At 45.0% G+C, this 119,639-nt stretch overlaps 7 protein-coding genes across 16 annotated transcripts; 4 read left to right on the top strand and 3 right to left on the bottom strand.

Annotated features, from left to right (window-relative positions):
- The first annotated feature begins 8,135 nt into the window (after positions 1 to 8,135).
- EFS (embryonal Fyn-associated substrate) lies at positions 8,136 to 16,639 on the top strand. 4 transcript variants are annotated; one of them, XM_069463579.1, is made up of 6 exons: positions 8,136 to 8,312; positions 12,506 to 12,646; positions 12,741 to 12,854; positions 13,083 to 13,460; positions 13,821 to 13,910; positions 15,383 to 16,639. In XM_069463579.1, exons 1-6 carry the CDS (start codon positions 8,295 to 8,297, stop codon positions 15,815 to 15,817), a joined length of 1,176 nt encoding a protein of 391 aa, XP_069319680.1. In that variant the 5' UTR covers positions 8,136 to 8,294; the 3' UTR covers positions 15,818 to 16,639. The 4 variants fall into 4 exon arrangements, with proteins under 4 accessions (XP_069319680.1, XP_069319655.1, XP_069319662.1 ...); XM_069463554.1 differs by adding an exon at positions 11,956 to 12,234 and having other exon boundaries at positions 12,741 to 13,460; XM_069463561.1 differs by having other exon boundaries at positions 12,741 to 13,460.
- Positions 16,640 to 20,186: 3,547 nt separating this feature from the next.
- Positions 20,187 to 26,406, top strand: SLC22A17 (solute carrier family 22 member 17). 3 transcript variants are annotated; one of them, XM_069463534.1, is made up of 10 exons: positions 20,187 to 20,428; positions 20,617 to 21,123; positions 21,216 to 21,319; positions 23,317 to 23,471; positions 24,061 to 24,226; positions 24,423 to 24,568; positions 24,736 to 24,841; positions 25,002 to 25,219; positions 25,517 to 25,628; positions 25,773 to 26,406. In XM_069463534.1, the coding sequence occupies exons 4-10, from the start codon at positions 23,408 to 23,410 to the stop codon at positions 26,059 to 26,061; spliced, it is 1,101 nt and encodes a 366-aa protein (XP_069319635.1). In that variant the 5' UTR covers positions 20,187 to 20,428; positions 20,617 to 21,123; positions 21,216 to 21,319; positions 23,317 to 23,407; the 3' UTR covers positions 26,062 to 26,406. The 3 variants fall into 3 exon arrangements, with proteins under 3 accessions (XP_069319635.1, XP_069319629.1, XP_069319644.1); XM_069463528.1 differs by having other exon boundaries at positions 25,002 to 25,273; XM_069463543.1 differs by lacking the exon at positions 20,187 to 20,428 and having other exon boundaries at positions 24,186 to 24,226.
- A 9,628-nt stretch (positions 26,407 to 36,034) lies between these two features.
- Positions 36,035 to 42,675, bottom strand: PABPN1 (poly(A) binding protein nuclear 1). 3 transcript variants are annotated; one of them, XM_069485479.1, is made up of 8 exons: positions 40,535 to 41,799; positions 40,351 to 40,441; positions 39,879 to 39,993; positions 39,105 to 39,172; positions 38,698 to 38,804; positions 38,126 to 38,213; positions 37,885 to 38,036; positions 36,075 to 36,952 (listed from the first exon to the last, which is right to left on the bottom strand). In XM_069485479.1, exons 1-8 carry the CDS (start codon positions 40,699 to 40,701, stop codon positions 36,913 to 36,915), a joined length of 828 nt encoding a protein of 275 aa, XP_069341580.1. In that variant the 5' UTR covers positions 40,702 to 41,799; the 3' UTR covers positions 36,075 to 36,912. The 3 variants fall into 3 exon arrangements, with proteins under 3 accessions (XP_069341573.1, XP_069341580.1, XP_069341590.1); XM_069485472.1 differs by having other exon boundaries at positions 36,035 to 36,952; positions 40,351 to 41,799; XM_069485489.1 differs by lacking the exons at positions 40,351 to 40,441; positions 40,535 to 41,799 and adding an exon at positions 42,440 to 42,675.
- A 7,007-nt stretch (positions 42,676 to 49,682) lies between these two features.
- Positions 49,683 to 54,425, bottom strand: BCL2L2 (BCL2 like 2). 2 transcript variants are annotated; one of them, XM_069485504.1, is made up of 4 exons: positions 54,361 to 54,425; positions 53,975 to 54,062; positions 53,063 to 53,502; positions 49,683 to 52,421 (listed from the first exon to the last, which is right to left on the bottom strand). In XM_069485504.1, exons 3-4 carry the CDS (start codon positions 53,492 to 53,494, stop codon positions 52,272 to 52,274), a joined length of 582 nt encoding a protein of 193 aa, XP_069341605.1. In that variant the 5' UTR covers positions 53,495 to 53,502; positions 53,975 to 54,062; positions 54,361 to 54,425; the 3' UTR covers positions 49,683 to 52,271. The 2 variants fall into 2 exon arrangements, with proteins under 2 accessions (XP_069341605.1, XP_069341613.1); XM_069485512.1 differs by lacking the exon at positions 54,361 to 54,425 and adding an exon at positions 54,307 to 54,330.
- Positions 54,426 to 58,667: 4,242 nt separating this feature from the next.
- On the top strand, positions 58,668 to 60,734 carry PPP1R3E (protein phosphatase 1 regulatory subunit 3E). Its single transcript, XM_069463518.1, has 2 exons — positions 58,668 to 59,084; positions 59,380 to 60,734. Exons 1-2 carry the CDS (start codon positions 58,668 to 58,670, stop codon positions 59,800 to 59,802), a joined length of 840 nt encoding a protein of 279 aa, XP_069319619.1. The 3' UTR covers positions 59,803 to 60,734.
- An 8,887-nt stretch (positions 60,735 to 69,621) lies between these two features.
- HOMEZ (homeobox and leucine zipper encoding) lies at positions 69,622 to 78,972 on the top strand. The gene is made up of 2 exons (XM_069463507.1): positions 69,622 to 69,780; positions 76,264 to 78,972. Exons 1-2 carry the CDS (start codon positions 69,741 to 69,743, stop codon positions 77,868 to 77,870), a joined length of 1,647 nt encoding a protein of 548 aa, XP_069319608.1. The 5' UTR covers positions 69,622 to 69,740; the 3' UTR covers positions 77,871 to 78,972.
- A 691-nt stretch (positions 78,973 to 79,663) lies between these two features.
- RNF212B (ring finger protein 212B) lies at positions 79,664 to 107,519 on the bottom strand. Of its 2 annotated transcripts, none has more exons than XM_069463680.1 (15): positions 107,362 to 107,519; positions 105,258 to 105,358; positions 103,434 to 103,486; positions 102,988 to 103,062; positions 90,519 to 90,634; positions 89,798 to 89,858; positions 88,695 to 88,723; positions 87,712 to 87,758; positions 87,454 to 87,496; positions 87,229 to 87,289; positions 86,788 to 86,836; positions 83,815 to 83,854; positions 83,434 to 83,531; positions 82,174 to 82,235; positions 79,664 to 80,282 (listed from the first exon to the last, which is right to left on the bottom strand). In XM_069463680.1, the coding sequence occupies exons 2-15, from the start codon at positions 105,355 to 105,357 to the stop codon at positions 80,214 to 80,216; spliced, it is 903 nt and encodes a 300-aa protein (XP_069319781.1). In that variant the 5' UTR covers position 105,358; positions 107,362 to 107,519; the 3' UTR covers positions 79,664 to 80,213. The 2 variants fall into 2 exon arrangements, with proteins under 2 accessions (XP_069319781.1, XP_069319789.1); XM_069463688.1 differs by having other exon boundaries at positions 107,424 to 107,519.
- Between the last annotated feature and the right edge of the window lie 12,120 nt (positions 107,520 to 119,639).

Here is a 119,639-nt window from a genome sequence, read left to right as displayed (position 1 = left end):
GAGGCCTCATTTCCATGACCTCTGCTGCTCCCACCCAGGGTCTGGTCTCCACGATTTCCCTTCTTCTCAGATGTCCTCCTGATCACCCACCTTGGTGAGCACTTCCCTCTCCCTTGGTCTCCTTGGACCCCCATCCCCTTTTGTTCTCTGACCTCTTCCCCAACTTCGATGACCCCAACTCCCATGATGCCCATCATGCGTAACTTCCCCCCCATTGTCCCTACCCCACTCTCCCACTTCTCCCTGCCCTCTCTAGTCGCTGCCCCCAGCCCCATCGCCACACTCTCCCTGACCTCCTCCTTGGGATAGGGAGGCAGGCCTCACCCCACAGGACTGCCAGGAAGGCCCTGGTTCCATGAGTTTGTTGGCTAAATGGGCAAGGTCTGATGGAAGAAGCTGTGGGTGACTGTTCCCATTGCACAAATGAGAAGGTGAAGCAAGGAAGAGGAGGGACACTGCAACAGCCTCACCTAAGACCCAGGGGAGGTCTCAGTTCCATGGACAAACCTACCCCCACCCCCGCTCACAGGGCCTTGGGAACATGGTCGATGGCAGACATAGCTGTTGCTCTCATGCCATGGGTGAGTCCACTCAGCCCCAGCACCCCCAGCAACATGGGCCACTGTCAGCCAGGAGGGAGTACAGGTGCCCCAGAGAGGCCTGGAGCTAGGCCTGACCTGGAAGACACAGGTCAGCCGGGGTCCAACGTGCTTGTGGGCACGGTGCTGAGAGCAGGCCAGAGCTCACACCTCTCCAGGCCTTTCTCTTCCTGCCTGCCTAGCACCCCCTCATTCCCTACCCCTCGTCTCTAGAATGATGCTTCCTGATTTGCATGTGCTTTCCCTTAGAAAATACTCCTGTAGTAACCAAGGACTCAGGAAATAAACAAAGGGAGCCAGAAATAAACTGTAGAGCAAGAGGTACTCCTTCAAATTTGAAATGCTTTAAGGCAAAGCAGCCCCAAAGGAAAAGAGTGATGACGTCAGAGGCCATTCTGGAGAATTGGGAGAAGCTGCTCTGATGAGTCTTAGGAGGCTTGCGGGGGTGATGGCTGGGAGAGCAGGGCGCTTAGGAAGAGCAATATGACCAGTATCATCACCCCACTGCCACTGGCCCCCTCTGCCCCGTGTTCCCAGACTTCCTCCCCCTTCCAGATACCACCGGTCTCATCTCCTGTGCATTCACTTGTGCCAGGCATGGTGGTAGGCCCCAGACATTCTTCATCTCATTTTATCCTTACAATAAAACCATGACATGGAAGCTATTATTCCCATATTACCAATGAAGAAACTAAAACCCAGTGAAACTTAGTAACCTCCCCAAGGTCACACAGTTAAAAAGAGGCTAAGCTGGCTTTCCGTTCCAGCCCTGACCAACTCCAAATCTAAGCTCCTGGTACAGGGCCACACTATGCCCATCCCCAGTTGGCTATGAATGGACGGGGAGCTCCCACAGGGGATGCTTTCCTACTCACCTGGGCTTGGGCTAGAACAGGTCTCACCTGCACCTGCCCAAGGCCACAGGGCATTCAGCCCTGCTGGCTGGGATTCACTCTCCAGCTTTCTGTTCCCCAGCCTTTGGTCTGGCACATGGCCTCTGGGTGGCTTCTGGTGTTCCTGAGCAACCCCTAGCCCCAAGACAGGCTCTTAGGGGGCAGTTCTGCTTTAGAAGAACTGGATGCCTATGGGTCTCCCCACACCAAGGAGAACTGCAGGGCTAAGGAAGCAGTAAACCTTAGCCCAGAGGTCCTATCCTGGCCACTGTCCAGGCGGGGGTGCTCAGAGGAGCTAGAAATGATTCCAGCTACTTGTCTCACTTGCTGACACTGCAGAGAGGACACAGCTAGGCTACCAGGGACATTGCCCTTCAGGAGAGGCCTTTGGGGTATCACCCTGAGGCAGAGGGAATGGCCCCCAAACACACAGTCTCCCCCAGGGTTGGCTCAACCCACCCTATGATGCCTGGGCCTGACCCGGGAACCTGTGCTCTGAGCCACGTGCCCCCACCCCACACCCATTTGCTCAGCCACTGCCCTTATCTCGGTAGCAGCTCTGTGGGACTCCTTAGGGTGACTCCCTGTCATGATAAACATTTTCCAGAGGGTTTCCCTCTTGGGGTGACTTGTTTTGGAATCCCTGAGTCATCTCAGCTTCCAGGGAATCCCAGGAGGTGTGGGGATATGGGGGTGGCAATGGGGAAAATGCAGGAGGCAGGAGCAAAGGAAAGTTCACACACCCCTCACATCAAGGGTCCCCTCCCAGCACGTCCCCATCTGCCTGGGCCTGACTTGGCAGCCAAAGAGGGCTTGTGGGATTCCTATCCCCGTGCCCCTGAGAAAAGAGGTCAGCACCTACCAGGAAGGTCAGGGAAGATGTGTTGGAATATACCTGCCACCTCGGCTTGGAAAGGCTGTTGGGGCTTGCAGGAAGTTAGAATATGGCTGTCCTGCCCTTTCTCAGAAGGATATTCAAGTCCTCGTCTGCTACCTTGAAGTCTTGGCCCCGCCAGTGACCAGCTCTTGCTTGACCTTGGTCCTCCCTCCTGTCCTTGGGCGGGTGGGGGTCGGGGGGAACATTGGCCTGAATGGCCACAAAGGCACCAACCAGATTAGCTGCTCTGGACCTTAGCTCCTGAAATAGTGCTGGATCCACAGGCCTCAGCAGGGTCTATTGAAGCTCACCTGTGCTCACCTTAAGCAAGGCTGGGGCACTGATGTTAAAATGTTGAAGTACTTCTGCATCTGCTCATAAGTAGATGCTGCTCTCAGCTTTGGGACACCCTCCTACCACACTTCCCTATGATCCAGCACCTAAAGGATGAACACCTGGCACAGATAGAGGCCTCCAGAACATTGCTCCCCTTTTCTGATTGGTAGGTGATAATGGTTTAGCTACAAAAATGCTTAGGAGTATAGCCTCAGGAGCATGCCTTCAGGGAGAACCCAGTCTGGCCTGGGAGACACGTGAAGAATCAGAGTTAGCAGGACAAAGAGCCCAGCAACCCCCTACACCCAGCCCAGGGCTGGTGTCTCCCCATGGAGCCTTCAGTTTACTCAGCTTTGTCCTATAGTCATGGCTGTCCTTGTTCATTCATCTGCTCACCACATGTTTTTTGAGCACCTACTATATGCCAGGCACTATTATAAATGCAAGGAATGCAGAGGAGGACAAACCAGATAAGGTAAGCCTCATGAAGTTTACATTTTCGGAGGAGACAGATGATAAACAAGGAAACAAGATAATTTCTGGTAATAATAAGTGCTATGAAGAAAATGAAACAGCATTATGAGATAGGGGCGGCAGGGAGTTCCAGGGCTGGGGGGAGGGTTTAATGTGGTGAATGAGGGAAGGCCTTTCTGAGGACGCAGTATTTGACATAATGATGACAAGGGTCTGGGCGAAGAGTGGCCTAGGCAGAGGGGGCAAGACATGCAGAGCCCTAGAGGTGGGAAAGAGCATGGCATATTTGAGAAACAGAAAGTATGACGGTGTGGTTGGAAAACAGGGGATAATGGGGAGAGTGGGATGAGATGAGGTGGAAAAGGTAGGCAGGGACCAGATCACACAGGGTCTTACAGGCTATGGTGGAACATTTGGATTTTATTCCAAGGTCAGTGGGAAGGTACTGACTGGATTCAAGCATGAGTTACATGATCTGAGTTTCTCAAAGGCAGGCTCTAGGCTCTAGGTCCTTGACATTCTGGTACCCTCTCAGGGCTGGCACCAAATAACAATAATAGTTGCTTTTGTCCAACATGTATACATCACGGGCCAGACACTGTTCTCAGGATGCTCTTAGTCCTCATAACAAGCTGACGCTATAGGTTCCTTTATTACCCCCACTTTACAAACAAGGAACCAGAAGCTCCAAGAGGTCACGTAGCTTGCCAAGGTCACTACCTAGTGTTGGAACCAGGATTAGAACCCAGGCATTCTGGATGCTTTGGGTCCAAAGAGAGGACTGAAGAATTAGTGAGCATGCAAGAAGTTTTGGGTAGCAGGAGGAACAAGAAGAGGTCCAGGAAGTCTCAAGGTAGGGTGAGGAAGAGACCAGCTGGCTGGATCCTGCAGGGAAGGGGAAAGAATTAGAGAAAAGACTGGGACTTGGGAAGCCAGAAAGAAGGGTTCCTTCTTTTCCATTCCCTGAATATGGCGAGGGCAAACCTTGAGAGCCTGGCTGCCTGAGGCTGCCGCCCACCCAGGATCTCAGCTACCCACCCAGCCTGGATTTTCTCCAACCCTACCTGTAGCCTAGAGCTTTCCCTGGACAAGTCAGAATTACCTTAAACTTTTGTTTGTGAAGGAGAGGGCAGAGATGAGGGTATAAGGACAGGGGAAAAGCTTCTCTTGCCCTCAACAAGAAACACTTTCAGCTTTCAGGAAAGCGTAAGTTTGGCTGGGCAGTGACTCACGCCTGTAATCCTAGAGCTCTGGGAGGTCAAGGTGGGAGGATCACTTGAGGTCAGGAGTTCGAGACAGCCTGAGCAAGAGCAAGACCCCTTCTCTACAACAAAAAGAACTGGAGCCTATTGTACTAAGTGAAGTATCACAAGAATGGAAAAACAAGCACTACATGTACTTACCATCAAATTGGTATTAACTATCAACACTTATGTGCACATATAGTAGTAACATTTATCGGGTGTCGGGCAGATGGGAGAAGGGTGGAGGGGATGGGTACATACACACCTAATGGGAGTGATGCGCACTGTCTGGGAGATGGACACGCTTGAAGCTCTGATTCAGGTGAGGCAAAGACAATGTATGTAACCTAAACATACCCCGATAATATGCTGAATTAAAAAAAAATTAAATAAATAAATATAAAAGAAAAATTAGCCAGGCGTAGTGGTGCATGCCTGTCATCCCAGCTACTCACAAGGCTGAGGAAGGAGAATCGTTTGAACCCAGGAGTTTGAGGTTGCTGTGAGCTATAATGATGCCACTGCACTCTACCCTGGGGTGACAGAGCGAGACTCTGTCTCAAAAAAATAAAAATAAAGGAAAGCATAAGTTAGAGGGAGCCAAGGTAAAGAGGAAAAACCATGGAAGAAGAGTATTGTGCTAGGCATTCTATACACATTTACTCCTCACCAAAGTCACTGTTAGAGATGAGGAACTGAGACTCAGAGATGTTATATAACTGGGCTAAGATCATGCAGCTAATAAACCAGTGCTCACTCCTGAGTCTGGCTGGCTCCATTCCATGCCTGGGCATTCCAGAAGCGCAGTCTTATTTCCCAGCTGGTTTGTACTCTGCTGTCCCTCATCTAAAATTTATTTCCCCAGGCAGGAAGCCCCACTGCCCATCTCCCAAGCCACCATCTTGCTTGGTCTTAGCAGCTTCTTTCCTGCTTAGCCTTTTCTGACCTCCATCTATTTTCCCTTGTGCCAGTCACAGCATTAATCTTTGGGGACAGGGTTCCCTGCTCACCTTCAACTTTGGGCCCCAATTTTTCTTGGCAGTCCCCTGGGGCAGAGATCATACAAAGTCACTCCCCTACTTGAATGTCTGTGTACCAGGCAGCCAGGGCTCCCAGGTCTGGGTTCTGGAGGAGGCTGGAAAGTCTTCCTAGTGGCCACCTCTGACCAAACTGGAGCTGGGAAGGGGGAGCTCTCCTTTCAGATGTACCTGGAAATTTAAAAGTTCCTCTACCAGCCTAGGGCAGTCTGAGTCTGTTCAGGATTCCCAGCCCCTTGCCCAGATCTGCACTCCACTGACCGCCAAGCCCAGAGCCAACACCATTCATCCCCATGTTCACCCTAGAACCTCTCCCCATTCTACCCCATAGGCTCCACCCCTCCCCTCTGCAGAGCATTCTTCATGGGTGCCCAGGCAACAGGGTGTGGGAGGAGCTGGGGCAGATGTCCCTGCCCCATTCACTGTTCTAAGAGATGCCTGGAGGTGCGGGCCTGCGGAATGGGGGGAGAGGGGGCGGGAATCTGTCCAAGGCCTCAGGTTCACAAAGAGGCTTAAATTAGACTTCTGATCTTATCTGCAAATGAGGTTATGCATAGACTCATTCTCCATTTTATGTGTTTGAAGTGTTAATTTGTTAAATGTAAACACTGAAAATATACTACAGCTTTTCAATCCTGTTTGGCATCTTGCTTTTTAAATATCAGGAAGCTTAAAAATGGAAGGCGGCAGGCTTCCCTCAAGCCTGAGAGGCCCTGATGTGTGCCCCAAAAGGAAGGTCCAGGGAAGTGGGGTGGCTGGAGGGAGGCAGCACACACTAAGGAGTAACACGGGACAGAGGAGGTGTGGGGCCTAAAAGCCCAGTCCTTTCAGCTGAAACTCCTGAGTAGCCAGATCCCAGCTCCTGAAAGAGTTCTAGACCCTTTTGTGCCTGCGGTCCCCACTTCTGCTCCTCACGGCCGCAAAAGTGAGCCAGGCTGCGGATGCCAACAGGCCTAGACTAGCAGGGGAGTGTAAGAGGCCGCACAACCGCCCGCCTGCAGCTCTGGGGCCAGACGCTCAGGCTTCAGGTTCTCCCGCCAGGGCCAAAATCCACGTCCAGCGCCAAGCTCCCGGTCTGTCCCCGACAAGAACCGCCCGCCTAACCCTGCCACCCCTGCACAGGCAGCCCCAAGGGGCGGAGAGGCTTCGCTAAGGACCCCGGCAAGGCGGAGGCAGCGCGCTCCCTCCCATGGGAAAGACAGATGTGGGGCTAATGAAAGGGAGGCAGAAAGAGGCGCGGGCCGGCGGGGGAGAGCGGGGGCGTGGCGGGGAGAGGAAAGCTCCCGGGAGGGAGCGGACCAGACCACCGCGAGGGCTGCAGCGAAGTCCGCAGGAAGAAGGCGCCGGGGAGAGGGGCCGGGAGGGGACGCGCGGTTGGGCCCGGAGGGTCGCGAGCTGAAACTCTACACCCGCCTTTGGAAGGATCGTCCCCCTTTCTCCTCCGCCCCTTCTCTTCCCCTCCCTTTTTCCCTCCCTCCTTTCTCTTAATCCCCAGGACTGAGACCCGCGCAAGAGAGGAGAGGGCCCGAGGGGAGAAGGAAGGAGCTGCACTGAGAGGGAGCCGGGAGCCCCGGAAAGGGAGAGAAGGGCAGCCGCGAGCGAGGGGGCGACGCTGGGGGCCAGGCGCGACCCCCGGGGCCTTCCCAGCCCTCTCAGTGCCCCCACCCCCAACCCCGGCGAGTCCTCAGGACCCTGGCCCCTGATCCTCCTTCGCCTTCTCTTTGCTCCTTTTGCTTTGTGGCTTTCTCTTCGTTCCCAGAGACACCTGGGAACTGCCCCAAGCTCTGGGGCACAGAGGGCCCGGCCAAGGCTGCGTGTGAGCGGGGGCGGCGGGGCCGGCGCCAGCTGCCAGGGGGCCGAGGGTGGGAGCGGGAGCTCGTGGCCCTGCGCCCTGGAGCCGAGGGCTGGAAGGGGGCTGGGCCCCTCTGCTGCCTCGGTGCGGGCAGCGCGGTGGGAAGCCTGTCCCGCCTCTTCGAGCCGTGCCTGCGTGCGGGTTGCAGCAGGCCCGGCAGCCCCCGGCGAGGCGCCGTCGCGGCGTCCTCAGATCCCCGGGGCGTGCTGAGAGTGCGTGAGAAGCCGCCTCGCCGCCGCGGGTGCGAGTGTCCCAGCAGAAGCACTCACCCGGGCAACCCGGCCCAACGGCCACGCTCTCGGAGGCCTTTGGTGCCAGCCTGGCCTCCTTTCGCTAACTTGGGCAAGTTTGACGAGAGACAAACGTCTCAGTTCTCGCTCTTCCTCGCTCCCAGCGAGTCCCGCTGCAGCGCCCCGGGCCGCCGCGACCACAGCCCTGAGAGCACCGCTCTCCGGCGCGGTCGGCAGGTGGGGAGGGTTGGCCCCTAAACTCGCTAGTCCTGCCCAACCGCCCCGGCGGCTTCTCCCAGCCCTCGGGGTTCTCCGGAGCGGCCTGGAGAGACGTCGAGCGCAGCCCCAACTCCCGCCTGCTCGCCCGCCTCGGCCCGGGGAGGGAGCTTTGGGCCAGTGCGGGTCCGGGGGGGCCTCCGCGGCCTGGGGCAAAGCGGGTCCGGGGGTCTGGCCAACCCGGCGGCCCCCGGGAGGCCGCGGGGACGTACAGAGCGCGCGCCCTTGGATGAGGTCCCGCAGCGACGCCCCGGCCCGCCCCGCTCCTCCTCCTGCCTGGCCAAGCTGCCTCCCATTTGGGAAGTTTTGTGGGTTTTCTTTCTCCTCCTCCAACCTTGGCGGAGGCCACGACTCAAGCGCCACAGCCGGGGGCGGCCTCCTAGCTTGGAGGCCGCGGACCATGGTTCAGGGCAGCCACCGCTGAAGTCAGCAAAAGCGAGCCTAGCCTGAAGCAGGCTGCACGGGAGGCCAAGGCCATGGCCATTGCCACGTCGGTGAGTCCACTAAGGAGAGGAGACTGCCGGGCAGAAACCTCCACAGCCCGCCTTGCACTCCTGTGACTTTTATTTCTGCCCTCTCTTTGTCTCTAGTTGGTCCCTTTCTTCTCACTTTTGTTTCCCTTCTCCCTCTCACTCCTCGGCCCCTGCGGCTTCTGGTTCTGGGTTTGCCCCTCCTCCTTTCCTTCTCCCCCTCCCCAGTCTCCCTTTTCTTTCTAGAGTCTGCTTCTGGGTGGAGGGGAGGAGGCAAGTGTAGCCCGAGTGCTGTCTGCTCTTCTCTGGGCGGGAACAGATGGCCGCTAGTGGTTGGCAGGGGCTTGTGATTGGGAGGCAAGTAAAAGGTTGGGAGGGGGCTGAAAAGCACCAAGTGGCTCAAGGAAAATGGGAGAGGCCCAAGGACTCCAGGAGGCCCATCTCTAGAGAAGGGATGGAGGAAAGGGGGAAACAGATCAAAGGAGGGAGATCTGGCTGGGAGAAAGAGAAAATAGAGGGAGGAGGGAAGGTGATGTCAGCCAGCCTCAGGCCACTTTCCGGGGATTGGGGACAAAGGGAGGAGACAGCTGGCATGACGGGACAGTGGGAGGAGACCTCCCAGAGAGCACTGTGGCCCCCTGCCACCCCCCATTAAGCCAGCCACTCCCTCACAAGCCAGCTGGGCCTCTGAGGAGGGGTAGCTGGGGCGGCCACACCTGTCATCAATCAGTCAATCAGCAACTCTGGCCTGGGTTCTTGGAATTGCAGGGCCCAGAGGTTTGGCTCCATTGGCCAGAATTCAAACCTAACACAGGGAGGAGCGCTGCACAGCCCCACCTCTGCTTTCTGTCCCGCACTATATGCTGTCTGAATCCAGGCAACTCCATCCACTTTCCACCCTTCTGGAGGTCCTGCTTGGGATTTCTAGGGAAAGTGAGCTTGCCACCTGCTTTCTGGCTCTCTCTGAATGGGGACTCTGGGAAAGAGAATTGTGAGACGGGGAAGAGAAGCACAGAGCCACCCAACATCCTCCCATACCCCTTGAGGATGGGTTTGATTTGGGTTCCTGAGACCAAACTCCTTTTAGTTCTTCAATTGTGGTGCCCAGAAGACCCTAGCTCAGAGCTGGGAAAGAGGGAGGTCCTGCTTGGGATTTCTAGGGAAAGTGAGCTTGCCACCTGCTTTCTGGCTCTCTCTGAATGGGGACTCTGGGAAAGAGAATTGTGAGACGGGGAAGAGAAGCACAGAGCCACCCAACATCCTCCCATACCCCTTGAGGATGGGTTTGATTTGGGTTCCTGAGACCAAACTCCTTTTAGTTCTTCAATTGTGGTGCCCAGAAGACCCTAGCTCAGAGCTGGGAAAGAGGGAGGTCCTCTGGAGGTGGAGCTCCTCTGGGGTACTCTGACATAGAGATGCTGGCTCAGGAGCCAGCTGGTCAGTTTCCTAGTCCCATAGCTAGATTTCCCCCGTGTAAATGGGGTGGGGGGGGTGTTTATGCTAATAGAGCTCATGAGATCCTAATAACAGCTATTTATTGAGCATTTAGTATACCTGGCCCTGTGCTAAGCTTTGTCATGGTTTTTTGATGCAATTATCTCATCCAGCCCTTACAACAATCTTGTGAGGATAGTCCTGTTATTATCTGAGAACAGATATTTGGGTAGGGATTGGGAATTCTACAAGGGAGGAAATTGAGGCTCAGAAAAGTTAACAATCTGCCCATAGACGCCCAGCTAGAAAGAGATGGAGCCAGAACTCAACACCAGGTCTTTCTGCCTCTAGAACTGTGCTTTTATCCCCCTGGCTAGATACAAAACACTGATTTATAATTTACAATTAGAAAAGTGTGGTGCTAACCAGGAATTTGTGTCATCTGGTTAGCATATTTTCTTTGCGTGGGACAATATCCTTTAAAAGCCAAAATATAATCAGAAAATGATTTGATGAGTTTGGACTCAGGCAAGAGGAGGAGTCTATTTGTTGTTAAAGTCACCTCGCCTGGACAGCCTCACCACCAGAGGGAAACATCAGCCAAGAGGAACATGAGCTCCTGCTGGCTGAGCAGGGCATCCTTCTGCCCTGCCCGATGGCAGCCTGCCTGAGATCTTTAGCTTGAGATTTTTTGCTGAAATTAGTAAGTCCACATGGTTACAGGGCCTACCATGCCCAACTAGCTGCTCTCCAACACTGTATGTAAGCCACCACTGCCTGGGACCCTACCCTACTGGCAGGCCCAATCATTTAACAGTTATAACCGAAGCTGAATGTAATCTCACATTTTAAGGGCTTTAAGCTTGATTCTACTAAAGGACATCATGGAGCAAGAGCACTGAGAAGGGCCGTAGCAAAGGGTATAAGGAAGCCTTCATACGTGCTTGACTCACCTTTGAGTTACGGACCCTCTTGACTTAACCACAGTTACTAATTTGAAAAAAAGAAGTAGATTCGTACATTTGTAATTGTGGAGAGGCAGTAGAGTGAGTAATTGAGAGAGTGCATGCTCTGGAATCAAACAGCCTGGGGTTCAAATCATGTTCCACCAGCTGTACCAGCTGTATGTCACTGGGTAAAATACTAACCTCTCTGTTTCAGTTTTCTTTCCAAAATGGGGATAATGATGGCTTCTGCCTCATAAGCTGCTTGTGAGAATTAAATGAAATGAGATGATTAATGCAAAGATTTGCACGGTGTCTAGACATACCATTTGCATTTGGTACCTGTAACTTTATATTACCTGAGCATGTGGTCCTCATTGGAAAAAGCTTAGATGCCCCCACCAGACAGAACTAGAAACAGGCTGATAAATGTTTGCTTTTGGTTGCTCTGCCAACCGCACTCCATGCACACTACACTAGAGCGTATACACTTTTCTCTTCTCCATGGTAACCTCAGCCTCTTCTGGTAGAACCTTATTTGCTCAGACTGAGAACAAAACAATGCTTCATTTCTGTTTTCTTTCTTATTAGGCCTAAGTCTAGGCTGTCTGGACGAGGCTTCTCCCAGTCTCTCCCAAAATAAGGGGTCTCTGCAGCTGCTTAATCTAACCTTTAGCTTGTGAGGGACAATAGCTAGGGAACAGAGGGAAGGTAAAGGAGATTGTACGGGAGACCTTAGCAGGACTTCTTCGTGTGCAGTGGAAGAAATTCATTCAACATGTGTATTGAGGACCGATTCCAAGTCAGACCTTACTGCAGGGGCTAGGAATATGGCAATTCCTGTTCTCAGAGGGCTTACAGCATATGAGAAGAAATAGATAATTAAAAAGTAAATAGACAAATAGTATAAAGTATTATGAAGGAAACAATAGATGGAGACAGACACAGAGAATGGAGCAGGAAGAAGAGTGAAGAAAAGGCCTCTCTGAGGAGGAGACATTTCAGCAGAACTGAAGGATGAAGAATGACCAGTCAGGAGAAGAGCACATTGGGTAAATGACGCAGCAAGTGCCAAGGCCCTGAGGCAGGAAAGAGCTTATTTAGTTCGAGGAATCAAAAAGACACGAGGAATAAAAAGGAAGAGGAAGCATATGGTCAGGAAGAGCTGTGGCAGGAGCTCAGATTTTTAGCTTGAGGGAGATGAGGAACTCTGAAGGGTTTTGAGCAGGGGTGACATGACCTGATGTGTGTGTGAAGACCCCTCTCCCCACCTCCACCTCACCCACCAGGCCCAGCTGGCCCGGGCACTGTATGACAACACCGCTGAGTCCCCCCAGGAGCTGTCCTTCCGCCGAGGGGATGTTCTACGGGTACTGCAGCGGGAGGGCGCTGGCGGGCTGGACGGCTGGTGCCTCTGCTCCCTGCACGGTCAGCAGGGCATTGTGCCCGCCAACAGAGTGAAGCTCCTTCCTGCTGGCCCAGCACCCAAGCCCAGCCTCTCCCCGGCGCCCCCAGCCCAGCCTGGTTCACCATATCCAGCCCCAGATCACGGCAATGAGGACCAGGAGGTGAGAGTGGGAGCCTCCCCAACCCCAAGCCAGGAGAACCCCATTCCTCCCCACCGCCCCCCACCCCGGGTCTGCAGTGAGGCGGGCAGCGAGAGCCCTGAGGCCGCAGCTCTTCCCTGACTGTGCTGTGTGAAGCCTGTCTGCCAACCCTTTCTGAGCTGTTTCCCTCTCAGTACAGGGCAGTCTGAAAGGTCTCTAAGCTCCTCGCATTCAGCCATCAATTCACTGGCCCCTACTCCTCCTGACCCACCCACCTATCTTGACCCCCCAGGTATATGTGGTGCCACCTCCAGCTCGGCCCTGTCCTACCTCAGGACCTCCGGCTGGACCCTGCCCACCCTCCCCTGACCCCATCTACAAGATCCCCAGAAGCAGTGGGACCCAGCTGGCTGCCCCCGGAGATGTCTTGGAGGTGAGGACTACAGTTCATGTGTATGTCGGGTGGGGACAAGTAGCCCTCGGGGTTCATTGCTGAGTGAAGAGTAACTCACCACTCCTCTCTCCAGGTCTACGATGTGCCCCCAACTGCCCTCCGGGTTCCATCCAGTGGCCCCTATGACTGCCCTGCCTCCTTTTCCCCTCTGGCCCGGGCTGCTCTGCAGTCCCCTGGAGAGGATGAAGCTCCCTACGATGTGCCTCTGGCCCCGAAGCCACCTGCAGAGCTGGAGCCAGATCTGGAGTGGGAAGGGGGCCGGGAACCAGGCCCCCCCCTCTATGCTGCCCCCTCCAATCTGAAACGGGCATCAGCCCTCCTCAACCTGTATGAAGCGCCTGAGGAACTGCTGGCAGATGGGGAGGGCGGGGGCACTGACGAGGGTATCTACGATGTGCCCCTGCTGGGGCCGGAGGCTCCCCCTTCTCCAGAGCCCCCAGGAGCCTCAGTCTCCAAAGACCTGGACACCTTGGCCCGGCTTCTGGCCAGAAGCCCCCCATCCCCACACAGGCCCCGGCTGCCCTCAGCTGAGAGCTTGTCCCGCCGCCCTCTGCCTGCCCTGCCTGTCCCTGAGGCCCCCAGCCCTTCTCCAGCTCCCTCTCCTGCCCCAGGCCGTAAGGGCAGCATCCAGGACCGGCCTCTGCCCCCACCGCCACCCCGCCTGCCTGGCTATGGGGGCCCTAAGGTCGAGGGCGATCCAGAGAGCAGGGAGGTGGAAGACGATCCAGCAGGGCTCCACAATGAGTATGAGGGCATTCCAGTGGCCGAGGAGTACGACTACGTCCACCTGAAGGTAAGCTCCTTTGGGGAGCACCACCATAAATTCCCCCAGGCGAACTGGGGGAGGAGCGTGGAAGCCCGGGGCACACAAACAGAGCCCCGCCCCCTTCTCCCCCTTATCCTCTCCCTGGCCCTCCACCCTGCAGCCTGAGACCCCAGTACTTGGCCACAACACTTGTACCAGTGCCACATTCTGCCCCCAGACCCAGCTTAGGGCCACTAGAGCTCTCAGACCAAGAGTCAAGGGACTGCTGTGTCTGATGACAAGAGCGTCCTTGGGAAGGAAGGGGGACTGGGGACAGGCAGAAAGGCCACATAGGCCTCCCCACCCTGTTCCCCTACCCCTGCTCTGAGACCTGATCTCTTCCTGCAGGGCATGGATAAAGCTCAGGGATCTAGGCCCCTCGATAAGGCCTTTGCAGGGGATCCTGAACTGCTGGAGAAGGGGCTGCCAGCCCAGCAGGTAACCCTGGTTGGGGTGGCCTAGAGAAAGGGGCTGGGGAAGGAGGAACAGGAACCTGGGAGAAGGAGCATTCCTAACTAAACCATCGAGGGAAGTAGATTAAGGTGCAGTGAGAGTAACGGCAGCAGGGTCAGAGTAGAGAGGAGTTAGAATTCAACAGGAAGGAGCTGGAACTTGAAAGAGGATGTCAGGAATTCAGAAAGAGGGGAAAGAATGTGTTGGAGAGGAGTCAGAAAACTTAGCAGCCAGGGAAGCAGAGTTTCTGGGCTGCAGGTCAGACGTCGGCTGGGTAACTTCTAAGGCTCCTTCCAACTGTGAACTCCTAGGTTCCTAAGAGACCTGGCTCCTAATCCCTGCTCTACTACTGAGAAGCCAGGGGCTCTGAGGCCATCAGTTAATCTCTCTGGGCCTCAGGAAAGTGAGGTGGTTTTCTCAACCCTGTCTAGAGTGTTCATAACACAATAGCCATCATCTATCGGGTGTTTACCAAATACCAGACCCTGTGCTGAGCACACTGCATGCATCAATATTAATTATAGTCATAGTTAATACTCATGCAGTGGTTACAGTGTGCAATGCACTGTGCTAAGCCCTTTATATTATCTCAATCTTCACTGCAGGCCAGGCACGGTAGCTCACACCTGTAATCCTAGCGCTTTGGGAGGCTGAGGCATGAGGATTGCTTGGGGCCAGGAGTTTGAGACCCACCTAGGCAACACAGGCGAGACTGTCTCTATAAGAAATAAGGAAAACTTAGCCAGGTCTGGTGGCACACACCTGTAGTCCCAGCTACTTGAGAGGGTGAGGCAAGAGGGTTACTTGAGCCTAAGAATTCGAGGGTGCAGGGAGCTATGATCACACTGCTGCACTCCAGCCTGGGCAACAGAGCAAGATCCTGTCTCTTAAAAAAATAAATAAATAAATAAATAAACTTTACTGCATCTTTATGAGGTCCATACTAGAACTGCACTATCCAATATGGTAGCCACTAGCCACAGGTGGCTATGGAGCACTCAAGATATGGCTAGACCAAATTGAAATGTGCTGTAAATATAAAGTGTGCACCAGATATTACAGACTTAGTATGGAGAAAAACTCAGTAATTTTCATATTGATTACATGTTAAAATTAGAAATTTTCTTATATTTGTAGTTAGATAAAACATATTTGTTTCTTTTTACTTTTCTTAATGTGGCTACTAAAAATTGTCTTAGAGATAAGGAAACAAGGCAATGTAGTTCTAGACTCCCTGTCTTAGAGATAAGGAAACAAAGAAGTTTAGAGACTTGAGATTATTTGAATCCAGCTCTATCTGACATCAAGTCTGAGCACTTCACTGCCTCTCTAAGTTTTCTGAGGGGCAAAGGTAAGAGCTAAAGGGATTGCCCTTGGGAAGAACGAAGAGAGGGAAGCAAAGGAAGAACGCGGCATTGATGAGCATGTTCCCACTGACCACTCTTCTTGCCCCTCAGGAGGCCCTGTCCCCAGGGGAGCCTTTGGTTCTGTCCACCGGAGACCTACAGCTTCTGCACTTCTACGCAGGGCAGTGCCAGAACCACTACTCAGCGCTGCAGGCAGCCATGGCGGCCCTGATGTCCAGCACCCAGACTAACCAACCCCCACGCCTCTTCGTACCCCACGGCAAGAGGGTGGTGGTGGCTGCTCACCGCCTGGTGTTTGTTGGGGACACGCTGGGCCGGCTGGCAGCCTCTGCCCCTTTGCGAGCACAGGTTGGGGCTGCAGGTACAGCGCTGGGCCAGACATTGCGGGCCACTGTGCTGGCTGTCAAGGGGGCTGCCCTGGGCTACCCATCCGGCCCTGCGGCTCAAGAGATGGTGCAGTGTGTGGTGGAACTGGCGGGTCAGGCCCTGAAGTTCACCACCCTGCTCACCAGCCTGGCCCCCTGAGGGGCCCTTGGCACATTTCTGCCCCTCCCCTGCCTGCCAAAGCCCCCCCAGTCCTTGGGTGGCTGGAGGGCTCTGTTTTAGGGACTAGGAGAGGTGGCGGTATCTTTCCCCTTTCCTGCCCCTTCCTGTCATCTCAGCCTTTCACAGAGGCATCTCCTCCCCCTAACCCACAGCTTTTTGTACGAGCCATTTTGTATAAATTATTTATATTTAATATTATTCCCTGCTTTGTCAGGGGCAGGCACCAGGCCCTCAGGGGCAGGGAGGCACTTGACTCTCCTCCAGCATAGGGTGGCAGTCACTGCACTGCCACCCACCTCTGGAAGCTTGCCTGCCCAGAGAGTGAGGCCGGCAGAAACCTGGGGCTACATGCAGCCTCTCTCTTTCCCTGTTTCTTCGCTCTGGAACATCAGTGCCACACTGTTAGCTGAGAGTGAAGGCAGGACGTGGACTGCACAGAACAAGAAGATTTGGGAGAGACCGGGCTGCTCCTCCCCTCCAAAGGCAGGAGAGGGCTGGGCTCAGGTGTGGCCGTGCACCTCAATAAACCCTGCTGTCTGCTTCCCCGACTGCTTCTTGGGAGCCTGGGGGGCGGGCTAACGCTCTTTGGCCATACCGATGGGACACTTGCTGTGAGCAGGATGCCTTTAGGGGTTTGGGGAAGATTTTGCTCCTTTCTTCAACACTATTCAGTGGACAGGTTCTCAGCTCCCATAACACACCAGGCACAGTTCTGAAAGTACACTGTGAATGTACCTTCCCAGTGAGGGTGGTATAGACATTAAAGTCAGTTAAAATAAGTAAATGAAAAAATAAACCTGCCACAGATTTGACAGTTGCTGGTGATGGAAATCAACAGGGTGATGTGAAGAGATTAACTAGAAGAGGGGAGGCGCCAGCGAAGGAGACTTTAGACAGGAGGGTTGGGAAGTGATATATGAGCTGAAACCAACCTGGAGGCTGACAGAACCAAGGAGAGTCTCAAGACTAGTATTCCAAGCAGGCAGACACCAACTACTGACCTGAGGGGGCTTCCTCCAAGACTTCATCGTCAAGTGATGTCATTAGAGAGATGTCGATGTGGAGAGAGCTTGACCCCATGAGAGCCTCAAAATGTGCTGCCCTGGCCGGGCATGGTGGTTCATGCCTATAATCCTACACTTTGGGAGGCCAAGGTGGGAGGATCACTTGAGACCAGGAGTTTGAGACCAACCTAAGTGGGACCCTGTCTTTACAAAAAATAGAAAAGTTAGCTGGGCATGGTGGCACGCACCTATACTCCCAGGTGCTCCAGAGGCTAAGGCAGGAGGATCCCTTGAGCCCAGGAATTTGAGGTTGCAGTGAGCTATGATGACACCACTGCACTCTAGCCCTGGGGGACAGAGTGAGACCCTGTCTAAAAAAGAAAAACAAAAATGGCATCCTGGAGAGGCCACCCCAACCAAAGGCCTAGCCCCAGCTTTGCACCATAGGGCAGCTCTAGCCAACTGGAGACTGCTGTTGGCCAGCCTGGCACCCTTTTCCTTAGGTGACTCCAAGAGAGTCTAGCTCCTTACACTCTGCTTCCCAGGCTTCCTGCTGGTCATCCTGGACAAACCATCCTTTAGAGGAGCTGAGGTGGCAGACAAATGCAATGTGTTGGAAGTCCATAGTCCTCAGGACTTTAGTGAAATTCATGGGGCCAGGCCTTCGATGAGGGATTACTCCAGCCACTTACAAGGGAATTAGTCTGAGCCATAGGTCCAATTGCTTCAGTTCTGCTTTCCCAGGATGTTACCCTGACATGGTGATTGGATTGGGGGCACCCCAAGTTTCAACCATGATGTTAGTCTCTTGGCACCCCTATGCATTTGCCTCTTCCATTTTAGTCTCCTTTCTCACTTCACTCAAAGGAAAACTCATTTCCAGATTCTGGGGCCAACAAAATTTACCCCGATGTGTTGAAGGCCATCCCTCATCATCCAGACAGAATTTCAAGAAAGTAGCCTGGAATTAGAGTTTTCAGCTCAAGTCTCAGGTCTGCTATGTACTTGTGTGTCTGTGGGTAAATCATGCCAGTCCCTCGGAGTCTTGGTTTCATCTTTAATATGAGGATGATCATAATGGTCTTACTGGGTTGTTGTGAGGACCTAACAATATAATGCATGTGAACAGCCCAGCACCACATAACATTAAGGGATTATTATTGTATTTCAGGACAGACACAAGGTTGCAGACAAATAAATCCCCATGGAATATTGGCTATGACAGCACCATAGTAAATCCCAAAGAGATGCTGAAATGAGTTGGGGGAAGGGAAGTGGTGGGAGGCTGGGTGATGCATTAAAGAAAAGTCTTCTGTATTTGGAAACAAGTTAAAGGTGTGGTTTGGTGGAAAGAAGGGGGAATGATTTCTGGTCTGAGATGCTCCTTTCCAGCCTGTACCTGGGATTAGAGAATAAAATAACTATCAGGTATCAAATCTCTTAGAGAAGTGTGTCTCTAATGTACATACATCTGGGGACCTGGTTAAAATACAGATTATGATTCAAGGGCCTGCTTAAGGCTTAGACTCTGCATTTCTAACAAGTCCCAGGTGATATGGATGCTGCTGGTTCATGAACCATGCTTTGAGTAGCGATTCTAGGGGCTAGGAAAGGCCTCCCTGAGGCAAAGATGCTTGAGCCAAGAGCTGAAAGGATGAGGAAAACTTGATTAACAAGACATCTACACATAGGAACCAGCTTATGCAAAGGCCCTGTGGCACTGGAAAAACTGAAAGGCAGCCAGTGTGACTGCAGTGCAGAGAATTTGAGGAAAGAATTGAGATGGAGCTGCAGGGAGCATGTGGCCAGGCATGCAGAACCAGGTATGAGGTGTCTGGATTATTAATATTCACCTTGACAGTGAGAAGAAGCCATTGAAGGTTGTTAAGCAGGAAACGGACATAATCAGATCTGCATTTTGAAAAGCATTCCATCTGCACTATAAATGACATATGGGGAGTAGAAACAAAGTGGATACAGAACACCAGTTAGGAGTTAGGAGGCTAACGTAGTCTGTGCAACAGGTAGCTTGATCAACAGTGGTAGAGATGGAGAGAAACAAGATGTCTGAGAATATATAGGAAATAAAATGGACTGAATTTTGTAAAGGATTTGACATGCAGTGACGAAGAGGGCTCTGTAAGTGCTGTCACCTGAACATCTGGCCACAGTTGGATAATGAGGGTGCCATTCACTGAAAAAAAAAGGCACTAGAAAACAACCAGGTTATAGAGGGAAGAGCATGAGCTTGGTCGTGAAAGCATTGAGGTCCCTGTGAGTCATCAAAGGTAAGAGGTCTAAGGTCATATAAGAGGTGGCTTCATGGATCTGGGGCTCAGAAGAGAAGTGGGAGCTGGATGTGTCAATCTGGGAATAAGGTTTGTATTGTTGGCATTGGTGGTGATCGAAGCTGTGGGCACGGGTGAGAGCCCAAGGTGGAGACAATAGTGTGAGATGAGAGGAGGGACCAGGACCAAGCCTCTGAGGATTGCAGACACCGAATGATGGTATCTGAATGATGCAGCCAGGAATGGTCCTAGCAGCCAGCACTGCCAGAGGTGTCGCCACCAGTATGGACTGCTACATGCAGTGGCCTCACCTGGCTGGACTTCAACCATTGCCTCAAAGACTGGACTGTGACAGCCTGCGGGTGCTCACCACCAACACCGTGGGCCAAAAGAGGAGGATGAACCTGCAATGGAAAAAAGGGGAGCAGGAGAGGAACAACCAGGGGACTATGGCACTTAAGAGCCAAGGAAGAAAGTGTTTAGAGGAAGGGCTGGATGACAGTGCCAAATGCTATTGAGAAATGGAGATTCAACCCGGATGGGGTGTGAAACGCAAAGAAGTGGTCCCCTTGTAGAGGACTGAAGCTGGAGCTGAGTACAGCGCCAACCCGGTCTTCCATATGCATAAGCTGTGCTGTAATTGCCATTTGCGTGTGTCTCCCCCTCCCCACACTAGTAACTGCCCTTAAGGTGGGTCTCGTCAACCCTGTTATGCCCAAAGCCTAGTGCAAGGCCTGGAACATAGTAGATACTTAACAAATTTTACTGATTAATTAATGGGTGCGCGGATGAGTGAACAAGTGATGGCGAAGGATTGGAAGCAAAAGAGGAATCTCTGGCATGTGCCTGGGCTAGCTATTATCCTTCAGCTTGTTTTCCTTTTTACCGCAATGGCCCGCAGACCCAGGGAACAGACGACAGAGCCCCCATCCCCTCCCTCCCCTGGGCCCTGGCCCCCCTTCCTCTCTCTGACGAAGAGTCTGGACCGAAGGCTCTGCTGACGTGGGAAGGGGAGGAGAGTCTGGAGGAAGGGGAGGGGAAAGCAGCGCAGAGATCGCAGAGACCGAGGAGGCGCCCGCGGCTGCAGAGCTGCAGAGCGGGGTCTTTACGGGCTCTCTTGAGTCCGGCACCCAGTGCGCAACTGGGCCAGAGAACTGCGCATCCTTTCGGCGCGGGCCGGAAGGGCCCCTGCGGTCGGCAAGCTGGCTCCCCGGGTGGCCACGGGGACCCCCGAGCCCAATGGCGGGGGCGGCAGCAAAATCGACAGCACTGTAGAGATCACCCCCAGCACCAACGGAGTAAGTGCCCGCGCCCCAGGGGGCTACGCCATCCTCTCCCCGTACCCTCGCCCCCGCCGAGCACCTGGCATTTTCCTCCTGCGCATCCCCCGCCCCTGACTGCCTTCCTAGCCCTCGCTCCCGCCCGCCCCCTCCCCTTGCCTCTGCGGTTTTCTCCGCTTCACCCTTCTCCTCCCCCCGCCACCCAGCAGGTCGGGACTCTCGGAGATGCGGTGCCCACGGAGCAGCTGCAGGGTGAGCGGGAGCGCGAGCGGGAGGGGGAGGGCGACGCGGGCGGCGACGGACTGGGCAGCAGCCTGTCGCTGGCCGTGCCCCCAGGCCCCCTCAGCTTTGAGGCGCTGCTCGCCCAGGTGGGGGCGCTGGGCGGCGGCCAGCAGCTGCAGCTCGGCCTCTGCTGCCTGCCCGTGCTCTTCGTGGCGCTGGGTTTGGCCTCCGACCCCATCTTCACGCTGGCGCCCCCACTGCATTGCCACTACGGAGGCTTCCCTCCCAATGCCTCTGGCTGGGAGCAGACCCCAAATGCCAGCGGCGTCAGCGTCGCCAGCGCGGCCCTAGCAGCCAGCGCCGCCAGCCGCGTCGCCACCACCAGTACGGACCCCTCGTGCAGTGGCTTCGCCCCGCCGGACTTCAACCATTGCCTCAAGGACTGGGACTATAATGGTCTGCCGGTGCTCACCACCAACGCCATTGGCCAGGTGAGGCGACCAGGCGGGCCGCGGGTCCGGGGGCGGGCCGAGGGCGGGGAGGGTGGTGCCTCACGCCCGCTGCACCCTTCTCACATCCCCAGTGGGATCTGGTGTGTGACCTGGGCTGGCAGGTGATCCTGGAGCAGATCCTCTTCATCTTGGGCTTTGCCTCCGGCTACCTGTTCCTGGGTTACCCCGCAGACAGGTGAGGGCTGTTGTGGGGGCAGGGCTGGTAGAAAGGAGGGGGTGCTAGGGAAGCTAGACCCAGCATCTGGCGTTTGCAAGAGATCGAAGATGATTCGCTGGACTCTGCAGTCTTCTCTGGACTTCTTCTGGTCAATGACCTACCCCTGTCTCAACTTCACTCCCCATCAAGAAATACTCCTTCCATATCTCTTCTGCACAAGGGAATGACCCCACCTCCCTGGACTCTTAGCCCCATTCCCACTGATCAGTTGCCCTGGACCCATGGATCAATGGCCTCATCTCCAAATAGTCTCATGTCTCACCCCACTGACCAAAAATCCCATCTCCACAGATCAAAAGTCCTATCTCTCTGTGCATTGCCCTCATCACCCTAACTACCTCCCTCACCATCTTCATGAATTGATAGACTCATTTCCACCGACTAGTAGCCCACATGGGCTATTAGCTCCATCTCGATGGTCTCATTCCTAACAATCTATATGTTAATTCCTAAATATCAACAGCCCATTCCCCCTGACCAGTAGTTCAGTTTTACAAACAAATCACCCAATCTCTGACCAGTGGCTCCTCCCCTACAAGTCAGTAACTATCTCCAAAGAGCATTGCCCTCATCCCCAATAACCATAGTCCCATGCCTGCCACCAAATGACTCCATCCTCATGGGTCAATAGCCCATAGATTAATAATCCCACCTTATGGATCCTCAGGGCTCTCAGATCCTCGCAGACCAAAATCCCCATTTCCACAAATTAATGGCCTCACCTCCAAAGATCCATAGTTCATCACCATCAGTCAATAACTCTCCCCACAGATCAAAAATCCTGTCTCTGATTCTGAACACCATCACCTCTGACCAGGTACTCCAACTCCACTGACCGTCCCCACTGATCTGTATTACCTCCAAATGGATTAGCAGCTCACCTGCCATGGATCAAAGGCATCCCAATGTTCAGTAGTCCAGTTCCTTAGAATCACCCATCCTCACTGCCCAGTAGTCACACACCCCTGGGGGCCAGTGATTGTAAACCCACAGGTCAGTAGCCCATCCCCATGCATCAATGGCCTCACTTCCACAGTCCTACGGAACAATGGCCTCATCCCCAAAGATCAATAATTCAGTCTCCTAAAATCAGGGGTGTTCACCACATTAATCAATAGGCTCATCTTCATGAAAATAATGCCCCACCCCATGGGTCAGTAGCCTCACTCCCTTTCCAGTGACCAGTGGTCCCCAATGTTCATCTCCCACAGATCAGTGGTCTTATCCCCAACAATCAGTAGCCAAGGATCAATAGACCTGTCCTCACTAACTCGTAGTTAGTGACCATCTTCACTGGCCAATAGTCTCATCTTCCCTGGTCTGTGACCCTGTCCTTACTGATTATCCCCATGGATTAAAAATAGATTCATCCCCAGTGATCAATTGGCCTATGGATTAATAGACCCATTCCCATGAATTAGCAGCTCCATCTCCCAGCCAGTGTCCCATCCCCACTAACCATCCTTATGTATTAACAGACCCATGTCCCAATTCCATGGAACAATGGCCTCATTCCCCAAAATCAATTACTCAGTCCCCTAATATCAATAGCTCCATCTTCACTGACCTGTACTATCCCCATGCACAAGAGGCCAATGGCTTCACCTCCACAGATGAATAGCTCCAACCCCCTATATCCATGACCCCCATCTCCTCTGACCAGTCGGAGTAAGACAAGCTCCACCCCTGCTGACCAGTAGCTCTGTCCCTAAGGATTAACAGTCCCAAATCCCATCCACTCTGATGGGCGATCTCACATCCACAAATGCCCTAATCTCTGACCAACAGCCCTATCCCCAAGAGTCAATGGTTCCACCCCCGACAGAACCACAGCCACAGCCGGTGCCCACTAGCCAGACTCACTACCCACGGCCCCCATCTTCTCTCGCCTCTGAGACCCACTCAGCGACTCCTCCAGGGAGTCTGGGTGACCAGAACCCCTCCCCACTTTCCAGGTTTGGCCGGCGTGGGATTGTGCTGCTGACCTTGGGGCTGGTGGGGCCCTGCGGAGTGGGGGGGGCTGCCGCAGGCTCCTCCACAGGCGTCATGGCCCTCCGATTCCTCCTGGGCTTTCTGCTTGCTGGCGTTGACCTGGGTGTCTACCTGATGCGTAAGTGCCACCCTCCCTGAAGTCCCTCCCTTGGGTCTCACACACCTGCCTGTCTGCATCACCAGGCCAATCCCACTGCCCCCTAGGGTCCCCTTAGTCCCTTCTTCAGCCCCAAATTTCAGCTGCCTAGAATCTCAGCTGTCTTTCTGCCCAGGCCTTTAAAGATAGAGGGGTTCTGCTTCTCTCCACGTCTGTTTCCCCCACCACACACACACGCACACACACACACCATCTTTAAAGCCTTCCTTGCACTGGATTTAATGCTGTCAGGGAATAGTAACTTATTTAGAAAATGAAATCCTAACTAGCTGTGTGACCTTGGACAAGGGTTGACATGAAGGTCAAATAAGAGGCATGCAAACTGGGAATGCTGAACACCCACCAGGGACTCTGACCCTAGCGCCCTCCTAGGTTTGAGCAGGAGAGGAGAGAGGACTAAACAAACCTCTCTGTTCCTTACCACTCAGAGGTTAGTCTGTGGGAGGCAATGGCTACAGCCTGCACTCAGGGTCTGACCTTCTCTCTGTCCTCCTCCCTCCCTCTCTTCTCTTGTCTTTCATGCCTCCCTCCATCCCTGCTGTATCTCCAGGCCTGGAGCTGTGCGACCCAACCCAGAGGCTTCGGGTGGCCCTGGCAGGGGAGTTGGTGGGGGTGGGGGGACACTTCCTGTTCCTGGGCCTGGCCCTTGTCTCTAAGGACTGGCGATTTCTGCAGCGAATGATCACCGCTCCCTGCATCCTCTTCCTGTTTTATGGGTAAGTATCGCCCTTCACCTGTCGTTTGGCAATTCCCGTCTCTACCTCCAACCTTGTTCTAGCCCAGAGACCCCTCCTCTTCTCCAACTGCCCCTGGTCCAGGCCTGCCCCAGCCCCAACCTCAGAGGTGGGAGTTTCCCATCCCCGGATCAGGAGAAGGGAGGCCTCACGATGCACCTCCCCACCCTGCCCCCAGCTGGCCTGGTCTGTTTCTGGAGTCCGCTCGGTGGCTGATCGTGAAGCGGCAGATCGAGGAGGCTCAGTCTGTGCTGAGGATCCTGGCTGAACGAAACCGCCCCCACGGGCAGATGCTGGGGGAGGAGGCCCAGGAGGCTCTGCAGGGTAAGAGACAGGGTCCCTGTGAGTGATGCGTCACGTGCACACATGCTGGTGCCCTCCGCATGGTTGTGGCTGTGCCACGTTTTCCCAGGGACCCCACCACCCATGTGGGAGGATCCTGGGTTCCCACCTGTTCCTTCTAACAGTCAGCTCCTCTCTCTCTCCCAAAGACCTGGAGAACACCTGCCCTCTCCCTGCAACATCCTCCTTTTCCTTCGCTTCCCTCCTCAACTACCGCAACATCTGGAAAAATCTGCTTATCCTGGGCTTCACCAAGTGAGCCTGGGTGTCTGAGCTGAGGGCCAGGCCAGTAGCTGGGACGGGGGATGGCTGGGTGGGGAAGGTCCAAGGACCCCTGCAAAAGACGACCAGGGTTGTGGAAGGCTGCAGGTGGGGATTCCGACATTGTTCTTTCCTTCCTCGCCCCTTCTCACAGCTTCATTGCCCACGCCATTCGCCACTGCTACCAGCCTGTGGGAGGAGCAGGGAGCCCATCGGACTTCTACTTGTGTTCCCTGCTAGCCAGCGGCACAGCTGCCCTGGCCTGCGTTTTCTTGGGGGTCACCGTGGACCGATTTGGCCGCCGGGGCATCCTTCTTCTCTCGATGACTCTCACTAGCATTGCGTCCCTGGTCCTGCTGGGCCTGTGGGATTGTGAGCATCCTCCCTCCCCCACAGCGTGGGCTCGGCAAGGGAACCCTAACAGAGGTGCCTCGGACAGGCTCAGCCATTACTTTTGGCACAGGCCTCCCAAGACAAGACCCAGACCCTGCCCAGATCTTCCACAAGCCCCCACCTGGCCACACCCCCTGTCTGTTCTCCCAGTCACTTAGTGAATGCCCAGAGCCCACCCAGCTATAGCCATGGGATCAGAGCCAAGGGAATGACACTGGGGATAGGCCAGGCATGATCTCCCCACCTCCACCCATATCATCCCTCTTGGTCTTCCAGATCTGAACGAGGCTGCCATCACCACTTTCTCTGTCCTTGGGCTCTTCTCCTCCCAAGCTGCTGCCATCCTCAGCACCCTACTTGCTGCCGAAGTTATCCCTACCACTGTCCGGTGAGAGCAGGGTGCAGCCAGGGCAGGGGCAGGCCTCTCAGCTCAGTGGGAGGCTGGGCCTGAAGGCTGAAGGAGGGAGGGCTGCTGGAGAAGGGCTGGGCGGGCCCGCAGCTGTGAGCTGAGTGCCTCCTGCATCTCTCCCAGGGGCCGTGGCCTGGGCCTGATTATGGCACTGGGGGCGCTTGGGGGGCTGAGTGGCCCTGCCCAGCGCCTCCACATGGGCCACGGAGCCTTCCTGCAGCAAGTGGTGCTGGCGGCCTGTGCCCTCCTCTGCATTCTCAGCATTATGCTTCTGCCGGAGACCAAGCGCAAGCTCCTGCCGGAGGTGCTCCGGGATGGGGAGCTTTGTCGCCGGCCTTCCCTGCTGCGGCAGCCACCCCCTAACCGCTGTGACCACGTCCCGCTGCTTGCCACCCCCAACCCTGCCCTCTGAGCAGCCTCTGAGCACCCTGGCGGGAGGCTGGCCCACACAGAAAGCTAGCTAGGGCCCTGGCAAGGAGATCGGGAAGGCTGAGTGAGGGAGGCAGGGCTGCCCAGAAGGCTCAGAGGCACCTCACGCCAGCCAAGGAGAGCTCAGAGGGCTGTCCCCAACCCCATCTCCTCCCTGCTGCTTTGTGTTCACTTCCTCAGCAAGAGTCAGGGGACAGGGAGAGAGCTCCACACTGTAACCACTGGGTCTGGGCTCCATCCTGTGCTCAAAGACATCCACCCAGACCTCATTCTTTCTTGCTCTATCATTCTGTTTCAATAAAGACATTTTGAATAAATGAGCATATCACAGCTTGCACTTCCCTCCCTTCTGTTGTCCTTCTGTCTGAGGGTGGGGGGTTCTCAGTGGATAGCAAGCAAACCAATAACACTCTCCCTTCCCCTCCCTCTGCCCTGCCCCTGAGTATTAACTTACAACTGTCACCACTTACTGACTGCTTGCTATGCTGCCAGGACGGGGCTAGGCACTTTACACACTTCCCATCATTTAGTCCTCACAACATTGCAAGGTAGGTGTTTGATCAGTTAGGGTTTTTGTTGTTGCTGGTAAGCAATAAAAACTGACTCTAATGAAAAACCAAAAGGGAATTTATTAGATGTGGGAGCTCACAGAATGGAAGAAACAGAACTAGTCACAAAAGGTCAGGAACCGAGAGGCCTTCTGGTCCAGGGAGCAGGAACCAGTGACATTTTCCTCAGGGCTTCTGGATGAATGAACTCCAGTGGGATTCAACCTTTGGGTCAGCCCACTGCAGATTCATTTCCAGAGAGCATGTGACTGGGTAGCTGGAGTAACATGCCTCCCCCACCCGTTACTGGCAACTGGGGAGAGGGAAAGCAAAACATCCGCACTGGTGGCAGAAGTGGGACTGCTTGCCCACCCATGGTATTATTACTCTTTTATGGATGAGACAACGGATGCTCAGAGAGCGTCAGTGACCTGCCCAAGGTTACAAAGCTAATGAGTGACAAAGGTGAGATATGATCAGTTCCCAGAGCTAGAGCTATGCATCAATGCACACTGTGGCCACCTTCCCAACTCCTAACTTGTGGGCACTTCCTTGGAAGTGAGGAGTCACATCTCTTGGCACCACTGGGAGAAGGCAACTAGAGACTACGACTTCTACCTCAGTGTCAGGGCCTACCTCTCAAACCAGCCCTGGCCTGGCTCTACCACTGTGGGCAAATTTCTTAGGTTCCAACTTCCTTCAAGGGTTGCTATAAGGATTAAACAAGATAATGTATTCTAAGTGTCTCGTAAACTACACCACTAGGTGGTAAGCTCCTTGAGGGCAGGAAGTGTGTCTTATTCAACTTTGAAACATCAATGCCTGACTCATGACAGATGCTCAAAAACGTGGTGAGTAATAATTCTTCATTCTTTCAGCAAGTGTTTCCTGTGATGGATTTACAGACCAGAGCCATCCTGGATACTTAGAGCATAAGCCATCCTTCAAGGAGCTTGAAGTCCATCTAACACTAGGAGTATGAATGTGGAGAAAGAGGCCAGTGGTTTGGTGGACCAAGAAGCTGCTTCTTGAAGGGGATGAGAAGTCACTCAGAGAGGCAGGAAGCCCTCAGACAAAGGCCTGCCAGACAGGCACTGGCCTCACCTGGTGCTCTTCCTCTTGACTCTAGGTAAAGAGCACAGGAAGAGCAAATTCCTGGAGGGAGGAAAAGGTGAGTTTTCCTGAAAGAGTGGTCCTGGAGAAAGGGATTCTTAGGAAACAAAGTCTTGAGGCCAGTTCCCTCCAGAAAAGGGAGGCCTGTTACCCTCAGCGTCCTGCAGTGCGGGTGTTCCTTTTGCCTTCCCCTCTGCCAATCCATGTCTGAGTCCCAAATCTCTATAAATTAAGCCATGCTACTTGGCTCTCAACAATAATCATGATGTTACTGGAGGATTCATAAGGACCTTCTTCACTTAATTTTCACAGATCTCTGGTATAGGTAGTATTACTTTTATCCCTGCTTTACTACTGAGGAGATGGAAAATGAGAGAAAGTAAGGGGTTTGCCACTAAGTGGCAGAGCCAGGACTCAAACCCAGGCCTTCTGGCTGCTTCTGTTTATACCTCACTCCCGTTTCTTCATGGTTATATGCTCTGCACCACATGTTTTGTAGAACAATGTCCATGGGACTGTAACTGACTCCAATGTTGACTTTTTAGCTTTGGATCGTCAATGATAAGACAAAAGAGATCATACTCCACTATCTACCTCCAGAGATTCTGTGAAAACCAACAAGATGGTAGACAAGAAATTTCTTTTACCTTTTCTAAGAGCCCATGTAAAGCCAAAGAGTTATTTGTACGCTAATGCCACTGCAAAGGAGCATTTCAAAAAACCCACTCTGGATAAGCACTGGAGAAAGGTTTAGGGAAGGAAAACAAAAACAATCAGAAAGCTAGAGAAGCTCCTGCTGGAGATAGGCAAAAGTGAGCAAGATTCTCTGATTTCAAGCAAACAGGTAAAGGCAAAGAAAATGGAAGCATTCAAGAAACGCCAGTAAATCCCAGTGGAAGATACGACCTTCATCGTCAGGCAACCCACAGGCTGGGGGAAAGGGTCAATGTGTGCAGCTGAAACAACTCACATCTTGTCATCTGCTCTAAAATTCACCATCCACGTGATCTCATTGAATCCTGATCAATAACCCCATGAAAAATGGTCATTATTTTTTAGGCTTTTACAGATGGGGAGAGAGAGACTTGGAGAGATAACTTATTCAAAGCATGTGACTGGTAGTTAGAGTAGCCACACTTTGAGAACTAAGACCCTGCAATCTTATTCCTGCATGCCAGATAGGAAATGTTTCTTTCTAAATACCATGAGAGAAAGTATTTCTCAACTGTTAATATGAGTTCAGAAGGTACCCCAGGAACTTGAAGGAGATAGTTTTCAGAAAAATAAGAAAAATGACTACTTTTCTTAAAGAGATATACTGATTGAAACATGGATTTTAGTTTAGGTTCACAATTAAGAACCATATGGATTATTGAGAGGAAGATTAAAGGAATACACAGTGTATATTTCTAACCTTAAAAAGTTATATGGGTCAGGCGCGGTGGCTCACGCCTGTAATCCTAGCACTCTGGGAGGCCGAGGTGGGAGGATTGCCCAAGGTCAGGAGTTCGAGACCACCCTGAGAAAGAGCGAGACCCCGTCTCTACTGAAAATAGAAAGAAATGATCTGGACAGCTAAAAATATAGCCCGGGCGTGGTGGCTCACGCCTGTATAGCACTCTGGGACGCCAAGGCGGGCAGATCGTTTGAGTTCAGGAGTTTGAGACCAGCCTGAGCAAGAACGAGACCCCATCTCTACTAAAAATAGAAAGAAATTAGCTGAACAACTAAAAATATATAGAAAAAATTAGCCAGGCATGGTGGTGCATGCCTGTAGTCTCAGCTACTTCGGAGGCTGAGGCAGGAGGATCACTTGAGCCCAGGAGTTTTAGGTTGCTGTGAGCTAGGCTGACGCCACGGCACTCACTCTAGCCTGGGCAACAAAGCGAGACTCTGTCTCAAAAAAAATAAATGAATAAAATAAAAATAGAAATATATATAGAAAAAAATTAGCCGGGCATGGTGGCGCATGCCTGTAGTCCCAGCTACTCGGGAGGCTGAGGCAGAAGGATTGCTTAGCCCAGGAGTTTGAGGTTGCTGTGAGCTAGGCTGATGTGGTGGCACTCTAGCCCGGGCAACAGAGCAAGACTCTGTCTCAAAAAAAAAAAGTTATATGAAGGTCACTTCCATGCCTTTTCATTCAGTCAGACTAGGTTGGCCACCATGGAACCAACTGTTAGTGATTAGCCACTGCTGTCTGGTGCAGGCTCAGTCTGGAGAAAGAGGCACACATGGTCCTCACCTGCAAGAGCTCAGTCTGGGTGAATACTGAGGCAAATAATTACAATCCTGTATAGAAAATGCAGAGAAATGTAAAATGTGCTGTGGTATCCTTGAGAAAGAAAGATGTCTTAGTCTATTTGGGCTGCTATAGCAAAATACCATGGACCGGGTGGCTTAAAAACAATAGAAATTAATCTCTTGCAGTTCTGGAGGCTGTGAAGTTCAAAATCAAGGTGTTGGCAGATTTGGTGTCTGGGAAGGGCTCACTTTCTGCTTCATAGATGGCATCTTATAGCTGCTTCTTCACATGGTGGAAGGGTGCAAGACAGCTTTCTGGGGCCACTTATAAGGGCAGAGCCCTCATGATCTAGTTACCTCCCAAAGGCTCCACCTCCTAATACCATCACATGGGCGATTAGGTTTCAACATATGAATTTTGAAGGGCACAAACATTCAGGCCATAGCAGGATACCCTCTGTTGGGGGCAGTCAAGAAAAGCTTCTCAGGGCCTGATGCCATGGCTCACGCCTGCAATCCTAGCACTCTGGGAGGCCAAGGCAGGAGGATCACTTGCGGTCAGGAGTCTGAGACCAGCCTAAGCAAGAGCAAGACCCTGTCTCTACTAAAAAAAATAGAAAAATTAGCCAGGCGTGGTGACACATGCCTGCAGACCCAGCTACTCAGGAGGCTGAGGAAGGAGGACTGCTTCCTTCCCAGGAGTTTGAGGTTGCAATGAGCTAGGATGATGCCACTGCACTCTAGCCTAGGTGACAGAGTGAGACTCTGTCGAGGAAGGGAAGGTGAGATGAGAGAAGAAAAGAAAAGCTTCTCAGATATTTGGATTGAAGCTTAAAAGTCCTGAGTTTGCCAGGGGCAGAAAGGAGAAGGAAGAAACAATACAAAGGCATGACAAAATATAGTGTGTTTGGAGAACAGCAAGTGTTTGTTTTAAACATCTATGGAATAAAGACATTTACAAAAAAACCCCCCATAACTAACATCATATTCCATGAAAAACTGAAAGCTTTTCCCCTAAGATCAGGAACAAGAGAGGGATATCTGCTTTTGCCACTTCTATTCAACATTGCACTGGAGGTTCTAGCCAGGGAAATAAAGACAGAAAATGAAATATAAGGCACCCAGAATAGAACGGAAGAACTAAAACTCTCTGTATTTGCAGATGACATATCATACATAAAGAGCATCCTAAGGAATCCACCAAAAAAACTATTAAAAATAAATAAGTTCAACAAGGTTACTGAACTTGCAGGATATAAGATCAATATTTAAAAAAATCAATTGTACTTTTTTAAAATATATTTTTTCTTTTCTTTCCCTCCTTTATGAAGCAGTATAACTGTACTTTTATACAATAGCTATGAACAATCTGAAAATGAAATTAAGAAAACAATTCCATTTACAATAGGAAAAAAACAAAATACTTAGGAATAAATTGAACAAAACAAATGCAAGACTTGTACACTGAAAACTATGAAACACTGTTGAAAGAGATTAAAGACGTAAATAAATGAAAAGACATTCTGTGTTCATGGACTGCCATGTTAATGTTGTTAAGATGGCAATACTCCCTAAATTGATCTACAGATTCAATGTAATCACTATTAAAATCCCACCTGTCTTTTCTGCAGAAATTGACAAGCTGATTCTAACATTCACATAGGAATACAAAAGACCCAGAGTAGCCAAACAATCTTGAAAAAAGAACACAATTGGAGGATTCATGCTTCCAAATTTTCAAAACTTACTACAAAGCTGGCTGAGCACGATGGCTCACGCCTGTAATCCTAGCACTCTGGGAGGCGGAGGCAGGAGGATCGCTCGAGGTCAGGAGTTCGAGACCAGCCTGAGCAAGAGTGAGACCCCGTCTCTACTGAAAAAATAGAAAGAAATTATCTGGACAACTAAAAATATATAGAAAAAATTAGCTGGGCATGGTGGCACATGCCTGTAGTCCCAGCTACTCCTAGCACTCTGGGAGGCTGAGGCAGGAGGATTGCTTGAGCCCAGGAGTTTGAGGTTACTGTGAGCTAGGCTGATGCCACGGCACTCTAGCCCGGGCAACAGAGTGAGACTCTGTCTCCAAAAAAAAAAAAAAGAAAGAAAGAAAAAGAAAAAGAAAAAAAGCACCATGTGGCCCAGTAACTCCACTCCTAAGTATATACCCGAGAGAAATGACAATATATGTTCACACAAAAACTTACACACAGATGTTTGTAGTAGCACTATTTGTAATAGCCAAAAAGCAGAAATATCCTAAATGTCTATCAGTTGATTATGGATAAACAAAATGTGGTATATCTATATAATGAAATATTATTCGATCATAAAAAGGAATACTGATATATGCTACAACATGGATGAACCCTGAAGACATTATGCTAAGTGAAAGAAGCCAGATACAAAAGGCCACATATTATATGATTCCATTTATATGAAACAACCAGAATAAGTAAATCCATAGACAGAAAGTAGACTAGTGGTTACTAGGGACTGGGGTAGGAGGTTAATTGGAAGCTTGTTAATTTGGCATGGAATTTCTTTGGGGGATGATGAAAATGCCATAAAATTAGGTATTGGTGATGGCTACTATATATTTACTAGTAATATATACTAAATACCTAAATAGAATATACTAAAAGCCACTAAATTATATACTTAAAAGGCAAATTTTGGCCAGGCGTGGTGGCTCATGCCTGTAATCCTAGCACTCTGGGAGGCTGAGGCGGGTGGATCGTTTGAGCTCAGGAGTTTGAGACCAGCTTGAGCAAGGGCGAGACCCCGTCTCTACTAAAAATAGAAAGAAATTATCTGGACAACTAAAAATATATAGAAAAAATTAGCCAGGGGCCGGGCGCGGTGGCTCACGCCTGTAATCCTAGCACTCTGGGAGGCCGAGGTGGGCGGATCGTTTGAGCTCAGGAGTTCGAGACCAGCCTGAGCAAGAGCGAGACCCCATCTCTACTAAAAATAGAAAGAAATTATATGGACAGCTAAAAATATATATATAGAAAAAATTAGCCGGGCATGGTGGTGCATGCCTGTAGTCCCAGCTACTCGGGAGGCTGAGACAGGAGGATCGCTTGAGCTCAGGAGTTTGAGGTTGCTGTGAGCTAGGCTAACGCCACGGCACTCACTCTAGCCTGGGCAACAGAGTGAGACTCTGTCTCAAAAAAAAAAAAAAAAAGAAAAAATTAGCCAGGCATTGTGGTGCATGCCTATAGTCCCAGCTACTCGGGAGGCTGAGGCAGTAGGATTGCTTAAGCCCAAAAGTTTGAGATTGCTGTGAGCTAGGCTGATGCTATGGCACTCTAGCCTGGGCGACAGAGTGAGGCTCTGTCTCAAAAAAAAAAAAAAAAAAAAAAAAAAAGGGGCAAATTTTATGGTATGTTAATTATATCTCAATTTAAAAAAATTAATGGAACTTTTGGTGAGATGCAAATCAGAGATATGGTAAACTGACACCTTTCTTCAGTAAATAAAATTAAAGTTTCCTGTAACAAATTTTGTACACAGCCTCTCCTAATCTCTCTTCCTTAAAGATACTTCCTTCCCACTGAACCCCAGTGAGGTGCTCATTCCTGCCTCTCACTTAACAGGGCGCTCATCCAAAGTAATTAACAGAAACCATCTACCAAAAATAACCAAGCTGGACCAGGAAGCAATTTCCTTTCCATGCTTCTTCCTCTAAAACCAGAGGATGATACAAGAAAAATGATGAGAGGCCAGGTAAAGTAGGAAATCTGACTCCTATAAGGACAGGAACTCGGGGGTCCAAGATAAAGGGAACACTATTGTTGTTACTGCCTTGTCCAGGACAGGAAAAGCAACCCCAAGACGAATTAACATCTTTTGAGCACCTACTAAATGGCAGACACTGTGGGGTAGACACAAAAACACAATCTATGCCTTCAAGGAGCTTACAGTCTATTGGGGAAACAGGAATATAATTATTTTAATTGTAAAACTATGAAGTAAATGCTAAAGAGAAATAGGAACAATTTGTCCCAAGTGCATGGCTGATTAATTCTGACTACGAAATCAGGAAAGGTTTCATGTCTGTGGTACACTTTGAAGGATGTGCACGATTTTGTTAGAGAAGTTGGGATGGGCATAGCAGGCTGGAGGAAACAGCATGAGCTATAAACAAAAATAAAGTAACTCAACTGGAATGCATAGTACATAGGATTCAGGGCAGGATGTGGCAGGGAAATGTAATCAGGATTAAATTGGGAAAGGCCTTAGTTCCACACTTGAGTTTGTACTTTATATTTATTGGTGGCATCATAGGAGCCTTTCTGGCAGTAAGTACGGTTTGGAGCTACGTACATCTGCCAAGGAGCCCACTGCAATGACAGGGAGTTGCTCAAGCAGTGAAAGAAATGGAAAGAATTGACAAGATAGAATTGACTGAACACCAAAAATCAAAACCAGAAAAGGGTTAAAAAATGACATACATCCTCCAAGATTCAAGGATTTATAGGGATCTTTTACAGCTAGCCATTTAGTGCCCCCTGGTGGATAGATGAGACCTTCATAGCGTTAACATCAAGTCACTTAAGATGTTTTACATTCTTCCAATAGAACATTGAACAGCCTCTTGTTCATCAGCCTCTGCAGAAGTCTCCACACTGAGACCACCAGGCATTATTTTACCAAGTTAGGAGAAAAGATAGACCTCAAATGCCTAACTAATCCACAACAGGAGGTAGTACAATAAATAACCAAATACTAAAATAAGTGGTGGTCAACACTGATCTGAGAATACAATGTAACTTGAGAGGTGGGTCAAGGCTTCATGGATATGAGAGTCATTTCTTTAACCTAAGACTTTTGAAGAAAAGAGCATCCAGGTCAGAAGCAATCATGAACAAACTGAGAACAGAAGTGAATGACAAAAGAGTATGAAGGGGCTGGGTGCAGCAACTAGCCTGTAGTGCCAACACTTTGGGAGGCCAAGGCAGAAAGATCAGTTGAGGCCAGGAGTTTTGAGGTTACAGTGAGCTATGATCACCCCACCACACTCTAGTCTGGGCCACAGAGCTTAAAAAAAAAAAAAAGTATGAAGAGGTTGAAATATTAAGAAATTCTGTAGGTAATAGTCTATGAAGGCTTGAGCTGGGAGTGACATAGTATTCAAGAATGTTAAGACCAATCCAACATTAGAATGGGAAACAGAGAAATTAGGTTATTAAGATGGCCAAGTAACTAAACAGCAAAATTAAAAACACACAGTGAGAGCCGGTTGTGAAGTCCTAATTAACAAAATGATCCAAAACGTTAGCTGATCATGTTAAGTAGTCACTGCAGGTATGGAGAAAACATAAGGTTTGCAATTGTTAACTACATGTCTTGTTTTTGCTTTTTGTTTTTGTAGACAGGGTCTCACTGTTGTCCAGACTAGGGTGCAGTGGCATGATCATAGCTCACTGCAACCTCGAACTCCTGGGCTCGAGGATACTCTTGCCTCAGCCTCTCAAGCAGCTAGAACTACAGGTGCACAACAATACACCTGGCTAATTTTTCTGGTTTTTTGTAGAAATGGAATCTATGTTGCTCAGGCCGGTCATGAACTCCTAGCCTCAATCCTCCCACCTCGGCCTCCCAAATGTTAGGATTACAGGCGTGAGCACCGGGCCTATTTTTGTATTTCTTGAGCCCACGGTGAGGTAGGAAAGACAAGAAAGGTTACCCAGACCCAAATCTAGGAATCTAGGGCTGCTGGCACAGATAGTTCATTTGCACTTAGGTTGTATCAGAAGCACACAGTAGCACTATTACTAGGGCTACCCCTTTACTTTTGCGAGCTCATTTCATTTACCTCTCAAACGTCAATCAGGGTTACACGCTATCCAGAAAAAACGCAGGATCCCCAACTAAACACGTAATGTTCCTGCTCATTGTAATTTAACTCCTCCTCTTTAATTCACAAGTAGGAACTTCCCCTCCACAACTCCAGTATTTCCACAAAGTAGAATTAACAGCCATCTGCGATCTAAGAGAGAACAGGAAGATAAATAATCCTTACACTCAAAAGGCCGAACAATTTTTATTTTTTCAAAAACAACTTTATTCATGACACATATTAAAAAAAAATTCCCTCCCCCTGGAAATGAGCTAAAAAAATAAACAAAATCCACCTCCCACCTCCCTGTTCCCACTTCCTCCCATTCCCTCCAAATAAAAGGGAAAAAAAAAGCAAAGAAAAAAAAAAAACAAAACAAAAAACTGAAAAACAAAAACACCCCAAAACCCCCCAAAACAAGGTAGTGCATTTCCCCAGGGGGAAGGGGAATTTACACTGGAGCCGCTGGGAGCGGAACGAAGATCTTCCGGCTACAGAAACCTGCAAAGAAAGACACTCAAAACAGAAAAAGAAACACAAAAGGAAACAAAATAGATCACCAGGTAATCTGGAGGGGCAGGGAGCCGGAAAAGAGGGGTGGGGTGGGTGGTAGACCTGGCAGGACAGGAGCAGGCAGGAGGGGACTGTGAAAGACGGGGAGAAGACGGAGGGAACGTAACAAGCAGAACAGTTTGGTGTCCTTCCAGAGCCCTGGGTAAAAAAAAAAGCCCTCCTACCACCCATGCCCACCTACCCTTGAGCAGCCCCCAAGGGGGTGAAGTGGGGCAGGGAAACATGGGAAGCAGCTTGCGCAGTTGAGACGTGTCCATGGCGAATCCCCAGAATGAATGAGCAGCCCCCTGCCCCACTCCCTGGGCTGGGCCTTCCCCTACTCCCCAAAGCAGGTCCCTCCTCAGCAGTTAGTTATGGGATTCTCCCCCCTTCCACAGTATATCTTTTTTTTTTTTTTTAAATATTTTTTTTTCCATCAAGGCCATCTTCTGTTTTTCTTTTTTTTTTTTTAATTCTTTTTTTTTTTCCTTCTTTCCTCTTTTTTTCCTCTCTCTCCTCCTAATACACACTTTTTTTAGTAAGGGGAATACCATGATGTCGCTCTAGCCCGGCCCCTGGAAGAAAGAAGGAGAGTTAGGTGTTAACATGATCACTAGAGAGTTCAGTATAAGCCCCTCCCCGTGGGCCCTTGCCCCAGTTACTGTGAAGGGAAGGGGGGAAAAGAAGTTTTCAAGTGTCCTAAAACTGACCCCACAATCCCAGAAATAGCAACACGCCCAGTGAATTTGAGAGTGGGGAGTGTTTAACAGAACACTTTACCAAACAGTGGCAATAAAGTGCATCTGAGATACAGGGGCAAGAGAAAGGACCCGTTTGTCCAGTTTTCAGTTCTCCATGGCTCTTAAACCCTAGGCCCTCACCAATAGATCCTCCCTAACTCCTGGGAGCAGACAGGTATGAAAAGCCAAGGTTTACATGCCCAACTTGTCTATTTAAATGCAAAGAGAAAGTAAAGCAAAGCAAAAAACATGGGTACCACACTAGACCCAGTGAAAAAGTTAGCCTTGGAAGACTGGCTGAAATAAAGACTAAATATCTCAAAATCCTCCCACATAGCTGTTGGGGAGGATCAACTAGCCTCTGGTATTCTCCCAAGGGAAGTTCAAACTTCAACCTCTCCCTAGGTCTGGGAAAAGTAGCCAATGTCCAAGCGGTGCTTTCACTGCCCTGAGGCCCCGTTCTTCCTGGCTTTTAGTGTAAACACCTTCACTGCCACCAACTCCCAAGAAAAAAAAGGCTGGGGGAGAAAGTATCTTTCAGACTAGATGGAGATCCAGCCCTTATCACCAATTCCTGCCTCAGAAAAGATGATAAGACTGGCTTCCTGGTGGGGCCTGCAACTACCTTCCTCACCCTGCACAGGCAGGAGACCAAGTCCCTGGAGACCAAGGGGAGGGGAAAGGAGGGAGGTTCCTCACATCAGGAGAGAAGGAAGCATACAGGGCTCATGGGAGGCGGGGGAGAGGAGCAGCCCATCTATCCTGACCTGTAGACGCGACCCCGGGGCCTGCTGTTAAAACCACTGTAGAATCGAGAGCGGGAACTGTTGTAGTTGGTAGTCCGGGCACGGTAGCGGGCTCGTGGGAAACCCCGGTCTGTTGTGCTGATGCCTGGTCTGTTGGTTCGTTTTGGGATCACCTGAGGGTAAAGGATGTAAAATTGAAAGTCTTAAGAGTCAACCTGGAGAGTTCACATTAGAACCAGAACAGCAATGGGCACAGGCTTACCTTGATTTGTCTTCCTCTAAATAGGGACTCATCTAAGGCCAGGGAAGTCCTCACTGACTCTTTGTCTGAGAACTCTATATATGCAAACCTAAAAAGAGTAATTGTCACTTTCTCTCTCTGAAGTTGCAAATAACTCATAGGTCAAATTCAACTCGCAGGCATGCTTTGGGTACAGTATGTTTACATTTTTAATTATTAAAAAAAATTGTTTTAAACAGAACGTTTTAAGAGAAATTTCCAGCTACTCTTTGAATTTTAAAATATGGGACACTTACTTATCTTGTGATATAAGAAAAACATTAAACAAAAAATAGGACACACAGGCCCTGCATTTCCATATGGCCTTAACCAGCTGGGACCAAGTAGAAGCAGCCCCCTCCCCCCACTTCTAGTTCATAATCCCACCCATACCTAGCCTTCATTTTTGTCACCTGTCTGGCCTCTGAAGGCATTTATGTGCAACTCCTAATACAAAAGACCACTTGTTTTAACCGCAACTTACTGCTTAATATAAAATATTTACCTACTTTTAAACTGTGATTTAAATGATCTCAACTTACTCCACTACTTACCCTTTGGGATGGCCACTAAATTTGTCACACAGTATGGTAACACGGTTGACTGAACCACAACCATGAAAGTGAGCTTCCAGCTCTTCTGCTGTTGCACCGTAGTCCACCTGACAGAGAGGAGACATTTCACAGGTACTGGGCAAACTCCTGTCTCAACAGGTTCCTAGCCTTTGGTCTGGGCCATCTATACACACCAAGGCAAATCAAATCTGCTTCTCAAAGAAACTGATTCCTACTCCTTCTAACTCCAGAGGCTATACTAATCACTCTAGTACCTTTTACCTTTTCCCAACACTCCCTCCACACCCAAAACCATCATGTATCCTGGAGATGTTCCTTTCAAGACGATTAACAATTCCCCCAAATGAGAATTTGCCCCTAACCCCTACCAAAGTCCTAGCACATACATTGCCAACGTAGATGGAACGGGCATCAGCCTCCATTTTCTCTTCAATGGACATGATCACTGGGCCAGCTAAGTGGAGAAAAAAAAAAAAAAAGGCAAAAAACAGTTGTTTTACTTAACCAGTATATGCACTTCTGTCACCAGCATTATACTATAAGCTCACTAAAGGCAAAGATTTTGGTCTGTTCTGTTCCTTGCTTTACCAATTCCCTAGAATAGTATCTGGTACATAGGTGCCCAGTACTAAATATTTGACAAATTAAAGAATAAATACATCCTTAAAAATCACGGAGAAATGTGTAGGAATCCCCCTGCCCCCAAATCAAATCCCCACCGAATAGCTTCCGTTGAAATGCCCTGAAGAATAAACAAAATTAAGTGGGCTGAGACTCGACATTTCTGGATTAAAGGGGAAGCCCTTTGCAGCATTCTTTCTCTTAGGAATCCTAACTAAAAGGTCTCCAACTGAAGGAAAAACTATTAGATTTGAAGGTCAAATGCAAGCTGGCAACCTCCACAAAGAAGGTCAGAGGTAGATTAAGAACAAAGAGCAGCACATATATAACAGGGACAAAGGCAGACACAAGACTACCACCACCAAAACACAGGTTCTGTTTCACAAAGGTCAGGAGAACACACAATGGACTATGACAGCAGCACCTGCCCAGTAACTGCTCAGACAAGCAACTCCAGGGTGCCGAGCATCTATTCCCACATTCTCCGTGTCCCTACAACCCGAGAACCCGGGCTCCGCGTGCAACCGCCAGTTACTCACCATTGCCTGGAGGTGGACTCATATTCATCTGCTTCTCTACCTCGTTCTGTAGCTCCTTTAGCTTCTCAGCTTCTTCCTCCATCTCCCTGACCCGAGCTTTGATGGCTTCCAGCTCCTACAATAAGTGGGGAGGGTATGGAGAAGAGCTTAAGAGGAACCAATGCAGGGGCTGTGCCCTGCTCTCGGTCGACGCGCGGCCCCAGACATGCTCGGCCATTTCCCTCGACCCACGCGAGGGTCGTGATGAAAAGAAAAGCAAGCCACCCTCTCTAGAACACTAGGCACCCATGACGCCCGAATCAACCCGGCCGGGACCCTTGTAGTGATCGCGGACCCATCCACGGCCCGGCCCCAGCCACGTTATTCCCCGCCCAACCCCACCCCCCGCCTGCCTCCCGCTTGCTCGAGCTCTGGGCCTCCCGTGACCCGGCCCGCCAGCTGGCGGCCTTCTCGCTCGCCCTCCTTCCCTCACCGGGTCCTCAATGGCGCCGTCCCCCGGGTCACCCTCGACCAGTCCCGGCTCCTCCTCCTCCTCCTGGCTGCCGGGGGCTCCCGAGCCAGGCCCAGGGCCCGGAGCTCCCGGGGGGGCGCGGGGCCGGGGCGGCTCCTCTTCGGGCTCGGGCTCCGGCTCGGGCTCCAGCAGCAGCTCCCCAGGCTCCAGTTCCTCAGACTCCAGGCCGTTCCCGTAGTCCCCTGCGCCCCCCGGGGCCCCCTCCCCGGCCTCCCCACCGGCCCCGGGCACAAGATGGCGCCGCCGCCCCGGCCCGGAGCCCCGACCGCCCGCAGCCCCCGCTGCTGCTGCCGCCGCCGCCGCCGCCGCCATCGCCGCTCAGACTGGGGCCCGCCGCCCGGCGATTGGAGAACTGCGCCGGCCACGCCGAGGATTCATTAGTTAAGCAGCCTGCCCGTCACCACGAGCTAGAACTCCATTGGGGACTATTACTTGGCAATCAAATAAGACCCCACCTCTAAGGCGGGGATACTGCGCCAAATTCTCAAATCCCGGTAGGGGAAATCTGTCTGTCAATCAACATAACGTCCCACCTCCTCTCGAGTCCTTAGGTAACAATACCGCCACGCTGTGACGACATTCCCGCTTCCCCAGCGTACGGGCGGGCCCGCGAAGCATAGGACGCTCTGTGATTGGCCCCTGGCTAGGCGACTGGAAAGAACCAATCTTCCGTTCGCCTCACCGCTGCGGCCCAGTCGCAGATGCCAATTGGCTCGCGAGTTTCGAAGGCTGACACCCTTTTCCTGACAGGTGAACCTTGCCTCCGAACAGACAGCTGGGCTTCAAACTAGGGAAACCCGAGGTCACGTGACTAGTCAGTCTTTAGGGGGCCGCCATCTTGATACTATTGCAGGCCAACTAGTGAGCAGTTCCGAGGCAAAGGCGGTTTCTGGAAACTGGTCTCCTGACTAGGAAGGCACCCGCAGATGCGATGTTGCCGGAAATGGAGCATTCCAAGAGGGAGTTCACTTTTCATAATCCAGGTTTTTGGCACCATCATCCACCAGCTCTCCCAAAACAGAAAGCAGGGAGGAATCCTCACTTGAGCTACCAGGCACGAGTCCTGTCTGTCCTCTCCTCCTGCACAGGCCCTCTTTACAGGACCTCTGCTCCTAGCTACCCAGTTTCAGCCTGTTTATACTCTTGCCTGAACTGTTTGCTACAGACCCCTAAGGGGGTCTCTAGCTTCCAGTGTCACCCCTCCAATGTGCACTACTACCAGACTGGCTCCCCTTTGCTGGTCAAGTAAAGTCTCAAGACCCCTTGTGGTGGCCTTAGACATCCCAGGATCTGGCTACTTCGCAAATGTTTACTTCCACACTCCTCGTTACAGAGGGTATACCGGCACCTAGTCCATGCCTCTACATACACAGACAACTGCAATGCCCAGCATCACCTCCTGAGAAGCCTTCCACTAGCCTCCCCTCCTTTCCCATAACAAGTGGGCCTACCTCCACTGTGCTTTGTGCTGCTTTTCTAACTAGGTTTGTGACCCCCTGCAGATGAGGGGCTGGATCCTGTTTATATTCGCATCTCCACCTCGTGGCAATATGCCTAGCATATAGTATGTGTCCCATTGGATGTTCCTTGACCAAAAGATAGATTCACAGATTGGGGGTGTGGGTGCCACCCTTCATCTTCAGCGCTTTCCCAGCCCCCAAGTCCTCCTTCAGATCCTGGAATTTCTCTGGGTAGGTTCCCACCATGCCTCTGTACTTGGAGATACCAATGAGACCTAGCCCTGGGAGGCAGTGTTGCCACCTTTTAGTAGCGATCCTACACACTTGAAAGAATGGCGGTGCTAAGTTTGCAAGAGCAATTTCTGTAGGCAGACCAAGCTACAGTTTCAAAAGCCAGAATCACCGGGCGTAGTGGCTCATGCCTGTAATCCTAGCACTCTGGGAGGCCGAGGCGGGAGGATCACTCGAGGTCAGGAGTTCAAGACCAGCCTGAGCAAGAGCGAGAACCCCATCTCTACTAAAAATAGAAAGAAATTAGTTGGATAACTAAAAATATATAGAAAATATTAGCCGGGTATGGTGGCGGATACCTGGAGTCCCAGCTACTCAGGAGGCTGAGGCAGGAGGAGCACTTGAGCCCAGGAGTTTGAGGTTGCTGTGAGCTAGGCTGACGACACGGCACTCACTCTAGCCTGGGCAACAAAGTGAGACTCTGTCTCAAAAAAAAACAAAAAACAAACAAAAGCCAGAATCACAAGAGCTCAACCAAAAAGTTAAGCACGATTGCGATAGGGGATCTGGACAAGAGGAGATACCTATTAGCAAACCGAAAAATCAAAGGAAACTCATTATACCCGCTTCTTCCCCTCACCCCCGCGTTTTCTCACAATTTCTTACCTCAGAGGAACTTGCAGCAGAGTCACAGTCGTTTAAAATTTCACTGGAAATTATTTCAGCCATGACAGCTTCAGTGATCTGGGAGAACTAAAGTTGAGCGCTGATGATAAACTCTAAATGAGTGCGTTTCCTGGAAGAAAGCTCTTTTATACTGATCTTAACCTAATTAAGATTTGGGTGTCTTATTGGTACCTAATTTAAATAATCCAATTAAGGGCCGGCTGCGGTGGCTCACGCCTGTAATCCTAGCACTCTGGGAGGCCGAGGCGGGTGGATCCCTGGAGCTCAGGAGTTCAAGACCAGCCTGAGCAAGGGTGAGACCCCCCGTCTCTACTAAAAATAGAAAGAAATTATCTGGCCAACTAAAAATATATATAGAAAAAATTAGCCGGGCATGGTGGCGCATGCCTGTAGTCCCACCTACTCGGGAGGCTGAGGCATTAGGATCGCTTAAGCCCAGGAGTTTGAGGTTGCTGTGAGCTAGGCTGATGCCACGGCACTCACTCTAGCCCGGACAACAAAGGGAGACTCTGTCTCAAAAATAAATAAATAAATAAATAATCCAATTAAGGAAATGTGACTTTTAAGAACTACCTGTGAATCCTAATTTTATTGAGCACTTGATTTTGTAACAGGCACCACTCCTTATTATCGCATTGAATTCTCACAACCCTATGAAGAAAATATTTCCAAAACCATAACCTTTTTTAGAAAAGAAGAAAAAGGCTTAATGAAGTGAAGTAACTTGCCTAAGTCATCGGGCTAATTAGACTTATATAGGGAATTCAAACCTAGCTTTCCAAACTCAGATCAAAACTACTGTAAAGTTTGCTTTAATACACAAAAAATATATTATGTATGATCCTGAAAATTGAAAAAGGACTAACTTCTAATAATAGACAAAAGTTTAAGAAAACTATAATTACATCAAATCAAAGATTATTATGTACCTATTAAAAGGTTTACACAGTTTATGATAAAAATGCAGAAATAATTTTGTTAAGCCAAAGAAGTAGAATGTAAAATTGTATATAAAGTATGATTACAACTATGGGGGAAAAAAGGAACAAGAACCAGTACAAATTTTCTATTCTTTGGCAATATATACCAAAAGCTTTTAAAATTTTTAGATTTTTAACCCAGTAATACTATTTCTTATAATCTTTTGTAAAGAAGTAAGCTAAAAAGTGAAAAACATTTGTAATAAAGATGTTTATCAAAGTGAAAAATAGAAACAACTCAAATGTCTAAGTGGGCATTAAAATTACTGTATAGACATAGGTGTAATTTTATATAATCATTATGTCTTTAAAACATTTTAATGACAAGGAAAAGTGCTTGCAATATAATGGTAAGCACAACTGCAGTATACAAAATTGTATGTACAGTATGATCATAAAAGCACAGATAAAAGACTGGAAAGAAATATGCTAAAATGTTAATAGTAGTTTTCTCCAGGTAGTAGGATCATGATTAATTTGTTTCTTTATAATTTCTATGTTCTCCTAATAGGCCAAGTAGAGAAATCTAGCAATAAAAGGCAAATGTAAGCATTAAAAAAACTTTTATGTTCTACAAATTCTACACAGTCACTATGAATTTTTTTTAAAAATTACCCCAACCTTCCCAAGTTTCTCAAAAAAACAAGCACATTTAAAAAGATATTTGAAGGCCGGGCATGGTGGCTCACACCTGTAATCCTAGCACTCTGGGAGGCTGAGGTGGGAGAATCGCTTGAGGTCAGGAGTTCAAGACCAGCCTGAGCAAGAGTGAGACACCGTCTGTACTAAAAAATAGAAATTAACCGGACAGCTAAAAATATATAGAAAAAATTAGCCATGCATGGTGCTGCATGCCTGTAGTCCCAGCTACTCGGGAGGCTGAGGCAGAAGGATTGCTTGAGCCCAGGAGTTTGAGGTTGCTGTGAGCTAGGCTGATGCCATGGCACTCTAGCCCAAGCAACAGAGTGAGACTCTGTCTCAAAAAAAAAAAAAAGAATTTGAGCTGGGCATGGTGGCTCACTGCTATAATCCGAGCACTTTGAGAGGCCAAGGCAGGAGGATTGCTTGAGCCCAGGAGTTCGAGGTTGCAGTGAGCCATGATCACACCATTGCACTCCAGCTTGGGTGACAGAGCAAGACCCTGTCTCTTAAAAAATATATATATATTTGAATGATGGTTTGTAAATTAAGATCCTTCTCTATTGGACTATAAACTGAAAAAGGTAAGGACACCATCTTAATTATATTTGTATTCCCTTTGACTATTACTCTGTGCTCAATAAGAGCTAACTGAATGAATGATCTTATTTAATGTTAATATCTTGCCTGTTGGTGGTGCATAGAGAACAAAGAGAGACAAATTTTCCTGAGAATGAATTTTTTTAAAATTAGTATATACTGGTGTGAGATTGACCCATTTTGAGTATGATTCTCTTTAAGTAATAACTTATAAATAGAGGACTATGGAGTTTTGGAAAAACTGAAACTCCAATGATGTTGTGCCCCAGAAGAGGGAAAAATATGTTAATAGAAGGGAATGATCAGTGGAGTTGAGAAAAGAAGTAAGCAGTAAAAATGGGTGAGGGCATCTCTAGTCAGTTCTGCCTAGAAGGAAAAAGTTTTCTCACTAAACAATATAAGTATTTGGCCTCTTGGTAGTTTCATCCCCATTTTTAACTTCTGCTTTTTTTTTTTTTTTTTTTTTAAGACATTGTCTTGCTCTGTCACCTGGCTAGAGTGCAGTGGTGTTATCTTAGCTCACTGCAACCTCAAACTCCTGGGCTCAAGCAATCCTGCCTCAGTCTCGGGGGGAAGCTGGGACTACAGGTGCACAGACACCATGCCTGGCTGTTTTCTTTTTTTGTAGAGACAGTCTTACTCTTGCTCAGGCTGGTCTCGAACTCCTGACCTCAAGTGATCCTCCCATTTCGGCCTGAGAGTGCTAGGATTACAGGCGTGAGTTACCACACCTGGCCAACTCCTGCTGTGAATTTTTACAGGCTACAATAATTATCTATGATCTAGAACTACACTGTTTAATATGATAGGCACTAGTCACACGTGGCTATTGAACACTTGAAACATGAGTAGTCCATTTTGAGATGTGCTGAAAGTATTTAATACACACCAAATTTTGAAGACTTAGTATGAAAAAAAGAATTTGACATAACTCATTAACTGTTTAATATTAATAATGTGTTGAAATCATAATTTTTTATATACTGGGCTAAATAAAATATAAAAATTAGTTTTATCTCTTTCTTTTTGCTTTTTTAATGAAGTTGCTAGAAAATGTAAAACTACATATGTGGCTTATGTTATATTCCTATTGGACAGTGCTGATAAAGAACCTTGGAGCCGGCCAGACATGGTGGCTCACGCCTGTAATCCTAGCACTCTGGGAGGCCGAGGCGGGAGGATCATTTGAGCTCAGGAGTTCGAGACCAGCCTGAGCAAGAGCAAGACCCCATCTCTACTAAAAAAATAGAAATTAGCTGGACAACTAAAAAAATATATATATATATAAAATTAGCTGGGCATGGTGGCACATGCCTGTAGTCCCAGCTACTCGGGAGGCTGAGGCAGGAGGATCACTTGAGCCCAGGAGTTTGAGGTTGCTGTGAGCTAGACTGACGCCACGGCACTCTAGCCTGGGCAACAGAGCGAGACTCTGTCTCAAAAAAAAAAAAAAAAAAGATAATTGTGGTCTGCTCCAAAATACAGGTGAGTAAACGAGAAAGGCTCCAAGGTTCTTTTTTTTTTCTTTTTTTGAGACACAGTCTCACTCTGTTGCCAGGGCTAGAGTGCCATGGCATCAGCCCAGCTCACAGCAACCTCAAACTCCTGGGCTTAAGCGATCCTACTGCCTCAGCCTCCCGAGTAGCTGGGACTACAGGCATGTGCCACCATGCCCGGCTAATGTTTTCTATATATATATTTTAGTTGGCCAGATCATTTCTTTCTATTTTTTTAGTAGAGACGGGGGTCTCGCTCTTGCTCAGGCTGGTCTCGAACTCCTGACCTCGAGCGATCCACCCGCACCCGCCTCGGCCTACCAGAGTGCTAGGATTACAGGCGTGAGCCACCGCGCCCGGCCCACAATTATCTTTTAATGTGGTCTGGCCCTGCCTACCTTAACCTTAACTCCCTAGGTCTGCCCTTGCACAGAAGTGGGATGGCCATTTTAATGTGAAGGAGCTCTGTTGGGCTGCTTAATTTCCATACTGCTTGGTTAACTTTTTAAAAACTTTGTAACCGAAAAACTTATTTTAATATATTGAAATATGTGTTCATTATCAAAAAATCAGAAAATACTGACAGCAAAAAGAACAAAATAAAATCACCCATAAAATCTACTACCCAGAGATAATCACTAATGATATTTTGGCATATACCCTTCCTGAATTTTCAATATATAGAAGCATCTTTCCATGTCAATAATATATTTTTCTAATTTAATTTTTCATGCCTTCCCTGACCACTCAACTTAAAATTGAAATCCATGTACAAATATGTGTGTGTATACACACATCCCCCTTCAATGAATTACTTTCTTCTATAGTACTCATCACCTTCTAACACATTATGAAATGTATTTATTTTTTGTTTGTTTCCCTTACTAATGTCAACAACATGTGGACAGGGATTTGTGTCTGTTCACTTTACCTCAGTGCCTAGAAGTGTGCTTGGCACACAGATGATGCTTGAGTATTTACTGCATAAATGAATGATTGAACGATAAACAACTACACAGCATTCTATTATGTTATGTTTCCTGGTTGAGTTTTAAAATAATTTATTTCTCTATATCCACATTTAAGGCAGCTTTTAAAGTTTTCAAAGGATCTGCTATTAAGTAAAAGCACAGAATATCTACAATCCATCCATTTGCAAGAAATTATAACTAAATGTTGCTCGACTTTATCAGAAGTGTCATTTGAAGAAATAACATTCATGGAGAACTAACTGCCTGAAGGAAACGTAACCCATGTGTCCCTTTAGATAGTCTAAAGTTTATACCTAATTAAACCAAACCATCACAGAGCAGCATATTTGGGCTAAATTGTAATGGGCCTGATAGAATAAGCTTAGGACCTTCTGAATCCCCATTTGGTGTTTTTAGCAGAAACAGGGGTACAAAACTCAACATCGTATTTGCTATTAGGTGTCACAGAGGGTAGTGCCCACTATATCACTGTCTTCTCAGAAAAGCCACACTCACAAAAAAATGTTTTGCCCCTCTTGAGTAACTGGTAGGCTTTTATAAATCCTAAGAGGACTGTGAATTTCACTGTGTTTTTCATTTTGCTTTAGCTGCCAAGAAGCACAGAGCTGAATTCATAGCCTAGCTTTAGTATTTGGGAACACTACCTATAGAATGCTTTTCTGTGCATTAATATTCCTTTTGCTGTCATCTTATTGTAATATTTCAATTTTCCCTTTACCTCTATACTTTAAAAATCTACATTTGCCTATTGTCTTTTGTATTACAGAAAGATGTTGCAAATGCTTTTTGGAACTAGGCAAATCAATCATCAAATCAATTGCATTGCAGCGGAGATAAATGCGCTAGCTATCATACCTGATGATATTAACTATTTTCTTTTCTTTTTTTTTTTTTTTTTTTGAGACAGAGGCTCACTCTGTTGCCGGGCTAGAGTGCTGTGGCCTCAGCCTAGCTCACAGCAACCTCAAACTCCTGGGTTCAAGCAATCCTCCTGCCTCAGCCTCCCGAGTAGCTGGGACTACAGGCATGTGCCACCATGCCCGGCTAATTTTTTCTATATATATTTTCAGTTGTCCAGCTACTTTCTTTCTTTTTTTTTTTTTTCAGTAGAGACGGGGTCTCGCTCTTGCTCAGGCTGGTCTCGAACTCCTGAGCTCAAACGATCCACCCACCTCGGCCTCCCAGAGTGATAGGATTACAGGCGTGAGCCACTGCACCCAGCCGATATTAACTATTAAGAACATCTAATTCCCTTTCCCCTAGTGCCAAATTCATCAAACCACTCTCTGATTTAATATGGCTTCCCCCAAAGATTTTTGTGTAGGGAGAGAATAGAGAGGCAACACTGGATTCCTCTAAACAATTACATTTCTCACAATTTGACACATAAACCCAAATACCCAATTTATTGCACTGGATTATAGAAAGACTAGGAATTCCCACCTGAAATTTAAAATTAGGATCACTATTCCTGTCAGACGTGATTTTGGTGTGGTCCTGGACTAGAGGTACAAAGGGATGGGCTGAATATTCCTGGAGATTCCATCCAATTTAGCAGTTTGCATTAAAATGGCTGAAACCAAATGTCTCAGGGGACCCAGAAAGGAAGCAGGGGCTCCATTTTTGCCAGACCTATTTTAAGTCTGAAGTAGGTAGCAGGGCATCATGGGGAAATGCTCATTACCACACACTTCTGATTAGAAGTTGAACCACAACTGGGAACTTGATCACTATCACACAAAGATTTTTGGTAGGTTTTTCTTTTGTTTCTTGTTTGTGGCAGTCTTAAATATCACATACCATATATATACACCCTCTTGAGGCTTGGGTTGGGTTAGATAGAGTTCTTGGCTTTGGGCATTTGGCCAGGGTGGGAGTAGGGTGAAGAGGATGGGGGAACAACTCTGATATATTTTTTTAATTATCCCAACACTTTCCCAAATCCCTGTTAATCTAATTCTTGCCCTTAACAAGGTCATGAAGAGATAATTAGATCAAGGAATATCCTGACCCCAGGCTATACAGTGTAGAAGTCACAAACCCTGTTCAGTCCTTCTCATTAAACTCTGGGCTTTATTTATTTTTTTAATACGACAATTACATATTACACAAAAATAAAAGTCAAATGAACTTGGTATTTATAAATTATTAAATAAAAATACAGGAATATATATTTATATTTATAGAGCTTCTTCTTTTCTTCTAAACTAACCAAATCTGTTCTGTCATTTTATGATTTAAAAAAGTAAAATAGTGTATGTATGCCCTAGAATAAGTGGGGAGTGGGAGAGTAGGATTAATAATCTCAGGACCGAGTTGCCCTATTTCCGCTCCTTCCTTGGCCTAAGCAAAGTCCCTATTTGTCCCTTTGGGCTCTGGAGAGCAAGAAACACCCTCTCCACCTATTTCATCTTTGAAAAATGGCAATTACATTTATTTCCCTTATTTTTTTAAAAAATGAAATGGATTTAAAAATTGGGAGCCATACTCAGCCGTCTTGGCCAAGAGCTAATCCCAAGCAACTATATGGCTCTAGAAGAGAGTCCCTAGTTTTCCCTGACAGAAGAGTCTCTGGGGTTTCCATTGCCCCTCAAACTAAGACGGGCAGGACAGGTCAAAACTACCCACTGTGGTCCCATCCAAGCTATACTTCTGGGAATCTAGACCGAGTCCTTTACCCTTTCAGAAAATAGCCTCTCCTTTCACCCAGGTATAAGGGCCTCAGAGCAGAACATTTTGGTAATTTGGCCATGGTCCCTGCTGCCCCTGTTTGCTAAAGGCCTGCAGGAATGCTAACTGGGATGGCATCCTGTGGTAGAGGGTAGGGTGAAGAGTCTGCCCCAAACCTGAGGGAGCACAGGCTCCAATTTGGAGCTGATGATCCAGTCAGTGGTTTTCCAACTTTTTTTTAGCAACAAACCCCTTAATGCAAATAAAATCTTACCCTGAACCCCGATATGTAAGACAGCTACAAGGGGAGCTGTTCTGTTTGAGGGCAAGTTGCCCAGCCCGCTCAGCCCCCCACCCCCTTCATCTCCCCAAGGACTCCTGAGGCAACCCCTAGGAAACTTCGGGGCTCTGCCAAGCAGTTTGAAAACCACTGGACTAGTTTGTCCTGAGCAAGTCAGAGACCCCCCACCCCACTGCTTGCCACAGACCAGCTCTGAGTTTCTGGTATCAGCATACTCACAACAGACCAGGTAGCACATGCAGTCAACCACCTCCCCTATAAATACCATTAAAAAGTGCAGCCCTCTCTCAAAAGCAAAAGTCTGGATTAACCCCTGAGGCCAATTTGGTCCCACATTCTAGCGAGCACAACTATGTTGCCACATTCTGGGACCAAGTGAAAATCTCCAAGAAGAGTCAACCATGGTCTAGCTAAGCTGATCAGTGCTCAGGATCACGGTCAGGGTTCTAGAGCACTGTTTCTGAAAGTCAGCATTGGAGAGCAGCAATTTTAGCACCTTGGAAAGTGCAGCAGTGAGGTCTGGCTCAGGGCATGCAACTGGAGTGAATCATTTCTTCCTCAAAAGAAAAAGCTATAATCTGAATCTGTTCTAGAGGACTGTGAGTTCTAAAGTTATCCTCAGACTCTGAGGTACAGACAAGTAACACCCATGCAAATAGCGTGGTTTCAAAGAAAACATAAATGCTTCTAGGTCACGGTAGGTACTCTAGAACCCATACTCCTGGCCCCTGATAAAGCAGCACCAAAGCCCACCACACAGAATAGGCCAGTCACGGAGTACCCATCACCCTCACACCCATGGGGTTCAGAGCTGGAACGGTCCTCTCAAGGCATCAACAGTCTCACTGAGACACAGTGCAGGACCCAGAGTGTATTCTAGATTGGCATTTACATCCACCCCCTCAAAAGGAAAATTAGGGCCCCAATTTAGAGTTACAGTTTGGATACAGAGGTCCCAGAGATAGGGTACACTCCAGGCACCATTGTGCCCCAGTGGGAGGGGAGGGTGGCAGACAAGTCCAGCTACCTAAGCCTCCACCCACCAAGTCTCCACAGCCCCGTCCTGTCAGTGCCCGGGAGGCAGCAGCAAGTGTGAGATGCACAAGGAAGGAGGATGATGAAGGAACAAGGCCAGCTGCAAAACCGTTCTTGTCTCCAAAGTCCTGCTAACGACTTTCTGGCATCGGGGCAAGGGGAGGGGAAATGTGGGGGTCGGGGGAGGGTTGGAAGGAGGGACAGAGAACTGCCCCTTGTTCTTGCCATTGCAAGAAGGAATGTTTTCTCCTTGAGGAATCCTACCACCACCAGGTTAGATTAGACAAGCAGCCCAGCATGCACATGAGCACACGTGCACATGCACACGTGTGTCCAAGCAGCCCACTGTCACAGCCACCTCTCCCTGTCACCTGAGAACCTTGAGTTTCCATTCCAAAGGGATGTGCCTTCTGTGTTCCCCAAATCCCAGTCATCCAGTAGAGACGCAACCCCTTATGAAAGTCCACTTTCCTCAGGGCTGCAAACCAGGCTCCAGGTAGTTTCATGTGCCCACACCTATAGGCATGATCCCTCCCACCTCCCCCCAACCCGGGAATAACTCCATCTCCTGCTCCCCTGACCTTCCCAAAACATTCCCCAATGTCTCCAGCTTACTTTTCCAATCGCCTGCCTGGCATACTCAGCTCCCTCACACACTACCTTTCCCCTGCCCATCCCTGTTCCATGCCCACCCATCCATTCACTCCACTTCTTCCAAGGGCAATTCTCTGTTCTGTTCCTGCTCTCCTGGCCCCCAGCCATACCTAGCCCCACCTGGCCCTGGGACTTTCTCACTTGCTAGCGAAAAAGGCCCCTACAGTTACCAGGGCCCCCAGTGCCACGGCCCCCGTCAGCACTGTCCTCACTGATGCCCAGTTCCCCTCCCGCAGACGCCGCGCCTCCTCCAGGGCCCCGTCCCCGTATAGAGCTGTGAACTCCGCCTGTGGGAGAGAAGGGAAGTAGGAGAGAAAGGAGAAAGGGATATCAGGAGAGGAAAGAGTGGAGAGAAGAGGAGAGGAAGAGTTCCAGTTCCATCCACTGCAAGCACTACCCCATACCCAGTTCCTCTCCAGCCAAAGCTCTGCTGGCTGCAAGCCCCTCTGATCCCCTGGGGTGCATCCCCACCCCTCGCCCCAAACTCTGGGTTCATTTGCTTTCTCTGCCTCAAGTGAACCCCATCCTTTCCTTGCTAAAATATTCTGCTCAGAACTGGGACCCTTTGCCAAGGCTTTCCTGATCACCGCCCATCCCTGATCCTCCCCACCTTGCATGCCATGTACTCAGGTGTAAAAAGTTCCTGACACCATTTCCCTGCAGGCACTCCTCCAGGCCTGTGTATCTGTCCTCTGCTTGGGACAATGAGCCCATCCAGTGATCACTGCATGGCAGCTCTGGAGTGCAGAGTCCAGTGTGACACCTACAGCGAAGCATCCCTCCATCTGATTCCACCCAAACAGGGAGACTCAGCCCTCATGCTTCGTTCCCAGCTCAGCTGCCCCAGCCTCCAATCACAGCCCGCACCTTCCCCCTGGAGACAGCTTTGCAGAGGGATGTGCAGAGTGGCAATTGAGAAGCTTCTTACCCAGCCCCCGCTGCTGTGGATCCAGTCGGCCAGCTGTGTCTCCAGGTAGGTCACCATCCACTCCTGCACTTGTCCCACCAGTGGCTCCATCTCCTTGTTGACACTCTCAGCACACAGTGCGGCCCCAAAGACGAAGAAGGCCACAAGGCGGCCCCAGTTGGGGCCCCCTTGGAAAAGTTCATCGGAGACCTGGGTGAAGCGCTGCTGGGCTGAGCCCGGGGTCACATGCAGCTGAGCCGCCAGATCAGAGAAGGTACGCCGGAAGCGGGTCTCGAACTCATCTCCAGCTGCCCGCATGGCTTGGTGCAGCGGGTCAGCTGCTGGGCCCTCCCCAGGGCCAGCTCCACAGACATAACCCTTCTGCCTCAGCTTATAGCCTACAAAGTCTGCCACCAGAGCCCGTGTGTCTGGGGCTGAGGCTGGGGTCGCCATCCGGGCAGCTGTAAGAGGCAAGGATGAAAGACTGGCATAAATACATGACTAGTATATGGACAGAGATACAGAAGGGGCATTTCCGGTTTGTCTGACCCAGTGAGACTGGGAGAGGGGAGGAAATGCTCCAAGACCACTGGGCAGGAAGGATCAAGAACAAGGGAATTAAGTCATGGTGTGGGGCCAGGACAAGAGGGGCTGGCCATTAAATTCATAATATGCCAAATTAAATGTAAAACAAGTAGATTTTATGTTTCAAATACTTTAGGTTCTTTTTATAATAAGACAACACCAGCTCTACAACACCCCTACGCACCCCACCCCCACCACAGTCCACACCTTCTTGGCTAGAGGAAGGGGCTTAGGACCTCCCTAGAAGCAAGATGTGAAGATGTTGGCAGAGGCGACAGAGACTGAAGAGAAAGGTGGGAGAAGCAAAGGGTTGCCCAGGACAGAGAAAAGAAGGGGTCACTCACTCACCCAGCCTGGATGGCAGCTCTTAGGACCCAGCACTGGTGGCAAGGAGCCCCCAGCTGGGGCCTTTCATCCTCCCGGCCAGCCTGGAGCCCTGGGAAGGGAAGGAGGTGATCAGAACTAAGCGGGGAAGCCCAGGGATCAGGGTCTGCCCTGAGAAGGGCTGGGGTTGCAGCTCCTGGGCCTGGGTCCCTGCCCCCAATGCTCTACCAGCTGTGTGGCCGAATCCATGTTTAATGACTGTCCTCCCGGGAAACCCAGGGCCAAGGGCTTCCTGCCACACCATCTCTACTCCCAGCTCCCCCGAGTGCAGCCCAAAGGCCCAGCTCCTCCCTTACCCCCGACCTCAGCCTGTCTCCAACCCCGCCCGCCTGCCAGGTTAGGGATCTCACGGGTCAGGCCGCTGCCGGGATCCGGGCCGTTTCCTGGTGCAGGAGCTGGGAGGGAGGGAGAGAGGGAGGAAGGGAGGGAAGGAAGGAGGGAGGAGAAAGGGGGGGCAAGAGGGAGGGCCCGGCGCCGGGTGATGATGGGGCCCAGAGATGCGTCCAGAGAGAGGGGCGGGGCTGGGACGCAGGCCTGGGAAGGGCCACAACTCGGGAAGAGAGGGCTGCCGAAGGCAAAGCAGGGCTAGACTGAGAGGGCACCGTGGCTCCTGAGCCTCGAGGCTGCCCAGAGAAGAGCACTGGGCCTCAAGACATCTAGGAGCAAATTCGGCATTTCTGGAAGGTCTCTGATGTTCCATGCACTTGTTGAACTTTTCCAGCTCTGGCCTGTGTGCCTGGAAAAGAGGAGTCGCTCCCATTACACTGGGAACTGTCTGCCAGGTGCCTTGCCATTGTGGGACTAACAGACACCACACGGACACTAAACCTTTTTCATTCTCTTTTCCCTAAGACCTTTAATCCAGTGGCCTCTTTGTGGGCTGGGACTTCAGCCAGACATCAGGGAACCAGGGAACCAGGACTTGGATCACAAGCAGTTTTTGCAGGTACTTTTCTTCCTCCTCTTCTTCTCCCAACCCCCCATCCTCCTCCTCCTCCTCCTCCTCCTCCTCCTCCTCTTCTTTTGTAATCAGATTGATTTTATTTTAATGTTTTACCCAACATATGAATTCATTCTCTTTATGAAAAAATCAAACAATATAGAGGTTCATGGCCTTCAAGTCAGTGACAAGTAAAAAAATAAGAGGTACACAGTAATAAAATACAAGTTCTCAAATACACACACACACACACACACACACGCCCAATTGCACCTCCCTCCCTATAGCTTGCCAATGTTAAGGTTGACGTTTATCTTTCCAGATTACATTCATATCTCTATTATTCATAAATGGCAGTATATTCATACAGGGCAGTTCACAGTCTGACCACAGTATATGCACATGAGGGCACGCACAGGCATATCTGACTGGGCATGCCCCTGGGCTCTTGGAGCTGGCACTTCCTTCAGCTTTATTGGAGAGAGCCCCAAAGGCCAGAAAGAGGCAACCGAATTCTCCTCCTTTCCTGCTGGTTTCCTTTGTTTCTACCTCCAATCCAAGCCTTGGCATTCCCATTTGCCCTTATGGTCACTAGAGAAGCAAGGTTTTCCCTGCAACAATAATGGTAACTTATTAGGACTTACTAGGTGCTAAGTGCTTTAAGAGTATATTGAGGTTTGGAGAGATTAAGTAATTTGCCCAAAGCCATATATTGACAACAAGCTGGGGCTCCCGTCTCCTTCTATGTGACCTGAAAGTTTGTCCCAACTTTGACACTCTTGCTTCAAGATCACCTCTTCCCTTCAGGTAGTCAATGTTGTCCTCACAGTCTGAATCCACACCATTTACAAGTCCACACTCAGTTCTCTCCTGTAGTCTAAACACAGCCTATTCCATTCCTTTATGGCTATATCCTTTCAACCATCCTCATTTCTTCTTTGCCCTTAGGCTGATCATTCCAGCTGCCACCAGCAAGGCTGCCATCTTCTTTAGAGAATAAAGTTCTCTAAAAGGCCTTTATTTGCAATCCTTGTTTCTTCTAAGACATTCACTTGAAATAAAAAACATATTTTAAGTAAATGTCTTAGAAGATCTACATATACTAATATTTCTGTCTGCCCATTTATTTATAAGCTCCTTAAAAGCAGGAACTGGGTTGTACTCACTTTTGTGTCCTCATAGCCTAATAGGCCCTCAGCAAATGTTGACTGAATCAATCAATCGATGCCTCTGGCCAGTTATTGAGCAGTCCCAGCTAGACATTTGAAGATTACTACAGTAGCTATTTAAGAAATAAAGACTGATTTGGAATAAAGGTTCAGTGTCAGTCTGAGTAGCCAGGCAAACAGAGCTGCTGGACCAACACAACTTATACCTGGCTCAAAGCTATGTACCTCAAGGATCTCAGAGCAACACCCCAGAGCCTAGGGATGGCAACTCAGCCTGTGGACAAGGCAACAGGACCTTTACCAGAAAGCCTGTGGTCATATAGGCTGGTCTTGAACCTCATCTATTTTATTTCAGTGATACATATTTTTTTCTTCTTGGCTTTTTAAAAAAATTTCAGATTTGGGAGGGTACAAATTTTTTTTTGGTAAATGGATGAATTGTATAGTGGTGAAATCTGGGTTTTTAGTGTACCGGTCACCCAAATAGTGTTCATTGTACCCAATAGGTAATTCAGTGATTCATATTTTACCAGAGCAAGGAAGACTGTTTTAAACTCCTTGACTGTAACATAAATTAATGTATGATTATTTTACAGCCTAAGATATGAAGAGAATATGTCCATGGATTTTATATATATATGTTTAAAATAAGAAAATAAAAATGTTGTTTTAAAAATGAGTCCTGGCTAAATAGCATTGCTATGGTTAATACTAGTGTAATGCAAACAAGACTGAATTGTGCAATAATAAAATAGTGTTAATATAAGTGTCACAGTTTATTTCCTATTTAAGTCACTTGTGATTTTACAATTAAACTATCCTGATGCTTTAAATTCAGAGATTTCATTTCTTCTCTAAGTGTACCCATTTTAATACTCTGAAGATGTTAACAATTAGCATTAATGTTTTAATCTTATGTAACCAAGGGGATAAGAGGGTGGACTCCAGTGCTGGACTTGCTGAAGTCCTAATACCAGGTCCCCAATTATTAACTATGTGACCCTGGGCAAGAGTCCTATCCCCTCTATAGATTTTCTCCTATGTTAAACAGGCATGATAAAACTCCCTATTCCTATGATGGTTGTATTACATGAGTTAATATTTGTAAAACTCTTACAATGGTACCTAGGACATTATAAGTGCTATATAAGATCAGTAGGAAGGTTTGAAAAAACCCAAAATACTTTTTTTACTAATGCAGAAAAAAATGAATGGGCAAAAAGCCAGCTCTTTGCCCTTCTTGGAAGCTCACAGTCCCAGCTCTAAGAGTTGTTTAGTGCTCATTCATTCAATCATTTGAGGGTCTATCATGTACTAAACTCACCGTGAATCAGACAGCCCTGTCCTCAAAGGGCTTACAGTTGGATTAGAAATCAGAACTCTAACTCACTTTTTGTGTGGGGTTTTTTGTTTTTGTTTTTGGTTTTGGCAGGGTCTCACTCTGTCACCTGAGCTAGAGTGCAGTGGCATCATCATAGCTCACTGCAGCCTTTAACTCCAGAGATCCTCTTGCCTCAGCCTCCCAAGTAACTGTGACTACAGGCAAGCGCCACCACACCTGACTAATTTTTCTGGTTTTTTTTAGAGATGGGGTCTTGATCTTGCTCAGGCTGGTCTCTAACTCCTGGCCTCAAGCGATTCTCCGGCCTTGGCCTCTCAAAATGCTAGGAGTACAGGCCTGAGCCACCTCGCCTGGCCGAACCCACTTTTTACAGATAAGAGAACTGAGGTCCAAAGTTGTTCCTTGCTCAAGGTCATACAGCTAAATAGCACCAGAGGTGGGTCTAGAAGCTAGGTCTTTCCACAATTCTCAGTTCTGGACTCTTTCCAATGAGCAGTGTTCAGCCACCCCCTCCCCCTGCCCCCTACCCCTTTTGAGTGTCACATCTCACCTTCTCTTTCAAAGACTCCACCCAGCTTTCACGACCTTTCCTTCTTTGCACCCAACGCTACCCCCTCCCTAATCTGGGGCCTAGGTTTAAGAAAAGAAAACGGTGAGCCCTTTAGATAAAGTCACATGCTGGGTGTTTTGAACCTTCCCCTGCAAGGAAAGGAAAGGTTATTCTTTCCTTCCTGCGTTAACCCTTCCCGTGCCATGCGGGCAAAGTTGAGGACTTTTTGAAAAAAGGCTGAGTGGCCTCAGTCGGGACCGAAGAAGTGGAGTCCCCGCCCCCTGGTGCAGCAGCAAAGACAGATGCGGAGCCACCTGTCACAGGGCTGTGGGCGGGGGCCAGAGCCATGAGGACCGCGGAACCCGAGGGTGAGCGCCGTTGAGCGCACGCTCAGAGCAGACAGCTCGCAGGAGGCAGGATGTGATGGTCTGAAGACCCTAGGAGCTGACCGCCTTAGGGAGGGAAAGTGGTCACGGAGGCGAGGCAGAGCGAACCGAGGTGGAGGATCCTGGAGGTGACAGCAAGGAGAGTACACAAGGGCGAGGGGCTGCTGAAGCGGGCCCTGCGACTTCTGCACCAACGCGAGGCGGGAGGGAGAGAGGAAGGGAGGGCAGCGCGGTGGCGCTTCGGGCTGGCCCCGCCGGTGCGGGGGTACCATGTCCCGCGAGCGGCCCCCCCGCACCGACATCCCTCGCAACCTGAGCTTTATCGCTGCGCTGACAGAGCGCGCCTACTACCGCAGCCAGCGGCCCAGCCTCGAGGAGGAGCCGGAGGAGGAGCAAGGCGAGGGCGGGACGCGGCTCGGGGCCCGATCCCGCGCTCACGCTCCGAGTCGGGGTCGCCGGGCCCGCTCTGCGCCCGCTGGAGGCGGCGGGGCCAGAGCGCCCCGCAGCCGTAGTCCGGACACCCGCAAGAGAGTGCGTTTCGCCGACGCACTGGGGCTGGAGCTGGCCGCCGTGCGCCGCTTCCGCCCGGGAGAGCTGCCCCGGGTGCCCCGCCACGTGCAGGTCCAACTGCAGAGGGACGCCCTCCGCCACTTTGCGCCGTGCCAGCCCCGCGCCCGCGGCCTCCAGGTAGGCGGCAGGGGCACGCCCCTTCCCGGGGACCTCCCCCAGCCGGCCGCGGCGGGCGTGGCTTTGTCAAGGAACACCCATCTCCATCCCCATCCCTGGGCTTGGGCTTGCTCATCCCCCTCGGTGGCCCCATTGGCCTGTGGCTCTGTGGCAGCCCTCCAGCTGATCTCCCCCCTCCGCCGGCCCGGACGCCGGGGTCGGCCTCTGATTGGTCCAGTGCCTCGCTCTAACCCGCTCCCTTCCCCTCCCCCTCTTCGCCCTGGGCTCTCTTCTCCCTCTTTTCTCTTTCCCCCAGGAGGCGCGCGCCGCCCTGGAGCCGGCCAGCGAGCCCGGCTTCGCCGCCCGCTTGCAGGCGCAGCGAATCTGCCTGGAACGCGCCGAGGCGGGCCCGCTGGGCGTGGCCGGGAGCGCGCGCGTGCTGGACCTGGCCTACGAGAAGCGCGTGAGCGTGCGCTGGAGCGCCGACGGCTGGCGCAGCCAACGGGAGGCGCCCGCCGCCTACGCCGGCCCGGCCCCGCCCCCGCCGCGCGCCGACCGCTTCGCCTTCCGCCTGCCCGCGCCGCCCATTGGGGGCGCCCTGCTCTTCGCCTTGCGCTACCGTGTGACTGGTCGCGAGTTCTGGGACAACAACGGCGGCCGCGACTATGCTCTACGTGGGCCCGAGCACCCGGGCAGTGGCGGAGCCCCAGAGCCCCAGGGCTGGATCCACTTTATCTGAGACCAGGCGCCTGCCGCCCACGGCAGAAAAAACCAAAGGCACCCGGGGGCGAGGGGAACTCGATGTGGTGGGGAGGAATGGGAGAAACCAAGATTGGTGGGAAGCCGTCAGAGTCAAGTCGGGGAGGGCGGGGAGGGAGAGGAGGATGGGAGAAATCAAAGGGGCGCGCAGGGGGTGGGCGGAATCAACAAAGCTCGGGGACATTGGGGTGGAAAACGCTGGTTGGATGTGAGTGGAAGGAACCCCAGGCATAGGGGAGAAAGGAGACCCAAAAGGACGCTGCAGGGATTAGAAAAAAGCGGAAGAATGCGAAAGATGGTGAGGTTCTCTTAAGTGAGTAGGCCCATCCGGCCTAGGCAGTTGAAGGCAAAGGAACCTTTTCGGAATTTAGGAGGTATTATGTGAAGTAGCCCACCCCAGTTGAAGTCATTTTGATTGCCAGCTCATTCCTTCTTCTTACCCACCTTTGCCACCTCAGGTCCCCCAGTCCTGCCCATCCTAGCTTTAACTCAGCCATAATTGCCTTGCTTAATCCCAGGAGCCTGGCCATTGTCCCGGACCTTGGCATTATGACAGGATTCCCTTGTCACCCCTGACAGTTCCTAGCTTCAGTCTCCATAGACTGGCTGGCGAGTGATGACAGCAGTCAGAGCTCCTTCCTCCAGCCTCCAGGAGCCTTAGGGATTAAAATGGAGGTAAAGCAACTCCAGGGCTGTCCTTGTAGCCAAATAATGATGTGCCTAAGCGGTTGGTACACTCGGGCTTCCAGAAAAATTCCAGCCTTACCTTTCTGGGGTGCCTTTTAATAACCTCTAAGCACTTTAGGGACGGTGTTTGTTAAAGGACGGTGAACCACGAGAATCACTATTCCAATTTTTTCTTTCTGCCTCAGAAGAAAAGGAAGTCACTGACTAGCTGTAAAACTTTGGGCAAGGTACTTCACCTCTTTGTGCCCCTTGGAATATAGTATTGGGTTAGATGATCTCTTAAGGCTCCTTCTTGTTTGACATTTTATGACCTGTGCTTGGCAGAGTGTAGATTAAAAGCCACACTGGTGCTACAGTTCAGAACTCACAGCACCTGAGTGTCCAGTTAGGGCTGAGGATGGGTCCTCTAGTTTTTGGCACAGATGTTCCAGGGCCCAGGAAGCATCCCATAAGCAGCCTGCAGCCCCAGGATATTCCAGAGCCTCTTCCAAACCACAGTTCATCTTCTGCCCGTTTTTGCTTTTGCTCCCACAGACTTCCACCCTCGGTGCTCTGAGACAGCTTTGGGGAAGTGTCTCAGAGTGTTGGGGGAAAATGATGTGTGAGAGCTCTAAAGATGAAAAGAAACAATGTTGAGGGTTCTCTTGGGGATGAAAAATTATGGGTATAAGGAATAGAAATCATTCCAAATCAAGAATCAAAGCAACTTGAATATTAAATGCACCAGAAGATGGCAGTCCGCGCCATGCCCTTAGCAGGTGAAATGGGAGAGCTGGAGTCTTCCACCCATTCACATTCATGCCTACGTCTCCTCCTCGTTAACTGAACTTGGGAATCATTCCTTTGCTGGTTGCTTGTTGTTCCTTTTCTCTCACCCTATTCCTAACCTCTTTGCTTTTCTCTTTCTTTCCTTGTCCTTCTCCCTTCTCATCATTTTTCCTTTCAATATATAGGGTGTTTACCTTCATTTTGTCTACTTCCATTTGCCTCCCTCTTCATCCTTGATCTCTGCTATTCCTTCTCCCTCCAGAAGGAGTGGAGAACCTCCTTCTTTTTCTCCAAGACCATGGTTGCTCCACCTTCCTCCCTCAGGCTCCTTGATAATCTTCTGGAAGGAAGAGGAAGGAAAAGAAGAGGTTCCTGATGCTACAGATGAACAAAGAGCTCCCAGGTAACCAGCTTCCCAAACCCATTTCTGTTACTGATTTCTCAGAGAAAAATTTCTGGATCCCCCCTTCCTACGTGAAGGAGGTGGGTCATGCACATTTGCCCACACATGCATTCAGAAGAAAGCGTGGGGCTTGTTACCATGCCCCTCCTGTCCACAGCCTTAATCCTTTGAAGATGGAAGGAGAGGAGCCCCCAGGTCATTCCTCAAACAAATGCCCATTTAAACATCATCCTTACCTTGTGAAGAAAACAGGAAGAATTTCATGCATCTTGTGGATCACCTTCAGGTCAAAGTTCCAGCAAAATGAAGAGAAAAATTGTACTGGAAGCCACCAAGCAATACACTGTTTATTCATCAATTAGGAGCCCAAGGGAGGATAACAGGGAGACCGGGTTGATGCTCAGTGTGTAATAATCTCTTGCCTAATGTGTGTGAATTACTGTTGTGTCATATTAACAATAGTGCTAGCTCACATTTACTTAACACTTATCTGCTGAAATCTGTCTAGCATGCATGCTCAAGACAACCCTGAGTTGAACATTATCATTATCTCTGTTTTAGAGATGAGGAAACAGGCTCAGAGAAGCTGTTATTTGTTCAAGATCATATAGCTAGTAAGTGGCAGAACTAAGAGACTGAACCCAGGAGGTCTCCCAAGCCTCTGCATAACCATGTTGTATTTTTTTTTCCCTTTAAAAACAAAATTTAAAATCTTGCAATATATCATTTCTCATAGTTTCTGACTGCTCTGCCTTCTCATCTTCCCAGTCTCCCAAACTGGTCTGGAGAAGGCAAGGGGCCCCAGGCTTCATCTGTTCTTTGTGGGAGCTTGCTGTTGTCTCCTGCGCCAGTGTCCCAGCTCTGTAGGATCAACAAGGGACCACCCCACCTGCCTTCTAGGGAACTTGGGAACCTATTAAAACTCTAGCTTTTCCATACATTGGGATTCTCTCCTGTCCGTAGCCAACCCTCTGTACCTGTTGGTGTGCCACAGCCGCCCTCCTTCCTGCACTAGTCTTGAACAGGCAAGTTCTCTAATGTTTCCACTAGAAGGGTCCCCGACTGGGAAAACTGCTAGATGGTCTGTGCTTGTCGGGCCCTCTCTGGGAGCCCTGATGATACTGAGTGGGTAAATGCAAACTCTGATTGGGGGCAGAGAACTAAGGATAATCCTGTTCCCTGAGCTCTTTCTGTGTAAGAAGTACCACATCCCCATTCTCCCCATATCTCCATTCTCAGCTTTATAGAACAACACCTGAGTCTTCTGGTTTTTGGCATATTGAGCTGCCCCAGGGCTTGGGGGTAAGCTGATAGTTCCCCCTCAGCCTGGGCTGAGCCACCTTCTTGCACACACAAATACTGGGTGCCTCTCTCTTTGAACCTAGGCTTACAAACTAGCAGTGCCACCAAGCCTTGTAAAATAGGCAATAAACTAGTATTTATTGAATGGCTTTTGTGTGCCTGGTCCTTTTGAGATTCTCAGGAGGGATTCTTTGCCCTGATGCTTTTGGTGTGCACTCCTCTCCCATGACAAGCACTGAGATTCTCCCCAGCCCCTGGTTTTTCCTCACCTTGGGCTGAGCAGGTGCAGCACCACCACAAACCCCACCATCTGCAAATCAACCAAGATTAGGCAATATGCCCTTTCCTTCATGCATTGCTCTCTGCAACATGTCCATCCATATTTCTTGCAGCCCCAGAAAGCAAAGAAAAGTACACATAGACAACTGCAATCACTGGTTTCTCCCAAATGGTTCAGTCTAATCTGACCCAGGAAATGCAGAATCTTTAGGGATCCTATTATATGTTACGCATTTTGGTGTAAACTGTAAACTTCTTCTAAAGGCTGATGACTGTATGAATAGGAGCAATTTGGGGTATAACTGCCATGGACTGGGAAGTGCCGTAAGAGAAAACACTAGCATGGTCGAGGGCTTGGGTCCTTGAGGCAGCACAGCAGAAACTCTTGCTCTTTCCTGTCATCCAGACCTCAGATGTCTTTCTACACTTACCTGTTCCATAGCCTGCCTTCCTTCTGTTCTTTTTTTCTTTGAGTGTAGCTCATCCTTTTTCTTTGTTACAAACCCTAACTCTTCAATTTTCCAATCTAATTCCCACATCCTCTTACTTCCAACTCCTGGTTTTTCTGGAGCTCATTTGGATTCTTGCAGTTCACAAGTCCTAGAATCAGAGACCTGAAAAAGCTTGTCTTTAGAGATTATTGGGTCTAGGCTCCTCTACAGATGAGGACACAGGTCCAGAGATGAGAAGTGACTCCAGCAGAGTCAGAGAATTTGTGCAGCTCAAGATAGGGCTTAAACCCAGGCCTCTTGGCCACATCCCATTCCCAGACTAAGAAACAGACAGGTCTCTATACAGACCCATGATTTTTCATAGCAAGGGATAACATCAGAAATGTTTCATTTTCTTCTACTAGTTTCCATCCATTCCCTCCCCCATCCAGGCATAAAGAGAAACAAAAGGGACTGATAGTTTTCTCTGTGTCCCTGGCCTTGACACTTCTTTTGTTGATGCTGCCAAAGAGCAGTGACTGCTACAAAGACCAAATGATCGACCTTTTGAATAGCTAACTTGGGGAGGAAATGAAAGTTTCCTATGTGAATTCCCCCCTAAGCCACTGTTCTCACTAGGTCCTCCCAGAGCCTCCCCAGTTCCTTCATAGTACAGCCCTGTGCACTGGGCCCCAAACCCACTAGTATTGGGCCTCACTTCAGCTTCCTCATGCAACCACCCTCCCTTGTGTATATAAAACCTCATATTTGAAGTAAAGTTGAAATATAAAAAGAAAGTATGTCATAAGATATCCAGAAGTATTCTTTGTTTTAGGCTGAGGGTGGCAAGAGACCCAAAGGCAAGATTCCCTCCTTGACCCCCTCCATTTCTTGATCATCTTATTTCTTAAAAGTCCTATTCCCTTTGCGCTGGAGTCCTCTGGTTATGTAAAAGTTGGGAAGGAAGGTGATATGGAGGAGTCAGGCAGCCCAGTTATAAGACACTTCAGGATCCTACCACTATTTTGGGTAGTAGGAGAGTCACCAGGGCTCAGCTCTTCGTTAGCTGGCATCCAGCATTAATTGCTCTTGCAGTTAAAGGGAACAGCTTGGGGAAAGCCCTGTGTTTCCCCTGAGGTGGGGGACTCCTTCCTTAAGGGGACCATCTGAGTTACATTCTGCTCCTTAAAGCACTGGAGGGAAGAACAAAGCCTTTTCCTTATCAAGGGCAACCCTAAAGGAAAGGACAAGAAATACGGAGAGGGAAAGCAAAGACTTCTGTCTAATCCAGAATGGAGTGATAGAAATAGATAATAAAGGGACGGGGTCCTTGAAAAAGATTAAGTTCTAACAGGAGTGCCTCCCACATCACTTGAATGATGAAAGAAACTACCAGAAAAAATGAGGACATTCCTAAGAGGGAAGCCCTGGACTGAGAATAATCAGATATAATCTGATGGCTCCTCATTACATCATAATGGCCAAGTTATGATGTCACCACAGAGCACCCTCTCTTCAGTATGTGTTGTGAGCAAAGCCAGACATGCTGAAGGGTAGAGTCAGCATGAGGAGCACAAGGAGAGGTAGGTGGGGTTTTCCAAGGGTTCTCTCTATGGCTTATAGCCTAGTGTCTCTGTGGCCCTAGCCTCTGCAGACCTCTCACATCTTGGTGGTAGGTTTGTCTGAACTCTTGCTTTCACATACAAACACCTTCAATGCAGCTTTTGCTATCCGAAATCTTCCCAAATCTATCCCAATCTATCCCAAATCCTCAATACTTGCAGCTCTGACTAATCGGCCTCCCCCCTCCCTCCAGCTCTGGTATTAGGAGACAGGGCACAGAATATTGGAGTATGGTTCCCCTAAATGGCACAGAAACTCACCATATCCATTTGGTGGGTCCCAGGTAGACCCAGGTTTTTTCGTACCTGAAGCATACAACTTTTGGAGCCCTTTTTAGGAATGTAAGTACAAAATTACAAATACAGAATCAGGCACAAAAGTGAATATTTGTTTTAAAATGAGAAGAGATATCAACAAATTACAATTTTTAAAAAGCTGTGAAAAAGTTACCTGCCTGACAAACCTATGTATTTTTTTCCTACAATATTTTGGCTGCATGCTCTTTGATAGCCTTTTCATATTATGATTATATATATTTTCTATAGAGTAAGAAAGGTAACTTAGTCTTCTGGCATGATTGATCACATTTTTAAAGTCTTGATAATTTAGAAAAATTTCACCTTCACATCTTGTAAGTGATAATGTCACATAAATTTTTAGGATTTTTGTCAAACTTGGAAAAACCTCTATCAAATTTCTTTCATTTATGTGGTATAAGATTTTGGAGTCTTTCAAATTTGCAATGATTAATGTCATAAGCACTTTGAATTGGTGACATTAGTAGTATTCCTGAAAGCTATATATATTAGTTTGATAAGGCTACTATAACAAAGTATCACAGATTGGGTGACTTGAGCAACAGAAATTTAATTTCTCAATTCTGGAAGCTAGAAGTTCAAGATCAAAGTGTCAGGAAAGTTGCTTTCATTCTGAATCCTCTCTCCTTGGCTTGTAGATAGCCGTCTTCTCCCTATGCCTTCACGTGCTCTTTCCTTTGTTCACTCACACATCTGTGTCCAAATTTCCTCTTATAAGGATATCAGGCTGGGCTCGGTGGCTCACGCCTGTAGTCCTAGCACTTTGGGAGGCTGAGGCTGGAGGATCGCTCAAGGTCAGGAGTTCGAGACCAGCCTGAACAAGAGGGAGACTTTGTCTCTACTAAAAAAAATATAAAGAAATGATCTGGACAGCTAAAAATAATAAAAAGGAAAAAAAAAGGATATCAGTCATTGTATTAGAACCCACCCTACAGACCTCATTTTAACTTATTACCTCTTTAAACACCTTATCTTCAGTTATATTCTGAAGTGTACTGGGGGTTAAGACTTTAACATTGAATGTTGGGAGGATGGGGGGACATAGTTCAGTCCATAACACCATACCTACACAGGGATAATTTATTCACAGAATTAACTGCAAACCACATAGGTATACTTTCTAAACCCACACTAAATGCATCCCTAAGTCAACTTCCTTAGCCAATCCCCAAATGTCCATGGCCTCTCCACTGCTACCCTGACAAAAGGGGAAATGTGATGGAGAAGTCAGAAAGGAAAGAAACATCAACCTTAACCAGTTACCGTTTAAATATATTTTTTCAAATTTTACAGAAACCTACGATCCTGTTAACTAACACCTTGCTGGGGCTCCTCCACTGCCTTCGAAGCGGTCTGTGCAAGGGAGAGCCCTAAACTTCAGGGTCCTTAGCTATAGAGTAAATGTGCCTCTGGTCAGCCCTGCTAATTCAGCAATGCAAAGGGAGAGAAAGTTTTCACCAAAGATGGAGCATTAACATCTCTATATTGAGGATGGCATGAGTCTCCATTCTTTAGCACTGGTTCCTCGAAGAGCTCAGAGGGTTATTGTCCTGCTAAAGGTGGGACTCTCCCTTTATATTGTCAGCCTGGACCTCTCCCTCTCTCCTTAACTTCCCCTCCCCTGTCCACTCCATCTTCTAAAACTATAGAGTGAAACCCACATGGAAGGAGAAGGCTTCAGCCCATACTCTAGAACTGGGGCAGGAGAGTTTCTTCTCCTTTCCTTGGATTCCCCCTTTTCCTAAATCTGTCTTCCAGTCTTCCCCCAGTTCCTGACTCTTGGGAGTGAGTGCCTTTCTGAGACAAGAAAGGTGACTGAGTTGTCCACCTTTTGTAATTCCAAGCCCAGGATCAGGGACACCTGGAATGACTCACTGAACCCTCCAGGATCAGGTGTTTAGTTCCCACAGACAGTTCTTGCCTGGCTTTCCAGACGAACAAGCATGAATTCTTCCCAGTCAATCCAGTTTCATTAATTGCTTGGATTATGAGGGAATGACCTCTCTCTCCACTGGCAACTGAGGGCTGCTGCCGCCTAAAATATTTCACTTTTCCCTTCCTTCATTACACACAAACCAATGGGCCATTGTAATGGTCATGATTTAGGAAGTTTATAAAATACCATCAGCCTTGGCTCAAACCCTGAAGGATCAAAAGTTTCTAAGCTTAACACTGAGTATATATGTCTTTCCATTGTTTACTCCTATGATGTTTTTGCCAGATGTTAGTTTGAAGGATGTTGAGACTGGCTCTTAGGAGTTGAGATTGTTACTAAATGTAATGGGGTGGGCGAGACATGGGGAAAATACAAGGCTAGCAACTGAAAATAGGGCTCAGCACTGAAATAGAGATAGTTAAGATGTTTGGCAATCTTGAAAGAGCTCTAGACCTTAGAGTGTAGCAATGAAAAATAAAAAGTAGGAGTTATGATGATTGGTTTGTGGGTATGTAAGGAAAGGGAATGATGAAGTCTGAGAATACAGGGCAAAGTCTAAAATTGTTTTATAAACTATTGTAGCTATATAAGCTACGTGATCCAAATATGCAAGAAGAGACTTTTTCAAAGAGCAAAATGAGAAGAGTCATTTCAGAAAGTATTGTGTCCAAATTTTAGTTAGAAGATAGAGAATCCTAAATATACAAATTTTGGCCCAGATCCTCACAGTATGTTCGATACTGCTTTGGAGGAAAGTCCATTTTACTGTCATCCTTTTTTTTTTTTTTTTTTTTTAATTAAAACAATTTTTTGGCGGGGCGCGGTGGCTCACGCCTGTAATCCTAGCACTCTGGGAGGCCGAGGCGGGCGGATTGCTTGAGCTCAGGAGTTCGAGACCAGCCTGAGCAAGAGCGAGACCCCGCCTCTACTATAAATAGAAAGAAATTAGCCAAACAACTAAAAATAGAAAAAATTAGCCGGGAATGGTGGCGCCTGCCTGTAGTCCCAGCCACTCGGGAGGCTGAGGCAGGAGGATCGCTTAAGCCCAGGAGTTTGAGGTTGCTGTGAGCTAGGCTGACGCCACGGCACTCTAGCCCAGGCAACAGAGTGAGACTCTGTTTCAAAATTAATTAATTAATTAATTTAAAAAATTAAAAAAAAAAAACTTTTTTTTTTTTTTTTTTAAGAGACAGGGCAGTGGCTATGTTGCCCAGGCTGGCTTCGAACTCCTGGGCTCAATCCTGGGCTCGATCCTCCTCCCCACCTACCCCAGCCCCACAGCCTTCATCCCTTTCTTGACAGCGAAAACTAAGGTCCCTATATTAGGCAGAGCTCCAGGTCCTCTTTACTAGGGCGGGGAGTCTAGTAGGTCCCAACGAGGTGACTGCTCCAGCACTTCGTCTATGGGAACATGTATCTGGTACCAGTTTGACCCGGGAAGCGGCCAAAGGCGCTGGGCTCCTGAGATCCTCGCCTTCCGGGTGACAAGACTTCTGATCCATCTCGAGAATAAGTTCCCGGTTGCTTTAGGCGCATCGTTACAGCTGACGCTGCTGGTGCCGATTGGGCTCTCGCTTGGGAAGGCGCAGTTCGTGTAAGACTGAGGCGGGGACTCTGAAAAGGTCTTCCTGGAGGGCTTCCTTCAGGAGGAAACAAATGAATTGCTGGAGGTCCACACAGTTCAGCAAAGTGCTGTGTCTCTCCTTGGGGAATTTCGGAAGGAACCGGGTCCGGTGTACTGCAAAGGTCTGGTGCCAATAGGTCGAGGGTAGGGGGAGGTACCATTCACGGCAACTTGGCCCCGGGGGACATCTTCCCTGCCACACGCAGCCAATAGATGGCCCCAGCTGAGGCTCACGCAGCCAATAACCGGCTTCGGCCAAGACCCACGCAGCCAATGGCCGGCCCAATGCGTTTCCCCGGTGCCTGCCTGCCTGCGTCCACCAATCAGGATTCGGGCCACCTTGGCACCGCCCCTGGACGCCCGCCCCACCCATCCGCCCCGCCTCCAACTCGCTCGAGCAGGGCTGGGCTAGGCGGGAGCGCTTTCGGGGGCTAGGGGGGGCAGTCCTGGTCTCTGCCGCGCGGGTGGGCTCGGAGCAGGCCGCACCGGGCAGCAACCCCACTACCATCCGGAGGCCCCCTGCCCTCTTCCCCCTTTCCCCCCGGCCCATGGTGCGAGGCTGGGAGCCGCCGCCCGGGCCAGACCGCGGTGAGTGATCCCCAGCCCCTTGGACTTCCCCTCCGTGCCCGTGTACGATCTCCGATCTCCAGAGCCCCATCCCCGCTCTGAGGGGATGAGAATTCTGGGTTCGAAGTCACCCGGTTCTCTCTCTTTTCTCCTCCGGACTTTTCGGTTCCCTGTTGGAACTGGGGGGAGGGAGGGTGAGTGACTGTGTAGGGAGGAGGAGGGGAAGGTCGGGTTGGGGCGCCCTTGGCGAGGGGAGGATTGAGATTCGCTTGCCTCCTGGGGCTCATCGCCCCAAGTGCAGCAACTTTTTGTTCCCTGACCCAGTTCAGAGCCTTCTGGTCTGCCTGTGAAATGGAGGATAGGAGAAACGTTTCCTTCCCAGGCCTCCCCCCCATCTCCGCCCCACTCTCTTCACTACCTCTTGGCGACCTCAACACACCTACAGAACCTGGCCTTACTTCTGGGGAGTAGTGGCCTTTGGGAACGAAAGGTTTAGAAGAAACTGCCCCTTCTGACTCCCGTACCCCGTCATACTCAGAAAACCAACCAGGAAATTGAGAACCCAAGTCCTCAGAGGTTCCTGGTGTTTCGTCCTAATCTGAGACTTCTAAACTGAAAGAAGACTCAAGCTGAGACCTGTTTGGTAATGTGGGCCCAGATCAGAAGATCTTTTTTATCATGTGAACCTCCTCACCATACATTTGAAGCCCTTTTATATTATGTGATTAGGATAGGTAGACGGCAGTAATTGAAAAAGCCAAAGTTAGGGATTTTAAAAATAATGCATATCTATCTTAAACATTATAATTAAAAGTATGTTCATTTCACCAATCCTTTGGTGTAGTGGTGAGACTTTTTGTGTGTGTAAGTCTGCTGACTGGAGTTCCCAATTGTCTTTCTAGTATTAACTACACAAGGGAGTCTCAAACCTTGGTGGCTGCACCCTGAGAACTTTTTAAAACTATGAATGCCTGGGCCCTAGTCCAGACGAATTAAATCAGAATGGGGAGGAGGGTGGCCTGGTTTTTAAGTTTCCCAGGTAATTCTAGTGTGCAGTCTTAAGATGAGAGCTACTCAGACACTTGATCATCTATGATTTCCAGTTTGGGGTTCTCTAAAATGAAGTGAGAATTTAGACACTTTTGAAGCAATCTAAGTGCAAAATACTTTTGAAAGTTTTCAGTCCCACCCCTAAGTCTTTTCCAGTTGTCTTGCCCACACCCAACTCAAAACAATTTTTGTATATTCTCCTTTGTATTATGTCTCTCCAAAGCATTTGACTTAGTTTTCGTAGGGACACTTTTTAATGCAGTAATTTTTCATAGGTTTATGTGATGTTTAATTATATAGATACAGAAAAACCATGGGATATGCAGGTTTGGAATCACACAAAACTGGCCCAAGCACGCAGGACAACTGAATGAAGCGGATGATTTTGGCATACTAGAGGGTAGCCTACTAACCTCTAGTATCCAGTACACTGTGGGTATGGGTCATGTAATCCAGTGGGTCAATTAAGCCAGGCTCCTGGCCCAGTTGAGCACCCATCCCTTCCGCTCTTTCCAACTAAGATCATGATTACCCTGTCCCTTCTAGACTTATTCGAATTCTCAAGTCTTCCATCCACTCTTTCAGTTCCTTCACATCAAGCTGTTTGTTCATGTTTAAGCAATTACCACCATTGCCTTTATAAATTGGGAAGATACAAGGAAGAGGTTCTTAACCTAACTTTTTGGCAATCAGTGAATCCCCTGAGTTCATTGTGTAAGTGTGAATGTTTGTGTGTTGGGGGAAGAGTCATAACTTTCTGAGGGTCTTTAACTTTTATCTGATTCTCAAAGAGGTTCATGATCCAAAAAGTTAAGAAGCATCTAAGTTGAATATAACTAAAAGTCCTTAAGGCCCTTAAAACTATATCACCAAACACAGGCAGTAGTACTTCAAATCTTTAAATAAAGATTTAAGGAATCAGCAGGATCATATCTAGTCTCCCACTTTAAACATAAACCTAGGTTCAAGCCTAAAGTTCTAAAGTCCTCTTTTTTCTAGGACTGTGTAAACACTGAAACTGGAAGTTTAAGGCAGCGCATTCTCTGCCATCCCCCCAGGGATATGGGAAAGAAGCATGTTATACTGACTATATTTTTATTAGTGACTTTAAGTAGCAGGAGGGCATATCTGGCATATGCTAAATATGGATATATAAGGATATGGATATATAAGGATACAAATTTAGTAATTATTCAGAATAGATGCTCACCACCACCACTACTACCTCTGCCCTAGGACTCCTTACTTCTCCAGCTTTGATTCCCTTTTTTTTTACCTAATCCAAAATGGAGACACGAACACAAGACACTAGTATCTTCATTACAGTTTTGATTACCATAGGGTCTATCCTACTTGTTACAATTCTCATGAGCCACTCTGGCTGTAGTTCTCTCTAGTTCAGTTCAAAGCCAGATTCTTCCAGGGGAGTACCAGTTATACAGCTGTGCCTTGATTTAAGCCACCATTCTGTTTCAGGAAGTTTTCCATAACTTGTGTTTTGTGTAAGTGAAAACTGGATGTATACAGTACACCAAATATGTTATTTGCAGTTTTGCATATTACACTGAAATATCAAGCTGATGCTGAGAATCTGAAGGATGTCAAACCATATGAATGAAAGCAAAGTGCTTCCTTGTAGGCTTATAGCTGTGCCTGCCTTATATTCCCATCTGGTAGTCTTCACCCTCATATTGGACTGCTTTATTTATTATGGTCCATTTTCCTCATATATAAAGTGTTATTGTATCTTTATATAACAGGACAGAAATGAGGTTGAGTAGATGTCAAGTGTTACCATCATAAAGTATTCTCCAGCATGGATTTGGTGGTGTTCCTTGTGAACCACAGTTTCTAAATGGTGATTTAGCACCTGGCCATGCAAGCAGTGCCTCACAGGCCACTCAGCTGTGTAGGGAGTGAACCTGGGAGGGGAAAGGTGGAGTGATCACATTGGAAATTGATGTAGCAATCCAAAAGTATCCAAATTTTTTATACAATTCTCCAAAAGCAGTGGTTTTCATACATTTTTAAGGCAGCAAAATCCATTCTGAAATTGTATCCAAACCCCAAAATATAAAAAGTATAAAATCATAGCCAGGCACGGTGGCTCATGCTTGTGATAATCCTAGCACTCTGGGAGGCTGAAGCGGGTGGATCGCTTGAGCTCAGGAGTTTGAGACCAGCCTGAGCAAGAGCAAGCCCCCGTCTCTACTAAAAATAGAAAAAAAATTAGCTGGACAATTAAAAACAGAAACAAAAAAATTAGCTGGGCGTGTTGGCTCGCGCCTGTAGTTCCACCTACTCGGGAGGCTGAGGCAGGAGGATCGCTTGAGCCCAGGAGTTCGAGGTTGCTGTGAGCTAGGCTGACGCCATGGCACTCTAGCCTGGGCAACAGAGCGAGACTCTGTCTCAAAAAAAGTATATTTATATATAAAATCATAGATAGCCTGGTTTCTTCCACTGCTAGCTAGAATTACAGCTCTGCAAAACCAGATTGAAAACAATGACTTTAACACATTAACTGCCACGTATGCCAGTTTTGAGCCGGGGCCTTATAAAACATAATGTTACTCACACATCTCTTCGCTTTGGGAGCCACAAGAACTATTTTTCAAGTTGCATAAAACTCATGCATAGAAAACAATAAAAAAAATTTTTTTCATTAAATTAGAAATGACTGTTCTTGTTTTTAAAGTTTTTATTCTATTTTCGTAATAAAACACTGTGGTCCCAGGGAAACATTTTTTTTCTAGTATGGCAGTCAATGTGTTAGCAGGGGTCCCCAACCTATGGTGAGTTGTATAATTATTTCATCATAGATTATAATGTAATAATAATAGAAATAAAGTGCACAATAAATGTAATGCGCTTGAATCATCCCAAAACCATCCCCCCATTCCTGGTCCAAGGAATAATTGTCCTCCATGAAAACAGTCCCTGGTGCCAAAAAGGTTGGGGACTGCTTTTTAAAGGATTCAGTCTTTGCTCTACTTTCCCCATTGTCTAGGAGGAGCATTACCTTATATCAGAATCACTCCATAAAGCTCAAGTAATAATGATTGCTATTTATTGAGCCTTTACTTTGTTCTAGGCATAATGTCAAGTGCATTTTTGCATTTTTTTATTTAGTCAACTTGCTAGGTGGGTGTTTTTCTTTCTGCTAAGGCTTAGAGAAGTTAAATAACTTGCCCAAGGACAAGCAGCATTCTAGAAAGTGGTGGAGCTACAATTAATCTCTAATCTGCCTCAACCAGGACTTCTATCTCTAACAGCTGCTTTATGCCCTGCCTGTGCATAATACCTAGCACATAGTAGGTGCCTGGTAAAAATATATAACTGTTTACATACATTCAGCACTGTCTCCATTTTTTACACATGAGGAAACTGAGGCTCATATAAGTTCAGTCACTTTTGCCTGAGATCCATATAGCTGGTAAGTGGCAGAACTGGGATTCGAACTCACAGGTTGGCCTTACTCAAGAATTCATATTTCTACCCACCATGCCATGCTGCTTCCATTTACCCTTTTAAGGCGTTCTTCAAGATGCATTGCTTTTAGGATCTGCGTGGCCTTCCATTAGGTTTGCTTGTTAAAAGAGAATGGTGACATGCATTAAAATGCTTCTGAATTTCTTTTAATTTTTTTTTTTTTGTTGTTGAGACAGGGTCTTGTTCTGTCACCCAGGCTGGAGTGCAGTAGCATAATCATAGCACACTGCAACCTCTAACTCCTGGGCTCAAGTGATCTTTCACCTCAGCCTTCCATGTAGCTAGGACTACAAGTGCGTTGCCACCATGCCTGGCTAATTTTTTTAAGTTTTCGTAGAGATGTAGTTTCATCTGTTGCCCAGGCTGGTCTTGAACTCCTGGCCTCAAGTGATCCTCCAACTCAGCCTCACAAAGTGCTAGATTACAGGCATGAGCCACTGCACCACTGTGTCCAGCCCACTTCTGAATTTTTTAACCATAGTGTAAAATTCCTGATATTACATTGCTCTAAATTTATGGATTTGAAATTTATTTTCTCAATTCATGTAGTATTTACATATTAATAGAAATCCTATCCTTATCAAATCATTAGTATATTTATAAACACAGATGGGATTCCCTTAAGAGTTAAGGGTGACAGATGTGTTAAAGGGTCTTTAATGCCCACATAGCGAGCTGAATTAAAATTGTCAACAGAATATTCTGGGAAATAACTTGAACAGGTATTTCAGGGATGAAGCACAGTCAGGGGCTGTCCCTGCAGTCCCCGCACCCATAACCATGGAGCAGTGGTGCTGCTGGGTAGCTGGCGGAGCTGGTTACAATTTCTAATGAGCTCATCCACCTGGTCTTGAGAAAAAGCTGTGCTGAAAAGATAAGAGCAGGAGGCCTTCTGCCCTATGTGGAGGGGGCTGTTAGTGTCTGAGGGAGTTCTCTGGGCTCCCTGGAGAGAGGCTAGCTGTTGGAAAAGACAAAGGCTGGGGGAGGGGATAACCTTTGTTCCCAGGCTGACTTGGGGGAGGAAACATTCCCTTCTCCACTTTCACATGACCTAAACCCAGGGGGAGTGAGCCTCATTTATCCCAGATCCTTGACCCATATCTCTCATCCTACTGAGAGAAGGAAAAAATACAGCTATCGGTTTTGTGCTTAGGGTTTAAAGGTATTATCATTCCCCTCCCCCAGTACTCCACCACCAAGAAGGGAAAGAAAGGGGGCTGGGGGTTGGGCAGAGGACAGTGCTGTCCTACCTTCCAGATATTCACTGGTTGTGTTCCTAACCTATCTCTCCATAATTCTAAAGATAATCATAAATTGTTAGGAGTTAAAGGATTAGTAACAAACTGGGCACAGTGACACATGCCTGTAATCCCAGCTACTTGGGAGGCTGAAGCAGGAGGATCACTTAAGCCCAGGAATTAGAGGTTGCAGTGAGCTATAATCACACTATTGCACTCCAGCCTGGGTGACAGAGTGAGACCTTGTCTCCAAAAGAAAGAAAATAAAAATGTAACAGTTCTGAGATGATTGTTCCTCTTGTTTTTGAGGTTGAGTCTTCATTTTTTGATTCTTGTCCCTTGAATTTAGAGGGTGAGAGTTAGGAGACAGCTTCCAGAAGTGAGTTTGAATTGGAATTATAAAGACTATATAAGGATTAGTTTTCCTTCTTAACCTTTAAAGACAGATTTTTGACTTGGTGACAAACACTCACTATCCATGTGACTTGGAGTAATTTAACTTCTATGAATTTTAGTTTTTTCATACCTAAAACAGGAATGCTAACAGGCTCTGATGACTTCACAAGGTTATGAAAATTAAATGAGGAATTGTTGAAGCACTTTAAAAACAATACAACACAAAACAAAAAGAAATTTGTTTCGGTGTCCAATAGTTAGTTTGGTAGAAATTGAATGATGTGCCAAAAGAGGAGCCCCAGTGATTGAGCTGTTTCTCTTCTTATTACAGCTATCTCTGAAGGGCACAAATCAGAAAGCACCATGCCTCCTAATAAGGAGGCCAGCAGTCTTAATAGCTCACCGGCGGGGCTCATCTGCCTCCCTCCAATCTCTGAGGAGCTACAGCTTGTGTGGACCCAAGCAGCCCAGACCAGTGAGCTAGATGGCAATGAACACTTGCTACAAACCTTCAGCTACTTTCCCTATCCCAGCCTAGCAGACATTGCCCTTCTCTGCCTACGTTATGGGCTACAGATGGAGAAAGTCAAGACTTGGTTCATGGCCCAGCGCCTCCGCTGTGGCATTAGCTGGTCATCAGAAGAAATAGAAGAGACTCGAGCCCGAGTGGTCTACCACCGAGACCAACTTCACTTCAAATCCCTTCTATCTTTTACTCACCATGCAGGGCGGCCCCCAGAGGAGGTGCCTCCTTCTCCAATGCCACCACAAGAACAAGTTGGTCTTGGAATAGGTCCTCTGACTCTTAATGAGCCTACCCAGATGAAAGGATTGAAGGTAGAGCCTGAGGAGTCCTCTCAGATACCACCACTGCCACTGAGTCACCAGAAAGCAAAGGAGCCCCTGATGACAACGGGCAGTGGAGCATTCCCCCAGCAATCAGATTTTTGGCAGGATCATCAAAGCAGTGGCCACTCTAAGGAGCAGGCAGGCAGGGGTCCCAACCAGTCACATGGCATAGGTGCTGCTTCCTGGAACCACTCCAAAGCTGTCCACCAGTCATGTGCTCGGGATAAGCCCCCACCAATCTCATTACTTGCCAGTCGTTGTAAGAAGGACTCAGCATCTAGTATGACTCCTTCTTCTTCCTCTACCTCTTCTTCCTCTTTCCAGGTACTGGCTAATGGAGCTACTGCCACCTCTAAACCCCTCCAGCCACAAGGCTGTATTCCACAGTCTCTGTCACCCAATGAACAGGCACTACCCCCACAGCTGGAGCCGGCCTGGCCCCAAAGGCTACGGCACAACTCAGTACCAGGTAGGGTTGGCCCTGCAGAGTATCTTTCCTCAGATACCCAGCGCCAGCGAAAGACCAAGCGCAAAACCAAAGAGCAGCTGGCTATCCTCAAATCCTTTTTTTTACAATGTCAATGGGCACGGCGTGAGGATTACCATAAATTGGAACAGATCACTGGTTTACCTCGGCCTGAGATCATTCAGTGGTTTGGTGACACACGCTATGCTTTGAAGCATGGGCAACTAAAATGGTTTCGGGACAACACAGTTCCTGGTGCCCCTGGTTTCCAAGACCCAGCAATTTCCACACCATCACCGTCAACCCGCTCCTTGAATGAATGGGCTGAGACACCACCTCTGCCGATCCCTCCACCCCCACCAGATATACAGCCCTTGGAGAGATACTGGGCAGCCCACCAACAGCTACGGGAAACTGATATCCCTCAACTCAGTAAGGCATCAAGGCTTAGCACCCAGCAGGTACTGGATTGGTTTGACTCTCGACTACCTGAGCCAGCTGAGGTGGTAGTTTGTCTAGATGAAGAAGAGGAAGAGGAGGAGGAAGAACTGCCAGATGATGAGGAAGAAGAGGAGGAGGAGGAAGAAGATGATGATGATGCTGACGTGATCATACAAGACTGAGTGGGGGGCTAGGGGAGGGGAGATCTGTTACTAAAAGATGAACCAACTTATTAACTGTTGAAACAAAGAAACCACATTTTTAAAAATTACCTTATGGCAAAGAACTAAAAAGCTTTGTGTTCTTCAGGGTGGATGACGGGGATATAGTGAGGGTGGACCAGGGAAGATGATGATAGGATGCAAAGTTAAGGCTGGGAGTGGATCAGCAGAAATCCAGGCCTATAGTCTTAATGTGAAGAGTGCTAAGGATCTGGGCAAACTATGGGCTGGGAAATGGCTCTTGCTCTCCTCACATCCACTGTTCTTTTCCCTCAGTGTACTACAGAGAGGCCAGACCTTGGCCCCACATCTACAGAAAGAATTGAAAGGAGGAGTAAAGAATTCCGATTCACTTGATGATGCCAGTGCATCCCCAATTCCACCATTTTCCCTGGGATATCAGGCTGCCTTGCACCCCTTCTTATCTGAGCACAAGTCTATGCATAATGCAACTTGGACTCTCAATGTGTCCCAGTCTCATCACAAATACTTCCTCTTCCTCATACCAGCTTGACTTTATATATTTCACCTGCTTCATTATTGAACCACACCTCAAGCAGAATGTTTTCATGTCTGCTACGGGGACCACTTTGCCTTGTAGCTTTTTTTTTTTTTTTTAATCTCTTTTTGAAATCCCCACACTGTTCACTGTTTGTCTCAGGGTAAATCTTCCCCACAGAGCTTGTGAAAAAGTTTTAATAATAGGTGGAGAATAATTTAGACTGGATATTTATTGGAGGTGGGAATTAGGGGAGATGTCCTTTTAAAAAGTAGAATTATGTTACAGAGGGGTAGAGGAGAGGGAATGGTTTCTCCTGGTCGAAGGGCAGTGGAGGTAGGTTCTAGGCTTGGTTTTACAAACCTGAGACTATCTCCTGTCCAGCTGACAGAGACTAATTTTTCATCTTTTTGCTGTCAATCTGTGTCCAGAAAAGAGATTTTCCCCTCTCTTTATAGGATCTGTCTTGGGGACAGACGGACCATGGTCTTTAACTGAATTAATTATTGATGTTTTAGAATGGTTTTCATCAGTTGGGGTCAGATATAAAGCAAATAAATATCATCAATGGGTTAACCATAAAAGAGTGGAAGCCCCAAATTGCTAAAACAATAATAAAAAGGCCAAAAATAAAACTGATTCTTTTTCCTCCATTTTGCCACTTCCTATGGTTTAGGAACTAATGGAGCCAAATCCATTAACATTCTGATTTAGTATACTTTTTATTTATTTTTTGAAGGGGCAGGGCTTATTGGGTTAAGTTAAAAGAAGAACAAAAACTGTAAAAGCCAGTAGGTCAGCATCTATGACCAGGCAGATTGTTTCCCAGCCATCAGATGATTAAAATTCCTGAGGCTTCATGTGTGACCAGAGATACAACAGTCTTGGAGATAACTCTGCTTGCTACAGCATAGGCTCTTGCGCAAAAAAAGAAAATGTCTAGAAATGCCTTTAAAAATAAATTCAGACTACCAGAAAGGGCAGCAGGATCCTAGTTTAGATATAAGATCATTCCCAAGAACTAATTTATTTCTGGCAGATGCCTACTATGTTTATGTTTTTCCAATATTTTTGCTAAAGGCTTTCCTGTGAATGGCCCACCTATTTAATTCCTCATTTCTACCTTTTAGTACCCAGAGTAAAATAAATGTTTGATTTCAGTGGTAGTGTTCTTTGCCTATTCCACCATTCTGGAGTTTGTAATGGCAATAGAATTGCAGTTACAATAAGAGGGCATCTTTATTTTATTATCTGTATACTTTAGTAAGCTGAAAATCAGTGTCTCCACTTGTTATTTTGACAGAAAGGAAAATCAACATATTTAATAGTAACTAGGCATAGAAGAAACTATAGGCAAGTAGAAAAAGTATAACAAATCAGAACAAGGAACAGAGTTGTTGGTTGGTAACATTGGCAATGGGACAATATATCCAAAGCTAAAAAATGAAATCCAGAAATGAAACATAGTTGATGAGTATATTATCCTTCCCCCAACCTCCCCCACTCCCAAGCATGATACCAAGAATTATTTTTACAATCTTTGTTTCAAATTGTAGGAGATGAGGGGAGCTACATAGGTCTTTTGGGAAAGATATAAACATCTTCCTGAAGCACTGGCCTTACATAAGACCTGACTACTTCCCTGGGAGGTAATACAGGGTAAATAAACATCCAGAGAGAATAAGGTACAGAGTAAAACCAGGGAATAAAAAGGGGTACATTTTTCAAGGCTATCACCCCTGAGGGGTACTGGATGCTACAGTCCATTCTTCAGCAATATGTATAGATCAGACCTTGAAGATGGTCTATCCGGAAGAGGTCCATGCTTCACTCCCCCTGGCTAAGCCCATCTGCCTCTGTTGTTGGTAGAGAGTCTGCAGCAGAGGACAGGAAAGTAGATATGGATGTTTATAAAAACAAAATGGGCAAGTCCCTCTCAAGCCATTACATGAAGTTAACCACCGCTGTTGCTTCCGTATAGTTTTCCCCATTGCATGATAACTAACTTTTCCAAACTGAAATTTGATATATTTAGTGTGACAAAGGCTTTATTGTTACTTATGAAACTGTCTAGAGCATTTCAGTTGTTTGTGGTGATAATAAGGTTGAATATTTGAAAATCAAACTATTTGGAAGGCCTGGAATATATGACTATCATACCCAGAGATGGTTATCAGGGAGGCAGAATTCTTATGCCTCTGGGGAAATGGCACTTTCTTCAATAACTGGTTTTTAAAACTTTCACATTTTAAAAAAATACATAGAATAGTATAATGAACTTACATACCCATCACCCAACTTCAACAAATAACTCATGGCCAATCTTTTATTTCTACTTTTTCACTACCCCTCTCTACTAAATTGTACTAAAGCAAAACTCGGATACCATTTATCTTCCTGTCCATAAATATTTCGGTATGTATTTACAAAAGATAAAAGCTATTTTTAGAAATATAATCAATCTCATACCTAAGATAATGCCAATATTAATAATTATTTAATATCAAATGTCCAATAGATATTTGATTTTCCTCAACTGTCTCATAAATGGTTTTTTTAATAGCTTATTTAAAGCAAGATCCAATTAGGGGCCACATATTTGTAGATGGTTTATAGATCATTTTTCATCTGTCAGTTAATCCCTCCATTTGTGAGAATCTTAGGGAGGGATGTTATTTCCCCAGTGCTGCCCCTTAAGGCTCAGACCTTAATTTCTTGCTGATAAAATAAAGGGCATTTTAGAATATTTGCTGATGAAATAAAGGGCATTTTGGGGAGCAAAACATATATCCACTTTAGTATGAAGGAATTGTCCCTGGGTCATAAGGATATTGGAGTGGAAAAGGGGTCCTGAATATCCTCAATACCCAAGCCATAAAAGTTAACTTAAAAAGCAAGACTAGACTTTTCATTTAATAGAGCTCCTTATCAAACCTCTCCTTCTTACTATGCCCTTTTCCTTTTTCTTGCTTGGATCAGAATGATAGTTCCATTAATTTACAAAACATTATTCTAGGCCTAGAGGGGTGGCTCACGCCTGTAATCCTAACACTCTGGGAGGCCAGGTGGGAGGATCACTCGAGGTCAGGAGTTCGAGACCAGCCTCAGCAAGAGCAAGACCCCGTCTCTACTAAAAATAGAAAGAAATTAGCCAGGCAACTAAAAATAGAAAAAATTAGCTGGGTGTAGTGGCACATGCCTGTAGTCCCAGCTACTCTGGAGGCTGAGGCAGGAGGATTGCTTGAGCCCAGGAGTTTGAGGTTGCTATGAGCCAGGCTAATGCCACGGCACTCTAGCCCAGGCAATAGAGCAAGACTCTTGTTTCAAAAAAAAAAAAATATATATATATATATATATTATTCTAGCTATCGCTGAAGAAGTAAACATGGTTTTTTCCTAGTTCAAGCAGTACTTCCACTAAAAAGATATGTTCCATTGAAAATACTTTGATGTAGAACTACTGGGATTGCCAGTGTGTCCACGCTTATTTTATCCTGGCCAAGACATCTCAGCTTAAAGCCTTTCACTGCCATATGACTTAATTTTAAAACCCCAAAGCAGGAAGCTAATCTGAAAGGATAGAAACTTTAAAATTGAGACTATTCTGGAAAATTGTGACCATATAATTACCACGGTTGAAACTCATGTCATTTTGCACTGGTTAGATTCCACCATCCCAACACGAGACCGGAATGAAGCATTTGGTATGCAGGCCTAACCGTGTGAGTTTTTATGCACAGTCAAGTTAGACAAACCAGACCTCACCTGCAGGACTGGTAGCTGAAAACCAGGAAGACTCTCTGGTGTGGTTCTGCTCTCCCTCTGACCTGATGGATAGAATGGAATGATGAAAGATAACTTAGTTGGGCAGTTTCTTAGCAGTGATACTTTTGGGTCAGGGAAACTAGGTAGTTCTTAATCAAAGGAACACTACTCAAAAGGGAAAAAACTATTAGCTAAGCAATTTAAGAGGTGGGTTATAAAGTCCATTATTTTCCTATGAGGATAGGGTGCTGGCAGAGAATTCTGAGATTTGAGTTTAATTATAAGTGGAAAGATAGGCAATATAAAGATTTAGGTGAGGTATGGAAGATGGCAGCCCCTTATCAAGAGGACTGGTAGCCAAGGTACCTTTACTGAAAAAGATGGGGAGGAGAAAGGATATTGGTTTTATAATCCTCAGAACTGAGCTCCCAACATATGCAACAAAGGGATCAAAAAAAGCCAGTTCACCAGCCTGAACATCACAGTGAGACTCCATCTCTGAAAAAATTAGCTGGGCATGGTGGCACATGCCTATAGTCCCCAGATATTTAGGAGGCTGAGGCAGGAGGATCTCTTGAGCCCAGGAATTTGAAGTTGCAATGAGCTATGATGATGCAACTGCACTCTAGCCTGGGCAACAGAGTGAGACCCTGTCTAAAAAAACAAAAAAAGCCAGTTTAATGCTACAGGCCAAGCTTGTAGCTAAATAACAGGACTCAACTCGTGACAAGATGAGTGCTATCCAGGCAAAATTCAGAGCTTCCCTTCACTGTAAAGGAAATCAAATGACCTTAAAGAACATTAAGGAGCCAAACTGGAGACAGTGCTCTTTGAGGAGCATATCCCAACTTCTTGTCACCTTGAAAATCTTCATTTTAGGCTAGGCACAGTGGCTCATGCCTGTACAATCCCAGCACTTTGGAAGGCCAAGGCTAGAGGATCGCTCGAGGCCAGGAGTTCAAGATCAGCCAGGACAACAAAACAAGACCCCGTCTCCACAAAAAATAAAACATTAGCCAGGCGTGGTGGCGTGTGTCTGCAGTCCCAGCTACTTAAGAGGTTACAGTGGGAGGATCACTTGAGCCTAGCAGTTTGAGGCTGCAATGAGCTATGAACTGCACCACTGCACTCCAGCCTGGGTGACAGAACAAGACCTTGTCTCTTAAGAAAATAGAAAGAAAAGAAAAGAAAAAGACCTTCATTTTAATATACTTGTCAATGAGTGAAGCTCTACTCCTTTGGGAATGTTATTTAACTTACCAGAATTGTTGGGGGTGAGGACTCTTGTGTGGCCTGAATCCCCATTTAGGGTTGGTCTAAAAGAAAAAATCCCCTGTCCAGAGGAGGCAGATGAAGATCTAAGGAAGGGAAATAAAAGCATCAGCACAGAAAAGGAAAGGTAAAGGTAAAAAGCATATGAAGGGCCTATACATTTAGACCAGAGAGGGAAAAAAAATCCCCTGCTTGCAACTGAGAATAAAATAATTCATATATATATTAACCACAGTGGTATTCAACCTTCTCTTTTGTTTACAAGGCAGATTATAAACTTCAGTGATACAGGCCAGTTTAGAAGTAATCCCAGGGCTGCTGGCAGAGTGTGAACAGATCCCAGGAGAAAGAAAGTAGAGTATTACTCACCTATAAGATAGGCTGTGAGTTGAAGCTGGTGAAGGGGTTTCTGAAAAGCATAAAAATGATCCCATGAAATAATCCATGAATTGGAAAAGAGATTTAGGAATACTGGGGCCCAGGGCAAAGTAAATGGGGATCAAAGATTTTTAGTATATACATTAGGCTTGGGAACTAATAGCTCACAAATCACCTAGCAGTATTTCAAACGGTGCTTTCCTCTCCTTTTCATGAGTGTGTGGACCAGGATCCATCACTGCCTTGATGTGCTCTAATGTATCTGTGCCTTGGCTTCCCATCCAAGATGGAGATTACCAGAAAGAATAGGTATAGACAAATGGTCATTAAATTGGCTAAAAGTGACATGAGTAAAAATGATAGAGCAAAGACCTCCAAAAATTCTCTCCTCCATAAAAGCAATGAGAAAATTGGCAAAATGGTCAGAATCAACTTTTTTAGAACCCTAGAAACTAAGAAAGGGCTTGTAGCAATCTAGAGAATATATTCAATACAGAGAAAAATGATAGAAAAAAAGGGGAAAAAAAGAATGTTTATTCAAGAAAAACAGCAAAGTTTGTGGCATTTTAACTTGCCCTATTTCCATTTCTCCTTCCTAAGCTCCATGGTAGTCTTGAAAACCAATAGGCCACACTCAGGGTGAAAACACTCTGTCAGTTACTGGAGGGAATGGAATGGGGTTCGAGTTCCTTCAAAGTCTCATTCCCAGAAAATTGTCATTATTTGCCCTGTCTGGTGGTTCCTTGGAAGACCCCACTTGCAAGGCTATCATAATTTGACTTGACTTGGAATTTACCAGGTTCCAAGGACTTGGAGCTCAGAGTTCACTAAGTGCAGAAAAACCTTTTCCCCAAGAGTGTATGTTGAAAACAATTAGAAGTATTTTTTTGGCTACCTAAGGAGATAAATATCAGTTGGGGCAAACAATAGGCTAACCAAAAAGCATAAGATCTATATAGAAAACAAATAGCAAAATAGTAGAAGTAAGTCCTTCCTTATCTGTAATTACATTAAATGTAAACAGATTAAAATCTGGCAGAATGGATTAAAAAAACAGGTCCAAATATACAATAATCTATAAGAGACTCACTTTAGATTCAAAGATGCATACAGATTGAAAGTAGAATGGCAAAAGATATTCCAAGCAAACGGTGAACAGAAGAGTGGCTATACTAGTACCAGTCAAAATAAACTTTAAGACAAAATTGTTACTAGAGACAAAGAAGGGCAATATATAATGATAAAAGGGTCACTCCATCAAGAAGATATAACACTTATATATGCACCTAACAGAGTCCTAAAACACATGAAGCAAAAACTTACAGAATTGAAGAGAAAAATGAGACAATTTAACAATGACAGTCGGAGACTTCAGTACCCCACTTTTAATAATGGACAGAACAACTAGACAACAGATCAGCAAGGAAACAGAAACAGACACATACCAATTGCATATTATATTTACTATACCAACTAAACTTAGACTCTATAGAATACTACACCCAACAATAGCGCAAAATATATTCTTCCCAAGTACACAGGGAGCATTCTGCAGGAGAGACCATATGTTAAGCCATAAATTTAAAAATTGTATGTCCAACCACAGTGAAATGGAATTCAAAATCAATAACAGGTCCTGGGGTTAGTAATTTGTATGGAAAAGAAGAAAAAATAATAAGTAACAACAAAAAAAAAAAAAAAAAAAGAAAGAAAGAAAGGAAAAACAGTAACAGGGCTAGGCACAGTGGTTCATGCCTATAATTCCAGCACTTTGGGAGGCTGACGTGGAAGGATCACTTGAGGCCAGGAATTTGAGACCTAGGCAACATAGGAAGACCCCATCTCTACAAAAAATATAAAACAAAACAAAGGAGAAAATTTGGAAAATTCACAAATATGTGGATATTAAACAACATAGTGCTAAATAACTAATGGGTAAAAAAATCACAAGAGACTTTAGAAAATAATTTGAGATGATAAAAACAAAATACAACATACCAAAATCTTACACGATGCAGTGAAAGCAATGATAGAGTAAAATTTATCACTGGGAATGTGTATATTAAAAAAGATCTCAAATCAATAATCTAACCTGGAATCTTCATTTTCTGAGGGTTCTCGAGTAGTATACATGTCAAAAGAAATTTGATAATTTTTCTCTTAAAAAAACATAATCTAAACTTTTATCTTAAGAAACCAGGAAAAGAAGAACTAAACCCAAAACAACCATATGGAAGGAAATAAGATTGAACCAGAAATAAATGAAATAGAGACTAGAAAAACAATAAAGAAAATCAACAAAACTAAAAGTTGCTTCTTCGAAATGACTGACCAAGAAAAAAGGAGGAAAACACTCAAATTATTAAAATTAGGAATAAAAGAGGGAACATTGCTACCAATTTGATAGAAATAAACTGGGTAGAACATCTACATTTTTCAAAGAGATGAATGTGGAAGAATTGGAGGGAGACTATTTGGTGAGTTTAAAAAATGACAGAGATTTGGAAATTTCAAATTTGCCTTCTTGTGAAAGAAAGAGAAATCTCTGATAGGTATTCTATAGGGACTGGCTAATGCCCTTGAAAATAGTAACAGTAGTAGTTCTAAGAGGATATAGATAAGAAATTAAGTGCATAGAACCAAAAAATTTCTTCACTGGAATATTTTCATGTTTAATACACAGTGAACTTCCTTTACCAATTGTCAGGAGAAAAAAAAAAAAAAAAGAATACACAGTAAAGAAGTCAGATACGCCTCAGACTAACAACTGGCATCGTCGTAACCTTCCTTTTATACCTAACTTCTACTGCCATCTTGTGGCTGTTTAAAAATCCAAGTCAATTATTTCACTCAAGAGTTACCCTCCATCTTTTGACCAGAGATTTTTCAATACATAGAAAGCCAGAAATCTGCTGGTCTCTGCACAGAATTTGTTTATTTCTGACACCTTTTTCCCCCTCTCACCAGTGTAAGAGTTTCTTGGAGTATTCCTTCCCTGCAGGCCTCTGCCTCCCTGATGGACAAATAATAAACATCAATTAATAAGTATATCCTTTTTTTTTCTGGCTTCCCTATCTCCTGCTATTTCTCTGTTCTGCATATTCAAACATATATTGTTCTCTCAGAGTGGACATACTTGTCTAAGAAGGATCCATACTTTAAGACTTTCAAAATGAATACAATGGACATTGTTAATTCGGTCCTTGAACACTTCCACTATTTCCACCCGTATTTATTCCCTGTCAGCTTCTAACATCAAGTTTCCATTGCCAAAAGAAAATAGGTTCCTGCATAGCATTAGATAATTTATGCCAAAACCGATATAAACTTAAGATTCTTGACTTAAATCTTTGTTTTCATTTAACAGTTGAAACCTCAATCTGGAAAGAGAAGAATACTACTTACTTGTCCCAAGCTACCAAAGCCAGTCATTCTATAAGGGGTAGACTCCACTGAGGAGGATCGACTGTATAAGGTGAGACAAAGAGACAAAAAGGCAAAAAACCTGGTGTTAAACTTTTACATAGACTTAAAGTCTCTTTAGTCCCAATCTGAGCCACATCTAGATATTTCTTTCATCTTGCAACTTTTGCCAACAGCTTTAATGTTGCTGCGTAGGCTTTTACTCACCTGACCACTTGGCTGCTATGCTGGGAACTGGGTCGTGGGGTAACTGAAAGAAAATAAAGTGCCCAAGAAAAAGCTGCCATCAATGGTGCCTTGCCTAGCCAATTGGTTGCAAGTGGTTATCTGGTTGTCTGATGTTTTCATATCATACATAAAATTAGGAAAATCACATTATGGTTTCCGAAAGGAAACCATCTTCCATATGGGGAGAGGATATTTATTCATTTCACACAGGTATTTGGGCAAAAAGATGCTCCCTACCTGACTGAGATGGGGAAGTAATGCCCACTGGTCGAGGTGTGGTCGATCTGCAAGAAAAGAAAAAAGAGGGAGCTCTAATCTTGCTAAGCAGAAGTGCCACTTTAAAGGATCAATCAGATCATTGTTTATGGAAATAACAGCTTCCTCTCTGAGCACAAATTGCTTACTCTCATGTACTACACGCATCACCCCAAAATATGGAAGCACATCTTACATATGAGACTTTGCTCTCCAGCTCCCTAAGGGAAACCTCCACTTCTCTATTGTCCATACTAGAAGTTTTGAAATACTCCTTTCCTCCTTCCTTCGGTGTCTTACCAAGTACTTTCAACCTTACATCTGTCCACTTATTCATACATTCCTCCACCCTCTCATCTACCCATCTAACATGCATTTATTTAGCGTCCACATGTCCTAGATTCTGAGACTATAAAGATAACTGGCTCACAGGCTGCTGGGAGAGACAAAAAAATCAGAGCAATGTTTAAGTATGTTATAATGGGTGTATCAGAAGTACAAAAATACAAAAGAACACTAGACTGTAACCTCTTTGAGTGCAGGGGGCATGTCTTTTTAATCCACCAATGCAGGGCTGGTATAAAGAATATGCAACAGTTGGTAGGGCACAGGTATCAGTAATCAGAAAGGACTAGTGCTGTACGTCCAGCACCTAACATAGTACCTGATAAGCAGTAGGCACTTAATATTTATTGAAAGAATGAATAGAAGATCTAACTATGCCTATTGCAAATGACATGAGTTGAAATTTGAAGGATGAGTGGGATTTCATAAGACGACAATCCAGGGTGAGCATTACAATCAAGATTTTACTTCAGCACTTTTCAGTGAGTAACACTTTCTCAGAGACGTGAAAGATAAATTCATCAACCATTTTGTCCATCTCAGAGTCCATACAGCCAGGAGTCAAGAAAGAGCAGAAATTTTCAGGGGGTGAGACTAGTATGGGAGCTGATAAAACTGACCTGCTTCCTTGGTACCAACTTGGAGATTCCTGGAGGTGAAAAAAATAAAAAAAGGTGGAGGAAGTGAGGGAAATTGCAAATCAAGGTCCCTAATCAATGGCTCAGTCTTATTAGATACCTAAACTACAGTGCCCCCTAGTTATGGTTGTAAAGATTCCCAGTGGGAGAAAAAATAGCAGCAGTGTTTCCTTAGGAAATTGTTAGCTTTGAGGGAATAAAATTTCAGTTCCTCTTCATAAGAGCACAAGTAGGAATCCTGTAGACTAATATATGTGGGGAAATATGGAGTCTCTGGAGGGAAAATAACATGATTATAATGTGCTAGAATAGTTACATGACTGGGATCAATAAGAAAATTATATAGGCTGGGCGCGGTGGCTCACGCCTGTAATCCTAGCACTCTGGGAGGCCGAGGTGGGCGGATCGTTTGAGCTCAGGAGTTCGAGACCAGCCTGAGCAAGAGCGAGACCCCATCTCTACTAAAAATAGAAAGAAATTATATGGACAGCTAAAAAAAAAATATAGAGAAAAAATTAGCCGGGCATGGTGGTGCATGCCTGTAGTCCCAGCTACTCAGGAGGCTGAGACAGGAGGATCGCTTGAGCTCAGGAGTTTGAGGTTGCTGTGAGCTAGGCTGATGCCACGGCACTCACTCTAGCCTGGGCAACAGAGTGAGACTCTGTCTCAAAAAAAAAAAAAAAAAGAAAATTATATAAATACATAGACCATTGTTAGGAACAAAAAAAATGTTTAGGAAATGGAATGTGAAGGAGGGGAAGGGTCATGAGGTGTCTTGGGTTTTTTGAGGAGAAATTTTAAGTCGTAACAGATATCTCTTTTATAAGAGAGCTTCCCAACTGGTATGTCATGCCTCACTGATGTTTGAAAATGAGTTACAAATGTGCTAAATATTGATCCTTCAGGCCTCCAAGGTCTTCTGTGGTCTCATCTCTTTACTAGAGCATGCTTGTTGTACAAATATTATCAGTTTCTATGTGTGCCACGATGTGGAAAAGGTTAAGAAACACTATTCTATACAGTCAGCTAGATAGATGGGAAAAGTAGGAGAGAAAATAATAGTAAGGAAAATATATTTCATTCACCTTTAGGATGGCTAGAAATTTCTTCAGTTCTCCATTCTCCTTCCTTAAGACTGACAACTCTCTATGCAAAAGATGGAAACAATCAGCTCCAGCAGGTCAGTGGGATAAAAACCCTGATTTTTATTATTACTGCTATCAACATCTAGTTAATGCTTACTGAGAGATGCTTGCAGCTATACAAGGTATTTCTATCAGGGATCTAATGATTCAAGGAGACAATGGCAGGTTTTTGATGGTGAGAACAATCAGGTGGACAAAATAAACAGTTACTTGGTATGATTTCAGGCGAGTTTGCAAAGAATTTCATTCCCCCACCACAACCATACACACCATTGCTCTGCTGATGTCTAAAATTTTTCATCAAGGATTCCATCTTTTAGCTTAAGATTTCCAAAATATACCCTCCCAGAGGTAATATTTTTTAATGTTATCTCTCATTTTTATCAGTGTGAATCAGCTGTATCTGATTTCTCACAAGAAGTAGTTTTTGATGCAGGGGAAGTAGAAGAGGAAAGCTATACACTGAGGAGGGCCCCTAGAGGGAAGAAAGAGAAAAATAAAATGGAGATTGAGGGGACTAAAATTCAAAAATTGGGGACCTGATTTTCTCAAGACAAACAAATACATATGGAACAATTTTCAGGCTTTGCAACCACAGGAAGTAAGGACCACAGCTGCTCTGAAAGAAAAAAGCTATCTGAGGATTTGATTTGTCACTTACTTGTTCTGGCTGACCAGTGTTTGCTGTGCCTCCTGCATGGCTGCTTCTAACTTTGCAATTCTATGTTTATAAAAGGCGATGAGGAGATTTGTTTGCTTCTTCTGAAAACTCCACACCTACTAGGGAAAAACAGGTCTTTGACATACACTCCCATAACTCCTTTCCCCTCAAAGGGAAATCCATCAATCCATACTTTATTACTGCTCATTTTCTTCTGGAACATCTGACCTAATTAATAACGCCCCAAAACTAAACAGCTCAGCACTAGGGAAAGCTGAAGCTTTTCATATCTAGGACACAGGCTTTCTAACATCTCAATGAGAATATTCACAGAAAAGGGCCATAGAAGAATGGCCCTTTAAAAATATAATCTTTCATCCTGAGCAAGAAGACTGATTCCTAAAAAAACTGTTCTTCAGGCTTAGAATTGGTTCTAACTTGTCCACTATTAGTTTGGACCTTGCTTCCACATTCCTAGCTATTACAGAGCACTGGTGACCAATTTACTTTCCCTAAAAACACACACAGAGTCACTTGCAGGCTGCTTATGCTGCTACAGCAGTAAAAGGCCTTTGAAAGGCACAGAAAGAGATTATCTATTCTCGAATTTTATTTCTGTGTATGGGCAATAATTTTATCTTTTGCCTCACTTTATCATTTGCTATACTAATGTGCCCATCGTGGGATTGCTGAATCAGACCGAAAGTTAATATTTAGAAAGGATTTTAGCTTTGTCAGGCTCTACTTTTGAGTACACAGCAGTATTTATGTCTCATCTGCTTCCTCCCTGCTCAGACTATAAACCTTTTGTCTAGGGTCCTTCTCTTGATCTTGGTACTCTTCTTATAAATGTTTTGTTCTCACTTAATTTGCAAATTGCCTTTGCCACCTTACCACAGAATTGTACTTAAGAGTTCATATAGTCTATAGCCTCTTTCCTTTCTACTTGAAGGCAAACTAAACTAGTTCTAGATAAGAATTTATCGTAGTCTACTTTATTTCTCAAAAAAAGCTGATTTTTTGTTTTTCTTTGTTTTTTTAAGAGATGAGGTCTCCCTATATCACTAGGCTGATCTCGAACTCCTGGCCTCAAGTGATCCTCCTGCCTCAGCCTCCTGAGCAGCTAGGACTACAGGTATGAGCCACCTGGCAACTGTTGTTTTTAATAAAAGTAAAACATGTCTAGTTTTGAAAATTTGAATAGTACTGAAGTAGAAAAAAATTCACTCAGAATCCTGGAAGTTACCTAAAATGGCAGGGCTAGAGGTGAGAAGAAATAGATACTATAAGTAGATGTAATAGATGGCCAAAACACAGTATCCCAAACATCCTAATCCTACCCTTGGGATTAGTCTGCAGTGAAATTAAATTTTTAACAAACTAACATCAAGAAAACACGAATTCTGCCTTAGACCAGTTACTCTTCCCTTTGATATCACCAAGGGTCATATGTGCACAGAGAATGGATCCCACTGTGGAACACCAGGGAGCCAGACTAGACCACTGGAGGGCCTTTGCCTAGGCCTAAGCAGGCCTACTTTGTCTACTTATCCCCCAAAACTGAAACAAATAGCAAATCTGACTATTCCAAGAAGAAAGACCAATCTAGACAACAACTACCAGCCAGTAGTGTTAGAGGAGAGGTGATTTTGCCTGATAGTAGTGTTCAAATGTTTAGCCTATTTCAGACACATCTACCAAAGAAGATTCTAAAACCTAACTCAGTAATGCATCTCAGTACAGCACTTTAAAAAGATACCAATAGTTAGCAATCATTCAAATCCATCGGCTTTATGAAAAGGTTGCCCTCTTTTTTTTTCCCCAAAGAATAAATTTTGCTCTGTTGCCTGTTTGTTGTTGTTGTTTGTGTTTTCTTTTTGTTGTTGCTGTTGTTATTATTTGTTTGTTTGTTTGTTTTTGAGACAGAGTCTCACTCTGTTGCCCAGGCTAGAGTGCCGTGGTGTCAGCCTAGCTCACAGCAACCTCAAATTCCTGGGCTCAAGCGATCCTTCTGCATCAGCCTCCCGAGTAGCTGGGACTACAGGCATGTGCCACCATGCCTGGCTAATTTTTTCTGTGCATATTTTTAGTTGTCCATATAATTTATTTCTATTTTTAGTAGAGACGGGGTCTTGCTCTTGCTCAGGCTGGTCTTGAACTCCTGAGCTCAAACGATTAACCCACCTCGGCCTCGCAAAGTGCTAGGATTACAGGCATGAGCCACCACGCCCGGCCTGTTGTTATTATTGTTTTGTATTTTTTAGACAGGGTCTTGCTGTGTTGCCTGGGTTAGTGTGCAGTGGTATCATCATAGCTCACTGCAACCTCAAACTCCTGGGCTCAAGTGATCCTCCTGCCTCAGCCTCCCGAGCCCAGGCCAACACACCTGGCTAATTTTTTTATTTTTTTGTAGAAATGGGTCTGGCTGTTGCCCAGGCTAATCTAATTCCTAGCCTCAAGCAATCCTCCTGCCTTGGCCACGGATTAGGATTACAGGTGTGAGCCACCCTACCCAACCTCACTTGCTTATTTTTTAAAGGTGTTATTATTTGGTTAATACAATAACAAAGAGCAGATAAAAAGTAGTTCTGTTGATAACACCAAATACTGTCTGGATAATGTAAGTGTTAAATATTGTTTATTTTATCAGAACATTATATGAAACTACCTACTTCTGGCCCCAGATCCCTTTCCTTTATTTCCATACTAGGACCAGGTAGGAGTATCATGCTCTTCATGCTCTGGATTCCTATGCATTTTAGAATTGATAACACATGTCAAAAGACAAAATTAGCTTTTTTTGATGAATATTCGGTTTTGGACTGTGTTTCAGCACTTCATCTTTTTTTTTTTTTTTTTTGAGACAGTCTCTCTCTGTTGCCCAGGCTAGAGTGCCATGGCGTCAGCCTAGCTCACAGCAACCTCAAACTCCTGGGCTCAAGTGATCCTTCTGCCTCAGCCTCCCAAGTAGCTGGGACTGTAGGCATGCACCACCATGCCCGGCTAATTTTATATACATATATATATTTTTTTAGTTCTCCAGCTAATTTCTTTCTATTTTTTAAGTAGAGACAAGTGGGGGGGGGAGCGGGTCTCGCTCTTGCTCAGGCTGGCCTTGAACTCCTGACTTCAAGCTATCCTCCCAGAGTGCTAGTATAACAGGCATGAGCCACCGCGCCTGACCTCAGCACTTCACCTTTATCCAACCTTTGTGCCGAATGCTTGTGAATGTCAAAAAGAATCCATTTTTCATCACATATAACAATTTGGTATAGAAATGGTTCACCTTTATGTCATGACAGCAAAGAAAGGTAAACTTCAAGATGATTTCCCTTCTGATGCTTAATTCATGCGGCACCCATCTATCCAGCTTCTTTACCTTGCTAATCTGTTTCAAATGGTCCAATATTGTTGGAATAGTAATGTCAAACCTTGCTGCTACAGCTTTCAGCTCATCATTATCCACCTTGGTCTCAGGTCACCCACATGGTTCATTTTCAAGATTAAAATCACCAGAACAGATATTCTCAAACCATTGATGTACTGTGTTCATTAGCCACATCCTTCCCAAACACTTCATTGATATTTTGAGCTGTCTGCACTGCATTGGTTCCACAACAAAACTCATACTAAAAACTAATAAGAATTTTTGACTTATCCATGGTTTCACAAAAATTGCTCTAAAAATTTTTTTGAAAGATAATTACAAGCCAAAATGTGCATTTGAAACAATGAGGATGTACCTTCACCATTAAAAAAAAAAAAAAAAAAGAAGTGTCAAAGTGGGCCGGGCATGTTGGCTCATGCCTGTAATCCTAGCACTCTGGGAGGCTGAGGCAGGAGGATCACTTGAGCCCAAGAGTTTGAGGTTGCTGTGAGCTAGGCTGACGCCACAGCACTCTACTCAGGGCAACGGAGGGAGACTCTGTCTCAAAAAAATAAAATAAAAAAATAAAGAAGTGTCAAAGTGAAATGTCAGAGATATCAATTGTTAAACTTAGTACTTAAGGAAATCAGATATTCCATACTTAATAACCTAATAGTTTGCTTTATCTATCTTTTGTGAAACTGACTTCCATATTTCACAATATCTATAGGTCTTAGTGTTTTGGAACTATATCTTGGGGTAATCATTTGGCTGACAAAAGGAAATTTTTCTTTAGAAATATTCCAACTAAAAAAATGAGAAAAGGAATAACAGAATTAGAATAGCATTTTACAACTTCTGATAAAGTAATATCTCTGCAAAGTTCATCAATGGCTACTGGCATACAAAATCAGGGACAGAAGACTATTATGTACCTCTTGGTGGACTACAACACTGCTGTAAAGTAGTCTTGCCCCACCTTCCCCCCTAATCAAATGATGGTGATTAAGCCTAAATCTACCTATTGACTTATAGGAAATAGAGGACAGAGGAGCATATTAAATGCCTCCATGTATATAATGAGCAAAATCCACATTGTGAAGAACTCTATAGGACAAAAGACCATTTTCTTCAACAATAATTAAAAAAGAAATGAGGTTGGGCGTGGTGGCTCACGCCTGTAATCCTAGCACTCTGGGAGGTCAACTTGGCAGGAGAATAACTTGAAGTCAGGAGTTCAAGACGAGCCTGAGCAAGAGCAGGACCCCAGTCTTGACAAAAAATAGAAAAATTAGCCGGTGTGGTGACACATGCCTGTAGTCCCAGCTACTCGGGAGGCTGAGGCAAGAGGATCACTTAAGGCCAGGAGTTTGAGGTTCCAGTGAACTATGATGACACCACTGTACTCTACCAGGGCAAGAGTGACACTCTGTCTCAAAAAAAAAAAAAAAGAAGAAGAAACTTATGGTTTAAAGAAACTTAAGAGACATAACAACCAACTGAAATATACAGACTTTATTGAAACCCAACTTAAACAAACTTTTAAAATAATTATGAGACAACTGGGTAAATGTGAATGCTGATTATTTGATAATATTAGTAAATTATTATTTTAGCATGATGTGATTATATTTAAGAAAAAAGTCACTATCTTTTAGAGATACACACTAAAATATTTACAGATTGAAATGATGTAATATCTGGTTTTGGCTTCAAAATAATGTGGGTGGGTGGCAGGAAATATGGATGAATGAAAATTGGCCATCAGCTGATAATTGTTGAAGCGGGATGATGGATACACAGAAATTCATTATATTATACATATCATTATTCTTTTCTACTTTTAAATATTTTAAATTATCTATAAGTTTTAAAAACTTTTTTTTAAATTGATTGATTTTGGGGGAGGTTTTTTTTAACAGGGTGTGGTATTAGAAATACATATGTGACCAGGCACAGTAGCATGTGCCTGTAGTCTCAGCTACTCAGGAGGCTATGGTGGGAGGATGGCTTGAGCCCAGGAGTTGGAAGCTACAGTGAGCTATGATTGCACTCAGCCTAGGCAACAGTGTGAGACCCTATGTCCAAAAAGAAAGAAAAGAGGCCAGGCGTGGTGGCTCACACCTGTAATCCTAGTGCTCTGGGAGGCTGAGTGCGGAGGATAGTTTGAGCTCAGGAGTTCAAGACCAGCCTGAGCAAGAGCGAGACCCTGTCTCTACTAAAAAAAAAATATAAAGAAATTAGCTGGACAACTAAAAATATATAGAAAAAATTAGCCGGGCATGGTGGCACATGCCTGTAGTCTCAGCTACTCCGGAGACTGAGGCAGGAGGATCGCTTGAGACCAGGAGTTTGAGGTTGCTGTGAGCTAGACTGACGCCACGGCACTCACTCTAGCCTGGGCAACAGAGTGAGACTCCGTCTCAAAAAAAAAAAAAAAAAGAAAGAAAGAAAGAAAAGAAAGAATATGTGATCCTCATCCCTGATTCCTAGCACAGAGTTCCTAAAACCCCTGGAATTTCTTGAGTGATAGGAGTATTTTTTGTTATGCATAACAAGCCCCTTTCAATCATACCTGAGTTTCTGTTAATTAGGTGACTCTTGGTGGGCTCCTAGATAGCTTCAAAAGGAGGGCTGGTTGTCAAAGGAACTTTCAGCCCTAACCCTTCTCTTTCTCCACTACATCTAGGGAAGGGAGAAGGGCTGGAGATTCAGTTCAATAACCAATGACCAATTATTTAATCAACCATGCCTACATAATAGAACCTTCATAAAGACCCCTAAACAAGGGAGTTTGGAGAGGTTCCAGGTTGGTGAACACACGGAGGTGGTGGGAGGGTAGCGTGCCTGGAGAGGGCACGGAAGCTCTGCACCTCTCCCCTCATACCTTGCCTTATGCATCTCTTCTATTTGGCTGTTCCTGAGTGTATGCTTAATAATAAACTGGTAATAGTAAGTAAAGTACTTTCTTGAGTCCTGTGAGTCATTTTAGCAAATTATTGAAGCTTGGAGGAGTTTATAGGAACCTTCAAGTTTGTAGTTAGCCAGGCTGAAATCTGGGTGGTGTCCAAAGTGGGTGCAGTCTTGGACTGAGCCCTAGACCTGTAGAGTTAGTGTCAGAATTGAATTGAATTGTTGGATACCTAGTTGGTATCAGAGAACTGATTGGTATTAGAAAACACCTCACACACGGACAGAAAAGATAATCTATAGTGCGAATATTATTCATCCTTTCATTTAACAAACTTTTATTGAATACTTCATGCCAGGTACAAGAACTAGAAATGCTAAAATTAATACTATGAGTTCTTGTCCTCTAGTATCTTATCACAGGACAATAGAAAAGACATTGTAACATGTGAACCAATAAAGAAAACAAACTGTGGTATGCAGAACAGGAAAGTATGTACAAGGTATAGAAATAATGATTAAGTCAAGTTGGACATGGTGGCTCATGCCTGTAATTCCAGCACTTTGGGAGACTGAGGCAAATGGATCACTTGAGGCCAGGGGTTTGAGATCAGCCTGGGCAACATAGCAAGACCCTGTCTCTACAAAAAATAAAAAAATTAGCCAGGCATGCTAGTGTGCACCTGTAGTCCTAGGTACTTGGGAATCTGAGGTGGGAAGATCCCTTGGGCCCAGGAGTTCGGGGTTACATTGAGCTGTGATCACCCCACTGCACTCTAGCCTGGATGACAGAGCAACACCCTGTCTCTATTTTTAAAAAAAGAGAAAAAGAAAGAAATAATGATTAAGAGGTAACTATTACAGAACTAGTACAGAAATCAGGTATTTCAGGCAGAGAGGTATGAAACTATATGGTCTGTAAAAGAACTGGGAAGAACTAAATCTGCCAAACAGATTAGGTAATATATAATGTACATAATACTTGTGTTGGTACATCAGATGTGAGGTGGTAGTTGTGACTGAGATTGAAGAAGTTATGAGGAACCAGAGCATTAAGGAACCGTGTCACTCTAAGAAGTCTGAAACTTAGGTGATAGGAAGCCACCAAAGGGTTTTGAAAAGAGTTATATGTTCATATTTGTAATTTAAATAGATTATCATGGTGGCTCAGAGAGAATAGATTTAAACAAACCAAAAAAACTTCTAAAAATGCTTCCTTATTAAAAACAATTGGAGGACTGTTAATAAGATGTCAGAAGTCCCCACTCTGAATGAGAGGCACAGGGGTCCACCAGGTAGGGAGTTATAGTTTGGGTTGCACAGTTTATGGGATCAAAGCAATATCACCTCTCACACTGGCCTAAGTTTCCTCAACCCCTTGCTCAATAGTGATAAAGAACTCAACTATAGTGTTTCAAAAGTCCTAAATACTGACAGATTAGCCTTTTGTTTTCAGGTAAAATAATCTCATTTTTTTTTCTTTTCTTTTCTTTTTTTTTTTTTTTTTTTTTGAGACAGAGTGTCGCTTTGTTGCCCTGGCTAGAGTGAGTGCCATGGCGTCAGCCTAGCTCACAGCAACCTCAAACTCCTGGGCTCAAGCAATCCTGCTGCCTTAGCCTCCCGAGTAGCTGGGCCTACAGGCATGCGCCACCATACCCGGCTAATTTTTTCTATATATATTTTAGTTGTCCATATAATTTCTTTCTATTTTTAGTAGAGACGGGGTCTCGCTCTTGCTCAGGCTGGTCTAGAACTCCTGACCTTGAGTGATCCACCCGCCTCGGCCTCCCAGAGTGCTAGGATTACAGGCGTGAGCCACCGTGCCTGCCAATAATCTCAAACTAACAAAAACTTTTCTTCAAAAGCACCATTGATTATCTCAGTTGTTTAAATTTTTAATTCAAATGAGGAATGGAAAAGCTCTGGTCTATTGATGAGATCAGGTCTTGACCTGATTTTATTCTAACAGTATATATAGTAATTATTTATGCATATGTTAGCAAAAGCATATGATTTCAAAGGTTTTTAAAATCCATAAAGTAGACCAGGGGTAGCAAACTACTTACCATGGCCAGCTGTCTGTTTTTGTAAATGAAGTTTTATTGGAACATAACTATATCCATTTGCTTACATACTATCTATAGCTGCCTCCATGCTACAACAGCAGAGTTGAGTAGCTGAAACAGAGATTATATGGCCTGCAAAGCCTAAAATATTTACTGGCCTCATATGGTCTGACTGCTTCTATCCCCCCAAAATTCATATGTTAAAACCCAATCCCCAATGCAATAGTATTAAGAGGTGGGGCCTTCAGGAGGTGATTAGGTCATAAGGGCTCTGCCCTTGTGAATGGAATTTGTGCCATTATAAAAGCAGCTTGAAGGAGCCTGTTTTCCCCTTCTACCATGTGAGTATGCAGCAAGAAGGCACCTTGGAAGCAGAGAATGAGCCCTCACCAAACACTGAATCTGCTGGTGCCTTGATCTTGGACTTCCCAGCCTCCAGAACTGTGAGAAATAAATTTCTGTTAGTTATAAATTACCCTGTCTAAGGTACTTTGTTATAGCAGTCTGAATGGACTATTACAGCTGTTAAGAATGTAAAGTGGTGCAGCCACTTGGGAGAACAATCTGGCAAGTCCTCAAAAAGTTAAAGTTACTATTTGACCCAGCAATTCTGCTCCTAGGTATATACCCAAAGGAATGAAATATATGTCCATATAAAAACTTGTACATGAATGTTCCATAGCAGCCCTATTCATAATAGTCAAAAAGTAGAAACAACCCAAATGTCTATCAATTGATGAATGGATACATAAAATGTATATCCATCTACATAATGGAATAATATTTGGTCATAAAATGGAATGAAGTACTAATGAAGTCCTAATATGCTACAAGACAGATGAAACTTAAAAACATTATGCTTAGTGAAAGAACCCAGTCACAAAAAGACCACACATTGTATGATTCCATATTTATGAAATGTCCTGAATAGGCAAAACCATAGAGACAGAAAGTAAATTAGTGATTGCCTGGGGATGGGGAGGGTGGGGAGGATTTGGGAAGTACCTGCTAATAAGTATAAGTACAGGGCTTCTTTTGGGGGATGATGAAAATGCTCTAAAATTAGGGAGTAGTGATTGCACAATTCTGTGAATATATTAAAAACCACTGAACTGCACACTTTAAAAAGGTGGATTTATGGTATGTAAAGTATATCTCACTAAAGCTGTTATTTAGAAAGTAGATGGGGTATTTTTACTTTCTTTGAAAACAATATAAAAATACAAACTTCTTTTTACTTTTATGATCTTTATTTATTTTCCTGTAGGTTTGTAATCATTCATAACCTTTTATGAGTTTTCCACATTATTCTTTAAACTAAGTACTTTACAGCTTTCATACACATTATCTCATTAGATCTTTACAAGAAGTAGGATAAGTATTATTATTTCACATTACATGTGAGGGAGTATGACTGGTTTAAAGAAACGACGTTACAGTCTAGCAGGCATTTCCTCTTTAGATTTCTATACCAATAGTTTTCCCTGTATTATCACTTTATCATTCTCCACTTAGCAACCAGATTCTCTTTTAAAATTATATATCAGATAATGCCATTTCTTTGTGTAAAACCCTTCAACAGTATCCCATTGTACTTAGAAGAAAATCTAAACTCTTTACCATGGCTTATAAGTATCTATATGATCAAGCCTCCCTCTCTGATCTTACTTTGAATACCCTCTCTCTTAACCAGGCTTAACATACATTCATTCATTTAGCAAACATGTCTTATGCAACTAATTTGTGCCAGATACCTAGTTAGATACTAGGTGATACAAAGATGATAATCTGTCTTTGAAGAGCTCACAGTTTAGTGAGAGATACAAACATATGAACAAATAAAACACTTTTTCAGAGTAAAATATTTTGCAGAGTTAAGAGCAATGTGGGGCTGGGTATGGTGGCTCATGCCTGTAATCCTAGCACTCTCGGAGGATAAGGCAGGAGGATTGCTTGAGGTCAGGAGTTTGAGATCAGCCTAAGCAAGAGCGAGACCCTGTCTCTCCAAAAAATAGAAAAATTAGCCAGGCATAGTGGCGTATGCCTGTAATCCCAGCTGCTCGAGAGGCTGAGGCAGGAAGCTCACTTGAGCCCAGGAGTTTGAGGCTGCAATGAGCTATAATGAGGCCACCGCACTCCAGCTGGAGCAACAGAGCTAGACTCTGTCTCAAAAAAAAAAAAAAAAAAAAAAAGAGAGAGAGAGAGAATGTGGGACAGGAGTATGAAGGACAGAGCAAGACTCTGCCTACAGGAATCACGGAAGGCTTTAATCAAAGAAGGAACAATTATTGGCATGCAATTGAAAGATGGCTAGTTGTGGGTAAGGGTGCAGTCTATGACCTAGGAATAGAAGAAAGTTAACAGGTCTATATGGGGCTTTCCAATCTCTCAGAAAAATTATCTAGAGGTGAGTAAAGAATTCAAAATGGGCAGGTTGATCAACTATTGGCACAGAGTGCAGCAGAAAAATTCCCTTGTCAGGTCATTACAAAGATTGAGAATGGTTAAAATACAAATGAATATTTAGAGCAACATTCCATTCATTCATTCAACAACGTTTTGAGTGCCCACTACTTATTAAGAACTATTCAAAGAGAACAATAAACAAAACTGGCCAAATTTCTGTCTTCATGGAGCTTACATTCCAGTGTTGGATTCAGACAATAAACAAATATAATATGATGTTAGAGACAAGACCTATGAAGAAAAATAAAGCAAAGTAAGGAGTAGAGAATATTAGGGCTATCACTTGAGATATGAGAGTCAGTAAAGGACTGACTGAGGAAAGAAGTTTTGAGCAGAAGCCTGAATGAAACAATCTAGGTATTACTTGGATCAGCTTCACAGATTAGGAAAATACATTTTCAGACTTTGCTGACTTCACCAAATTGGCCCCTCACTAAAGTGATGATTAACTGACCCTTTCTGTTTATTTTATCTTGGTTATTTGACCATGTGTAATTGGTCCCATGATTAAGCAGGTTAGGATTCAGACTACATGATTTCTCTACTGATTATTAACTAACCCTGGGTTTATTTATTAACCAAAGTTCTGCTCGTTCTATTGCTCATGTGACCTTGTTTACATTTCTCCTAGAGTCTCAGTTAGATTTTATCTCCTTATAATGTTAAACATAATATCTCAAATGTGATGGCTCACCCAAGCAGCTAAAGACAGGATGAAGCCAAAGCCTTAATTCCCCTTACTCTAACTCCAGAGTTAGGATTGAGGGGTATGACACCGAAGAAAAATTAAATCTACTATCTTCAACCAGAAAATGACTAAGGATCATCTTCTTGTTTACAAAAGGAGTATTCTCAGAAAAATAAGAAATACGTATGAGTACAGAAAGGGAACAGTGATAAAATCTCAAGAAATGCCAAGACAGGAATCCCAGGAGGCTATAAAATAATCTCAGTGGAGAACTGGAGGCCAGGCGAGGTGGCTCATGCCTGTAATTCTAGCACTCTGGGAGGCCGAGGCAGGTGAATTGTTTAAGCTCAGGAGTTCGAGACCAGCCTGAGCAAGAGTGAGACCCTGTCTCTACTAAAAAATATAGAAATAAATTAGCTGGACAACTAAAAATATATAGAAAAAAATTAGCCGGGCATGGTGGCACATGCCTGTAGTCCCAGCTACTTGGGAGGCTGAGGCAGAAGGATCGCTTGACCCCAGGAGTTTGAGGTTGCTGTGAGCTAGGCTGATGCCACGGCACTCTAGCCGGGGCAACGGAGTGAGATTCTGTCTCAAAAAAAAAAAAAAAGAGAGAGAGAGAACGGGAGAGTGCAAAGAAAAAAACCAAAGTTTTTACAACTTTCTGCATCAATCTGCAGAAAAAGCTGATAAAGCTCCCTAGAATATCAGTTGGTCTTAGAAATTACTTAGTAGAACTAGGAAGTACAAGGCAAGATGTTGACTACATGGCGATTTTTATAGCCTATCACAGATTCTGGGTCATAAAAAGTTAACTGCTTGAGATTTGTATCATCAAGGAAGAAAGCAAAGAGAGCAGTCAATTTCTCTCTATTGTATACAAATGCAGTCTAAGAGAACCTTTGTTAAAGGAATTATATGCAATTAGATTTGCCTGGAGAATCAGATTTTCTTCACTATTGTTTCTCATACCTGAGAGATATGATTAAAATACTGCAAAGCTGTCTCCACAGGGCTTTTGAAGAACATCTTCTCCTGAGGTTTTAGCTATGAAGAGAGTAAGACACGCAGTAAGAATATCCACAGTGGAATGAAATAAAATACTGACAAATATGACAAAGGATGTATCGCCCTTTCTAATGCACCTAGTATTATTTCCACTGTGCATAAGTAAGAGGGAGATCACCACTCCTCTAGGAGATGTAGATAACATGTCCAAATTCTCCTTACCTCATGTTTCTATAACAGTGGTCACAAATAATTCTTCTGTTGTTTATCCTCTTTTTTACAACTGCTATCTGTAAATTTGTTTCTTTTCTTTCTTTCTTTTAAAAAAATTCATCATCTCTATTTTTTATATACTTCCTAAAGTCCAGGAATGGGATGAGATGGTTTGTGGCAGGAGGAGAAAAACTTACATTATCAGAAAGAGCCAGATGCTTGCAGGCAGTTCCACAAATAGTACATTTTTCTGGGAAGTAAAGGGGAAAAAATGTTTGGTTCTAAAGGGCATGAGGTAAGATTTTCCTTAGAGTATATGGTAATAGTCAAAAGAAGAAGAAAAGGGTTCTTACTGAATTTAGAATATCATTGTGCTATAAAAGGACAACTTAAGCTTTCTTCTCTAAACCAGTATTTCCAAACTAGTATGTTAAAGTACATTTTTTAAAATTCCCAGTTTTCTTCTGTGGGTCAGAAGGAACAATTCTAAACTCCCAGGAGGAGTACTGGAGTACATTTATAAGAGTATTCGGAAAAGAACAAGAGTACCAATGATCTTAACTTTAAGTTACTCTCTTTCATTCTACTTACCTGACAGCAGGCACACATTGGGTACTCTAAGAAAATCTCCAGTTATTCTTGCCCTATTATCACTTTGCCAATATTCCTGGATCTTGCTTTGAAGCTCTCCTACTCTTATTCTCCAATTAAGCCAATATGAAGGAAGCAAAAATTAAAATTCCTAATCTTTCTTTGTATAGTGAAATTTTAGTAGTGGTGCTGATTATTAAGATAAATGCCATGTCAGGAGAAAACATCACATAGCATATGCTTCAAGAGACAAACCACTCCAAAGTGAGCTGCTATTAACATAGTACACAGCTTTGTTACATTAGCAGATAATTTATAAGGGTCATGGATTCCTACAGAGAAAAAAGCTTCTCCAGAGGCTACTTAACCTGACTGTTCTTTTCTTGGGGCCAGGGAAAAGGTTTTTCCTTGTCCATACTGTTGCCAGAGTGAGCTAGCAAGTGCAAATCATTCTTCTGTTTAAGAAAAAGACAAAACAAACTTCCACAGCTCTCCATCACCTGAAGATAAAGTTCAAGTTCTTTAGCCTGATATATACAGCCTTCCATCATCTAGCCACTGCCTACTTCACTATCCTCATCTCTCACCATTTCTTACCTTGCTCTTTATACTATACTAATCCCAACTATGTGTAGTCCCCTGCACTATGGCTTTATGATGTAATATATCTTTATATGTGCTGTTCTCTTAAACTAGAATGATCTTCCCTGCCGTATCCACTTGGCAAACTCCAGTTTATTATTCGAAACCCTATTGAAGCAGCACCTCTTTTGTGAAGTCTTCCCTGATCAAAGCACCCTATCCTAAGTCTCTCTTCTGGGCATTTACACACCATGTATTTATTTTAGCTCTTAAAAAACCCCTTAAATTCAAGTCTCCTTTTAAGACTTAATAGCTGTAAGAACTTGGTCAAATCACTAATCCTCTCTGAGCCAGTTTCCTCATTTGTAAAATGGTTCTACTAATAATTACCACCCGGGATTGTGGTGAGGATTACATAAAATTTGTACACCTGAAAATGCTTTTTTAACTGCAAAGGTATCATCATTATCATTTCTAATCAAACTGATTTCACAGGATAGACCACTTCCCTTTAGAAATAGCTCTTGACAGCAGCCAGCTTTGCTGTCCATTATTCTTATTCTATCACTTTTCCCTGATTAATCTGATCCCTTGTTACTTCCCCTGCCACAGACTTCAAAACACTAACAAGTACCTTTGGTGCTCAAGTAATAGATTTGCTAAATCATTTAGCACTATTCTTTATTAATGGATCCCTCCAATTTCCAAAATCAACAGTTTCCTACAGTATCCACACCACCATTGGCCTACTAAGTGATTTTTATCCTAAGTCATACAGAGAAATGGATAATCATTATATCTAGGTAGCAGCATTTTTACCTGAATCTGAAAACAGTTAAGTCACTCACCCAGGGTCACACACGTTTTACAGAAAATATGGCCACAGCTGGTGACAAAGAAATGGGCCCCATCTTTTCGGAAACACTGATTGCAGTGAAACCAATCCATTCTGGAGCAGATAAAGAGAAAAGAATAAGAATAACCTGAGTCATAATATAATTATAGTTCCAAAATCTATGTAACAATGTTTATTTAGTTTCTGATAGCTTATTGGGATGTGAACACATCATTGTGGGTAATCCAATTGGTTGTAAGAAAGTACAAGTACCTATAAAGTGAAAAAAGCAGACTTTAGGCTGTTATACTATTATTTATATATACACACACACATTTGTAAAAGTAATAGGAGGACAGTGGTGAGATTTTTTAAGTGGTGAGGTTATGAGTATTTGTGTGTGTGTGTGTGTGTGTGTTTTGCCTTTACACTTTATTTTCCAATTTTTCTGGATGAATTCATGTACCAATTTGTAATTAGAAAATACAGTCTTCAAAAAAATCAAAAACGAAAAATAAACCATCCATTTCTTTCTTAACAGTTTCCTGTGATATGGCAGAAGTGGAGCCAAGAACCAGTGGACCAGGTAGAGAAGATCACATATTAGCTGCTTGGGACACATTTTATTTAAGAGAAACCAGGTTGAATATTTGTATGATCTTTGTTAGTAGTACACCTTTTACAGGTGTTTCTACAGAAACTCAGGATCATAGAAATGAAAGGGGCCTTGAAAATCATCTAATGTTTTGTCCAATTCCACCATTTTTCAAAAGATATACCCGATGTTCAGTGAAATTAAATGACTTGTCCAAAGTTCCATCTTTAGTTAGTGGTAGCTCTGAGATTCGAACCCAAGTCTCCTGATTTCCTGTGTAAAGTTCTTGCTCCCACATTAAATAGCCTTTGTGTTAGACATAGTAACCATACACTCTGTATTTTCTGCCAATACCAGTTTCATAAAATTTGTTAAATATAGAACTAAGTAAATGTAACTTTGTAGGATTTTTAAATGAGGGAATTGACATATCAAAAATACAGAATTGGGCCAGGTATGGTGGCTCGTGCCTGTAATCCCAGCACTTTGGGAGGCTGAGGTGGGAGGATTGCTTGAGACTAGGAGTTCGAGATTAGTCTGGGCAACATGGCAAGACCCTGTCTCTACCCAAAAAAAATAATTAAAACTACAGAACTGAGCTATAATTAGCTCATATGTTTAATGAACTCATGTTTAATTTAATGACTATTTTATTTAAGAATAGAATATTCATTGGTTTGATTTACCTTAAAATTAAATTGGGAAAATAATCAAAACAGAAGGTAATTTTTTTTCTTTTTTTTTTTTTTGGTGACAATCCCACCTGCCAACAGAAGGTAATTTTTTCCCCACTGAAGTCTTCTCCTTTAAAAAAAAAAAAAGGTGGTTTTTTTTTTTTTTTTTTTTTTTTTGAGACAGAGTCTCACTCTGTTGCCCGGGCTAGAGTGCCGTGGCGTCAGCCTAGCTCACAGCAACCTCAAACTCCTGAGCTCAAGCGATCCTACCGCCTCAGCCTCCCGAGTAGCTGGGACTACAGGCATGCGCCACCATGCCCGGCTAATTTTTTCTATATATTTTTAGTTGTCCAGCTAATCTCTTTATATTTTTTTTAGTAGAGACGGGGTCTCGCTCTTGCTCAGGCTGGTCTCGAACTCCTGACCTCGAGCCATCCTCCCGCCTCGGCCTCCCAGAGTGCTAGGATTACAGGAGTGAACCACCGCGCCCGGCCTAAAAAAATTTTTTAAGTGTTTTATGGAAAGGTTAAATGAATGAAGGGTAGTTTGCATCACACTGGAACATTTTTGTCACACGAAGCAAGATTTACTATAAAAATGTAGCGAATAAACAGCGCAACGCAAATGTATCCCACAGGCCATGAGCTTCAGAATTCTATTTGTTGCTCACGATACACTACCTTCAATCAGGAAGTGAATCTAAGAACTACTTACTGGAAAGACCCCACCATATTTGCCCTGGTTTAAGGGCAGCAACAATTTAATCACCTGAGTTGGCCAGATGAACCCCACATAAGAAAGGCAGTTAACAGGGTTAGCTAAGACGACCCCCTGAGGGCAAAACTCACCTGCTTTCCTGGGGCGATGTGAATTCAGCAGGCTCAGATCTCCCAGTTCTTTTTCTACCTACCTTCTGTTTGGCTGCTGTGATCCCAGAAGGCCTCAGATCTCACCGAAATCATCCAGTTCGCTTCACGAAGAGCTGGAAATGGCGGGAAAATAAATAGCGAGCCTGGCACAAGGGAGAGAGGCAAGAGGCTGGGCGTGGCCGGCCGCGGGGTGTGTGTGTGTGTGTGTGTGTGTGTGTGTGTGTGTGTGTGCCGGGGGCGGGGCCTGAGCGGTGTGCTAAGAGTGGGCGTGGCCCCGGCGCGTTCGCACGCCCACGCGCACGGGCGGGCGTGAGCTGGGCTCGCGGAGGCGTTGAGAGGGCAAGGACCCTGCTAGCAGCGGTCTGCAAGAGATAAGGGAGCCTGTTCCTATCGGTCCAGGAAAATTCACCTCATTTAAAGATTGGGGACAAATAAGGTCTACGATTTAACTCCAGACATGTTACTGTGGAAACAAAAAGGTGAAAATAAACCTAATAGTGTTCCAATAAACGATGACAACACACTAGAAAATGTGGTCACAAAGTAGACAGAAACTTTAACCTAATAGTCTAAAATGAAATGAAGAATATAATGGATGTTCTGAAAGAACAGCATAAATCAGAAATAGAAAAGTCAAAAATGATATGGATAGGGAACAGTTGGCTATTAAATAACTAACAAAAATGACAAGAAAAAGATTTTAGACTTTTTTTCAGAAATAAAAAGGGGGGGAGCACAGTTAAGGAAATAAGGGCTGAAAGGGGAAAGTTTTGTTTTGTTTGTTTTGTTTTGTTTTTGAGACAGTCTCCCTCTGTTGCCCTGGGTAGAGTGCCGTGGTATCAGCCTAGCTCACAGCAACCTCAAACTCCTCAGCTCAAGTGATCCTCCAGCCTGCGCCTCCCAAGTAGCTAGGACTTCAGGCACCGGCCACCATGCCGGGCTGAGAGAGGTTTTTAAAAAGAGAAAGACAAGGTTTTAAGAGAGAGTGAGAAATATAGAAAACAAGCAAAACATATTTTACGCACATTCATTCCCCCTAAGAAAACTAAAACGGGTATCAGAGCAAATATTTAACATGGAAAAAATGGACACAGAACACTCAAAACTAAGACATTTTCTAGTAAAACTATTGGACTTGGGGAAAAAAATCCCTTTGAGCATCCAGAGAATAAGTACCGGTCACCTATAAGGAAAAGAAAGTGAGATTGACATCAGATTTCTTCACAACAGCATTTTATGCTACAAACAATGAAACCTTTCAAGATTTTCAAGGAAAGAAACTATGATTCAAGAATTTTGTATCCCCTCATATGGTGTTCAAGTATAAAAGCCACTGACAAAAAATATGAACATGAACTTTTCCTGAGGCACACACTAATGTAGTAGTTCTCAATCTTTTTGGTCTCAGGATTCCTTTACGTTTTAAAAGTTGCTGAAAACATGCCCCCCACCCCAGGAGCTTTTGTTTATGTAGATTTTCTCTATCAATATTTACTAGATTAGAAATTAAAAGTGAGACATTTTAAAATATTTATTTATTAATTCATTTGAAACAATAAGAAACCCATTAAATGTTAACATAAATAACCTATGGAAAATATATTTTCCAAAACAAAAATAATTTAGTGAGAAGCGTGGCATTGTTTTTACATTTTTATGATCTCTTACTATCTAGGTTAATAGAAAGCAGGTGGAGTTGCGTATTTCCTTCTGCACTAACTGTGCTGCAACATGCTGTTTTGGTTGAAGTGTGTGAAGAAGATTTGGATTCAGCCAAATATGTAGTTGGGAATGGGAATAATATTTTAATAGCGTTTTCAGATAGTTGTGAACATTTTTGTTTGATACTACACCAAAATTCAGGAAGTGTGAGTCTGTTAAAAGTTAGTTGCTGAGAGGCACAACTAAAACCATATCAATGAACTGTTTATACTCTGTTACATTGAAACCCATTAGTCTGTCTTGCACTTTAAATGGAACTTTTGCCTATGCATGATTTTGTAACATCATACATTTAGATTTAGACAAAACTGGTCATTTGAAAAATACTGGTTCACTGAGTTAGGCACACTGACACATTTCCTTATACAATATTAAATATTGACACACTTCATTATACAATATAAAAAATCACTTTTGTTAATATCACTACCTATCTTATCAGATAAGTCTTTGAGTCTTGGGAAGCTGTCAAGTTCACAGATACAAGTTTTCCAAAATTCTAATTTTCATCTGAAAACTTGAATTTTATCATTGCCAACAGATACTATCAGTGGTTTTTCTTGAAGTGACAAGCTCGTTTTGTTTATTTTGAAGAAAATGTCTATCAGATATCCAAGTCTGAATAGGACTAGTTTGTATATTAGTTGTTCTTTCAAGTAAAAATGGTGTTCCATGAAAAAAAGTGATTAGTTCAGCTTACAGCTCAAACAATTGCAAAAATGGTTTTCCTCAATATGATCTTTTTTTTTTTTTCTTAATTAGAGATGAGGTCTTGCTATGTTGCCCAGGCTGGAGTGCAGTGGCTATTCACATGCACCATCATAGCACACTGCAGCCTCAAACTCCTGGCCTCAAGTGATCCTCCTGCTTTAGCCTGCCAAGTTGTTGGGACTACAGGTGCAACCTGGCCCTGAATATGATCTTAATTCTACTGATATGTTCTGGGTCATAGAAAAAGGAGGAAACTTTCAGAACAATTTTTATGAAATGAAAACTTTAGCCAAGTGTGGTGGCTCACACCTGAATCCCACCACTTTGGGAGGCCCAGACAGGAGGATTGATTGAGGAGTTCAAGATCAGCCTGAGCAATGTAGCAAGACCCCATCTCTACAAAAAATAATAAAATAAAAAGGGGCAAAAGACTTGAATAGACATTTCTACAAAGAAGATATGTTACACAAATGGCCAATAGGCACATGAAAGGATGGATGTTCAATATCCTTAGTCATTAGGAAAATGTAAATTAAAACCTTTCACACTTATTATGATGGCTATAATTTTTTAAAAATGAAAATATTAAGTGTTATAGAGAATGTGGAGAAATTAGAACACTTGTACATTGCTGGTGGGAATGTACAATGGTGCATCAGCTACGAGAAACAGTTTGGTAGTTCCCTAAAAAGTTAAACATAGAACTACCCTGCCATATGACCCAACAATTCCACTCCTAACAGATATGTGTATACCAATATTCACAGCAGCATTATTCATATTAGCCAACATGTAGAAACAGCCCAAGTGTCCACCAGCAGATGAATGGATAAACAATGTGGTATATGCATACAATGGAATATTATTCAGCCATGTAAAGGAATGAAGTTCTGATACATGCTACAAGCTGAATGAACGCTGAAAACATGCTAAGTGAAATAATCCAGACACAAAAGGGCAAATATTGTATGATTACACTGATATAAAATATCTAGAACTGTCAAGTTCATAGAGACAGAAAGTAGATTAGAGGTTACCAGGGGCTTGGGGAAGGAGAGTTGGAGAGTTACTGCTTAAAGTTACAGACTTTTTGTTTGAGGTAATGGAAAATTTTGGAAATAGAGGTGATGGTTATACAACATTGTGAGTGTAACTAATGACACTGAATTGTATACTTTATGGTTAAAATGGCAAATGTTGTGTATATTTTGCTAAAATAAAAAGGGAAATCAGTTGTCTATACACATGCAGGCCTATTTCTGGACTCTCTGGTCTGTTCCATTGATCTGTTTGTGTCTTGATGTCAGTATCACACTGTCTTGATTACTGTAGCTTTATTATAAAGTCTTGAAATGAGGTAGTTTTGAGCCTTCAACTTTATTCTTTTTCAGAGTTGGGTGGACAATTCTAAGCTCTTTGCATTTCCAAGTGAATTTTATAATCATATAAACAATTTCTAAAGGAGCCTGATGAGATTTTTTAAAAAACTTTCGTATTTTTAAAACTTTTCATTGATGTATAATGTACATACAGAAGTGTGCATATTTCATATACATAGAGCTCACTAAATTTTTACAAACACACCCATGTAACCAGCACCCAAATCAGGAATCAGAACATTTCCAGCCCCCAGAAAATCCCTTGTGCCCCCTTCTACATACTATCCCCGCTAAAGTAACTATCATACGATTTCTAATACTATAGATTTTAACTTTTTATTTTAAAATAATAATAGATTAAGAGGAAATTGCAAAAAATAGTGCAAAGAGGTTTCCTGTACCCTTCACTCAGTTTTTCCCAATGGTAACCTCTTATATAACTGTAATACAATATCAAAACCAAGAAATTGACATTAGTACCATCCACAGACATCATGACATTATTCAGATTTCACCAGTCTTATATGCATTCATTTGTGTATGTGTGTTCACAATTTTAGCACATGTACAGGTTTGTGAAGCCACCACCACAATCAAGAAACAATGTTTGAGCACCTCAAAGATTTCTTGTACCAGCTGGGCGCGGTGGCTCATGCCTTTAATGCTAGCACTCTGGGAGGCCAAGGCAAGAGGATCACTTGAGGTCAGGAATTTGAAACCAGCCTGAGCAAGAGCAAGACCCCCATCTCTACTAAAAATAGAAAAAATTAGCCAGGCATGGTGACAAGCGCCTGTAGTCCCAGCTACTCAGGAGGCTGAGGCAGGAGGATTGCTTGAGCCCAGGAGTTTGAGGTTGCTGTGAGCTAGGCTGACGACATGGCACTCTAACCTGGGCAACAGAGTGAGACTCTTGTCTAAAATAATAAAAATAATAATGTTGTGTAAGTGGAATCATACAATATGTAACTTTTTGAGATTGGTCTTATTTTGTTAACTCAGCATAATGTGTTTGCTTGGAAATTATAAATTGAGTCATGTTTGTTTTTTAATCCATTTTGTCAATTTCTGTCTTTTAATTGATATGTTGAGAACATTTAAATGTAATATAATTATTGATATGTGAAGGCTTAAGTATGCTCTTTTATTGTTTGTTTTGTTTGTTCCTCTGTTTCATTTTTCTTTCCTTCCTGTGGATTACTTGAACATTTTTTAGAATTCCATTTTTATTTACAATGTTTGAGTGTGTCTTTGGTCTAGATATTTCAATGGTTGCTCCAGATATTACATTACACATACATAACTTATCAGTCTCATAGTAGCAACATAACTTGATATTGAAACATAATTAGAAAACTCAAGAGGAGAAGGATAGTCGGTATTTATCCATATTTTTACTCTTTCTGTTCTTTTTTAAATACTGGTATTCCAAGTTTCCTTCTTTTATCATTACCTTTCTATTAGAAGAATTTCTGTTAGCCATTCTGTCAGGGTACATCTGCTAATGTCACCTTTTCTTGATTTTCCTTCATCTGAGAATGACTTGATTTCACCTTACTCCTGAAGAATAGTTTTGCAAGGTATGGAATTCTGGGTTGATAATTCTTTTCTTGCTGCACTTGAAAAATGTTGTGCCACTTCCTTCTGCCATCAATTGTTTCTAAGGAGAAATGCAATGTCATTTGAATCACTGTTTCCCTGTAGGTAATGTGTCATTCCTCTCTAGCTATCAAGATTTTTCTTTGTCTTTAATTTTTCTGAAAATTATTAGTGTTGATTATGATGTGTCTTGGAAAGGATTTCTTTGAGTTTATTCTTCTTGAAGTTTACTCAGCTGCTTGAATATATAGGTTTATTTTTTCCTTTTCTTTCTTTTTTTTTTTTTTTTTGAAACAGAGTCTCACTCTATTGCCCAGGCTAGAGTGCCATGGCGTCAGCCTAGCTCACAGCAACCTCAAACTCTTGGGCTCAAGCAATCCTACTGCCTCAGCCACCTGAGTAGCTAGGACTACAGGCATGCGCCACCATGCCAGGCTAATTTTTTCTATATATTTTTAGTTGTCCAGCTAATTTATTTCTATTTTTTTTTTAGTAAAGATGGGGTCTCCCTCTTGCTTAGGCTGGTCTTGAACTCCTGAGCTCAAACGATTCGCCCGCCTCGACCTCCCAGAGTGCTAGGATTACAAGTGTGAGCCACTGCGCCCAGCCTATAGGTTTATTTTTTTCACCAGATTTAGAAAAGTTTCAGCCATTATTTCTTCTAATATGTTTCAGTCCCACACTCTTTCTCCTCTCTTTCTAGGACTACAATGGCACAAGCATTAGATCTGGTTTCTCATTTTTTAGACCCATTTTCTCTATTGAGAATACTATTTTGTCCTCAAGTTCACTGATTCTTCCCTCTATTTTATTCATCCTGTTATTGATTCTATCTAATGAGGTTTTTTAAATGTTTTGGTTATCATATTTTTCAGGTCTAAAATTTCCATTTGGTTCTTCTTTATGTTTTCTATTTGTTTGCTGAGACTTTCTTTATTTTACAAATATTTTCATAATTGTTCACTGAAGCATTTTTATGAAGGTGCCTCTTAAATCCTTGTTGGCTGCTGGGCACAGTGACTCAGTCCTGTAGTCCCAGCTGCTCCAGAGGCTGAGGCAGGAGGATCCCTTGAGCCCAAGGAGTTCAAGGCTGCAGTAAGCTATGATCGTGCCACTGCACTCCAGCCTGAGTGACAGAGTGAGACCCTGTTTCTAACAACCAAAACCAAAACAAAACAAAATTCTTGTTAGATAATTTCAACATCTGTGTCACCACAGTGTTAGCGTCTGCTGAATTTTTTTTAGTTTAAATTGAGATTTTCCTGGTTCTTGTATGATGAGTGCCTTTTCATTATATAGTGGACATCTTAGGTATTATGTTGTGAGAGTCGGAATTATATTCTCTCACACCCTTTCTCTCTCCCCTCTTCCATCCCGTTCTCTCTCTCTCTCCCTCTCCCTCTTAAACATGAAGTCACCCTTTTTAGGTGTAGCACACAGTTCTTGGGAGAGGTAAATTTTCAGCTCCCCACTGGGTCTCACTGACACCTCCCTAGGGAAAGCTGAGCACTGACTCCCACTACCTCCTTGCTCTGAGTGGGGATGGAAATTCAACTCCCCACTGAGCTCTGCTGACACCTGGGGGGGGGGATACAAGTTAATTGCCTTGATACTTCCTCTTTCTAACTTTTTGCTCCTGGTGGAATTTTGATTGGAAATGCATTGAATCTATAGATCAATTTGGGAAGAATGGACTTCTTAACAATACTGAGTCTTCCATGCCATGAGCAAAGTATATTTCTTCATCTATTTAAGTCTTCTTGGCCGGGCACGGTGGCTCACGCCTGTAATCCTAGAACTCTGGGAGGCCGAGGCGGGTGGATCGCTCAAGGTCAGGAGTTCGAGACCAGCCTGAGCAAGAGCGAGACCCCATCTCTACTAAAAAAATAGAAAGAAATTATATGGACAACTAAAAATATATATATAGAAAAATTAGCCGGGCATAGTGGCGCATGCCTGTAGTCCCAGCTACTCGGGAGGCTGAGGCAGGAGGATCGCTTGAGCCCAGGAGTTTGAGGTTGCTGTGAGCTAGGCTGACACCACAGCACTCACTCTAGCCTGGGCAACAAAGTGAGACTCTGTCTCAAAAAAAATAAATAAATAAATAAAAAATTTAAAAAAAAAGTCTTCTTTAATTTCTCTCAGTAATGTTTTATAATTTTTTGTGTATAGTATTTTACATATTTAGTCAGATTTAGCCCCTAAGAATTTCATATTTTTTGGTGCTATCATAAGTGATATTGTTTTTTAAAATTTATATTTCTGATTGCTTATTATGATAGGCATAAAATTTTTTTATATTGATCTTATATATCCTACAGCCTTGTTAAACTTCTTTATTAGTTCTAGGAGCTTTTTTGCAGATTCCATTTGATTTTCTACATAGATGATCATACCATCTGTAAGTATAAACAGTTTTACTTCTTCCTTTCTAATTTGAATACCTTCACTTCTTTTTCTTGCCTAATTGCACTGGCCATAACCATCAGTACAATGTTGAATAGAAGTGGTGAAAGCAGACAACCTTGTCATATTCTTGATCGTAGAGAAAAATCATTCAGTGTTTCACTGTTAAGTATAATGTTGGCTATAGTTTTCTCATAAATGCCCTGTCAAGGAAGTTCTTTTCTATTTCTAATTTGCTGAGAGGTTTTTTTTTTTTTTTTTTTTTTTTTTTTTTGAGACAAAGACTCACTCTTTTACCCTGGCTAGAGTGCTGTGGCGTCAGCCTCGCTCACAGCAACCTCAAACTCCTGGGCTTAAGCGATCCTCCTGCCTCAGCCTCCCGAGTAGCTGGGACTACAGGCATGTGCCACCAGGCCCGGCTAATTTTTTCTATATATATTTTTAGCTATCCAAATCATTTCTTTCTATTTTTTTTTTTTAGTAGAGACGGGGTCTCGCTCTTGCTCAGGCTGGGCTCGAACTCCTGACCTTGAGCGATCCTCCCGCCTTGGCCTCCCAAAGTGCTAGGATTATAGGCGTGAGCCATCGTGCCTAGCCTGCTGAGAGTTTTTTTTTAAAAATCAGGATTGGGGCCAGGGGCAGTGGCTCAAGTCTATAATCCTAGCTTTTCGGGAGGCCAAAGCGGGAGGATTGCTTGAGGCCAGGAGTTCAAGACCAGCCTGGTCAACATAGTGAGACCTCATCTGTACAAAAAATAACAAAAATTAGCCAGGCGTGGTGATGTGTACCTGTAGTCCCAGCTACCTGGGAGGCTAAGGCAGGAGGATCACTTGAGCCCAGGGAGTTCAAAGCTCCAGTGAACTATGATCACACTTGCATTCCAGCCTAGGCAACAAAGGGAGACCCTGTCTCTAAAATAGATAAATAAACATAAAATAAAAATCAGGGTTGGATATTGGATTTTGTTAAATACTTTTTCTGTATCTGTTGATATAATTTTTCTTTTTTAGTGTGTCACTATGGTGAATTACATTGATTGTTTCTGAATGTTCAGCCCGCTATGTATTCCTGAGATAAACTTGCTCATGATATATGATCCTTTTTATATATCATTTTATTTAATTTGCTAAAATTATGCTTATAATTTTTGTGTTTATATTCATGAGAAGAATTGGTCTTTAGTTCTCTTGTACCATATTTTTTTGGTTTTGGTATCTGAGTAATGGTGACCTCAAAGAATCATTTGGAAACTATTCCTTCCTCTTTAATTTTCTGGGAGAATTTGTGTAGAATTGGCATTATTTCTTTCTTAAGTGTTTGGTAGAGCCCACCAGTGAAGTCATCTGGGCCTGGAGTTTTCTTTGTGGGAAGATTTTTGAGCTACAAATTTAATTACTTTAATAGTTATGGGTAAATTCAGGTTATCTATTCATCTTGCCTGAGTTTTGGTAGTTTATGTCTTTTAAGGGCTTTGTCCATTTTTATCCAAGTTGTTCAATTAATTGGTATAAAATTGTTCATAACACTCCCTTATTATCTTTGTATAAAATAAACTTTATTTTGGAATGATTTTAGATTTACAGAGAAGTTGCAAATGTAGTATAGTGATTTCTTTTATATCCTTCACCCAGCTTCAATTTCCCCCATATGTTATCATCTTACATTTCTGTGATACATTTGTCAAAACTAAAAAACCAAAATTGGCACATTACTATTAAATAAACTCCAAACTTTATTCAGATTCCACCAGTTTTTCCACTAATGTCTTTTTTTGTTCTAGAATACAATTCAGTAGACCACATTGCACTTCATGGTCATGTTTCATTAGTGTTCTCTGGTCAAGGACAATTTCTCAATCTTTCGTTGTTTTTCATGTCCTTGACAGTTTTGAGGAAATTGTTTGGATACTTTGTAGAATGTTCCTCAATTTGGGCTTGTCTGATATTGGTGTCATGGTTCAACTGAGTCACAGATTTTTTAAAAAGAATGCTACAGAGGTGAAATGCCCTTCTCCTATATCATTTCAGAGGGTACGTGGTACATGCTATCCATAGGACAAACTGGTGATATTAATCTTGATCACTTGGTGAAGAAAGTGTTGCCAGGTTTCTCCACTGTAAAGTTACTATTTTTCCCTTTCTATAATCTATTCTTTGGAAGGGAGACTTTAAGTCCAACCCACCCTCAAAGTGAGGGAGGGGTGGTTAAGCACCACCTTCTGCAAGGAAAAGTATCTACATATATTATTTGGAATTCTTCTGTAAAGATTTGTTTCTACTCCACCATTTAGTTACTTACTCAATGATTTGTTTATATATACAGTATGGATGCATGTATATTTATTTTATACTTTTGGATATATATAATATTGTTTTGCTGTTGCTTAAATTATTCCAGCTTTGGCCATTTGGGAGCACTTTCAGGCTGATGCCTATGCCTCTTTGAAATATTCCGGACTCATACTGTATTTTCCTTGCTCCAGCTCCAAAATCAGACATTTCTCTAAGGAGCCCTGGTTGTCTTTATTGGAGAATGGCATTCTGAAACCAAAATCTGGGCACAAAGTGTACTCATTGCTCCAGAGGAATAGATGTACATGTACCAACCTGTGTACATACAAGGATCTATATCTGTATAGATATTAAGCTAAATATGAGTTCATAGTAATGTCTTCAACTCTAATCCAGTATAACAGGGTTCATTCTACCCTTCCCTTCTTGCTTATATGTACTTTCTCTTTCTGACCATGAGAACCCTGCCTCCCAGTGTTCACTATGTATTTACTTATTTGTTGAATCACATTATACATGTAAAGCAGTTTAAGAATTGTTAACCCATATCCCATGAGAAACAAATTTACCAGGTAGAGTACAGTGTTTATAAATAGTATGTGGACCTTTTTTTACATTTGAAGAAATTTGATTATAAACTGGATGGTAGTGGATACCAAGGAATTAATTATTGTTAATCTTGTTCGGTGTGATAATGGCCTTGTGTTATACAAGAAAACGTCCATGATTTTTCTGAGAAATGTTTACTGAGATATGTGAGGATGAAATAGCATGATGTCTGTAATTTTCTTGAAAATATGGAAGAAAGGAAGGAAGGAAGGAAGACAAGAAATACGGGGGACAATGGATATAGCAATGTGGCAAAATCTTGATAATTATAGAATCTGGGTGATGATCCTGAGATAAGAGTTCATTGTATTATTCTTTCTACTTTTGGGTGTGTTTGAAATTCATTATACAAAACAGTTTATTATTTTTAAATTATATTTATTTTTGATAGGCAAATTATTTACTTAGTGAAAATTCAAAAGATATCAAAGGGCATACAATGAAAATTAGTATTCCTTTTTCCCCTACTCCCAGTGCCAAATTATCATTCCCAAAGACCATTAATAGTACAAGCTCTAGAGTATCTTTCTATAGGTCATTTATATATTTACAAATATATGCTTATATTCCATTTCCCCCTACACATAATTGATAGCATACTTTATATGTCCTATACCTTTTTTAAACATATAATTGATAATTTTAGACTTACAGAAAAGTACAAATGTGGAGCAAAGAATTCCTGTTTACCTTAATCCACAGTCCCCAAATGCTAACATTTTACCATGCTTGCTTTGTTATTCTCTCTCCATTATCATTTTTTTTGTTTGTTTGTTTTGTTTTTGTTTTTTCCAGACAGAGTCTTGCTCAGTCGCCCGAGCTAGAGTGCAGTGACATCGTCATAGCTCACTGCAACCTCAAACTCCTGGGCTCAAGCAATCTTCCTATCTCAGCCTCCTGAGTAGCTGGGACTACAGGCTCGTGCCACCACGTCCAGCTAATTTTTCTATTTTCAGGAGACGGCTCTTACTCTTGCTCAGGCTGTTCTCGAACTCCTTAGCTCAAGCAATTCTCCCACCTCAGCATCCCAGAGTGCTGGGATTACAGGAGTAAGCCACTGCACTCAGCCCATTATTGTTTTTTCTGTACCATCTAAGTTACAGACATAATGCCCCTTTACCCCTAAATATTTCAGTGGATACTCCCTATAAACAAGAACACTGTCTTACATAAACACAGTTCAATTATCAAAATCAAGAAATTAACATTGATATTGCACTATTATCCAACTAGAAACCTTATTCAAATTTTGCCAATTGTCCCATAAATATCCTTTATAGAAAAAGAAAGAGAAAAATATTTTTTTCTATCCAGGATCACACATTGCACTTAGTTGTTTAAAAAAAATTAAATCACAAATTCATAAATTAGAAAATGAAAGCCCATTGCCCCTATCCTATTCACCAATGATAGCCTTTATATAAATCCTTTCAGAAATTCTTTCAATCATGTACCAACACATAACATACATATATGTTATACACGCTTCAGCAAAAATGTGATAATATTATACATAATATTTATACTTTGTTGTCACAGCTAA

This window comes from Eulemur rufifrons, chromosome 2, assembly GCF_041146395.1.
Source record: "Eulemur rufifrons isolate Redbay chromosome 2, OSU_ERuf_1, whole genome shotgun sequence".
Taxonomy (NCBI): Eukaryota; Metazoa; Chordata; class Mammalia; order Primates; family Lemuridae; genus Eulemur; species Eulemur rufifrons.
The sequence above is the reverse complement of the archived record's forward strand: the minus strand, read 5'-3'. Positions and strand labels throughout refer to the sequence as shown.

Bases quoted from the DNA above. Each gene is read 5' to 3' on its own strand.
- PABPN1 (XM_069485472.1), bottom strand. From the start codon at position 40,701: ATGGCGGCGGCGGCGGCGGCGGCAGCAGCAGCGGGGGCTGCGGGCGGT. The intron at 38,805-39,104 runs GTATGTGCTAGG...CCTCTCTGTCAG, and splicing joins GTTCCATCTACGTTGGCAAT to GTGGACTACGGTGCAACAGC. The intron at 38,214-38,697 runs GTAAGTAGTGGA...TACTCTTTTTAG, and splicing joins TTTAGTGGCCATCCCAAAGG to GTTTGCATATATAGAGTTCT.
- PPP1R3E (XM_069463518.1), top strand. From the start codon at position 58,668: ATGTCCCGCGAGCGGCCCCCCCGCACCGACATCCCTCGCAACCTGAGC. The intron at 59,085-59,379 runs GTAGGCGGCAGG...TCTTTCCCCCAG, and splicing joins CCCGCGCCCGCGGCCTCCAG to GAGGCGCGCGCCGCCCTGGA.
- BCL2L2 (XM_069485504.1), bottom strand. From the start codon at position 53,494: ATGGCGACCCCAGCCTCAGCCCCAGACACACGGGCTCTGGTGGCAGAC. The intron at 52,422-53,062 runs GTAAGAAGCTTC...TCTCTCCCACAG, and splicing joins TCCACAGCAGCGGGGGCTGG to GCGGAGTTCACAGCTCTATA.
- HOMEZ (XM_069463507.1), top strand. From the start codon at position 69,741: ATGGTGCGAGGCTGGGAGCCGCCGCCCGGGCCAGACCGCG. The intron at 69,781-76,263 runs GTGAGTGATCCC...TTCTTATTACAG, and splicing joins GCCGCCCGGGCCAGACCGCG to CTATCTCTGAAGGGCACAAA.
- SLC22A17 (XM_069463528.1), top strand. From the start codon at position 23,408: ATGGCCCTCCGATTCCTCCTGGGCTTTCTGCTTGCTGGCGTTGACCTG. The intron at 23,472-24,060 runs GTAAGTGCCACC...CTGTATCTCCAG, and splicing joins CCTGGGTGTCTACCTGATGC to GCCTGGAGCTGTGCGACCCA. The intron at 24,842-25,001 runs GTGAGCCTGGGT...CCCTTCTCACAG, and splicing joins CTTATCCTGGGCTTCACCAA to CTTCATTGCCCACGCCATTC.
- EFS (XM_069463554.1), top strand. The intron at 12,647-12,740 runs GTGAGGACTACA...TCCTCTCTCCAG, and splicing joins CCCCCGGAGATGTCTTGGAG to GTCTACGATGTGCCCCCAAC. The intron at 13,911-15,382 runs GTAACCCTGGTT...CTTGCCCCTCAG, and splicing joins AGGGGCTGCCAGCCCAGCAG to GAGGCCCTGTCCCCAGGGGA.
- RNF212B (XM_069463680.1), bottom strand. From the start codon at position 105,357: ATGGATTGGTTTCACTGCAATCAGTGTTTCCGAAAAGATGGGGCCCAT. The intron at 83,855-86,787 runs GTGAGAGGGGGA...TATGCTTTTCAG, and splicing joins TCCAAGAAACTCTTACACTG to AAACCCCTTCACCAGCTTCA. The intron at 83,532-83,814 runs GTGAGTAATACT...TCCCTTCCTTAG, and splicing joins ACTCACAGCCTATCTTATAG to ATCTTCATCTGCCTCCTCTG.